Here is a 144,179-nt window from a genome sequence, read left to right as displayed (position 1 = left end):
GTATATAAAAAAGAAATCAATTTGAGCCAAAGGTTCACTCTTCAGAATGCTCTAATATCCCTGATATGGTCAACTCAGACATGTAGTTCTGGTTGTGAACAGAAAAGCTGAATCCACCTTCTATTTAAACCTTCTGTCTATGAGGGGCAGCCAATCAGGAGAAACTTGGCTCAAAGTGGGAGGAAAAAAGCATTCAAGTGGTTAATTTCAGTCAATGAATGAACTTAAGAACTGGCCGATTACGAGGCAAATTATTATTATTTTTAACTGTATATTATGTCGAGTCCAAGAATAAAAATCTAAAATCTAAAATGAGCAGATTAGGTCTGCTTCAATCATCCAAAGCTATGCTAAAAGAGGTAGTTAGAGTGGGACTTTTTCGTCCCTTACAAGCGTTAAATTTGTGACCTTTAGGATATTGGATTTTTCCTTCAGTCGATAGAACCATTTACTGTGTAGAATAACACCCCTACCTATGCTATTCAACGGATAGGAGAAAAACACATTTTCATCTTCCCATCCTGCTAAACATCCTTCTTTGTTGTTGCCTGATAAACACTGAGCCTTGTTTTTTGCTGTAGTGTGGTTTAGCATGTTCTGGCTGTTCGAGTCACCAGTGCTTATGAGAATACACGTAACTGCAGGGAAGATAAACTACAGGGGAATAATAAAACTGAAAATACCAATTTGGTGAAGCTCATGTGTAATGTTCAGCTTCTTTTGCGATTGAAAGCAATGTTGATTCAGCTAAATGATCATTTTACAGTGTAGTTTGCCTTCTGTTGAATAAGACTGCAAACATACAGTCAGAGAAGGACTACTTTTGTCACCACCGTTTATCATTTCACAGTGTTTTTAAACTCACAAGGTATGTTAAAATTTTGCACTGTTAATGGACCGTTCATCATCACAGAAAGTTTATTCCCACAGCCACAGGTGTGAATGTATGTGTAGTAAAGCAGTGAAGACAAGGGATGAGTGGATCTGCATGTTACCCGGTGACTTCCCAGATGCGGCTTCCCACACTGGTCACATCATTTGATAAGAGAATAAGTTCATCATATAAAAACTGTTTCTGCTTTATAGAATGATTTGAGAAAACTTTCAATTGATAATGAACATGCATATTCAATACCATTTATCTGAAAGTACCGTTTTCAGTGGGAGAAACGTTTCATCACTCATCCAAATGACTTCTTTAGTCATCTGAGCGACTGCGATTCTCAGACCAGAGACAAAAATGCCTTATTTTTACACAGCTGGTTCAGTAGCTGCTTGATGTGTGATCGAGCCATCAGTAAAAGGAGTCAGCAGTGCTTTAATAAATGCATATTTCATAAGTGTGCCTACAGATAAGAGAGGATGCATGGTAAGAAAAGGGAGAGAGACGGACAGGTGTTTTTTTTAAATAGAAGAGGAATGTCACTTCTCTGAAGAACACTATGACTGCATGACATGCATGAGCATGCTGTTGAGCACTGAATAATTTGAGACGGGAGTGCACAGTAGATGGTTTATGGGGGCGATCGTGGCTCAAGAGTTGGGAGTTGCCAGTTCGAGCCCCGGCTCGGACATTCTCAGTCGTTGTGTCCTTGGGCAAGACACTTCACCCGTTGCCTACTGGTGGTGGTCAGAGGGCCCGGTGGCGCCAGTGTCCGGCAGCCTCGCCTCTGTCAGTGCGCCCCAGGGTGGCTGTGGCTACAATGTAGCTTGCAATGTAGCCAGTGTGTGAATGGGTGGATGACTGTGTAAAGCGCTTTGGGGTCCAAGCAGAGGACATTTACCAAATCACTATGGAAGCAACAACAACAACAATAAAAAAAAAAAAAAACAGTCACAATCAGTTTACATCACATCCAAGACTCAGAATCAAATCCCTGCATACAAAATGTATATTTGATGGTAGCTAGTGTTTGTTTTTTGTAATATTCTCACAAGTGCATAAAAGTAATCAAAAAATGGTTGGATGATAGCAAATATTTTAATGACAAATGAGAAAGAAAAAAAGTCTTAAATAAATGACGTTGTGTTGCGATTAACTGCTTTGCAAAGCAACACACTAAAAGCATTTTATGCCTGAAATTAGCACCCAGAACCTGTAAACATCCACATCCACAAAGTCCATCAATCATCTAATTATCAGTTACACAGCTGTCCTTCTGGACTGATCTTCTGCAAATGATTGGGAATAATAAAGGATAAATGGTGTGTAAATAATGAATTGTGCCATTAAGTAAAGAAGAGTGTTTTGACTGTGCTAAGTGCCAACTGTAGATAAATAAGAGGACTTCGTCCCCGTTGACCTTTTTCAAAATGGCACGCTACTGCTTCCCCAACCAGCTGGTCCTGAGCACGTAAAACATCATTATCGTTTGCAAGAACACGAGACACTTCTCTGGAAATAATGTGTCCCAGGACACAGACACACAAATGCTAACAACCCATCACATCAAAGGCATACATATTAGTTTGCCTGCAGTGTACCTCATGCATAAATGATTGATTTATGATTCTAATTAGTTGTAAGTGTGTGTGTGTGTGTGTGTGTGTGTGTGTGTGTGTGTGTGTGTGTGTGTGTGGTGTGTGTGTGTGTGAGCAGATGCCTGTCTCCCTGTGTTAGAGAGAGGTCTTATATTCATACTCCCAACACAGTATTACATGGGTATTTTTAAAATGGTATTTGTTTTAATGTTTTGGCTTAAAAGTATTTTTAATGTTAACAAATTGTTGTATATTTGTGTTACATAGAAAACAGATTTTAATCATTTGTACCTTCATTTTTTTTCACTAATTCTTATTATGTTTTTTGTTTCTGAAATCTCAAAAGGCCTGATTTGGATTGTGGGATTATTTAAAGAACATTATTAAAAAATTCAGTGGTATATTTATAATACCTCAAGTGCAGTTTGACTTCAATTTTCAGAGAGAATAAAATAACTGATTGATGCAGACACAATGAATGAACATTACATTGTTAGATAAATGTCTGAAGACATTTTTCAGAGGCTGCCTGACTTTAAATTATAATTTTAACCGTTTTTAAATAATAATAATAATAATAATAATAATAATAATAATAATAATAATAATAATTAGAGTTTGGTGCTGTGTTAATGACTAACTATTGGATTCTGTACTGTGGTATCTAGTGTGACTGAGGTAATGGAAAACACAGGCAGCACCATGGACAGTTCCCCAAGCTCCTCCTCAGATGAGTTGTTTAACTGTGTGACTGTATGTGTGATTCTTTGTGTTTGTTCCAGGATGCAAGAACTATACATCAGGTACTCTCCGCGCTAATTGCACAACCAGTTTCTTCCCTATTGGTAAATGTCCTGGTACTCGTAGAAAACAGAAGTGGGAACAGCTTCTTTTATCCCACTGGAGTTGGAAATGTTTGTTGTGTGTCTCTTTGAGTCTCTCTTCAGGTTGGCTGAAGGAACTTACCCGTAGACTTCCTGCCATCTGCTCTAACTCAGCATGTTTTGTGAAAGAAGAGCCAGGAAGAATTTCTTGCACCACCCTCACAAAACCTTTAGATAAAACTGAACTCTCCCAGGCCTGCCTCTGTGGATGCATATACATCTGAATTTGTGGTGGAGTGTTTCGATGCTACTGGATATTATGGTGTCTGTCATCCGGGCTGTTACACTAGAACTGTCCCAGTGCAGCTTCAGAATTACACTGAATGAAATGTCAGCTGTGTGGTGAAAATAGTTCAATAAATTTAGTTTTCAGGCACTCACTGGATTAAACGATACTCATAACAATGGGAAAGTCAGAGTCAGTGAAGACAGTGATGATTTAAAGAGCTTCTAATGATTGAAAACTGTAGATTAACACAAGATAGAAAAGTCTCTTGGAGTCAATTTTAAACAACTGTAGATTCAAAGTTCAAAGTTATTTGGACACCATTTTACCAAAGTCTGGATGAACACTGAAACTGTCACCCTCAGATGAGAGGAAATTGCCTGAGATGTTCAGGGACCAGAAAACTGCTGGATCACTAGCAGCACAAAAAAAAATCATTATATGTCTTGAAATTCAAACTTTTGAACTAGTTTAAATTCTCTCAAGCTGCCCTGTGGTGACAGATGAAGTCATCTGATTTGCATAAAACTTGAAAGATGAAGACTCTCTAGGAGTTTCTGTAAATTCACACATGCAACCAAAGGTCAATGACCTCATGCAACTCTCACCCTGGAGTACTAACCTCACTCAGCAACAGCAAGAGATCACATAAGGTCAAAGCATACAGTTAATCATTTGATCTTCTGTAAGTAGCAGTTTTCAAATATTATGAGATTATGATCAATTTTGTGAAACTTCACAGCCCCAATATTACTGTGAGTCATGTAATAACAACATCTTTGTAATAAATGCTCAGTTTGTTCTTTCAGGATTTAACGCCACAGATTAACATGGTTTTCCCTGATAGATTCCGGATGGACCAGAGAGCACACAGGGCAGGAAAAGTCTTGAAGTTTTGTTGTTTGTGCTTGTACTTGGTTAGGAAAGGCTTATTATTCTGCAAAAAGCTCTTTTCTGGGCCTTCCTTACACCATAATTCAATTTATGTAACGAATAAGACAAAAACTGTCTTTTTAAACTTTTAAAGAAACCAATGAGGTGCAAAGAGGTTACAAATGGCTTTTAGAGCTTCGTAAGATTACACTCAGGTCACAGAGCAAGGGCAACGCTGCAAAAAGGCTTGTGTGGAATGGCATGAACAATATTTTACGTTCAGATGATCAGAGAACAGCTTATCGAGTGTGTTTAGGAGAATTAGTTATAAATCCTACATCTTACAAGAGATTTTCCCCATTCTAGTTTTAAGAAAATACACGGAAACGTGAACCCTCTTTGATGCTGTAACATGGAGTGAAAACACTGGTCAGGATCATCCTTTGTGAACCTCACATATTAAAGTTGCCCTTCTTCCAGTGCAGCTTCTGGTGAACAACTGCCAGCAGTCTCTTAATGACTGACATATTTTAAATCTTACAGTGGTGTACCTACTGTAAGAAACACTTAAGTGCCTGCTGTTATCTTCAGTAATCCCTGCTGGCAACAGCAGCAGCTCCTCCTGAGAGATAAAACATTAACAAACTAAACAACAAATTCAACAGCTGAATGATTCCACACTACCAGTCATATGAGAGCTCAGCCTGCAGCTGCAAGGTTTTTAATACCCCTGGACAAACAGTAAATATTGTGAAGCAGAAGTGTTACATGTGCAGAACGCAGAGGCTGAGTAATCTGTATCAGGGGACTGAAACTGACAGGCTACAGGGGTTAAAAGTTTACAAGTTTGTTATTTTTCCAGGGTGGAAAAGGCCCCACAAACATCTTTAATGACTCTAAAAACCAAAAAATTTGGGTGCACACAATTGAATTTATTTTGGATGGACATACAGGCTCAAATATTTTTTTTTAATAAGTAGTGCTGAAGATTCTATAATGTTGTTTAACTTTACAAGGCCAAGGTCTATTAACCTATTAGTGATCACTATTGAATAAAGCTGGCAGTTTGTCTTTGTCAGGATAAGAAGGAATTGTTAGACAGCACTCACTGGATTAAACGATACTCATAACAATGGGAAAGTCAGAGTCAGTGAAGACAGTGATGATTTAAAGAGCTTCTAATGATTGAAAACTGTAGATTAACACAAGATAGAAAAGTCTCTTGGAGTCAATTTTAAACAACTGTAGATTCAAAGTTCAAAGTTATTTGGACACCATTTTACCAAAGTCTGGATGAACACTGAAACTGTCACCCTCAGATGAGAGGAAATTGCCTGAGATGTTCAGGGACCAGAAAACTGCTGGATCACTAGCAGCACTGTCCACAATAAATTGAGTTTTATATCACCGTGCACTAAGAGGGTGCAGCTTAAAAAAGAAGCTCCCGCTCCAAAATCAACACTTTCAAACTTGACTGAAATTTGTAGCTGCCCACTTGGACAAGCCAAATGGCTTCTGGAGAAAAGTTACACCAAACTCTGTATCAACTGTCGAGCTTGGTGGTGGTAACAGCATGCACTGGGGCTGTTTTGTTGCAAGTGGTACTGGTACAGGTGGATGGAATACTGAGGAAGGAGAACTACCTCCAAATTCCTCAACTTCACCTCAAATCAACATCTGGAAGGCTAAAACTTGGACACAACTGGATGTTCCAACAGGACAAAGATCCCAAATACACATGAAAGCAGGCTAATATTCTGGAATATTGTAAGATGTATAACTTCTGGAACTCTACATTACCACACCATAGTTGTTTTTAAAAAAAAATGGTTTAAAAAAAAAACTAATCAATACTAAAAAAATAGGATCATCACATCTCATCTCCTCTAGTTGGCACAAAACTTCACACTGCACCTGCAGCCATGCACACAGTTGCTCCCCTCACCACAAGTCGTGGTTTTATTCTGACATGTAATTCCCCAGAAAAGCTTCTTGTTTCTTCTTTAATTTCTAAATGACATATTGGACATTGGGAAAAGTAACCTGCACGACTGAGACACATTTTGTTAATAATATCAGTTATGAGGGCCTGAGTGAGTCACACCTGGTTCTACTGACTTTCACTATTCAAACTAGTGACCTGTCTGCAAACCCGCTGTAATACCATCCAGCATATAATTCAGGGTAAATACTTATGCAGTAATTACAGTGCTGGCAGGCTACAGTGACTCAGTCATAGCGTTTTTAAATGGACCTCATCAGGACCCTATAACCACAGATCATTTCGTATTCACTAAACAGCGTGAACCCATTGAAACAGGAATGAGGAATTCACACACAGCAAATCCCTTCGTGCATATTAAAACTCCACCCTGACAGAGTATCTGGCCATTACCATGCCTTGCAATGCCAATTTTCCAGGCAGCAGCTTAATGTTGCATCAAAAGATTTATATTTTCAAGGTCTTGGGAAGTCTAGCTTGTTTGCTACCTGTGAGGTTGCTATTGCTGACTCCAGCAGAGCATTATTGATCAGGTTTGTGTTGTACGGGCCCGGGTGATTACTCTCAGACATACTGCAAAACAAAGGGTTCATAGACACAGCGTCTGAGACAGAGAGAGGCCAGCAGAACACAAATGCTCCTGGTAAGATAAGCTATGTAGAGAATACTGCATTTCTGTGGCTGGTTGACTCGGTGAGGCAGATGCTGCTCGTGTTGTAGCGCCGCATTGTCTCTCAAAGCGTTTCTGGCAATAAAATGAACAGAACAGACTCTTTTGGGGGGAAAAAGAGATCCACATAGGTTTAGAGTCTACAGTGTGGACAGGCTTATTGTCCAAAATACTTGTTTTTTTATTTTACACATAATTTTTTCCCTTTACACACAGTCAAATATTCTTTAAATGTTCAATACCTTTGTTGGATTTCAATTACAGGCTAATTGTTCTCTGACCTTTTTGTAACTTTTTCCTTTAACCCTCTCAGGCCCAAATTAAGTTTTTTTGTTGCTAATGCACAACCATGTCCTGCAGTGGTACTTCTGAGTCAAAAAAATCTCGTAAAATATGTATGTGGGGTAATCAGGTTGTTAGTGCTTAACTGCTGCAAATCTGCAACGTCTGCCTGGAGAGGGTTAACTCTGTTCCTACACCCTTCTTAAGCAGGCATGAAGTGTAACTAAACATGAAGCCACAGTGGATTTATCATCATTTGTATGCAGCAACATTTCCAGGTCACACTATTTAAGTCTAAAAAGTGTGTTTTGTTTTTTTTAACTCAAGGCCTGGACTTGTGTTTGTTGCATAAATAAGTTAACAGTTGGTGAATAAAAGCCTAAACCTGGCTTTGCTTTTGCTGAAGACACAAACCACATCATTTTTTATTTATTTTTTAATAGAAGATCCTTTATGCATGATTTTCTTCTCAGGTTTGAGTAACAACATATAGCAGTAATGAATATTAATATATTAGCTGCAAGATTTTGCCAATTACTACGGAGGTAGGAAGATTGTAAGCAGCCTATTCCCTTTGAATAAATCATTAAGGATAAGGAAGGGAGGACAGTAGCCAGTTTACAGAAGAGTCCTACCGTCGAGCTCCTCAACAGAGATGCTGGCCAACACATCACTGTCACTGTCGGACAGTGAGCGGCTCAGGTAGTTCCCCTTGTAGAGCAGGCCTGCCGTTACATGGTGGAACGGCATCTTCTCCCTGAGAGACAATAAAAGAAATCATTTAGACAGCAGTGAGGATAGAAAAGAGGAGGTGTACAGGAGTCTTCTCTCTTGGAGGATTAATTCCAAAAACAAACGATTAAAAGCCCACCTTACACATTTCTAAAAACAGCAGCTTCTGTGTGTGACATTTCATGGTCCCCGCAACATCACTGTAGAATTCACTTATTAGGGTTTCACAGAAAAAGAAAAAACTGTGAGAATTGATTTGCGAGCTGCGCAGGTTCCCTTTCAAACAAAACTTACAATTAAGTCAAGAAGAAAATAAGAAATAATCAGATTTTAAAGCGACAGTTTCACTCATTTGTGACTCTGGCACTGCTAAAACAAATCCAATAGGCGCGGCATAAACATGCTTCATAAATGAAACAGAACTCATTCACTAAGTGGAAAGTAACACAGCGTGTAGCTTGAGGTGAATGTGCTGAATTCATGTCTACGTTAGGTGCATATGAGCATGCCTGTGTGCAATGTAGGTGCAAATGAGTCTGAAGTAATTAATTATTCAATAAATTAGAGCTCAAGGGCACAGGGGGAAAGTAAAAGCACTGAGATCTTAGCGATACTTCCTTCTCTCCGACAGGATTTCATCTAGATGAGCCCTTTGAGGAAATGCTTCTTTGACATAATGGAGGATTTTTAGAATGAACTGAATGATCTGCACCAAACTAAAGAATCACATTTTTCATTGTTTTATCTCCTTTACGGGTTAAGTTGACAGCCAAGCAGAGTTTCATACATCTCACAGTTATGAGAGCTTAGACAAACGTATTTAGAATACATCTAAATGTGAAAAGGGAAAAGATTTTACACTCTTAGGGTTACAGTAATTTTATGCCCTCAAAATCTGTTAGTTTATATTTAGAGGTTTTTATGACAAAGGCATGCTGCTCATTCTTCTTGCAAAACTAAAATAACAACAACCATAAGCCAGGGGTGATCTTTTCTTAGCCTTCAATGAAGGTTTTTAGAGGAGTTTATAGTTATACATTAATATTTCCCTCTTTGTTTGTTTCTTTTATCTTGAAAGGTTTATTTTCCTACATCCTGCAACAACGACCAGCCATCTGTCGCCTTGCAGTTCACAACCGGTCTCTGCATCTTGCATGTTTGTCAGTTTAATAAGCATGCACATCAAGACGCCTATTAGGAGCAGCTTTTTCTTGCGCGCAATGTCAGGATTTTTCATTTCCTAATTCATCAATTATTCAGCCATTTCTCAGCTGTCATTTTGAATATTACAATCATCCCTCTTGTCCGCTCTTTCAACTTTATCGCTACGAGCCAACCCACATGTTGGCAGCTGATTTACACAGGTACTTTTCTGCATTTGTGTTGCCTGGGGAACTATTAATCAGAATGGTTGACCATGCAAGGGCGACTTTCAATTCATATCAGAAATCAACACATGGCTTATTATGATAACAAGAATCATATTGGAAATATTTTGAAAGCAGACAATGGAGACACAAATTAATTAAAAGGCAGTTTGTGGTGCAAACTTTTGGTTTTGTAGGATCAAAATGCACTGTGTGTACTCTCAGGGTGGAGGAAAATTGTGGCTTCCATTTTATTGTGAGTTTTCTCACTTTCATTAGATTCTGTATTCAGCAGAAACGCTCACACTAATCAAGACTAAGAATGAATGACATAATGACACTCAGCAGCAGAAATCCAATTCTTACTTTTTACATTCCTGGGATGGTTGTTGAGCATCTTAACAGACAGTAAGATTTTATGTGCACGCTAGAAATATTAGTCTGTTGGATTGCTGGAATTTTAAACACCAGCAGTAATTGAATTGTTGAGTTGTTATTTTTTTTTAAATCAGTCATCTGTGAACCTGATCTCACCAAAAACCCAGTTTAGTAGTTGTTTGGTTGAAAATGAATCACATGGTGACATTTTTTCCTTAAATTTCCTAAATCAAGGATGACCTTTAAGTTATAGGTTTAATCTGATATGCTGCTGTGGCAGACATATTCCATTATTTCCACACATTTATAGAGTAAAAAATCATTTTAGAATACATAAATGAAGCATGATGTTAGTTCAAGCAGCACTGAAGTCAGTGGTATTAGCCATTTCAGATCTTCACACGTTTCAATCTGACACTTCCCGCTATCACTCTGCTGATTCAGTTATGCCCACACCACTCCATCACAATTCCTTTGATCTCTTCCTCATGTGCTATTCATGCTATCATTTGATTTGACTAAGATTTGTTAAATTAAATGCACACTGTAAAACACTTCCTGATAGGTTTGTAGAGGAATATACTGTCTTGTGTAAATACTGGCTGCTTGCAGTCTTCCTACCACTGCACATATTTATGGTGTAATACAGTATTTTTAGTGACAGTGGAAATTAATGTAAATCTTAAAATTGAAATAGCTGACTGAGTGACATCTTACAGTTAATGGCACAAAATATTTATTTATTCATGCCAAATATGTCCATTTACGTTTCAATTTCAAGATGTAAAGGGGAAAAAACTGGCTATGACTATGAATGGCTATGACTATGAAATATAAAAATAAATATAGACTAATGTAATTACACATCAATACGGTACGGTACGGAGCCCCGCAAGGTACATGGGAGAGAAAAAAAATTAAGGCGGACTTTTGCGAGATCTCGCAAAAGTTTTAGCCGCATTCTTCGGAGGCCGCCAGCTCAAAGCCGACCGGGAGGACGAGGCACAATGTGCCGGGAGAGCGGTGTTCCTCCCGGCCGTAGTAGGTCTCGACCTCCTGTTAGTTTCAAGGTGGTGGGTAGTGATGGGTCGTTCGCGAACGAAATGGCTCTTAGAGCCGACTCTTTGAAGTGAACGACGCGAGCCTTATCCTTATCGCGAGCCGTCACGTGGGTTTCTCTCTCTCTCTCTCTCTCTCTGTCTCTCACTTTTTTTCGCTTCACTCCGCACGCGAGCCTTGTGCTTTACGCTGGGCAGAGGGGGGAGGGACCGTAGTTACTCAGTAGCACAGGAACAGAGCCAGAGGGAGAGAGAGAGAAAGAGAAAGAGAGCCAGGGACAACAACGTCACATTAGAAAGGCATAGTAATCATCCACAACTATTTTCGGTTGCAGATGATAAAGGATTCAGAAAGTTTATTCATGCGGGCCCATATGACAGAGAATATGCATCTTCTTTTTGTTTTCATATTTTAATTTATATTTAATTGTGTTGTGGTTTGCAGTGTTTTGTGTTGTTTCATTTTAAATTTGTTTAAAAGGAAAAAGCTGAAAATTTAAATAGTTAAAAGTTGAAATGTGAATAGTTGGTTTTTGTATTATATGATTTATTAATTACATTTTATGTGGAGTGAATAAATAAAAGTATATTTACGGTGGCCCCTAGAGACAAAGCACATACAAACTTCAAATCATGTACAAACTCCGAAGCACGTAAAAACTCCGAAGCACGTAAAAACTCCAAAGCACGTAAAAACTCAAAACACGTACAAAAGACAACAGAAGTGCTCCAGGATGCTGGGCGCAGTGTTGAGCTTTTGTTACCTAGTGGCTACACAAGCCAGCAAGTACCAACGACCGGATTTGGTGTGTGGTAGTAACAGGTAAATGAACTTTTTTTTTTAATTATTTGAATATACATGAGTGCCTGTGTATAAATACACAAACAATACACACATGCTTTCAATTGTGTAATTTAAGTGATCTAGTAGCTCTGCTTTGGAAGTTCAGTTCATGCTAGAAATGTGTTTTGGAGTTTGTACGTGTTTTGTCTCTAGGGGCCACCGCATATATTTATATATAAACATATATAAATAAACCCACTTTGTTTTACGTTAGTAATTCCTTTTGTGCATAATTTTATATTATTGTTAATAATTTATATTATTTATATTATTGCCCACTCTGGGTCGGGGATGAGGTCCTGCCCCAAGTGGAGGAGTTCAAGTATCTTGGGGTCTTGTTCGCGAGTGATGGGAGAAGGGAGCCGGAGATCGACAGACGGATTGGGGCTGCAGCTGCAGTAATGCAGACGCTGCACCGGTCCGTCGTGGTGAAGAGGGAGCTGAGTGTAAAAGCGAAGCTCTCAATTTACCGGTCGATCTACGTCCCTACCCTCACCTATGGCCACGAGCTGTGGGTAGTGACCGAAAGGACGAGATCGCGGATACAAGCGGCGGAAATGAGCTTCCTCCGAAGGGTGGCTGGCATCTCCCTTAGAGATAGGGTGAGTAGTTCGGCCATCCGGGAGGGGCTCAGAGTAGAGCCGCTGCTGCTCCACATCGAAAGGAGCCAGCTGAGGTGGTTTGGGCATCTGACAAGGATGCCCCCTGGGCGCCTCCTGGGTGAGGTGTTCCAGGCATGTCCCACCGGGAAGAGGCCCCGGGGCAGACCCAGGACACGCTGGAGAGATTATATCTCTCGGCTGGCCTGGGAACGCCTTGGTGTTCCCCCGGATGAGCTGGAGGAGGTGGCTGGGGAGAGGGAGGTCTGGGCCTCTTTGCTTAGGCTGCTGCCCCCGCGACCCGGCCCCGGATAAAGCGGATGAAGATGGATGGATGGATGGATGGATGGATGGATGTTAATAATAAATTAATTAAAGCAACAAAACAACCTGAAGAGCCGGTTCGGAGCCGAAAGAGCCGACTCTTTTTAGTGAGCCGAACCGAAAGAGCCGGGTCTCTAAAAAGAGCCGGAAATCCCATCACTAGTGGTGGGTGTCAGACATCTCCGAAAACGTCACTTTTGCAAATATGTGATCTTCTAATCCGAGCAGATATTTGACGTTTACACAGCTACATTCACGCCTCAAAATATCTTAAAAGTTTATTTTGTGACCCAGAAAGAGTAATATTACAACTAAGTAGCTGCCGCCATTGTTGGAATTCAACTTTTGCGAGATCTCGCACCGAGTTTGTTTTGCGAGATCTCGTAAAAGTTCATCGTAATTTTTTTCTCCCATGTCCCTTGCGGGGCTCCGTACATCAAGGCTATGGGACATTAAGAAAGGATAAGATTTAGATAACACTTTACTAAAATATCTCAAGGATATGGTGTTTAATAACGCAAAAGATAAAGTGTGAGATAATGTGCTGACACTGACCTTCAACCCCTTAGAAAGACAGTGTAGAACAGAGCGCTTCACAGTTTTCAGCATCATTAGATCTGATTAAATTGATCAAGGTCTCAGCTGAAGAAGCTAATTTGCCCTTCAGGAACAAAGCATGCAGTAATCACTTAAATCAGAAGTGATCGCATCAACCAAGACCACATCCATCTTCCCCTTCATCTTCTTACTCTCTGCATGCTGTGATATATATATATATATATATATATATATATATATATATATATATATATATATATATATATATATATATATATATTAGTTGAACGGGAAAAGGAGGCAAGATCATGGAATTTAATACTCAGATCGAGTGCCTGATAAAAGTGAACCACAGAAATCAGCAGATGTTCCTGAGGATTTTACTGAAATGGCACAGAATGACAAATTCTGTATATGTATTTGAAGATGGACGATTACAAACAGTTACAAACAACTGGTTTCACTCGTTTACTTATTTAAATCAGAAATATTACAACATGATCCGCTGGAATGTCATCACTGCGCTCGTTCTGACTGACAAAAAGCCTAAAATCCAGCTCACAATGACAAAGAATTAAAAAAAAAGCACCATATCCTCACACATTTAAGAGACTATCCATAAAGCAATTAATCCCCTAATTGTTTCATTTTTACTAGAATGGATTAGAAGATATTTTGCCCAAAAGTACATTTTATGTAAATTCACAAAAGAGCATGGCACTAAATGCAGATGAAACCCGCCCTATAGTTTTATAGGATAGTAACTCAAATTTTACAATAGGTTGAGGCCATTAGCTGATGCTGTTACACAAAGTGACTTTCAGTCTGTGAGGGAGTGAGATAGGAGTCAGAATCTGGCTCAAGGACAGTGTATGAATTGACTGAACACCATTGTTGATGTTCGCACTAGCTGTGATTAGACCTGTGGCATTTAATCATGGGCCGAGCTGTCACATCAAGAGTCTTGATTTTTTAAGAGGTTCTGTACTAGAGGTGACAGCTAAATTTGACAGGTGAGAAGGAGATGGTCACAGATAAAAGTCTGAAGTCTCTAATTTTTTAGATCCTCAACTTTCATCCCAAAGATAAAAGTAATAAGATTAAAAGCTCAAAAAAAGAACACAGAACTGTTCTGCAATGTCTAACCAAAAACCTTGACATTAAAACTTAACCACGAACATGATTTTAAAAACAGATCTTCCTCAGATGGATAAAAGTCCATGAATGTTTTTAACAGTCATGGTTTTAAAAAAAAAGGCTGAAGTTGAGTATGAGCAAAGTGAAGCTCATGTTTCCTTTTTTCATGATTAAAGTTCCCACAGATGACTCATGGTAGATGGTTGTGTAAATACGGACAACAATCAGTAATATAAGAATGACATTTTAAAAGCCACTTTTTATTTGAAGGTGGCAAATCTAAGAAAATTAAATGCCATTTGGAGCATTCACAGCTTTGTTTTCAAAGCATTTTAATCACTTTAAATATTAGTATTACACATTAGCTGAAGGGAGAACAAACTATTAATGCACCAATTTAATACTTTTAAGTCTTTCTAGTCTTGTAAAGACTGGGTCACTGCAAAAATGAACCCTATTACACCTGAGACATAAATAAAATCTCACCAAAGTCGCATGCCTTACGGGGAACGCATTACTTGTGCTGACACTTCAAGGATAATACAAAGGTGACATGACTAATCAAAACTGTTTGACCCTAAAGGAAGAAGCAGGAAGCTGCAATTATGGAGCTGCCATTAAAATGTCTTATGTCCTCAAATAACTGGCAGGAAGACATGATGAACTCATTCCACTGCAAACTGTCCATCAACTGGATGCCAAAGATTACAGTCGCAAAAAATGTTGAACATGCACATCAAAAGCCAAAACAATCCCAAATGTTAAAAATTATAAACCACAAAATATTTCATTTTTATGGGCAGATACTCTCCAAATGCTCTTTTTTAATGTTTGTTTGAATATAATGGAATTGAGATGTAATTAAAAAAAGGTTCTTTCAATTCAATAATTTTCATACCATTTTAGCACTACAATTTAAGCACAATGGACTTCCATTTAAGGTGTATTCATGCTGTAACTGTATGTAAATGTCCAGAAACAGTCACTATCTCTCTGAACAAAAAATATATGATGTGATATAAATGATCAAACGAAGTTTCACCAATATACTGATGCTTTTCCTCATAACTATACAAACAACTCAGTCAGTCCCTTGAATCCATCACCTCTCTTCTCCTATAAGAAATTAGTAATTGACCCATGACCGCATCAAAAGTGCAAAAGCAGCCTGTCCTCATTTCTGAGGTTTCACTTTTGAAAAAAAGCAAAACCTGATGAAAAAGCACAGCCTTACTCAGAGCTTCCTGCATGACAAGGAGGCCAGATGGCAATTTCTTACATCAGACCCTGCAGCACAACAGCCAACAGCAATGGGCCAATACAGAGCGGGACACGAGGAGAAAAATGTGTACCAACAGCAGCCGCTCCAGCCACAAGATCAGCTTCGTAATGGACATAATACAGTGACAGCTTTGTGTAAAAATACATCCTCCATCAAAGATGTAACAGCAAAACAAAACCACCTGATGTGATGTCACAGACTGACGTTTGGCTACACTGGCAGATTTCTTGAAAAGGTCCAACCACAGAAATAAATGCAGCTGAAACTTTGTGTGTAGTTAGATCATTTTTCATCACAGAGATTAAAATGAGAGCATAGTCTGTCAACTGGTCATAAAAAAATGCCAATTAGAGAAATGACAGATGTTAAAATAAAAACAATAAAAAAAATAATAATTTCCAGACCAAACCAGAAGTTGGTCATTTCGGTTACAGTGGCGTTTCTGTGGTGTGAGGCTCTTTGGTGCCATCTGATGACTCAGTTTCTGTAAACACAGTGACCATAAGACGATATTATACAATACAGCGAATGCACAACACAGCTGCTAAAACAGACCTGAAAACAAAGTAATCCCTTCTCAAAAGTCATGGTGACACTTATTTAATTGCCTGTTGCTTTTGATCATCAACTTTATCTATTCGAATGGTGTGTAAGGTGACAAGTCACAACAGGCAATAAAACAAATTTCTGTTGAAATCATAACGTGAAAAACATTTCCATTTGTCAATGAAATATGGACTTTTTGTGAAATCAAATTATGGCTCTATGACTTCCAGTGCCATCGACTGGGCAGCAAAGGCACACAAGGGGTTTAAACATCGGCCAAGTGAGTGCAAAGCCAATTCATCAAACCATCACTACAAAGCTGAATTCAATCTCCAAACTGAGAAAAGAAAAGACGGGAGTGTTCCACAGAAGTGCCACCTCTCTGCACATATTATCAGCTGCTCCCTGCAGCAACAGACCCTTTCTCTGTTTCTCCCATATGATGATTCTTACCCACACTGGTGGCTGAGATTGTACTCTGTAGGATACTGCAGCACAACAGGCTCCCTTGCCGGACTCTCCACCACGTCCACTGTCCCATCATCCCTCAGGTATGGGTTGCCCGGCAAGTCTCCATTTACCTCCGCATGTGTCTCTGGCGATGGCATGCTGGAGGGCTCCACCATCTGAGGATCCGGCTCTGTGACCTCCTCCTCCATCAGTCTTTTATATGCAATGCCTCCAGCAGCAGCAGTACAGTGCCTGTCCACAAACCACTGAACCCGGCTGCCTCCACAGTTTGGGTTTGTCCCAGAGCAGCAGCATCAGTTCCCTGAAATCCGTTGTTAATATTTGAGCAGTGAGAGCAGCAGGTACGGTAGCTCCTCTCACACTCCACTCTTGGCTTCTTACTCACTCCCGCCGTCCCTCCCTCTCCTGTCTGTCTCCCTCTCTCCCCTCCTTACTCGCTCGCTCACTCTACAGCGCAAACATTCCTCCACATGGGGAAATGGAGTGAGGGCTCATTAGTGAGTCCCGATGACAGACTCAGCTCTGCTTGCCTGCCTGCGGCTGTACTGGCAAAGTACACACGGATAAGCCACAGAGAGGGAGAAAGGGCGAGGCGAAAAGAAAGGGAGAGATACAGAGGAGAAAAAGAAAATAAAGACACGTGAATTATTAGAGATTAATTAGAGACGAAAAAAGACGAAAAACAGGGAAATAGAAAGAAAAATGACAGGTAACGTGAAAGAGGCTGAAAGGGTGTTTTTGTATAGAGGGTCCCAATAACCCAGTGGGTTTTGCTTACAGTGCGCTCTGCAGGTCTACACGGGGACCTGCTGGGAGAAACCACAGAGAGCGGAACATGTTGGGAGAGTCTTATAAGAGCGTGCGCCACCGTGTGGAGCAAGAGTGCGCGCTGGACGCCTCGCAACAGGAGGATGGGGATGGTGGAAGGGGGGCGGCGTCCCGGCAGGGGGTCCACAGTGAGAAGTCCTTCCTCACATCGACCCAAGATACATACAAGACAGACACTTTCCGCGCTTTCTTGTCATCAGTGTGATAGAAATGACATTTTCCAACAGCTACCATCATCACTAACAGCATCCCCCTCTCATTTAAACACCTTCAGCTCAGATCTTATGCTGTTTGAATCAAAGCTCACATGCGTCTCAGAAACACCTACTTCAGTCGAAAATATATCTCAACCCGATTTTGCTTAAGCTAAACCACATTCATGTTTTTGTTTTTTTAAGGAACAATGTGCTAGACTTTATTGGACTGAAATCTTGCGCAAATGTCAGTGCATAGAAGGGAAAACGAAGTATCATGCGGACTTATGTTCAAGCCTATTTTTCACCCAGTCTCCACAGTGTCTGCATAGGCACATAAAACTGCAGCGAAAATCACCCGCAGATTCTTACGAGTAGACATCCGCTGGTTCTGACGGGGCCAAACAACAACAGGTGTGGGGCTGAGCGCAGCACTTGTGTGATTAAATGCGGACAAAGAAAAAAAATCCCCATATTCCAATGATACGCTGCAGCCAATTCATTGCCCAGTGAAGATATTTTATAGCCTGAATTCCACTGCTTACCTCTGAGGCTGTTAGATGTCTGAAGGTGAGCTGTCAAATCCGTTAATCGATGCTCGCAGTAGGCTCCAGTTTAGAGACTTGGGGTGGACTCCTCAATCAGCCGTGTCGATCGATCCTGTTGATTGCTTTCTTATTAGTTAGTTATTCCTTTGTTTTGACAGTGCAGCGTGGCCATGCTACACCGGCAGGGCAGCGTGTGTTTTAATAGCTTCTGAAGTCCAGCAGCAGTTGGACACATCTATTCGAGTTGCACTTTTTTGCCAAACTCTCATCAGCATTTAAAATATTTTATCATCTAGCTGTAGCCCCTAATACTCACAGAGACTGCGGAATCTAATCAGAAAAAATCACTGCCCTGAGTCTGTTGTTTCAAAGTCACAATCCAAGGAGTGAAGATCCACACACACAAGTGCCGAGCGTCAGTACGATTGATGAGAGCAGCCCAGTGACCAACAGAGGCTTCAATCGAAACCAATACGCAACCGAGCAGGAAAGCAGCGGATTGGCTGTTTTTACTTGTTTGCTTATATCGTGGTCTATCGTCTCATTTTCAAGCGGAGGAAACACCTGCACCGTTTTGAAAATACCTAACCGGACGCATTTCTTCTGGTTACCCCGTCTCTTCTCCGAATTTCAGACGTGACGTCGTGCCAAACCAGCCAAAATAAGTTTGTGTTTTAGGATTATTTCAAATTAATTTACTGCCAGCAACAGAAAACATATTTCCTAATAGGAAATAGGAAATTTGTTTCCAATACAACACAACAATTTCTCTTTGCTGCTCCAATATTCATGTATTTGCTCCTCAGAGAGCTTAGTTTTTACAGGTTTTTCACCAACGCTCAGTCATCATTTCTGCCCTGCTTCACCAAACAAAGCCTTAATCACACATTCTCTCTCCACTTCAGACTGCTGAACAATGGCTTATGTTTACCAGAACCCAAAACAAGACTGATGACTAAAAACGGCAACAAACTCTGATGAATGACTGGATATATCAGAAAGGCTTGCAGTGACATTCTGCAGGTGCAGTGTGTTCTTTTGAACAACATGTCTCCTTAAGAAAAAGAGAACTTTATAATGAATGAAGTTCAGAACTGAGCAAAAGACATGCATTTACAGAATGAAGTTATCCTGCATAGAAGAAGAAGAAGAAGAAATCTATAGCTGAAAGCTGCTGCTAAAAATAACGTTACTATCCTGATATGTTGCCCAAACAAAAAGCTAAAGCAATTCTGATTCTTAGTGCACTGCCAGACAGTCATCTACCATACAGTATAATATGATGTGAAGAAAGAAAGACCCCTAAAAAGCCCATAAGAAAAAAAAATGGATGTATTTACTTCCCATTGTGTCATTATTAGTCTTTTTTTATGATGTGTCTCATTAACTAAAAGGCTTCCCAGATTTTTTCCACCCCTCTGTTTATCACTACCACCACATTCCCAAATTTCTTCTTTTTCACTGCACGCTGTTAAATGTCCATATTTGGTGCACTGATCATGTATATGATATATTGCCTTAAGGATATTTTGTCTTATTGGTGGACATGCAGGCAGATTCAAACAGAAACAGGGAATTAGTTTACCTTAATGAGGAGAAATACTGTGAGAGAACAGCCGTGAGCAAACCACGTGTAACAGGGTCATAAATCACATTGTTATAATTACACAAAATGTGTCCTAAACCCCCAAACTGTTCCTTTTATACCTGACTTTTAGGACCTCCAAGCCTGTAGTTATGTTCATTATCAGTTAGAGCCCCTCCTCATTCTTTTCTTCTTCTTCTTTGGTGCAATCCTATAAATACAGTGTACCCCTTTTGCCTCTCGCCTTTTCTACAATTCCCCTGTGGGAGAGGAGCTGGAGTGGGCAAATTATTTACTTGGAGGCCTTTCTTTCTTTTACCTTTTGTGATCAGAGATCAGACACAACGCAGAATCACACCGGTTACACTTGGTGCCGTGACCCGGCTGAAGATGGCGTTCATGAGACCCCTCCCATAATGGGTGTTCCTGATCTTGGTGGACTGGCTGGTGATGGAGCCTCCCCAGGCTCCCCTGCTGATTTCCCGTCCCACAGTTTTCATTCTCTTGAACCCGAAAATGTGGACGTGGATCAAGGACTTACCACACGTTTTGGTAGAATCATTAAACCAGTTCGTCGCTTGATTGAATCAATGGCTCAACTTGAAACACTCCTTGGTGTTGAACCTGTTCAAGCAGCGGTTATCGATGTGTGAATTTGTTTATTTCTGTATGTTGTCCATTGCTATTGTTTTTGGTAAAGAATAATAGAGGCACAGAGTTGATTGTATTTTGTCAGTCTGTGCAGTCTGATGGTGATGCCCATAGATATTATGGCCTGTTTTGTGTGGTGTAAATGGCATCTTGCTAGGCGCCGAGCGGGTCTCAGGTCTCTTATCCTCCTTGGAGGAAGCTATGTTGCTGATCTAATTCATTGTATATATGATGTGAATTTGTTTGAGGCCACTGTATCTGTTATTGTGGGTTTATACATTTTATTTTATTTTATTTTGTTTTTGGTGTACTCTTTAGTATTTTGTGTAATTCTTGCGGGGTGAATGTAACAGGGTCATAAATCACATTGTTATAATTACACAAAATGTGTCCTAAACCCCCAAACTGTTCCTTTTATACCTGACTTTTAGGACCTCCAAGCCTGTAGTTATGTTCATTATCAGTTAGAGCCCCTCCTCATTCTTTTCTTCTTCTTCTTTGGTGCAATCCTATAAATACAGTGTACCCCTTTTGCCTCTTGCCTTTTCTACAATTCCCCTGTGGGAGAGGAGCTGGAGTGGGCAAATTATTTACTTGGAGGCCTTTCTTTCTTTTACCTTTTGTGATCAGAGATCAGACACAACGCAGAATCACACCGGTTACACACGGACATCTCCCAGAAAGTCTGAGAGTATCTGGTACCTAATATGAGAAAGTTGTTTACCTCAACCTCCTTTACTATACCAGTTTGAGCTGAATAAACTGCAGACCTAATTAGATAGGTGTTTCTCATGTTCTCATGTCTCAGCAGGCCCACGTGGCCCTTTGTTTAATATTGGTTGGGTGTGTCCTTCAGTTTGGTTGCTTTTTGTTCAAAGTTACCGTGAGAGTGATATGTTTTACTTTTCAGTGTTGCCAGTTCACATTTTAATAGTTAATGAAAGCTGTTCCCAGAAAATAAACTCTTCTTTAAAGGAATCAAAATACAGAGGTTTAGTATTTAGTTGGTGATTTGCAGGTGAAAATACTTTTCAGTGTCTGTGTTTAAATATGAGGACTTTGTTTGCAATTAGCCAGCATTTCAGCAACCAGAGGCCCCAGCTTTGTTGCAATACAGTACGTGAAATGCTTTTTTGATGATTATTTGCAGCCTCTATGCATACAAATACAAAATTTTAACCAAATGTAATTTTACCTTGACATTTTTTTCAGTTCTGAGGCAGTGTTTATATACAGAAAGACTATAACAATGGGAACTTATCTCCAAATTAATCGCTAAAGTCATTTAAAGAAGCTGACCAGTAATGAAAATAATACGTGATTTTCTGTTCAATAATGATTTGAAGTCAGCGGCTGTTTTCTGCTGAAGGCTACGAGGCTGACGGCAGAGCTCTTTCCACACACCCACTCACTTTCTTTATTCCTATTCCTGTCAGTTTAATCAAATGAATGCCTATGTCTAACAGAGTATTGTATGTTTAATAGTGGTATTCTAGATTCAGGGTAATGTGCCCACTAGGAATGCCAAGGGACAAAAAAGGTCCTGCCAAAAGTGCCACCCACGTTTATACTGTCAGGGTTGCAACAATTATTTTTCACATTTTAAGGCATTTGGAAGGAGTCACCCGGTCTGACTTGGAGTGAGTCAGCAGGCAGACAATTTGGTTACAGTGTAGTCTGAGAAACGCTGGATGTACTGCATATTGACTAATAACAGTTTTCTCCAATAAACATGAAATTCCTTTTATCAAGCGAGCACAAAACCCCGTGCGTTGCAAAGCTGCCACGCACTGCATGGGGTTATTAGAAGCAAGTGTACATGTGACTCTTGTTCAAGAAGGTCAAGGCAAAAACAAAGGTTTTATACACAGTCCATGATCTGTTACAGACTATCAAGAAACTACTTGTGCATATAAAAGATGGATGAGATCAACACATCTTTTAGTGAATCCTGTTTTCATGTCTTACGTTGAGTGGTTTCAGTGTTGCCATATTGGTGTTTTGAATCCAGATGTGATGAGGGAGGAGCAATGTGAGGGACAGTGCTTGTTTTTAGGGTCACAGCTTGTCAGTAACACAGTATACCTGCCATGACTATAATGAGGACCAGAATTTATAAAATTAATGTCTATTATGTTCAGGAACAGCCTGTAACTCCGTAGCTGCTTAACTACACTGTGACACCAGCATTAGAGGGTTACTGTTTGGATTTACGTGGATGTTGTGACGAAAATATATTCCATTGATTAAAAGGAGCTTATAGGATGGGAGTTATGCTGGTTCTGTGAATGTAAAAACAACAAGAGAAGACAAACCACTAATCCAACTCAAGATTATCTTTTGTTTGTCTAATAACTACTTGAAAAGGAGCTTCTCATTGAGGCTGTGCTATAAAGAAACCCCTATAATAGGTAAACAAGTAAGCTTGATAGGTCATTAACCAAGCAATGTAGAGGAAGTATGTTTGAATAAATTGCAGTTTTAGCAGTTTTTTTCAGCTCTGGGCTTATGATGCACCTCAAGCAGGCAGCGTTGAAAGCTATTTTGATATTAGCTTTTCTGCACACACATCCGAACATGCACATGCAGCTACCATGCATCACGAAACCAATCTGTGCTTAGTTCAGCCAAAGAAAGCTCATCACCATGAGGTGTGTGTATGTGCATGTGTCAGTGTGACAGCATTTCTGAGCCTGTGTGTGTGTGTGTGTGTGTGTGTTCTTGATGGAATGAGTCACAATGTCTCTGGTTTTGCTGTGGCTTCATGTAACTTTTCAAAATGGAATCTAATGCGTCAATTCATCTGGTCTGGATTTGCTGAAACAAAATTAAAGTCCTCAATGATGAGGCTTGACAGCAGCTGAAGACCACAAAGCTTCTCCCTGCTGCTTATCTCTGTAGGGGACAAAGAGGAGGACTGTCTTTTTAGAACTATGTGAATACTAAATGGCTATTGTCAGAGGCATGATTCTGAATATCGCATTCATTGCATTATGATTCGGTGAAATGGGAGCTTACCATCCATGTCTTTAAAACAATGGTATGAGCTCTGGTTTAAAACCAAACTGAAATAACCAACGCTAATAACAATCCTTATGATTATGATTTTGGACTTCAGCACTAGGGAAAAAGAGTGTTTGATCAACAGTATTTCTGTGACAATAATGATATGACACGGTGGCAAAAAGACTTTCTCTGAATGTATTGGCAAAAGGCAGAGAACACCTAGAACAAGTTGCTGCTCCATCACACACAAGCAGTCCAACACATTCACACTGAGATTCACACTTCTGGCAGTTTAGAGCCTTTAGTGTCAGTTTCCTCCCACAGTTCAAAGACAGGACCTGTTAACTAGCAGCTTTTCAAATTGCCTGCTTTCCAATTGTTGCTGTGAGGAAGTATTGCATTTATATATGTGAACAAATATTGTAGTTAACTAAGATTTAAAAAGAAAGAAAGAAAGCTTCTAAGAAAATGATGAAAAATCAACTAAAATTACTTTAAACTTGGAAAACTAACCAAAACAAAACAGAGGAAATATTCTTAGTTTTAGTATTTGTTTGTTTGGTAAAAACATTGTTATCACTGGTTGCCTGATGAGGCATTAATGGACATCTTTATTGAGACATTGGATTTCTGCAACACTGAGTCAGCTGCTTTCAAAAGGTTCTGTGTTTTTACTGTAATACCTATACTAACTCAGTTTCTAACTCAGATTTTTAAACAATAAGAATTAAACTAAAACCAGAAAACTAAATGAAACTAAACTGATTTAAGAACAAAAGAATACTAACCCGGTGAGAGACGGTGTCTGATTTAAGGCAAATGTCCTGCTTTAACAGACATATTTTAAAATAGCTCTACAATTGTTTACATTACATTAATATTTTTCACATTAAACCGATTCGCTTACTCAACCTCAGCTTCTTAATCACCAAAAACTGCAGTGAACAGGCTGGAGTTACACATCACAGCAGCCTGTCTGTAAATGTGCCAAAATAACCCTATTGGATATGAATCATGAATGAAGGAGAACTGATCTAAAGAGAGGTGATTTAAAAAGGAGAGCATTTCATACGGTAATCTTCAGTTGGTGGTTACAGTATAGGAATATTTTAGAAAGATTTCTGTCCTAGAAATCTGAGGTGTCTCTCTGTGTAAATTTTGCAGGGACATTTTGTTGCATTTTTGTTTTTAAAAGTTGCATTTGCATGTTTTCATTAAAATAGAATTATTTTCAGAGTTTGACAAAACTTCGTACAAGTACTTCCAGAAAGTTGCTACAGTACCAACACTTCGGGGGGTGAGGTGAAACCGCTGTGAGACCTTGCCCCATCCTATCATGTGACCTACTGAGGTCACCTGAGTCATCAAGGTGTGAGTTGGGTTTGAAGCACCTGGGATGGGATTTTAAGACTGCATTGTAGTTGGCTGATAGATGGAGATGTAAGCCGACACCTCTATTCAATGATTATTCACAGCAGACATGCATGGCCTCCTTTGCTCCTCTTTCAAACCATCTGTCTTCTCACATGGCACATCATGGAAGAACCACCTCCACAGAACAAGACTCACCTGCATTTAAAGGACAAAGGAGACCGTGTTCAATTTTTGGGCAAAGCAGACAGACCGTTAACACATTGTTAGCTAAAAACCGTCAGTTTAAAAAATATCTCTCTTTAAGGGCAAGCACAATGGTGCAGTGGCCTCCCATTAAAAAGGTCCTGGGTTTGAATCTACCCGCCAGCTGGAGGGCCTCTGTCCAAGGCATGCATGGGTTAGGCTAACTTGTGATTCTGAACTGGCCATAAGTGTGAGTGGTTGCTTATCGCTTAGCTTTTGTCTTATGACCAGTGTTGGGTGTAACGCGTTACTGTAATTAAATTACTTTTCCACTGAAAAAGCTGAGTAACTGATTACTGTTCATTTTTAGGTATTTTAATTACAGTTACTTACAATGTACTTGCGTTACATTGTAAAATAATTAAACTCGCTGAATATTATTATTTAATTTCAATAATTTATCTTCTAAAGGTAAAAGTAAACTCTGCCGCTTTAACATCGCTGTAGTGCAGCTGCGCGTCATTTCGCGCCAGTTTGCTGCACAGTCGTATTCTAAAGCGGAAGATGTCGGACTCGGCTGAAGCGAGTGGCTGTTTTATGAAATGGACATATTCCCGCCTCTTCACTTTTTTGAAACAAGCAGACAAGAACATTACAGTAATATGTAAAAACTATTGGCCGCTGTTAATAGCATGAGTAATCTACTGAAGCGCCTGAGTGATCCTTGTTCATCATCCATGGATAACACCGCGGCAACTCCTGCTAAGCAGGCAAAACTTGATTTTACTTCAGCAGCACAGAAAGCGTCTGAAGGTGAGCTTAAAAAAAATGATTGCAGGCTACATTGTGGAGGAGATGCTACCGCTGTGTACTGTAGAGTCTCCGTCTTTAAAAAAAAAAAAAAAAATTATTTAATTTCTATTGTTTGTCCACGTTAAATTACTTATTGAGTAATTAAGTTACTTTGCAGACACAGTAATTAGATAAGTATTTTAAATACAATATTGATTAAGTAATTAGTAATTAATTACTTTTTTAAAGTAACTTACCCAACACTGCTTATGACAGCTGGGAGAGGGTGTCAACTCCCCCTCCTGACCCTGAACTGGTTAAGCAGAAGAAGATGGATGGATGCTCCTTGATGGATGGTGCAAGTATCACAGGTCTTTATTTCAGTCACCTTGTGCAACCCAGGCTTGTTGTCTGCTAACCTGCCTCTCATCCATTCATCAGTCAAACTGAGCAGCAGATAGTGGACCACAGGACATAAAGGTTACAGAATAATGTGCTCTAAACCCACCAATAGGCACGCTGAGACTACACACAGTCTCCATCAGACAGAAACATATAAATAGCATATGGCAACCTTTTTAAAATCCAGACTGTTACTGTGTCTCTCTTTCTCTCAATTTAAATGATAATATATTTAAAAGGAGATGTACTGAGAGCATTGTTTGGGCTCCCAGTACATGTACACTGACTCTTTGTTGCCACTTTGTTTATTCTAATGAGCATCCTTAAAGTCTTAATGCAAGATTTAGTGTACATACAGACACAGCCACCAACTGTAAGTGGATGAAAACAGGATAGAGCCAAGTCAATTATTCTTACATGAAATTGTGCTACATATCCTGGACATAGAACATTGAATGAACTATCTCTGGTTTTCTGGCTGAGATTGTAATTTAGTATATTTTTATGATGTGCACCAGTTCGTAGAAACTTTCTTACAGTGCCTTCAACTACAACAGCATCCTAACTTAATACATAACCATTTAAGTCACTTTATATAATGAAGAAGGTTTTGATGCTTAGAGAAGGAAGTTCAACTCTTTACAAATTGGATTTGCTTTTGATAGGATCTTGGAAACTTATGCTTCAGACCTAATGTACTCTGGAGCAGATTAGTTTAAGATAAAGGATCTATACATATAAAACAAAAACCTAATAACCAATCAGCTCTCTGAAAAATAATACCACTATAAGAGAGGTCATGGACCTTGGTAAAAGTAACAGTGATTTAAAGTGTTTGACTGGCAAAAATCATGAATATAAATTTTATATAAAGTTGTCTTTATTGGCTACAAGTAGTTTACCATAAGTTTTGAAGGAATGTGATATAACTCTAAAGCCTTGCACTGGAAGTCAGTCTGTGTTATGTTTTTAGTAGGGGTGCAACAATACACAAAATTCACGGTTTGGTTCGGTACTTTGGTGTCACGGTTCGATATTTTTTCGATACAAGAAAATGTTCATGCTTTTTTAATTTGTCATTTATTAAAATTATAAATATATATTTTAACTCAAAAGTACAGTTTTTAAATTTAATGTTGCTGAAAAAACAAAGGAATAAAATAATAAATCTATCTGATTGAGAAATCACTCATCTTTGGAAAAGAGAGTTTATTACAGAGAAATGGCTCTTTCCAAAATAAAAACTATACTATACGCTTCTTCTGGGCTATATTCTCAGCAGCATATTAAACATATCAGGTCCCCATAAGGAGAATCATGTGCTAACGGCTGTCTAAATGACTCAGGTAAAGTTTGTAGCATGCGTGCTTGTTGTTTTTGTCTGCTTCCACTTGTCTTTGCACTAGGATGATGTCGGAGTAAATGTGCAGTTGTATTCATTGTGTTCCCACTAGTGCTGTCAGCGTTAATCTGAAATGACCTTAACGCCATAACGCAGCAAATCTCCGTTAACGAGCTACCGCGGATCGCCTGGTGCTCCAGCTGGACGGCATCAACACGTTAACGAGCAAACTGCGCTAACGCAGTAGTTCCCACCCATGTAATTGAGCATTGCGTGGCACATCCGACATACTGTTTTACTTTTGTCCATGACGTGCTTACCTTCAGGGTCATACTTCACATGAAGACCAAAATAGTTCCAAAGGCCAGATCTGAATGAGGGTGGGGGAGGTTCAATTTGCCATGTTGCAAGGAGCTTAGCTTCTGTCTTACTAGCTTGCGCTGCGCTCAGTGTATCTGCGCTCGACAGTGCAGCCTAGGCCGAGTAGTCGAACGCAGATCCACTGAGCTCTCAACACAGACAGCATCGTCAGAAGAAAAGTTGATAAAGTAAATTAAAAATTTTGTATTGTTTGATACATATGCATGCCGAACCGAAAGCACTGTATCGAACGGTTCAAAATCGATACGGGTATCATTGCACTCCTAGTTTTTAGATGTGCTTATTTTTGCTCTCAGACAGTTTAACACTGATAAAGTTGAAGCTGAAAGAATATCTAAGAATAAGTTTTACACAACATAGGAATTTCTTCATTGAACCAATTCATTAATTCAATGAATTACAGAAGTAATTATAGGCGTCATTATGGCACCTCGGTGATGGGCAGTGAAGTTTGCTAAATGAGACGATCTCTTTTTCCTTAGATTTCCTTTTTTGGATTTAATTTTAGATTTTTTTTTAATGTAGAGCTTTTCTATTATTTGTGGCCACTCAAAAGTCTTGAAGTGCACCCATTAATACGGTGCTTTTCATACAGAGCATTACATGTGCACAGTCCCTCTCTCTCTGCTCTGCTCTCCTCCGCTTTAGCTCTAGGAGCTGTGTTGCTTTCAGACTGTATTATCAGCTTCATATTTTGGATTGGATTGGGCCTGCCCATGTTTGTGACTGATCATACTCACAGGAAGATTGGGAAGTTCTGGGTTATGTTAATGAGGTAACAAGTGGTAACCTCTGGAGCTGAAAAACGAAGCCAAGGCTTAAATGACGCAGTTCCTTTCATGGGACTTGAGGCTGGCTCCAAAAAATAAACAATCCTCATAGACTCTCACATGAAAATGACAAACTTTACAGCAGAGAAGTTCATAACGTCTGCATATGTTTACATACTGGAGTGAGGGGATTACTGTCTTAACTGACAGGTGTGCTGACATGGGTAGTAGTATGAAATTTTGTTGAATGAAATTCTAGTATTTTATTATTTTGTTACCATCCATCCATCCTCTTCCGCTTATCTAATTCAGGGTCACAGGGAGACTGGAGCCTATCTCAGCTGCCACGGCGTGAGAGCTGATAGGTGTCTCTTGGATTGGTACAGTATATGAATGAAGGTGACTCATGTGACTCTTACATTACTGTAAGTGAAGCCAGAAAAGGGAGATATAGCCTGGTCATTTTGTACTTTCTTCATACTTAATTTTATGAAATTAGGTATTTTGACTTGGATACAACTTATTTTGCAGGTCAACATCAATGGTGCTCAAGAAAGCAAAAAAGACAGTAAAGAAGTTTAACCTTCAGCTTGATTTTGCTAATTGCTTTTGATGGTGTCAAATGTTTGCATGGACGTTTCCCCTTTTATTCACTGAGTTGTGAAACAGACCATATGACAGCTGAGCCTGAGGAAAGAAACAATGATCCAGAACACACAGTAGGCAATTAGCACCTATCTCTCCTAATCACTTTGCGCCCTGCATGCATTTCAGCACTCATTATTGAGACAGATTTTCTATGATTCATCGCATTGCTGTGTGATTTACCACCACTCAGCAGTCAAGCGAGAATTCATTACACCATTAGAATGCAAATCCTCCTTTGAAAATAAAGCATCAATATGCGAGGCGATGCCTTCATTAGACGGTCATTTGGTTAATTGAGTCACTTTGTTTTAAGAGGGGATTAGCATACGAGCTAAATCAAGGTCGTTCTCCCCACCTGTCTCATACAGACACGACACGCTACAACCAACCAATGCAGCATCCCAATACTTCTGGGGGCAAATGTCAGTTTTTAAGCAGTTGCATCTTTGGGTAACGCACTATGACGACCCAGATGATAAATGAGCGAGCAAAGTTAATTTAGCCAACCAACAGGAGGTCAGGTGTATGTGTTGATAGAACATTTGTGGGCTTGTACTAACAGTTGAGCTTCACTGCTGCTTCAAGTGATGTGACAAATGAATTTGAGCGCACGAGAAAGAAGCTGGAGCAGAACGATTCCCATCACACATTCTCGGGGTGTGATCTGTGCTCTCCTGCCACATTTGAACCACAGCAATCTGAACATGTAACACAAGAACTGAAGGAAAATGCATTAGCTTGTAATAAAGCATTATAATACCAGATATGGGTCCCCGTTTCAGTTGTATGAGGCTTTTATTGTTTTCAGCAGTTTCCTCTTTGGCAGCAGGCATCTTAACATTTGGCACCTGGTTCCCTTGAAATCTGTTGATTTGACAGAGTGCCGACACACTCGTCCCTGCACGTCTGAATTCATTTATGTACAGAGAGACAAGCAAAGCAGTCACAGAAGCTTCTGAATGCACAGGTACTACAGATATAAACACAGCTGGGTGTAAGCAGGCTTATAGGTCAGCCTTTTCAGACATTTTAGACCAAAGATGAACAATGAGCATGTCATTATTCAAAGCACAATGCATCGAAGAAAGCATTCAGTAGAGTACACAATGTATATTTATTCTTTTTTTCATTTCTTGTCACAGCCCCACTAGAAACCCCCCAAAAAATAATATTTAAAATAAGCCTCAGTTCACTCACATGACTCTATTAACACTAATGCTGACATTCACATTACTAAAAAGATTAGTTTAATAAGATGGACAAAAAATCATGTCAGATGAACTACAGCATATTCAATAACTGTTAAAATGCATGTTTTGTTATATAATATTGTCATAAATCACGAGGAAACATACCTAAAACTACTGTCAGCAGGTATTTTAAAAGTGCAAAGGGTCACCTGACAACAGGAAGTCAAAGATTTGACTTACCACAATCCAGGAGCAGGTTTTTGAGACAGGTAAACCAACTAGGACTGATGGTCTGTTGCACATGGACACAGACTGGATTAACTCAGGAACAGGAAGCTGCTTATAGCCCAGATTCTTTGGACATCTGGCCCAAACAGGAAACACACAGATGCACAGTTATAAACATTATATGCATATACCTACAAGTCTACACGCTGCCCACAGACGCTGAAGACGAAGAAGAGGCACTGAGTAATGGTTTGAAACAGGCTGTGAACACTCGCCAGTGAGGCAAACAGACTTTTTTCTCTTCTGAAAAACACGCAATCATGTCCTCCAACACATTTACCAGTCATCTGCAAATATCATTATCACTTTCACATTCCCATGAGGTCTGGGCACATTAGTATAAAGGATGCTTCTAGACACACCCTTAAAAATGCCACCTTTATAAATACACAGTTTACTCCCAGGTTACAGTGCTGAGTGGATGCTGAAGGCAGAATGATCCATGGACTTGACGACAAAGTGTTTACAGCCTCACAATCAGAAGCTACCTGTGAGCTTGTACACACTGGCAGCAGCTTTAAATGGATGTCCCTCTGGGACATAAACAGGAGGAAAAAAATGAACACCTAAAACAATTTTTAACCACGGCTGTAAAGGAAATGATTCATTGAGAAATCCCCATAATGACCCTTGCTCGTACTTTTTTGGGCTCCAAAGAGACAGTGGAATCCACACCTACCTGGAAAATAATTAAAAGTGAAGAGATTAAATTTCCTACATGCCCCTTGGTAGCCCCTTGCTTTAAAATGGCACTTTACATCTGAACCTAACATAGCATTTTGGATGAAATAAGTTGTGATGGCTGCTGTTACAGCCACACAGTGGTAATAGCCACCAAATATTAGAGGCTTACACATAACACTTCACTCACATTTTTCTTTCTTTAAATATAGGATTTAATTTACAGGATAATAAATAACTGGTTTTGGTTTAGAATTAATTTACATATTCACATAATACTGTATTCTAAAATAAGTGCGCACATTTTAGTTTAGACTGTTATGTATGATTCCATCTTTGTTTTCTGAGTGACCTCAGTTGCAGCTGCTCCAGTCTCTTGATTGATGAGGGGAGGAGCAAGCCTATATGGAGACCAGCAAATTGGCACATACCATAACTCTGGATCAGGAGGGGAATTGGAAATTATGCTAGTTTCAGTTAGGTTGTTTGTGTTCTACCCCTTTTTTGTGTTTTTGTGTGCTGATCAGCCACTGTTTAAGTTTCCCCTTTGTTTAGGTAGGTCAGTTTGAGTTGCTAGTATTGTTTGAGAGATCAGAGCAGAGATCATCCTCCATCAGTCCTCCTAGAGCACATGGACACGACTTCTCTCTCATTTAATGCTCACAAAATGCTTTCACATTATAACAACAATAACAGTAATAATAAGAAATTTCTCCATGCAAAGAAATACTTTTATTCAGTTAGATTTATCCTTGTGTATATTGGAATGGCCTTCTCTGGAAACAGTCTTGAACCCAGAACTGTCACCTGCAACTGCAACAACAAAGTGCTTCACAGTATTACTGGATAAAACTCTTTTGGAGACATTTCAAAGTTACACTGACATTAAAGCTGTTTGGTAAAAAGCACCCCTGAATCCACTTCAGTGACTTTGAGAGTGCACCAGTTTCCAGTCTTAATGGCAATAAACATTGCAAGCACACAAGGGGGAACGTGTCAGTCATGGGGAAATTATTATTTTGAATCCATTATTCCACTGTGGACGTAACAACATGCTTTCATTATGTTCCTTTTGACATTAGAAATTTGTCTTACTTAATCACACAAACTCTGAAGAGTTGGCAGGAGGCAGTGCTGGTTAAATGTGTTGCACAATAACACAATAAAAATAACAGCCATGTTCGGCGGATACATTTGCAGATTTAAGATTATATAATGAATAAAAAACTAAAATACACCAGTCTAGCCATTAAGTGAAATGGGAATTTTTAGTATCTTGCCTATGGATATTTGGCATGCAGACCAAATATGCAGCAAGGGATCGAACCACCAACCTTCTAATTATTAGATGACCTCTATCTGCTGAGCTATTCACTATTCACAAGGTCATGAGTGAATCAATGATGAATAATCAATCAAATCCAATTGAAATTAGATGTTTTAATAGTCACCTTCAAATGAACCTTTGCCTCAATACAGTCAGACTTACCTACTGCACATAACACTTCATCAACCCAATGATGCAACAGTATCATGTTCTTTCAATGGGAGCTCTGTCTTAAAGGAGGCAAATAACTTACCAACAAAATATATGGCATATACTGCTCTCTTATCATGAGTTCCCTGTGGAAAAGGAGCTATTACCAGTCACTTCAACCCCAGGCCTAACATCTCCAGGCAGATTCCCACTTTTTTTTTTTTTTTTTTTGCCTGTCCCGTTTGGCTCTTTTGCCATCAGAATTATTGTCTAAAGGCGAAGAAAGATGCCCAACGGATTTTCTTTACCAAATTGACCATCCCAGCTTTGCTGTAATGGTCCATTTGATTCACCTTTTATTTTTTATTTTATTTTCACTTGCTGAATACGGGACAGACTTGACTGGGGGAAAGAAAAGGGAGAAAGAAAGAGGGAGAGAAAAACAGTTGAGAAGAGGGAGGGGGGAGAAGGGCACAAAACAAAAACCAACAGAATAAGCAGAAAAAAAAAATACATATATCGATCACCTGGATCACCTGCTGAGAAAGAAAAAAGAAAACAAGCAGAAGAAAACGAGAGTAATAGAATAAACAACATCACAATGATATATGGGAATATGACAGTAAATACTAAATATTAAACATTATTGTGCAGCACGTAAGATCGACAGCACAGTGTGCTTTGAGGTAGGAGCCAAAAAGGGTGTAGTTTGTGTGTGTGATCACCCGTGTGTACACCTGTGAGCATGGACGCACTTGTTTTTTTAAAAGGTTCCTTCATGTAATGATCTGCTAGAGGGTGTGGTGGGCCACTGCCCCGTCCTCCAGGGCATGAAGCAGGTATGGAGGAGATCAAAACCCCAGACACCCAGAGGCCCCCAGAACACAAGAGACCAAGGAAGACCAACATAGGGGCAGCCGTGCCACTGTCCCAGAAAGAGCTGAGGAGAGTCCCAGATGAGGGGTCACTCAGTAGCCACGGAGCAGAAGCCAGGGGAGGTTGCAGTGACGTGCCCATGAGCTCCGCCGGCAGCCAGCTGCGCCTGAGTGACCGTGCCCTAGGCCGAGAGGCCGGGGGCACCCCACCTCCGAAGTGGCCCGAGCGAGCCCCAGGCTCCAGGCCCTGATAAGCAGCCACCAAGGAGTGAGCCGGTGTGTACCTGGACGCCCATCCCCGGACACAAAGAACCACCAACGCACCGATGTCTGAGGGAGTCTACCCCCGGCAGGGGAAGTGGTGAGGGGAAATAGGCCTCCAAACCTTGGAGGGCCTGAGATGTCCTCAGAGAGGTGGCGTCTGATACCCAACCTGACATATAGACACAGGCATACAGGCACACACAGATACAAACATCCATTCCCACCATCATGCTCTCATGTGCACTTACTCCACACTCAACCAACGTGGAGACAGACATAAAGAGACGCTGTACACACAATCAAACTCCCCAAGCGTACTCTACGAACCGGGTCTAGGTACCCTTGCCCCTGGAGGGGGGAACTGCACCCAGACCCAGGTGCAGTACCCTTTTCCCTGCGGTGGGGAGAAGCAGACCGCCCCGACTCCGCAGCAGCAGGGAGGCCCCACATTCCGGACCCCAGTCGGACGGCCAACTCCTCCTCCTAGCCCCCCTGCTCCAGCAGTCCAGAGAGAACGAGGGTGAGAGAAGACCCCTAACCTCCCTCCACCCGCTCATTGTAGTGTTGATGTATGTGTGTTCTAAGGTGCATTTAAAACCCAGGAGGGCATGGAGTTACCTGCCAGAGAGCAGCAGGTAAGCGCATAGTCCCTCCTGCTAGCCCTCAATGTCTACGTGTATTTAAAATTGAGAGGTGGGCAATGACGCCAGGGGTGAGGTGTACACCCTGATGGTAATTGGGATTCCGTGTAGCGTGCCCACCCCCAAGATCCTATATGTATGTGTAATGAGAGTGTGAGTAATGTGAATGTCTAAGTTGTGGGATAAAATTGAGGCAGAGGCAGCCAGAAGGGGACAGAGGGGGGGTTACCTCCTCTGCACCCTGGTGACACACCCCTACTCCAAGGCCCTGCATGTGTGGGTGGTTGAGGTGGAGCGGGAAGAGGGAGGCAGCTGGAGATGGGGAGGGAAGGAAGGGAGGGGCAAGTGACCCCTCCCTGGGGCCAGCTCCCCCGCTGACCCCAGTAGGCACCCCCATACTCCGCGACCCACCAGGGAAGGGGGGCCCAGGCCCATCCGAACCGGGGCCCAGTGCAGCGGCGCCGCCCGGCCCCACAGAGCCCGGGGCAGTCCACCCAACCCCACCACAGAGAAAACTGCACCCACCCCATCATCCACTCATCTTCCAGACTACATAAGACAATAGACGCCCAGGCTGAGATCTTCCTCCACCTCTCCTGTATCTCCCCCTCTTGCAGAGAGAGTTCCTGAGAGAGGAAAGCTCCTGCAAGATGTGACAACCCCCCCCCCCCCCACCAGATGAAGAGCCCCCCCGGCGGCACCCTGCGCCAGGGCTGGGCCCCCATACACCCACCCGCCCACAACCCCGGCAACACACCAACCAGGACCCAGGCCCCCGAGGCCCGGCCAGGGCCCCAGGCCAGAGCCGGAGCGCCCCCAGAACCTCACGCCCGTCCCGGACCCACCCAGGGGCAGCCAGGCTACCAGGTCAGTAACCCCCGTCCGTCAGCACAGACCCTCCCCTAGCCCTGCTGCACGCAGCCACGAGGAAACCGTCACCTAAGAGCCAACAGAGCCCCTAATTGGCCATGACCGCTACCCCGGGTTGAGCCCCCCCAAGGAAGATGCTCCCGGGGAACCCCCTGACGCCCTAAGCCTGACCCTACCCCCACACCAATCACAACAGTGAAGGCGAGACCCCCCACCCCCACTAGGTGATGGAGCTGATCAGAGGAGCCCAGAGCGATTGATCTGATGTGGTGGCAGAGGCTGTATCAAGACTAATGTAATCTAATAGATAATTTCTATATTGGTTAGAATTAAGATTGTTTTTATTTTTCCAGTTCATGAGGACTGTTTTCTTGGCTATGCATAGGGCAGTGAAAACCATATGGGCTATATTCTTTTCTGAAGTAACATTATCTAAGCTGCCCAACAAACACACTATGGGGGAAGTTGGAATGTTACATTTCAGACACTTTGATAAGTCTTCACATATCTCGCGCCAAAACTTCTGAACTGGTGGACAGAACCAAAGAGCGTGGATATAATTGTCCGGTAAATTGGTTTGGCAGTGTGAGCAGTTGTTGGTAGATGCAAAGCCCATCTTGAACATCCGATGACTTGTATAGTGCACTCTATGTAGTATTTTGTATTGAATTAATTGAAGACTGGGATTTCTGATTAGATGAAAGGTTTTTAAGCAAATCTGAGACCAGAAGTTTTGGTCTAAGTTAACTGATAAATCCGCTTCCCATTTTGCAATAGGAAGTGATATTGATTCATCTGTTTTAGAAAGCATTCTGTATATTTTGGATAGTAATTTGGGGGTTTTAAGAGTAAGAAATTGAACCACACTTGGTGGTGTTTGTAGTTCAACTTGACCCGGTTTAAATTTCTTTTTTATTATGGATTTAATTTGTTGATATTCTAAAAATCTTTTCTTGTTGATCCCGTATTGTGTAACTAGTCTGTCAAATGAAATAAATTCTGTTCCTTCTAGTATATGTTCTACATATTTGATTCCTTTACCACTCCAATCTGAAAAGTTTATCATATTATTGTTTTGTAATATGTCAGGGTTGTTCCAGATAGGTGTACGTTTGCATGGGATTAATGAAGACTCTGTCAACTTCAGAAACTCCCACCATGCTGTCAGAGAAGAGCTGATGTTGATGCTTTTGAAGCATTCATGTCGTTGGATGTTTGAGCTGATAAATGGTAGATCTGAAATCTCTAGATTATTGCAAAATGCTTGTTCTACATCTAGCCAAGGTTCATCTAAGAGGGTATGTTTTAGCCATCCTGAGATAAACTGAAGCCTGTTGGCTAAGAAGTAGTGCTGAAAGTTAGGTAGTTCTAATCCTCCTTTATCCTTGGTCTTTTGTAGTGTTTTTAAGCTTATACGTGGGGGCTTATTTTTCCAAAGGAATTTGGACATATATGAATCTAGAGATCTGAACCAATCTTGCGGCGGTTTAGTTGGGATCATTGAGAATAAATAATTTATTTTTGGTAATACCATCATTTTTATAGCAGCAACCCTTCCCATGAGTGATATGGGTAGACATTTCCATCTAGCCAGATCACCTTCTACTTTCTTTAAAAGTGGGGTATGGTTTAATTTAGTTAGATCTGCAAGCTTGGGAGAAATATTAATACCTAAATATTTTATATTTCCCGATTGCAGTGGAGTAGAAGAGGAATTATGGAAGCAGCAATTAATCGGAAGGACTGTAGATTTTGACCAGTTAATTGAGTAATCTGATATTCTTGCAAAAGAGTTTATCAATTCAATCACCCCAGAGATATTGGTTTGTGAATTTTGGAGAAAGAGTAACACATCATCAGCATAAAGGCTGATTTTATGTTCCACGTTCTTCCATTTTATGCCCTTAATTGCTGAATTCTGTCTAATTGCTGCTGCTAGTGGTTCGATAAAAATTGCAAACAGTGAAGGGGAGAGTGGGCATCCCTGCTTGGTGCCCCTCAGGAGACATAAGCTGGAGGATGTCTGGTCATTTGTTCTGACACAAGCTGTTGGGGAATTATATAATATTTTTAACCAGTTGATGAAAGAAGATCCAAAACCAAATTTGTGTAAAGTTGCAAATAGAAATTTACAGTTAACTCTGTCAAACGCTTTTTCTGCATCTAAGGAAAATATTGTAGTTTCAAGGTTTTTACTGTATGAGTAGTCTATCAAATTAAGTAATCTACGTGTATTTGTTGATGAGTGCCTACCTGTTATGAAACCAGTTTGGTCAGGATGAATTAAGAGGGGGGTTATTTTCTCTAGTTTCTTCGAGAGAGCTTTGCAGATTATTTCGAGGTCTACATTAATAAGGGATATTGGACGATAGCTTGAGGGATATACAGGGTCTTTGCCTGGTTTTAGCAGGAGATTAATGTTTGCAGAATTCATATTTGAAGAAGTCTGCCCTTTTCTTTGATTTCTAACAACGTTCTGTAAAAAACTGGTGCTAGAATCGTCCAGAATTCTTTGTAGAATTCTGCAGGAAAGCTGTCTGGACCTGGAGCCTTATTATTGGACATACTTATCAGGGCTTCCTGGAGTTCACCTGATGTCAGTGGCACATCCAGTGCCATTGCTTGAGAGTCTAATAATTTTGGGAGAGTTATGTTGTCTAAAAACTGATCAATTTCCTTTTTAGATGGGTTTATTTGTGGTGAATACAACGTTTTATAGAAATCCCTGAAAATGTTGTTTATTTGTTTCGGTTCATATATTGTGTTCCCAGATGAATCTTGAACAGCACATATAGTTGTTTTTTCTTTATTTATTTTTAGCTGGTTTGCTAGAAATTGACCGGATTTATTACTATGTTCATAATTTTGTAAGCGTAGTCTTTGTACTAAGAATTTTTTTTTTTTTATCAATTATCTCATTTAATTCTAGTTTTGTTTTGCGTATTTTGTTCAATGTTTCCTGATCTTGGTGGGACGCGTAGGCTTCTTCTAGTGATTTGATGGTTTTTTCTAATTCCTGAATATTTTTGTTTTCTTTTTTCTTTTTATGTGATGAGAAAGAAATTATTTTACCTCTCATCACAGCTTTCCCTGCTTCCCATAAAACAGAAGCTGATGTTCCGGGAGTGTCATTAAAGTCTAAATATGAAGTCCACTCTTTTTTAAAATATTTAATAAAGTCTTCATCTTTAAGCAGTGATGTATTAAATCTCCAGTTTTTACTTGGCATAGTATTATTCTTGTGCATTAGTGTTAAAGATACAGGAGCATGATCGCTGACAGCTATAGGGTGAATCTCAGTGTCTGAAACGTCACTCAGCAGTGAGCTGCTGACCAAAAAATAATCCAGACGAGAGTAGGAGTGATAAACATGTGAAAAAAAAGTATATTCCTTACTGGTGGGGTGAAGGGAGCGCCATGCATCGCAAAGACCAAAGTCGCTCATACATTGTTTGATTATATTTGTGGACTGCCAATTACGCTGAGTTCCTGCTGTATTGAGCCTATCCATTTCTTCATTCAGTCCAAGGTTGAGGTCGCCTCCAAGCACAAGTGTGCCATCTAAGTGTTCAGAGAGTGCACTGAAAAAACCGTGAAAGAATGAGGGATCATCAACATTTGGACCATATACACTTACAATACATAGCTTTTTATCAAGTATAGATAGTTTAATGATTAAGAATCTGCCCTCTGGATCTATAACTGTATCGAGTACTGTGAAATTAATTTTTTTATGGATTAAAATTGCTACTCCCCTTTGTCTAGAATTATAACAAGCCGAGAACACATTAGGAAACTCAGGTGTTTTAAGTTCATTCGAACCTCTAAGAGGTCTGTGGGTCTCTTGTAAAAGGACAACATCTGCCTGTAGTTTTTTGAGTTGGTTAAATATTTTTAACCTCTTTTCTCTGGAGCCAGCTCCATTTACATTCCATGTAACGAATCTTAGTGCACCCATAGATGTCTGTGCATAACTAGGGGTGTACTCTGTGTGTGTTGCTTAGACAGGTGGAGAGAATACATCACTTGTTCATAAATAAGGAGAGGGAGAGAGAGAAAAAAATGTGTGGCGAGATGCTCCCTGAGTCTGACTATGTGTTTGCATATTTACTAATATGAGTATGCTTGGCTTAAGTGTGTGTATCCTGTAGGTCTGTGTGCGCTGTCTGACTGATGTAAATGTGCTGCCGTTGAGCGCATGACTGTGCGTGATCGTGCGGTGAGTAAGTGTCGAAATAAATGATGTTGTTTGTGGATGAGTGTGGAAGCAGGTGATCGAAGCAGTGAAAGAAATAAAGAAAGAAACCAAGGACAAGGGTGAGCAGCATAAAAACAAGAGGGGGAAAAGAGAGAAAAAAACGAGAAGAGAGAAAAGAAAACGTAAACATTCCAATTAAATCACTGACGGAAAGTGACGGTGTTAATACTGCTATGAAATCACACTTAAGATGCGATTTGATCTTAATCGGTAAGTTAAACAGATGTTAATGCAAGTTAGTGTGAGTGGATAGGGAAAGGGTGTAGCGGATTCTTATCTGGTCTGAAGTTAATACAGCCACGGAGTGATGTTGGGGTCGCGGTGGAGCTGTCCATCCACGTACAGCCGGTCCACAGCAATGACAGCGCGGGAGCCTTTCTGGATGAAGCCGCATCGAATTGGGACGATGACCCTGCGTCGTTCCAGGATCTCTTTGGGGAACTGATTGTTCACGCTGAAGTCCGTTCCTTTTAATTCCCTGCCGCGGCTTTTCACATGTTGCTTTTGTTTGAAGTGGCCGAATTTGGCCATGATAGGACGTGGTCTCCCGGCCGTAGCCCGAATGGGGCAGAGGCGATGCACCCTATCGAAGACGATGTTCTTCACCGTGTCTTCTGGCAGCTTCAGGTGGGTTTTGAAGCTTTTTACTGTGGTCTCCGCGTCCTCTCCAGCGGCTTCTGGAATACCAGAAAATACTAGATTATCACGCATGCTACGAGCTTGTAGATTAATAACCATTTCTTTTGTTCATTTTTTTATTTTCTCTATTGAGCTGGGTAACATTTTCTGTGAGAGATTTCACCGACTCCCTTAGCGTGGCATTTTCAGCAGCGAGCGTTTCCACTTGCTGCTGGCTGAACTCCAGGGATTCTCGCAAGCATTTAAATTCCCGGTGAAGAATCTCCACCAGGGACAGCCTTGCGTCGAAACTGTACAATCGCTTGTCGATTGACTCCAGTATGTTGGCAATATCTTTGCCGGCTGGCGATGTTGTGCCGGGGGAATCTGCCGGGCGTTGTCTTTTCGACGACGGCGTCGTCTCAGATTTGGCCGGGGAAGCTGCACTCTGGGCCTTCTTCATCACGAGATCCTGAAAGCACTGATCAATATAATCTTGGAGAGCCTCTAAACTCTCCCCGTTGTTCTCCAGGGTGTTGGAGATTATTTAGACAAATATTGTTAGTTATGAGACAATTGATAAGTGTATTTGGTAATACTGAAGCTTAAAGAAATTTGTTCAAATCTAAACTACCATTTGCTTTAATTTTTGCGCCAAAATCTCCGGCGTCTGACGTCAGTTACAACATGAGTCGCTTACCTTGACCGTCACTTCCGCTTACCTGACTGATGATTCTTTATAGATTCCCACTCCTGACGTGTCTGAGATGCTTCTGACATTTCACTATAAACTACAGAGACAGGTACAGTTAAACCAATAAAGCCAGAAATAACTGTGTAAATTTGCAATGTGCTCTCATGCTTTACATACATTCGGATTAAAAGTCACGTATGGCATTTTTACCTCAACTTTGTGAAGGACAGTATATATCGATTACAATTTACTGGTGCTTATTAATGTTTTACAGCTATTTTTGATATGTGCCCCACTATTTAAAGAAAGAGGATGAGGAAGAGGAAGGAATTGCTTCTTGTTGATTGCAAAATGAAAGAAAAAAAAATGCTATTATCTGCGGTAGAGCCATCCACCTACTCTTATATAGAAGTAGACAACCAGACAGCTTTCTTTTCTTTTGTCTGTGGTAATTGCAGACTGAAATAAAGACGAAGCCATGCAGCTCTACTTATTTAACCTTTCAGTTTATCTCCACACTCAAGAATCTCAACCTTTCTTGCATCAGCAGGAACTATGAAGCCCTGCTTTCTTAGAAATAGCTAAATAGTGACTTTATGCCCAACCTGGCCATATGTAATCTTAAAAACCTAACAATACTACAGCTCCAACTTCCAACAACTTCCAACTGCACGAAGACTCACAGTTTATATAAATTATTCCACACCTTGTGGACTAAAAAATGAGACACACAGGATTTTGAAAAGAACACAATTTCTGAACAGCTGAATGCCACCGTGAGTTTTATGTCCCTTGCTTCTAATTTATTTTGAAGTGGTCTGAAGCAATAGCTCCCCAGTACCCAGATTTTGGACACTGCTGCTTTTTGACTCATTTTCAATCCAGTCCTTGAAGCTGACGATTTTTAAAGGATTGTTGTTGTTTTGGTTTTTTTTTTTGCTTGTTTGTTAAGCCAGCGGTCCCCAACCCCCGGGCCTCAGACCGGTATCAGTCCGTGAGTCGTTTGGTACCGGGCCGCGAGAGTTGAGGCTCAGGTGTGAAATGTATGGTTTTCAGGGTTTTTATCGGTTTTCAGCGTTATTTTGTTATCGTTTTTATCGTTAACTCGGTTTTTCTGGGTCTTTTCACGTGTGTTATGAATAAATCTTCTTTTTTTCGGTACCAGTACTAGTTTTATTTTGTTGTATTTATCCGCGACACCTTAAAGGCCGGTCCCTGAAAATATTGTTGGGCATAAACCGGTCCGTGGCGCAAAAAAGGTTGGGGACCGCTGTGTTAAGCCACTTAACACTTATCTATGAATCATTCAAGCATAAAAAAGCCAATAAACTCATGAGACAAATTAGTTTTGTGTCTACACATAACAAAAAAATAATAAAAATAAAAAATGAAAGTCCCCAAAAATACATAGCATTTTTTCTATTTATTAATGTAAAGAAATGAAGGGTGGCTTAAAACCTTTGCACAATACTGTAGATATAATGCAAGTTTTCTGTAGAGGATAATGTGTTTGTAAAAATGCCTAACTCACCACTACCATCACCTTTAATATTTTTATTTCTGAAGTGCCAAAGTTACATGTAGAAATTTTAAAAAGGGGCTACTGTATGTCTGAATCACTTTTGTTCGGTTAGTGCTCTCCTTGTGGCCTCTAAGTGCAGCCAAGAAAGCTTTTGCCACAATCATTCCTTTGTTAAAATGTCAACTTCTCAGTGCCGCAAGTAAAAAGTCAACAAAAATCTGCAAGAAGTACAGTAAGTTATTGTTATTTGCTTTAAGATCACGTTGAACTGTATGAAATTCACGAATGAGAAAGAACTTTATTGCAAAGACATTTATTACAGTGATACATTAACACACCGCCACATCAGAGACCTGAGAAAACAAACCAAATTCATGTGATTCTGTAGATTTTCATCCATGTAAGAAAAGTTTTTTTTTTACATATGGACTGAATAACAAACTAGTAGAGGTTCTGCATTGTTCTGACATGACAAACATTTGATGGTAAATATGAATTTAACCAGCAAAAAGCAACATTTCAGTACCAATCCAATCTAAACTTGAACCTTTATCTGGTTCATCTTTGTACCCAGTGTTGTTTAAATTAAGCTATGACCTGTTATAGACTAAGATTCTGAGTTTTTGATGTAAAACAGTGAGAGAACCATGCCTGCTTTATCATATTAAACATTTTAAACATTTCTTAGTTTAACTCAAATGATCAAACACAAAATGTTGACTTTTTTTATGACTGCGGTCCTGAAATACTTCAAACACATGATTTTGTTTTTAATAAAGCAGTTCACATCATATGTTTGAAAAGCTACATATTTTCTATCATCCAGATACGAAGTGCTGAAACCAGTCAAAGGTGACAATGCGAGAAAAGAGAGAATGCAATGCATTGGAAGAAAACTGGAAAAAAAGAGAGCATCAAGAAGCATGTGCTGTAAAAAGACTCTCCCATGGAGGTGCAGCCTTGATGCTCTTTTCTCACTGCTCAACTCTTTTCCTTCTAAATAAAAACAACCACAGTCCTAATGAGTAGGAGGAAGAGCAAAGGTGCCCGGGAAAGATGCGGCGCTCCCAAGGACAACATAAGGAGAAATATAGGCACTACTCCTTATTTGCTAATCTTGTCCTGTGCTGTGCAGTTGCATTACTAAAACCTGGATTTAAAAGCTTTAGAAATGAAGATGAGATCGTGCGAAAAACCTGTCAATGGCTTCAACAAAGTAAAATATTGCCACTGCCTTATTACAAGGATCAATGCCATTCATATTTATAATAATAATTTCAAAAAGTGGGGTATTTTAAAGATCTAGGCACATCTATGAAGAAAAAGAAGCAATAACCTGATGTTCCGGCAAATTCCTAGAAAATAGGAGTGAGTAAATTTCTTCTGGTCCATGACTGATTTTAGAGGTTATGTCAAAAGAAATGAAATATAAGAGAAATTAAACCAGGGAGTCCACATGACAAGGAAGGCAGCTGTGGACATACAGACACACAAATAACTCTGAAGCTCCAAGAGGATAGCAATAAAAACAACAAACCCCAAATTTTCAGGTTTTTATTTAAGTATTGGCGCTTACTATAGTAACTCTACCTCTGTCTGGTTTCTCTCGCTCACTCATCTATCAGCATCCTGAGATGTCTTTGCTTTTGTTGCGTCGTTGGAAACGTGTCTCAGCAGGGTCGAAACCTTGTTCTTGGGCTCCAAACAGAGCCCAGCTGGGAGTCTTGGCTACGTAGTCCAAGGCAGAGAAAGTCTGCTGTCCTTCACTCTCATCATAGGCTTGGACCAGTTCCTGAAAGCGTTCGTAGTCGATCCATGTCCGCCACTCGCCATCCACCTTGAACTAAAACCACAGAAACAAAAAGACAGAGAAACAAGGTTGCAGATGAGCAACAAGCAGTAATCCAAGTAGAGTTTAGGGATCTGTGCTTTTGCAAATCTTTTGCTAAGGCTGTTTGCAATTCAACACTAATTTAAGGAGACGGCCACCTGACACCATGTCCACTGATGTCAGCCGTTTCCGTATCAGAAAATAATATCACCCATCAAATTTCATGCATCTGTCATTTCATGAAAGAGATGCACATATTTCATATCTATAGGATATTTCAGTGGAACTGAAGCAAAGCAGAAAGCAAAGGCTCTCAGCAAATTACCACACAAACACAAAGGGTGTTGTGTGCTGTGAATTCAACAATAAAGAATTCACAGGTGTGAATTAAAGAGCTTCTTCCTCCACATTCACCACTGGCTAGAAGTTGAGCCTTTCTTTAAATGGTGTGGGATTCATCAACTCCACCACTTCCCTTCCAATCCCATCACTTGTTTTATCAATCACTGCTTCTTTCTTCGCCACCCAATTTGCCATCCATCTCACTAAAGAGAAAAAAAGAGCAGAGATAAATGGGCAGGGGAGCGTGGAGAAAGAATATGTGTGTGTGTGTGTGTTTATTGAGTGGGGCACACAAACTACCAGGGAAAGAGAGAACAGCTTGTGTGTTTGACAGTGAGGGAAGAGCCTCCATCATTATTCGCTAAGCCTGCCTGTTTTCCCTGACGAGCACAGTGGGTGAAGAGCGTGACCTCTACTTTCCCAGCATGCACCAGTGCTCTCTAGTTGATACAATACGATGTTTTCCTGGGTATCAGAAAAGGTGGGAAAGACTGAAAAGAAACAGGGGGCAGGCAAAGAAGCAAGCGTGTGTTATATAAACCAAACTTCTCTGAAGTTTGATGCTATTTATAGCAAACTCTACAGCAAAGCTTGAATTTCAAAGTGGTCCCTGAAGACTTGGAAGTTTTCTATAAGCTGTAACTGGATGCAAAATGTCACCATGTTGTCACTGGGGACAAACATTGTGCTTTTAGCATTTAAAATTTGTTTCAGGTTCACTGTTGCTTTAGCCTGACCCCCACTTGGGCTCACCACTTTAAATTTTTCACGCACCAAACTGCTCCTACCCCTTTATTCATAAACAAGTGGAAAAGAAAGTAACATCACATCACTGACTTTCTTCTAAAAAGAAAAAAAAGATAGCAACTTGATGAATTTCTTTTTTACTCATGAATGCTGATTTGCCCCTTTAAAGACTAATGATGCCTCACTGAGGGAAAATGGCTTTTGAACGTTAGCCTGTCAATGACCCAGTGCCTTCGTAGGTCATTAGAGAAAATCTCTTTGCCACTTCTAATGAAGCCCAAGAAGAGTCAAAATAATGGAAGCATCACCTGTTGGGAGTCGATGTTTGTTGTAATGAGGAAGGACTATATTTGTTTAGCTGGCATGTCAGTAAACAATTACTGTCTCTGTGAGAGCAAAGCTGTGCCGTCTTAGAGGAGAACAAGGCACCCAGCGGTTTTAACTAACTAAATGAGCTACTTTCATGTCAGAACATGTCGCTGAGCTGTAGCTCTCAGCAACTGACCGCTCCAGCTTTTCTCTGTCTATAGATTATAATCAACTGGAGGTACAGTAAACTCAAAATAAACACAGTGTTCTGAGTAGAGGGAAAAATACAACTCTTCCAAGTTATGCTGGATTTACGTAGCTCTTTGGCTTTGCGGTGGGAGGTATTCAACCAGGAGAGGCATTTGTGTGCAGTCCTGTGTGTAGCCTGATATAAGCCATGTAAATGTCAAATGCTAATATGTTAAAAAGTTATCTTGAACAGAAAGGAAACAGCAGAAGTTAATCACAGAAAGAAAAACGCTTAAATTTAAATAAAAAAATTATACATGAGATGCAGCGATAATAATTGGAGTGAACAATTTTAACACCTATCTACAAAGAAATGCTTTGTAGAGATTTAAAATTCAACTTTGTTGTGGGGCTAAAAGAGCAAAAGCACCAGAAACAAACACAGCTCTTCATAGCACGTACAGGTTACCAATGCACTACCACGCTGAGTGCTTTACACAGCCCGGTGCAAAAACAACCTTTTATAAAAGCAATCAAATGATAGCTTCAGGGCAGATAGTTAAAATATCTCACTTTGTGAGATGGATCACAGAAATGTCAAAAGACTACAGCACTGTCATTAAACTGGTTGAAAACTTGCAAAACCAAAGATAGAAATATTGAGGAGACATACTCTGCAATGTACCTGGCATAATTTGTATTAAAAGTAGACTCAAGATCTTTGAAAAATACATCTCTATGCAGGCACATGTAACACATACAGCAGCCCAGAAGGGACAAGGATGTTTTTGTTCCTACATTTATAATAAACGTTCAAACATTTGATGTAAGGTTTGACTTAATTTAGGCTTTGAAACAAAAACTAAACAAGTCTAGTGAAAGCACTGATGTGCAAGTCAGCTCACCTTTCATAAAAACAAGGTTGGGTCTCAACTGTTTTTTCATTGCACCGTGCTCTTAGACAAATGAAACCGAGAAGGATGAAAGAAGACTGAAAATAACAGAAAAGTTGGGGGAAGGGAAGGAGAGAAGAGATAAAAGAGAAAAAAGGGTGGCAGGAAAAGTAAAACGATGGATGAGAGAGGCAGAGATTCAAAGAGAAAGAAATGCCCAGCTATGGGAGGATCCCAGCAGTTGAAAAGTAACTAATGATGATGATGTGTCAGTGCAAGGAGGATCTATTGCTAGTTGCTATAGAGAAATAGACACACTCATACACACACACCCACAAAATGAGACTGATGTGCTTCCCTGTGATGCATATTAAATTCTGCTGTTATGTAAGGTGACATAAAACCTGAAGGAATTCATATTCTGATTTCTCTTCCTGCTGCACAAAGATATTCAAAACCCTGAAGACCTGTAAGCAAAACTGTCTCATTCACAAGAGGAACCTCAAAGTGAATTCAATTCCCAAAGTTGCTGGATTATTGATGAATGCCCAAAGACAGCAGTGTGCCAGCACGCACACATTGGTAAATATTTACACAGAAATAACTGGGAGGCATTCAATCAGAGGTTCAAGTTTTCATTCAATTTGGATTTTCCTTTTATTTCTTTACTTTGGTCTATGTAGTTGCTCCAGTCACACTTTGGCATTGGCGCACCAATAGCGATTTCTTTTCTTCTGCCTAAAACTATAAATATTGATGAACTCGTCTATAAAGTACCAACTGAAACGGTGTAAATTTCACTGATCAATAATTTGTGTCACAGTCTTTGTCAGGGACCTTTATTTCCTGACCATAACTAGGACGATAACTAAATAAAAACTAATACACAAGGCCAAAAACTGATGAAATGCATTGACAATTTGGTCAAAAAATAAAAATGAGATGAAAATATTCTGGAGCGACCAGATCCAATCAGAACTAATTAACTTGTGTAAAAAGACCAGATGCACACATTTCACTTACCGCCGATATTTTTTGAAAATGGTACCACTAGCTCACATGCTCCCTGTTTTTTCATAAAAATGCAGCAAAATGTCAACGTTTGGGTGGAAGAGAAGATTAGACATACACATTTCACATTTGATGCCAGTAAAAGCATGACAAACTTTCAGACTTTACATTTTAGTCAACTAAATCAACTTTATATTTAGCCTACTACAGTCTTATATTTCGTCGATTAAAACGAAATGATGTTTTATTCAAAAGACTATAGTTAAAACTAAATCAAAATTTGCAGTCAAAATTATCACTGCTCTGAGCACGTGTTAACAGCTGAATCACATTTCAACTTACAGTTAACTGTTAAATAGCATAACAAAAAACTGCATTATGTTTTCATGAGAAATTACTCATGAAATAAAAGCTTAAAGTAGCAAAAGGAAACATTTCACTCTGACTTCAGGGCACTTTTGGAGAGCACTGTAGAGATATATGTAAGACAGGTACTGGCTTTAAACTGCTGCTTTGGTATATTTAGAGATGATGGTGATCATCATCATCTCCTATGAAGTTGAATTATTATTAGTTTTAGATTTCATAGGGTGAATAAATAAAAGGCTTTAGCTGACTCTTTTTGGTCAAGGGATTTGAGGGATTACTCCTCTTACTGCGGTGACCTTTCAATTAATGGTCCTTGACAGCAGAGTATTTTAACTTGTCGCTCAAATTTGAACCTTGAATAGTATTTATGCACAATCAGTTTAAAATGAAGTGCTTCCATATTTGATTTTTCTTGCCTTTCTTGCTAATCCCACCTAAGATATAATTCAGTTTCTTATTAACGTTGCTCATTAGTTTCATTAAAAATAACAACCTATAATAATCCAATTTCCCTCTGGCAGTTTTATAAATTGCAGTATGGTCTTAAATACAGACACAAAAACATATTCACACTCTTTCAGTATGTGTGAGTTCAGGTGGATACAGACAAACACACAGATGGACTGTGTGATACAGGAAACAACATACTCGCGCAAGTGTGTCCGAAGAAAAACATAAAAAGACACAAACAGCGAACAGTTATTGTGCACTTTTACCATCTATGGCTTTACATTCCAGTTTATCTCCATAAAGTCAAAACGCTTGTCTAATTATCAATAAACCTCACATGGAATTTGAGAACAGAACGACAATCTTAACATATTCATTTTATTAACATTCAGTGTCATGAGTACGCATTTTAAGATCCATCCAAAATATTCTAATCAGCAAAAAACACCCCAAACTATTTCTGCCTGATATGGCATCATATTATTATTCCTGTTAAAAATAACATGGAAACAGATTCTGAAGAGAAAACATAAAACATGTAAACCGTCTCCTGCAAGTGAATATACAAGTATTGCAGTGTAATTAATGTTTTGCTTTCTACAACATTAGAAACTTAATGATAATATGATGAACTACAAGGTCCACTAGATTCCCAGACCTAATAATTTGTTGCTAATGTTAAATAAACATTGCACCTCATTGCCATCTCCGACAAGTTAATGATTGGTTACAATATGTGGCATGGCTTCAATAAGCCTATGTAGTGTTACAATATATATTCCCATCCAGAGTTTTATTAATTTTTTGTCAGGATCTAGCTGTTGGTGGGAGAGCTGGACCACGGCACAATCCTAGAGATTCTCACTGGGATTAAAGTCTGGACTCTGTGCTGGCTAATCTGTGTGAAAACGATGTCTCCTATTCCCTGGATCACCATTTCACAGTTTGAGCCTTATGACTCCTGGCATCATGATGCTCCCACAGGTTAGTACTGTAGGCACTGAGCATGACGGCTCCATCACTTCATCCAGCTCTTTCCCTGATCATCAGTCAGGAACAGAATAAATCTGGACCTATCAGACCAGATGACCATTTTCCATTGCTCTAAAGTCCAGACTTTATGCTATTTAACAACTGAACCTTTTTTATGACTAGCGTAATTGATAAGTGGTTTTCTTAAGGCTAAAGTGTTTAGTCCCAATCCCTTGAAATCCCCTCACAACGCGCCGTAGAACTGAGTTCCGAGTTCTACTGTTTTTCTACTGATTTTTCCAAATGTTTAAGTGACGTCCAATCATGATCATTCAAGATGCTTTTCGACCACATTTCTACCACAAAGATGAACATTCACCATTAACTTTCAAGATTGAATAATGTGTTTGACAGTTCTTAACTCAGTTCAGTACTTTCAGCACATAAATAAACAATTTTAGCATTTAGAAATGCAATGTTTTCCACAACCACCATCATGGTATTTTAAGAAATGAGAAGCTATTCACTGCATCAGTTAAGGTTAAATGATCCGTTGCCAGCCAAAACACATTAATCACTGCAGTAATTATTCAGTGGAAGTGTCTGATCTATTTGCTTAGTGCAGTGCACATATTAAAAGTGTGTTTATATATATATATATATCAGTAGTGCTACTGATATTCAAGTCTGGAAAAGAATGGTCACCAGTAGCCAGGCTAACGTTTCCATCCACTCCATCCTTTGTGCAATGCTGCCAGCACTTCTGAAACTAAAGCTTATTTAGAATCATATCTCAAATCTTCCAAGACTCAAGAGATATGATGTTTACAGTATATGCAGTTATATATATATATTAGAGATGGACCGATCCGATATTACGTATCGGTATCGGTCCGATACTGACCCAAATTACTGGATCGGATATCGGAGAGAAATAAAAAATGTAATCCGATCCATTAAATATCAAAAAAGCACCTCACAAAACTTGCGACACGGCGTAACTCGGCTCATAACCGTAGCACAGCGGAGCAGTGTGGTCACGTGATAGCGCGGCTGTGTGTATTTGTAGCCTGCTAGCAAACATTTCATCTCCGAGGAAGTTATCTCAGAGAGAAGTAAAGCAAGTGTGTAAGTTAATCTCTGAATGTTTGTAAAGCATTCCCACGTTAAGCTTAACAACCGATATATGGAGCGACTGCCTCTTCTCTCTCTCTCTCTTTCTCCTGCTGCTACTTCAATCGTGAAACTGATCAATGATCAGCTGATCGGCTTTTCCGTTGCGAGTCCGTCTCTCGTCTTAGTTTTTGGCCCACTTTGCACCAGAAAGAGGAAACTAGCGGCTGAACAACAGCAGCACTATTAAGCTTGATAAGCTGTTGTTAGAATTTATTTAATATTACTTTCTACACCAGGATCTTTTTCTACGTAGCTGACGACTGGTAACTGTGCAGGGGCGGATCTAGCAAAGTTTAGCCAGGGGGGCCGATAGGGCATGAACAGGGAAAAGGGGGCACAAAGACATACTTTTCTTTCTTATTCTCATTTAAAATATCTAGCTTTTAATTATTTGATAATTATCTGAATCTTACACCCAAAGTTTTAATCTGATGTAAAATGTATAGAAGTCCATTACTGTATATAGTAACTGTAAGTCTAATATACCCTAGTAAGCTGTAGTACTTTTTCCTTTGGGAACCATCTGTGCAGTCTGCAATTCTGTTGAAGAAAGATGTTGAATCTATTTAATTATTCCTGAAAAATAATTTATTTCTGTGAATTTTATTCACCCTGCATCAAATTAAAGTTGATTACATTGATTAAGCATCATGAGGAAGAGGGTGGTTCCCTATTTTCTTTTGCTGGGAGTTTGCAACCCTATTAGTTAGGTTGCTCAATATTTCTGCTAAGTGCTCTTTAAAATACCAGAATAGGGAGGATGGAGTAGGTTTAACTTTATTAGATTGATCAGTGTTGCTGATCTATGAAATATTTTGGGTGCAGTGTATTTTTTATATACAGGTATAACAGAATAGCTTTAGTGTTGTTATTTATTTAAACTTGAGTATAAACTTATACAAAATGCAGCAAGATATTAAAAAAAAACGTTTTATTGATTAAAAAACACACTATATCGGATTCATATCGGTATCGGCAGATATCCAAATTTATGATATCGGTATCGGTATCGGACATAAAAAAGTGGTATCGTGCCATCTCTAATATATATATATATATATATATATATATATATATATATATATATAGAGAGAGAGAGAGAGAGAGAGCTTCAAGCAATTGCATTTAAATGAAAAGAAGAAATCGGCAGTAGGAGTCAACAAACACACCACAGAGAGAAACACTTGGACCATTGCCCCCAACCTGAAAGAAAAAAATCTAAAATGGAAAAAGGAGGATAAAGAGCACTGGCACTCCCATAAATTGTGACTGTACATCAAACAGAGTTCCTACTATGTGTGTATGTGTTTTTGTGATAGGCAGGTGTGGGTGACTTGCTTGCTGGCTGCCTTGAATTTCTCCTGTCAGAGAGAGCCAAGATGGCAATTAATCATCATTCATTAACTGCTGATGGACAGTCGGCTTGGCAGAACCCAACACTGACTGGAACTTTTTTGAGGGTTTGCCTCTGTAGAAGTAAATTCCTGCTGATGCTTGGACATTTTCAAAAGACAGCAAACTAAACTAAATAAATTATGAAACAAGATAAAAATCAAAAAGCCAATTTGAAAACTATGAACCTGCACTGGGCTGCCTGGAAAACAACCTTAGAAGAGAAAACAGATAAAAAGGTGTGTGTCTGGAAAACTACAGAGAATTATGTATCGTCTAATGATAACATTAAACTTTTTTATTAATTTCAAGTTCATAGTTTTTACAAGGAATCAGAATTTTCCATCAGATGCATAGATGGTATTAACTTCCCGAAAATCAATTTCTTGTGGAATAATGTTTAAAAACGTACCTTTTCTAGATTATCTGTCAAAAAAAGTCATATAATCTTGAGCAAAGCACGAGAATTAGACAATTATCTTCCTCACATTAAGTGACAGACCTTACTATAAGTTTAAAACCTTGAACTGACACTAATTGCATCAAATGTGTGGAATTACTTGGATCCCTGTGAGATCCAAGTAATTATCAATGATGAGAAGAAACTCCAAATAAATAATAACTGTGTATCAAATATTCTTTAATTGTCAAAAACTTAAGATGTGCTACATTATGTAGTTTTGTACAAACCTTTGGAGGCTTAGTAGGAGTTATTACCTTGGTGTGTGCAATGAGCAGACAGTTTGAGTGCTCATGTTCGCAGGCAATCTCATATTCAGGCAACATGTCAGCTAGCTGCTGAACGAAGGTGACCACTTCCTGGTGCCAGGGAACATTTGCCATGGTCAGGCTGCTCGCAGAGCTTTCCCCGCAGTATGTCACCCCCTGGAGACACATGAGCAGACAATCAGAAACAGAGTACAGAAAAGAAAGATTTACAGATTTTAACAAACATATTTTTACCCCACAAAATACAGAAGAGAAACAATGCAAGTAAAGGACAAATAATTTCCTACACAAACTTCAGCAAAACAGCTTTTTGTCTCCATACAAAGGCCTTAGTTTGAGTGACAGAGTAATTTTTTTAGTGCCGCAGTGTCTGTCAGCAAGACTGCACAAACTACAAGGCCAACATTCATAAAAGCTTTTTGAGATGTTGAGCAAAGGAACAACTAGTTAAATTTTTAGATCATATCTGAATCGGTGTCTTTAAAATAGCAAAACAGCCATTGTGGAGCATTAAAACACATCCACTTGTAGTTGCTTAGTACTCCATTTGTTTTCTTTCTCTTTTTTTTAAACACATAAATAGATTTTCCAAGAAACATATTTTAGCAGAAGTGGTTTTTTGATTGAACATCAGCTATTAAAAGCATAAATGCTTCTGTATTCATGCCTTCATCAAAAGATCAATACTGAAAAATGAAACAGTGAAATATCTAAGACTGGAAAATGCAGTCTTTTCTGGTGAGCTTGTACTTTGGATACTATGGACAGGTATGACTTTCAAATATTTACCAGACCAATAACATGTGTGAGATACTGTAAGATTAGATCAAATAGTTTCCTCTGAAAACAAAGTATTATTGCTTAAAATTCTTTAGAGTACAGCAATCAAAAGTAGACAAAAGTAGTCCTGAGGAGAAACTGAAAGACTAGACAGAAGGCCACAAAAACATAAAAAAAGAAACTGGTTAATTTTTAAACCAATATAGATCTAAAGGAACCACAAAGAAGTTCAATGTAAAGCATAAAAATATCCAGATTGTAATTGATTGATCAAGTCAATTACAATCTAATTAAGCTGCAATGAGTTCCTTTTGTTGGCTCCATGAGGGCAATGACTGGCAACTGACCATTCACCTTTTATGTAGTGACTTTTATGATTCATTTGACCCTGATGTTTCTCACTCTAACTAATGCTCATTTTGTGAAATTGATAAGACTTGATATACAGCAACGACTCTTCTGATCAATAGTGGCTCTTACTCTGCATTTAATCTTTAGTTGTTATTAATCACTGGCTCTGTTCCACAGTTTGTCATCCTCCCCTCATCTCCAACCAGTCAAGGCAGATGCCCACCCCTCCCTGAGCCTGGTTCTACTCTAGGTTTCTTTCTGTTAAAAGGGAGTTTTCTCTTCTGTTGTTGCCAAATTGCTTGCTCGTAAGGTTCATCTGATTGTTGGTGTTTTCTCTGTATTATTGTAGGGTCTTGAACTTGAACTGTTGTGATTTAGCGCTAGATAAAGAGAAACTTTTGCAGAGGAGAAAGCAATAAGGTGAATACACCTTTCACAAACTTTTGCCATTATCTGAAAGAATCTGTTGCAGACTAAAACACCGTGTCAAGACTGTCATTTGCTCTAACTGAAAGAGGCTTTACATTATACACCAAAAAGATTGTAGAGGTCACAGACAACTGTTTTGTCGGAGCTTGAAGTTTTTGTATTTCTTAGTGAATAATCACTGAGCCAGCCTCTTAATAGTTCACTACAACTCTCAAAGCAGTACAGAGGAAGAAGAAATTAGTGTATGCATCAGGATTTAAGGAATGTTTTCAGTAGTACCTATTCAGATATGAGATTTTCAGAAAAAAAACAGTCCTGTACAACTGGAAAAATGGATGTATTTACACATGATTATTGATATGGCAAAAACTGGAAAGAGTCGGGGACCTTCACAAACAGAGATGCAAAATTTTACCTAAAACCATTTAAGAAAACGATTTTACAGAGGAGTTATAAGCAAGAATCCACAGCACACGACGTAACTGTTTTTTGAAGAAATCTTTACACAGACCCAGTCAGCCATTACTTATTTTATTAAAGCTTTACACATGAACCACTGCATCGTGTTCCTGTAACGACTAACTGCATAAACTTTAAATAAAAGGTGTGATTCACAATAATCACAATAAGTTTAGTGAAAGGCAGTGAAACCAATAAAGTTAACGCCTAAAGATAAAAATTTCATTAGCCACAAACCTTTGAATGGTTTTGTTAAATATACTGCTGTAGGTCATCTTCACAGCATAAAGCACAGCTGAACAGTATTTTATAAGTTCTTATAAGCTTGAAGAAAATGAGCTGAAAGACCCTGTTTTACACAGTTCCTTCAGTATGATATATTGTTGTCAACATTTATTTCACAGCTTTCATTTTTCAGTTGTTGTTCCTTTAGCGCTCTCCTCATCTGCCTCCATCTCAGCCTCTCCCATCCTCCTCCTCTATCACACCAATCCTCTGCTTGTCCTCTTTCACTACATTCAAAAATGTTCTCTGTGGTTTTCCTCTTTTCTTCATGACTGGCAGCTTCATATTTAACATCCTTTGCCCACTATATCCACTCTCTCTCCTCTGCCCATTACAATGCTCAATCCTAATCCTGTCCATAATGGTCACTCCAAAAGGAAATCTTAACATCTTCAGCTCTACCACCTCCAGTTTGGTGCCCCTACTTTTTGTTAGTGCCACCATCTGCAAACCATCATAGGAATCACTAAAAACTCAATTTGGCTGCTCACAGTAGATGAATCTGCATTGTTGATTTTTATGTCATATGCCTTTCCTGAAACAACACTCCCAGGGATCTATGTCTCCTCTCATTCTCAAATGGAGGATCTTTTGCTTTTAGGCGAATACATTAACCACTGCACCACTAAGCACGGTAACTAAAGCTGTGTAAACCATCTCTTTCACTCTTGGTACAATCCACTATTTAAATACTGTACTGTGACTCTTCTTTTATGAGTCTGATTTTGTTATCTTTTAGATTCTTTGTTAAGTAAGACCCAAAGAAAAAGCCCCAGGTACTAATTTGTCTGTTAGAAATAATCTATTTGGCTTCAAACTCTGGAAGTTTGAAGACATGACATGTCCAGGGAAGTAAAAATAGTTGATGCTTCACCATTTCACAGAGCCAGATTTAAAAAAACAAAAAAAACAAACACAAACACAAATCTGATGGCTGAGGTAAAATTTCTTAATCCAATAAAAATAATTTTCACCTAAGAAAGAATTGGTTGTCAAATGAAACAAACAGTTTCATTTCTCTGTTGGAGAATTTACTCCACTCCTCAGAGAGAGGCTACCCAAACAGCAGTTTTACAACTGATCTCTTTCTCGCACCGGTCCACCCATTACAAGACTGCCCTTCACATTTATTCTAGTCAATCTACTGAGGAGCTGTAGGGGATCTGTGAATCCAGTTGTGAGCTGCAGCCATTTCTACACTAATCCAACCTCATATGTCTTCTAAGACTGATTGCAAATTCACTGCACCAAAAAAAAAAGTTAACACAGAGTGTAAAATTTCTTTGGGTTGGGTTTGAAAAGACAGAAATTGGGTGGCTGAGAGCAAACACAGTGGGAGCGCTGTACAAAATTGATGGGAGACCTTGGAGTTATCAGCCTTGCCCAAAGGCCTGCTGAATAAAGATCAACCATTCAGGACTCTGTATAAATCATCAGGAAGGGGCCTTGGCAGGAGGAGTGTGCAGCAGGAAGAGATGGGGAAAGATCTTTGAGATATATGGTAGAAGATATTGTACTGTGTGGGAGAGATGGAGCAAAATAATAACAGTCCCTCACCTGTTCAAATAATCTGTGTCTCTTACCTTTAATGGAAATCATAAATGTTAGTCATTGAGGCCTCACTCACACTGTGCAACATGTCCCTGTGCGCTTTTCACCAGATTTATCTCAACACGCTTACATGCTGGCCTGGCTCTTCTCTTTCTGTGTCTCTTTTGCTCTCAGTAATCCATTTCCTTTCAGACCAAGTGAGAGACTGTGGCAGGTAATTGGTATTGATGCTGGACTAAGATGATAAATTAGGCACTGGGCAATTGGACAGAGGATGGTAAACTGTACAGGCAGAATGTGTTGTGCCACATAAGATGACAAACTAGTTATTAGTGGGTCAGTAATAAAGGTCTTGTTGTTGGTGATGGTGGACATGCACATAAGCATGCAATTCATCGTTCTTAAAGAGCCACAATTCATCTTAATTAATGGATGCTATGCACACACACATACAGACTCAATGAACACTGAAGCTGTTCTGAAGGCTCATTTTTAACAACTGTTGAAAAAAAATTGTTGTAATATACCACTGGGAAGGTAATTAAGTTGATTTTTTTCAGGTGTCCAGATGTTTCTGATCAACAATGTCATAAATTTTCCCACTTCTATATGTTCCTAGTCTGCTACCCGTAATCTCTCAAAAAACTCTTAAACCTAGCATTTTGTCCTTATCCTATCCGCAAACCTTTGGACTTTAGGACTTTTAGATTGAAGCATGTTTGTTAAGCCATTTATCACTGACCTATGAATTTATTCACGAGGAAAGAATGGCACCTAACTCAAGGGTTAACTAGTATTGTGTCTACAGATAACAGACAACTTGGGAAAGAACCAATTTAAAATACATAAACACCTAAGATAATTTAGTTTGATAATAAAATTGCATTTTTGCTGAAACAAGGTGATTTCCAAAAACCTAAAACCTGGCATATCTTGGCATGCTGTGCAATGTGTCCTTAAAGATAAAATGAGGAAACTGGACAAATAAAGGACAAAAGAAAAAGAGAGTTCAGTCTTGAAGAATAAAAGTGGTGATACCAAATACTATTATTTTAATAGTATTTGGTATAGTACATGCAGACATAATATTTCCATGTCTGCATGTGTTTCAGTAAATCACTGCAACTTTTTCCCAATTTTCCTACCAAAATATAAAGAAACAAGAGGTGGTTTAAGACTCTTGGAAAGTACTGTAAATCTTAAGTTAAGATTATTATTACTACTAAAGCCATTCACAGGCCCAAGCAACCCCATCGGTCAGCAGTAAAAGCCAATTTGAGAGCTAGCGATATGATGACAAAGGAATTCGCTCTATCATACTGTCATTAATCCATCCTGGGATGTACTAATTACTGGACCCATGATGCTGAAGTTGATAGCTTGCCCAGAGCTGCCAGTAGCCAGAGAAGTTTATCTGTTCAGTAAGGGACAATATACTCTTCATTGTGGAAACAGGGAAGAGGAGGACAGAGAGATAAGAGGGTGACAGAGAAAGATAATTAAGGAAGAAAAGACACACAAAAGCCTTTATAACATGAAGGAGAGTTCACCCTGAGAGTGACCTGTGCAAGAGAGACAGCTTAAATTATTAACTGTCAAGATGAGGCAGAGATTTCACTGTGATTTTCAGTGATCTGAAGGTCAGACTTTGAGAGACCAAAATTGTATAAAGACTGAGATATATATAATTACATATGTACAACTGAATATTGGACAAATGCTAGGGCAAATGTAGGCATTGAATAAAGCAATAAAGTACCGCTGTCCCCGCTACCACATAAAATGTGGCTGTATTTGTGAGGAAGTAAGCCAAAATTAGTGTTGTAGAAGTTATGACTTTCCAATATATTATTAAAAATATTGCTTAAATGTGATCAATAACAGAGAATTGTGTAAAATACCCTTAATAATTTGTCAGAGACAAAGTCATCTATGTTTTCAAATTAGTTTTGTCTTTATGTACCTTTGTACTTTTTGGTAATCACTGTGCAGATACACTGATGACAAGGAAACAGCAAGTTGTACTATTTACAGCACAGGTGTGTATGTGATGGTTCAAGTCCGTCAAGACAAAGCGGTTTGCTTGTCATGCATCACATTTTAATTAAAGCCCTAATGCATTTACATACAGTATATCAGTGGTATCACTCCAACTGCTAGTCACTTCAAATGCTAGCTTCCAAGTAGAGATAAGCGCAACTCATCACTACAGTACTGAATTTCATAGACATTTCAAGGTCTTTGGATGCGGCATCGCTGTTAGTCTCCTGTACCAGAGGGTGTGGTCATTTATTGGCTGACGTTTTTACACACTCCAGAGCACAGGCAAAACTGTTAATGTGGGTTTGTAGTTTGCCTTCATTAAAGAAAGGCATATAAGAAAAGACAAGCCAAAAATATTTCAGGGTCTGACGTCCCATATTTGGTGGTTTTCTCTCCACTACAATGCTCCCCACTGTCTTGTTAGTGTTCTGCCTCTTCAGTATAATAAAATGGCACGTAGTATTGGGTCAATACAGAGTCCTGTGAGAGAACGTCAATATTAAACTGTCTAAGTAGACAACTTGGATTGAAAAAGGAGCACATCATAAACTCGATCATGTAGCAAAGACTTGCTTGAAGCACAGCGCCGATTACTTGAGAGCAATAAAACACAGCAAGCAAAGCAAACTTATTATGATGTACATGAAAGAACTGAGGGAGATACAGATGGGGATCCATTAATTACCACACAGGCGGTTGAATTTTTGCACACATGGCAAATTAAGTCCTTTTTCTTCTACAGCACCTACAAAGCAAGCTATAAAGGTATGTCACTACACAACTTTACATAGTAGAAATAAAGATCAGGTAAAAGGATGAATTGGTAACAAACAACTACAACTCACGATAAAGATTAAATTGGAATACTTCTATGGCTTAACGTGTGAGTATCTAGACAGGTAACTCAGTACATATGCCCAACCCTGCTAATCCCCACCAGCTCTGTAAAAGACTACATTTAAAAAAGTCTAAGTACCAAAGTTGCATGTCATACTTGAGACATCAAGTATTCTTTACAAGACTGAAGTCTTCCAATATTATGGTAATAATTTTTCCAAGCTCCCTTGGAAACGCTTGATAAGCCTGACATTAATGCTCTTAACCAATCCTTGCCATGCAGCCAGTTTCTAAAAGAGTCAGATTATAAGCTCAGAGCAAGACATGTTTAGAAATGATTTTTAACCTGTTGACCATTTCCATATGGCAACTTACTTCAATAGAATCAAGCTAAAGACACAAAAAGCAAGCTCTAAAAGGTTCAGTTTAGGTGAAAGATGGTAGCTTATCCTACCAAGTTCTGTGCCAGAACCTGAGAGAAGTTTTGTCTTCCCAACCTGTCATCTAAATACAGAAAAAAGTTGATTTACCATGAAAGGATACATGTTGTATTTGGAAATGATAAAAGAAACAGTAGAACTACAGTGACTGATTTTGCTATGTTGAACAATACTGAAAAATGAAAAAAATGTGAAAAAAATACTAACATGTTTGAACTAATGACATGACATCCAGACAGTGCTACAATGTCTGGTGTGAACAGCAGAAAATGAAAAGACTGCTCAGGTCAACAACAATCTTACTTGTGGCCCTGCATAGATTGCTTATAACAAATTCTGTTGTGTGTGTCTGTGTGTCATTGCACATTCAGCAACATGATGCAACATCAGGAGCAGAACATGAATGGGGAGAGGAGATGATTGCTGCTGAGTTCTGCAAAGCGTCATCTCACTTTCTCTCTGTGGAGTTTGCAGAAGTCAAGACTGTGAACCGAGATAGCAAAACAGGCACATTTCTACGGTCTTTTTAAGTGTCAGCAGTCTGCTCAAATATGCTATGGTGGGCTACAGAACACCTCAGTAAGCAGGAGCAGAATCACAGCAAACTATAGTCTAGAGCAGGGACATATAGTGAACAGGGCAAATCTTTCCGATAGAAGAACTATTTAATGCAAAGATTGTAAATGTTATTTATCTAAGCTATATCTAACATGCCCCACATTGAAATGTATTGTTAGTGTGTGACTAACAATCACAAAAACTGAACTAACTAAATAACTTAGATTAAAATTGCCATTAAATGTGTATAATGCAAAGGGAATGAACTAACAAACAAAACCTAGGGATTTCATTTTCTGAAAACACACAGAAGACAAACCCTCATCTTTAACCTCCTTTAATGACGCTCTTGATTAAGACTTTTAACCCCCAAATGCTCCTGGCTGGCTGATCCTAACATTGTGCTTGTGCAACTCAGCTCCCAGGTGTGATTCAGTGTAATTGTGGGCAGCCTAGTACTAAAACCCCCCCAAAACATTCACTTCAGTAAACCTAGCCTGTGTGAACGAATGTTAAAGAAAGTAATAGCTACAATAACTGTGAGCAGTGAGATCCCAGCGGACACTGTGTCATAGTTGGACTCCTAAACTGTACTCTGGATTATGAATGAGAGGATGTGTGGAAGCATTGCCATGTGAGGCTCCATGCAGACAGAGGCTCACGGTGAATATTAATTTTGACTTTGGAAACCTTGCACCTCTTCTTCTGCCTTTATATCAGGACACTGAAGATAAGGGACAAGTAATGGTGCACATGTAAGATGTGTCATGATGATGTGTCATTTATGTGTAAATGGATAAGGAAAGAAGCAGAGCAAAACACTTCAGACCAATCAGATTACACCTCACACTCAAGTTAGAGTAGAATCAACACAAGTAATACTCAACTTTGGTTTACTTTTTTAAAAATCTCTGTTTGACATAGTGTTTCTGCTGGCTTACTATTATAAGGAATATAAACTGTTTATAGTGTTATAATTTAGTTAATTAATTAATCAACTAAAATTGCACAAGTCACAAAATCCTATGTTTTGTCACTAAACCTGCCTCATCTTATGAATTATTATGTCTTTTTTATGTTTTATGGACAACAGATGAAAATTAGCCCTTGGCTATAATCTGGTATGTTTACATTCATGTAATTTTTTTACATTTATGTTCATTAACATGCACTGTCCTAAATAAATAAATTTAATTTAATTCAGTGGAACAGTTACAATAGGAGCATAGAGCTGTCAAAAACTCTGATTATCATTAAAAAAATCTAAATTCATAGTTGTAGATTAACAATTGACACAACAACTTTTTTTCCAACATACTTCCACAAAAGCCTTCCTGTCAGGCAGGGGGCTTGTTTAATGTTAAGCATTCTCCAAACCTTTTCACCACTAGAGGTGAGAAGAGCAATCTAGAAACTTTTTGGCGTCTTTACTGACAGAAAAGCCCCTTCCGACTACCTGTTAGTGCCTTTCTGACATGAACGGGAAAAAGACATCCAAGATGGGGCTCTGTCACCAACACTACTTGATGTGGTGCACTTCATAATGAGCTCAGACTCTTGCACATTTTTCACTATGACAGCTGTAGCTCAGATTGCCACCAGGTGTCCCCTCCCACACTATTAATACCACATCCGCCAAATGACCGAGGATAAGGTCAGTGAATGTGGTACACAGCCCACCAGTTCAGTGAATTTATCCAATATATGTAGTAACAGGAACGGCACAAATGTTTTACACACTTCAGGCAATTAGGCAATCATGCTACACCACAATGATATATACATGAATATACATGCTGAGATAATAACGTAATGTTGTTAAATCCCACCTTGACCTCAATGAAGTCTGGCTGGCCCAATGATATGAGCTCTGAGTAAGCCTGCATCTCCTCCACATTCCAGGATTTGACCAGCGTCAGTCTGTACACCGTCCTCTGTTTCTGTGGATGAATAAACAGATTTTTGGGAGTGATGTAAGGAGTCATAAGGTGTGGGAATAGCTATGATATCCAATAAAGAGATGCCATATGTATCAATCTTTTAGTTTACATTTCATCAGTAAGAACTTGTAAACTTAAGTTCTTAGTGCTGCTCAAAAGATTCTGAAGTGACAATATATCTGCAAGACACTTACATATAGATTACAGAACACTGAAGGAAAAACTTCATTTTTAATTCTGTTTCTAAGCCACAGCTACCTTTGTGACTTGTGTATTATATAGAATATTCGTTCAAATTAGAAAGGACAAGCATGCATTATTTTCCTCTGGCACACATTGGTATACAAAGCTGATGAGTCATTTATAACTTTTGAACTTAACCACTTCGTTTTTTTTTTTTTCAAATCACTTCCAGTGACAGTATGTCATCACCAACATCTGTTCACTTGAGGCAACACAGCTGCTCACAGATGTCAGCTGCCGTATTTCCTCTTAAATCAGTTAGCAAATAGTTGCTAACCCTCTGTTACAAAAGAGCTGCATGTTATATTATTTACTGTGTAACACTTTTTCAAATTCAATACTTTGCACTACAGACACAACACACAAAAATTTCCACAATACACTGGGACTCCAGCAGCACAGTAAGCCAGTGAATAGTGGAGGGAATTGTGGACTGCATGTGGACTTTTAATGAATAAAAAGCTGCAAGCACCTTCAGTTGTTCGGCTTCAGTAAGCATAAGCTATGTGAGCAGAGGAGATAGAAGTATAAAAAGAAAACAACCGTGAGGCACACTACACAAATGAAATGATGTTTCGGGTAAACATCTTAAAATTTTGGAACTTATTTTTTCCCTTTCAAGGATGAAGGGAGAGAATGACACAGTTCTAGCTGCCACAAAAGACCATGTAGCTCTAGAATTGAGAACCCTAGGCTTTGTACATTCAATAAGCAAGAATGTGGAGAGTGTAGCCCTAAACTGAGATGTTTGTTATGAAAATGTTAACGTGAAGTAAGTTAAATTATTTAAAAATATTAGAATAAAAAGTACAGAAATTTGTGTTTGGCTGACAATTGATTGTTGTAACAATACTTCTTGGTAATATATACGTGAAAAGCTTGTTTATTTCCCCTTAAATGGGGGCAAATTTGTAAGGAAAATGCATTTGCAGGTTGAGCAGCATTTGTTTATATTGTCATTTGTGTCATGGTTCTGGGTCTTTGATACAGGCTTATGAGTTTGTTTAGTCTTTTGTTCACTTCTTGCAGGTTAATGAGATGCTAATGATCAGTTTGGAGAGCCTCCGAGTTATGTAATGTTTCTAGTTCTTAGTTCTTTTTTTTTTAAATTTCACTCCAGTTTGTCTTAGTCTCTCCTTGCTGTCTCCTCCAATGTGTCCCTAGTGTGTAGCCTATCATGTCGATCTATTAATGTCAAGTTCGGTGTCATTCTCTTTCTCTCCTTGCTCTCGCTCTGTTTAGTCAGTCGCGTCTCAGCACTGTTCCCCTATCTCGTTAGTTAGATTATTGTTCAGCCATGTTCCCCAGGTGTTTCCTCTCCGCCCTGATTCCCTCATGTGTATATATCATCTGTGTCTCTTTGTTTTCCTTGTTGCGATCTCCCTCTTGCTGCGTGTCCCACTTGTTCAGCGCCTCCAGTGTTTGTTTCCATGAGTAACTGGCAGTTACTTAGTAGGATTTAGTTATTAGTATTTTCCAGAAATAAAGCAGTTCAGTTCAGTCAAGCCTGAGAGTCCTGCATTTGGGTCCCAACCTGCCTGCCACACTCGGGTTTATGACAATTTGTCAAGAGATTCATATAAGGCTTCAGTGATAAGTCAACTCTTAAGCTGATGTGTTGAAAGCAGGAAATATAGACAAGGGTAAGGATCTGACTGCATTATTATGGCCCTGGACAGAGTTGTTATGACTGCTCACTACAATTGTAAAACAGCGGGTCACAAGTCCACCGACACGTATGGAGGACCCATTTTACAGCTTACAGCACTTTAGGAAAAGCATCTGCTGTAAAGATGTTGGGGCCTGAAACCGCAGGACACCTTATAAAGTCCATGCCTCTGTGGATTAGACCTATCTCAGCAGTCCAAAGGGTATCTACACAATACTGGGCAGGCTTAAATGTTAAAATTATAAACAGCTTTGAACTGAAATATGGGATAAGAATACCTGATCTGTATCTCATGAGTCGGCCATTTTTCCCAGGTAAGTAAAACAGGAAATATAGAATCACAGTTCAGTGGTGTAGATACAGTAGAAACTGAATTGTTGTCAATATGACAGAGAGGAAGAGAAGCAAGGAAAGCCAAGAGATTGTAAGAACAGATGATATGACAAATGGTTGGTACAAAGACTCAAGCAAATAACATCGAGAAAAGAAAGCGCACTCTTTCCCTCATTTCCTCTCCATCTTCCTCTTGCACTCGAAGGTTATCTCTAACACTAGGTCCTTTCAGCCCAATAGGGAAGGGGATAATTGGCCAGTGGAAGCAGGGAGGTGAGGTATTTCAAGCTGTCTCTATTCCAAATCCAACACGAAGGCACAACTCTATCAATCCCAAGTGCACTGGCAGGGAGGCCAAGTGGGGGAGAGGAGGAGAGCTGTCAAACAGAGAGCATAAAGGATACGCGCTCAAGAGGATGGAGAGAGAGCCCACCGTGAAATGAAGACTTACGAACAGGGAGGTGAATGGGATGGGGGGGGGGGGGGGGGGGGGGGGGGGCCTGGCAACAGAAAGGTTATTTATGGACACTGCACACAGACATGCTGTAGTATTACAGTCAGATGTGCATATGCAAACACAGAAGTACAGGTACAACATCCATATTGAACTGAATCACATGACCTCTAATGCTAAATAAACATCTGTGTTCATGTACTTTGTCCTGAACCATCAACCTTCCAATTAGCAGATGACCTGCTCTACCTTCTGAGCTCCAGCCAACCCTAGGGACATATACACTACAATTCAAACTATTGCTCCTTAAAAACAAACAATATTGCAACATTTTCATGCCTCCCTGAATGGCACGGCATACATAATTGCAAGGTCTGCAGATTGATGCAAAACAGATTGTGCGCATTAGGTGTCATCGCTAGTATCACTAATATGCAATATGCAAATGAAAATGCTTAGCCAAGAAAACTGCCATCAGATATTTCTGACAACTTCAGAAACAATTGTATTGATTGATGCCTCATCAGACTATCAGACAATGGAGCAATATTTAAAATAATGAGATTGCAGGCAGAAATCAGTAAATATGCCACAGGGTAAAATTGTGTTTGTGTGTGTGTGTACATCTCATATGTGCAGTTACAGCACATTCATATTTTCCTGCTGTGGTCAGGTTAAACTGGTGATATAGATCCAAATAGAGTGTGATGATCACTTGTAGTTTGCTTCAAGCCAAGCATTGAAAAACCCCTCAAGCTGGGCAGCATTAATGAATAAGTCCCAATATTAAAGGATTAAACATGAGGACACAGGCTCATCACAGATACAGCTGAGAAAGTATTTTTCAAATTTGTATGTTATGTTGCTGCTCCATAAATACGTTTTGATTTTCTTTTGTAAACATATTTATAATTCTAACCTGAAACTGAATTTCAAAATTTGTGTTAAGACTGCTTGCTTGGCAACTATATTTTAGTTTAGATGCTTTTTATTTCCTTTGTTGATCTTAGAGATGATCGATAGCGGCACACTACTGTATATAATATTTTATATCAAAGCAAAAAACAAAAGTTTCACAGAAACTGCCTGCAATGCTAAGAGACAGCTCCGTGTTGGGAATGAAAAAAAAAAAATAGTGGCAGAGAATAAACCATGGTAAGAGAGGTAACCAGCAAGCTGGTGACCACTAAGCTTCAGAGATCCAATTTGGAAATGAAAAAGCTCCAGGAGAACAATCATAACCACACCTGTACAGTACATTGATCTGACTGTCATGGTAGAGTGGGCAGACAGAAACCTGTATACAATATATAAGGGGCTATGATGGGCAAATACTGGCAAATATAAGCATGTTATGGTATCAATGAGATGAGGTAGGGCATCTCATTGAAAAAGGCAAGGCAAGGCAAGTTTATTTGTATAGCACAATTCAACAACAAGGTGATTCAAAGTGCTTTACAGAGACATTAGAAACAAAAACAAATAAAAAGCATGATTTAAAATTGATTAAAACAAGCAAACTAACTAACTAACTAATTAACAAACAAACAAACAAAACAGTATATAAAATCAAAACAGATAAAATCAGAACAGTAGATAAAATCAGTAGTTAAAATGTAAGTTTTGAAATTTAAGCTTAAGTGCGGACTTGGTGCTTTATTCAAATGCAGCTGAGAACAGGTGAGTCTTCAACCTGGATTTAAATAAACTGAGTGTTTCAGCTGATCAGAGGCTTTCTGGGAGTTTGTTCCAGATATAAGGAGCATAAAAGCTGAATGCGGCTTCTCCGTGTCTGGTTCTGACTCTGGGAACTGATAAAAGACCGGATCCGGTCTTTTATCAGTTCTGAGGGATCTGGAAGGTTCATACTGGGTCAGGAGGTCACTGATGTATTTTGGTCCTAAACCATTCAGAGCTTTATAGACCAGCATCAGAACTTTAAAGTCTATCCTCTGATGGACAGGCAGCCAGTGTAAAGACCTCAGAGCTGGACTGATGTGGTCCACTTTTTTGGTCTTAGTGAGGACTCGAGCAGCAGAGTTCTGAATGAGCTGTAGTTGTCTGACTGATTTTTTAGGTAGACCTGTAAAGATGCTGTTACAGTAATCAAGCCTACTAAAGATGAATGAATGGACTAGTTTTTCCAGGTCCTGTTGAGACATCAGATCTTTTATCCTTGAAATATTCTTGAGGTGATAGTAAGCTGATTTTGTTATTGTCTTAATGTGTTTTTCTAAGTTTAGGTCTGCATCCATCACTACACCCAAATTTCTCGCCTGGTTTGTGGTTTTTAGGTGTATAGATTGAAGAAGTGTGTTGCAAAGCTCACTCCACGCCCTTTCATATGATATATTACTCGATGTGGTTTCTTGAATTTGAAGGTCAAGTTTGACCTTGGATACTAACAATGGGGGGGGTCAAGGTCAAATGCTTAACCAGCCTAAGTACTGATGTGCCCCCAAGACCTAGTGTAGTTTTAAGACTATCCATAAAAACTGTGGGTAATATATTTGGTGTGACCTTGACCATGATGCCATTGTCACCAAAATTAAATCAGCTCGAGCTACTATTGGGATCTACCATCACACAAAATTTGGAAATGATATCATGAAAACTGCTAACAAACAGACAAACAAATTGAACCGATTATATACTCCCTTCCTTTTGGGGGGAGAAAGAGTGATTGCTCATGTCTTCTGTACAGTAATTTAATTATAAGTTAATATACAAGTTTAAAAAAACAAAAAACAAAACATAAATAATTCAGTGTTAGCTGAAGGAGGGTTGACATTACCAAAATGCTGCAACATAAAATGTGAAAAAAAAAAGTATCTGCATACTTATTGAACAGGTTTTATTTGCAATAGAGACACTGTAGACTTTATCTTTCTCAAGGACATTTGGTGGTTAATAGACCCATTTATTCATTTATTTATTTGGGGGGGAAGTGGGGGGGACAAGCAGCCAGGTAGCAAGATGGAGGTTGTGATAATGGATTTTCCCTCTTCTTGGAATGACAAAAACTTCTAAAAGCTTATTGAAAGCACTCTAAACCTGCTGAAATGAATCTATGAGCACAGATCAGAAAGACAAGTCGATAAGGCCACTGTCACCACAATAAGAATGAAAACAAAGGTCTCTGTTTCTCTTAAAGTTGCAAAAAGAACAGGCAGAATAGCAAGGCGACATTTCACACTTGAATAGCTGCTCCCTGTCATTTGTAGGGATCTCAGTGTCAATATATGGAAATGGGTAAACAGAGAAGACCCCTCCTTCTGAGGTTTCTACAAAGGTCGATGAAGCCAAAAATCTTTAATTGCTTCTACGAATTTATCTCACAATCTGAGACAATGTTGTCGCAGGATTTATTCTGTATACTAATGTGCTAGTGAATGTTTGTGAATTAGGTCCACACTTACACTAGGATATTAAAGTTAAGTAGTATTAGTCAAAGACTGCTGCTGTAAGCTGTTATGACCTGGGAAAAAACATCAGTAACTGTTTTATAGGCACTAAATTCATCATATTTACAGTGACATTCAGGTTAGTGAAATTCTATAGGCTTTAACAGCAGCATAACATCCACTCATTAACACTGTAATTATGACTGACACAGTATAAAACTGATAATTATCACATCTGCGTTGCAGGTTTAAGAACGACTTCATTTTTTTCAATTAAAATATGGTATTAAAATACTACATTGCCACTGCTAATTTTTGCTATATTTTTTATGTAACCCAGGACAGTTATGTGGTTTGGCTCTGGGCCAAGATTTTTAGGACAGGAATAACAATGTATGAATGTGTGAAAAACATTTTATTTACTTTTAATTTAGCGTCCCAATGGAAAGCAAGCACATTCTTTTTAGGGCTCAATACCATGTTATCGTAAAAGCCTGCAGATAATTTAATAATGCTAGTTTTTATCCAGTTGAATTTTACTGAGGAGTCAGATTCTTTATCAAACTGAACCCTGTCTTAGATCCTGGATGAAAGCTTACTTTTTCTCCCAGGGCCTTGAGGCTATCCAGGAAGCGTGGCCAGAAATCCTTGAAAAGTGGCCGGTCAATCTTCTTCAGACTGTCTTGGGTGCTGGCATCCACACTGACATACAACTGAGTAACTGGCACCAAACTCCTAAAAAGAATTTGGTTGAGAACAAAAGACAAGAATTATGTAGCTGCTGCAAAATTTAAGACGCATTTAAAACAAAAATTACATTCTCCTAAGAAAACACCGTTCTCTGATGCAGGCACTTATATCCTATTCAGACAACGTGATTGATTGCCAACTTGATTCAGTGACACAAGAACATCAAGTCAAATATTCATTGTTGTTAAAGGAAAGGTTTTCTTTCTTTTTCCATAGATAATCAATAAACAAGGAGAATACTGAGCTGGAGCTGAGAAAGAAACTGTAAAAATAAAGAGTACCTATTATAAATATCAAGTAAGAAAAAAAATTATTTGGGTGAAACTGAACTTTGGTCATATAAGTAATCAGAAAAGAGTAATAGAGCAGAAAGTACCACATGAAGAAAGTTTATAATACTGGTGAAAGAACAAAAAAAATAAAATAAAAAAATAAAGCAGAAAACAAAAACACATTTCCCCTTGTTAAAAGAGCAGTGGGATAGATTCTCCAACCCAAAGTGCAACAGCTCTGGCAGACAGGATAAATGGCTGATGCCTGATGTCCTTGCCTTTAACTTGCTCGATGACTATGTGATAAGTCTGTGACAGGCCAGTTAGCCACAATATTGGATATGTCAGTGTGTGTCGTGAAAACCGGTAAGTGGTTCTTGATAGAGAGGTCAATATCGTGTTCATTTCAAATGGCTCACGCAGCATTCATCCTTTACAGTCTAGACTGATAGAAAGTGGCAGCAGTGTTCTGTGTACTAAATGGGAACACATACAATATTGTTTTCTTTTTTAAAAAAGCAGCAGCATCTTCACTAAGAGTCTGTGTGGCTACAAAACCACTGAAAGATTAAAAGGCAATGATAAATTTAGTTTGTGCAGAAATGGTAACTTTCCTCTTCGGAATGAAGAATAACATAAAAATACAATAAAAATTTCTGTCTGCTGATCTAATCAAGAATTTAACAGATTTATTCAACACTCGTAGAATGGGCAATCGTGGCTCAAGAGTTGGCAGTTCGTCTTGTAATTGGAAGGTTGCTGGCTCGAGCCCCAGCTCCGACAGCCTCGGTCGTTGTGTCCTTGGGCAAGACACTTTACCCGTTGCCTACTGGTGGTGGTCAGAGGGCCCCGTGGCGCCAGTGTCCGGCTGCCTCACCTCTGTCAGTGCGCCCCAGGGCAGCTGTGGCTACAATGTAGCTTGCCATCACCAGTGTGTGAATGTGTGTGTGAATGGGTGGATGACTGAATGTAGTGTAAAGTGCTTTGGGGTCCTTAGGGACCAAGTAAAGCGCTATACAAACAGGGCATTTACCATTTACCAACACTCAATTGGAAAACGTATTTTTGAATAAAACATGTCTGCAAACAAAGTAACATTTGTGTTAGGTAACATTGTTAATAATACAACAGATGTGCACTTCAGCATGCTTTTTTGTAGCATGACAATGTTGCCCCGACAAAACTTTTGGTACTTCGTCTTACACTTCACATTACATATTGTATACAGTGGCTTGCAAAAGTATTCAGCCCGCTTGAACTTTTCCACATTTTGTCGCATTACAGGCACAAACATGAATCAATTTTATTGGAATTTCACGTGAAAGACCAACACAAAGTGGTGTACACGTGAGAAGTGGAACGAAAATCATACATGATACCAAACATTTTTTACAAATAAATAACTGAAAAGTGGGGTGTGCGTAATTATTCAGCCCCCTGAGTCAATACTTTGCTGCAATTACAGCTGCCAGTCTTTTAGGGTATGTCTCTACCAGCTTTGTACATCTAGAGACTGAAATTCTTGCCCATTCCTCTTTGCAAAACAGCTCCAGCTCAGTCAGATTAGATGGACAGCGTTTGTGAACAGCAGTTTTCAGATCTTGCCACAGATTCTCGATTGGATTTAGATCTGGACTATGACTGGGCCATTCTAACACATGGATATGTTTTGTTTGAAACCATCCCATTGTTGCCCTGGCTTTATGTTTTGGGTCGTTGTCCTGCTGGAAGGTGAACCTCCGCCCCAGTCTCAAGTCTTTTGCAGACTCCAAGAGGTTTTCTTCCAAGATTGCCCTGTATTTGGCTCCATCCATCTTCCCATCAACTCTGACCAGCTTCCCTGTCCCTGCTGAAGAGAAGCACACCCAGAGCATGATGCTGCCACCACCATATTTGACAGTGGGGATGGTGTGTTCAGAGTGATGTGCAGTGTTAGTTTTCCGCCACACATAGAGTTTTGCATTTTTTTTTTTTTTTTTTTTTTCCCCCCCGCCTGTCCCATTTGGTTCTTTAGCCGTCAGAATTGTTGTCTGAAGACCAACAAGGATACCCAGTGGATTTATTTTGCCAAATGGATCATCATGGCATTGCCGTATTGGTCCATTTGATCGACCTTTGTTTTTATTATTTATTTTATTTTCAGTTGTTACAGACGGGACAGACATGAGTGAGGGATAGGAAAGGGAGAAAGAAAGAGGAAGGAAAAGAAAAACAGAAGGGGAGAGGGACAGTGAGAAAGGGGGGAAGAAAAAATATCTCCGGGATCACCTGTTGAGAGAAAAAGAATAGAAAACAAGCAAAAAAACCAAAACAAAGCAATATACTATACACAACACCATCGCATTAATCTAGCTAAGTGTAAACAGCAGTAAATACTAAATATTGAATGTTGTTGTGCAGCACGCAGGACAGACAGCGCACAATGTGCTTTGAAGTAGCAGCCAAGAAAGGTGTGATTTAAGTCTACGAACAGTGAACACCCGTGTGCACACCTGTGTGGATCGGCGCGCTTGCATTCAAATGGTTTCCCCATGTAATGGTCTGCTAGAGGATGTAGAGAGCCATAGCCCTGTCCCCCAGGGCATGAAGCAGGCATGGAGGAGATCCAGGCCCCAGACATCCAGAGGCCCCAGAGTGCAAGAGCCCAAGGAGGACCACCGGAGGGGCATCTGAGCGCCCAGCCCCGGACACCAAGAACCAACAATGCACCGACCCCTGAGGGCATCAGTCACCGGCAGGGAGTGTGGTGAGGGGAGATAGGCCTCCACACTTTGGAGGGCCTGGGAGTTCCCAGAGAGGTGGAGTCCAAGACCCGACCTGACATATAGACACAGACAAACAGGCACACACAGACACAGACATGCATTCCCACCCTCATGCACACATATACAAACACTCAGCACTCACCCAACGTAGGGATAAACATAAATGGACATGTATACACAATCACACTCCCCAAACATACTCTATACCCCGGGTCCAGGTATCCTCGCCCCCAGAGGTGGAAACGGCACCCAGACCCAAGAGATGTTACCCTTCCCTCCGGGGTGGAGGCAAGCAGACCGCCCCAGGCTCCGCAGCAGCAGGGAGGCCAATCGGACAGCCAGCATCTCTTCCCAGCCCCCCCGCCCCGATGGCTAGCAGAGAACGGGGGTGTGTTAAGACCCCATACCTCCCTCCTCCCGCTCAAGTGTAGTGTTGCTGCGTGTTGCTCTAAAGTGTATTTAAAACAAGGGAGAGCATGGTGCTGCTGCCAGAGAGCAGCAGGTGTTAGCACGGCCCCTCCCGAGAACCCTCAATGTCTACATGGATTTAAAATTGAGAGGTGGGCACCGGCGCCAGAGGTAGGTTTTAATACACAGACCGTCTACTGGACGCCGTTAACGTGCCCACCCTCAAGGCCCGAGATATAATATATATATATATGTTTGTGTGTGTGTGTGTTATGAGAGTGTAAGTAATGTGGATGTCTAAGTTGTGAGATAAAATTGAGGCACAGGTGGCCAGAAGAGGACGGGGGGGGGGGGGGGGGGGGGGGAATGTCTCCCCTGCACCCCAAAGCCCTACCTGTGTGGGTGGGTGTGGTGGAGCGGGAAGAGGGAGGCAGCCGGGTATGGGGAGGAAAAGAAGGGAGGGGAGGGTGTCCCTCCCTAGGGCCAGCTCCCCCGCTGACCCCAATAGGCACCCCCGTCCTCTGGTATGAGTTTTGCATTTTGGCCAAAAAGTTCCATTTTGGTCTCATCTGACCAGAGCACCTTCTTCCACATGTTTGCTGTGTCCCCCACATGGCTTGTGGCAAACTGCAAACGGGACTTCTTATGGTTTTCTGTTAACAATGGCTTTCTTCTTGCCACTCTTCCATAAAGGCCAACTTTGTGCAGTGCACGACTAATAGTTGTCCTATGGACAGATTCCCCCACCTGAGCTGTAGATCTCTGCAGCTCGTCCAGAGTCACCATGGGCCTAGTGGCTGCATTTCTGATCAGTGCTCTCCTTGTTCGGCCTGTGAGTTTAGGTGGACGGCCTTGTCTTGGTAGGTTTACAGTTGTGCCATACTCCTTCCATTTCTGAATGATGGCTTGAACAGTGCTCCGTGGGATGTTCAAGGCTTGGGAAATCTTTTTGTAGCCTAAGCCTGCTTTAAATTTCTCAATAACTTTATCCCTGACCTGTCTGGTGTGTTCTTTGGACTTCATGGTGTTGTTGCTCCCAATATTCTCTTAGACAACCTCTGAGGCCGTCACAGAGCAGCTGTATTTGTACTGACATTAGATTACACACAGGTGCACTCTGTTTAGTCATTAGCACTCATCAGGCAACGTCTATGGGCAACTGACTGCACTCAGACCAAAGGGGGCTGAATAATTACGCACGCCCCACTTTTCAGTTATTTATTTGTAAAAAATGTTTGGAATCATGTATGATTTTCGTTCCACTTCTCACGTGTACACCACTTTGTATTGGTCTTTCACGTGGAATTCCAATAAAATTGATTCATGTTCGTGGCTGTAATGTGACAAAATGTGGGGAAGTTCAAGGGGGCCGAATACTTTTGCAAACCACTGTATATGGGTATAAGGAGAGGAAAAGAGAAAAAAAACACACTGAAGGGATGTCAGAAAACTACACAGTTATAGTGCTGTGTTGACAGAGTGCTGAGTAGAACCTGCAGTGCTGTGAATAATGACATTGTGAGGTTACTGAGTGTGACTCAGTAAGCACAGGAAGTGTGCTTACAGTCCTTCCTGAATCTAAGGCACATTTCACTTGCTACACTTAGTATCTAACAACTGTGTTTGTGGTGAAGCTGTAGTGAAAGAAACATAACTAAAAACAATCGAGACCTTGATTCTTATCGTGGTTAGGAATTTTTTAGTAGGGGAAAAATGGGTTTGGAATCTACAGTATGTCTTACGGATTAACTACAGAGACCTCACCTTCATAAGGAAAGTCAGAAAATAATATATCTTTACACACTCAGGCAAAGGTACCAACAATCAGCCATTATGGTTTAAATGTTTTTTTTTATATAATTATAGGAAAGCGTTCAAATTATCCCAGTACATGCATTTAAGGTTTTTAAAAATCCATCAATTTAATGAAGGTTAATTGAAATTATGTGCTGCTCAAAGCCATGAAAATGGATTATCTTACCCCCCTGCCCTCCCCCCCCCCACTGACTCTTTGATCTTCTTGTTAGGGTTAGGTAGATTATTAAAGTATGAAAACAGATCAAACTTATTTCAAGATTACTTTAATAGTAAGAACAAAAAGATCATGTAATCATTTTGCTTGTACCTGATTTCCTGGGGGAACTGCGCATTGGTTACCAAGAAACTGGAGATCTGATGGTGGTGGAGGAGGCGAATGAAGTTGTTGATTTCAGGATACATGATTGGTTCACCAACCAAGGACAGGGCGCAGTGCTTGACTGCTAGGCCCTCCTCATACCTGTCAGGCTTTACTCCAGGGACACCTAGCAGGAGAGACGTCAATGTCTGAGTAGATCATAGTTGTCAGACACAAAAAACAACTGTGTGAAGCAATAGACTGGGGTGAGGTTTTGAACTGAAGGCTGTTTTAGTGATTACCCATTGTAACAGGGCGGCCCTTAGCGGCTGGAAACACAGTGAGATGGACCAAGGCAAGTGTAGTGGGAACAAAAAGTATTTATTTTCTATACAGCTCTCCTTACAACAATTAACTCGTCGAGCTTCTTCACAGCACAATCAACCCCTCTAATGACAACTGGCAGCCTTAAATATGTTAAGCTGTCACAGACTAGCCCATTATTCCACTCTCAGGTAAATTATTAAATCCCAACCTTCCACCACAGTATACAATATATCAATTAGAATAAATAAATAAATACATAAATAAATTTCACATTTTCATATTAATAAATAGTTCACACTTTAATTTTACACCAAACCCAATATTATAAAACCCGGAAACCCCAAGCACAAAAAGATTCATCACACTCTCTTAACCCATGGTCTCTCCCGGAACCTTTAAATGGGGTCTGGACCCCCGGGGTAACATTTGCCCAAAAACCTTGAAGAGGACACAGGCAGGAAAAGTGAGTAATCATTATCTTACAAACACTTATTTGCACCACTTTTATTCCTAGATTTCACACACACATTTTCATTAGTGTTCCTTACTGGTAAACTTTAATCACAATCTCAATCACCATTCTTCTCTCCTCACAGACAACCACCACATTCCTTGATGAGGAGCAGCTGTGCAGGATCTGAAACAAGGCTACCAACTGATTTTAAAATTCCCAATAAATAGTCAAAAAAATAATTAAACTTCTTGTGTGCAAATTTTTACTGTGCAAATCCAAGTGCAATGCTAAATAAAGTGCTTGATAAGGTGCTTTTAATAAAGTGAAAGGTGTGCTCTAAAGTGCTATACAGATAATATAATATAATAAATAAATGTAGTAATTGAGTCCTCCTCCTTACACCCATAACCAAAGAGTCACAAGAAAGAGATGTGAAGATGAAAGAAACAGAAGAAGATGAACAAGAGAGATCTAGGGCTTGACACATCTTCATTTCAACTCTTGATCCTAGGCTCTTAAACAGTTAATCCATTTCCTTCAAAGTGCTGCATAACAGAAGATCCATAGAATAAACTGCAAAAAATAACCACAGTAATGGTTTTAAACATTCACCCAATAGACAGTTGCTCATTTGGTGTTTTGAGAGCATGGCGGAGAGCATTTTATAATAGATGGATCTAAAAACCTCCCATTCGTTTTCAGCTGTGTTGAGATCTCGAAGGACACAAACTAGGGATGCACCGATACCGATACTGGTATTGGGGCTGATACTGTAAAATATGTGTGTACTCATACTCGTAAAAGTTAACCGATACCATGAACCGATACTAACTTATTTCATTAGTCAGAGGGTGGATTGTCATTTCTGTTGTAGTTTTTTAGATTGGCCACTAGGGGGACATCCCGCGCTAAACAGGCACAGGGTTAGGCGAGTGAGACTGGCGGCTTCAGATAAAAAAGAAACTGGAGGCTGCTGTATAGGCTAAACAAAATGTCAGCAGTGTGGACCAGAACAGCCAACTTTAACTCAGGTTTAGGAAAAGCGATGAAAAATGTCAAGAGAAAATCCACTGGCAGTTAAAATAACAAAGGGTCTGACTCATTTTATTTATCTGGATGACCAGCCAATGCCAGTCGTGGAAAGCATAGGATTGAACCGTCTTCTCAGCATACTCGAGCCGCGATATGAAATTGGACACTCTGCAATAATTTAAAAGTTTATTTTATTCTCAAACCTAATTTGTATTTATTTTATTCCAAACAGAAGTGTTTATTTATTATTCTGAAAGCTCGAGACAGTGCCCAATAGTTCAGTGATATTTTGTTAAATTACAATGTGGATACTCCGCAATAATTTAACAGAAGTGCTTATTTTTCACTTGAAATTTTTTTTGTGGTCATTTTTATTACAATTTTATTTTTTATCGGCAGAGAATAAAATAAAACCTGTCTTCCAATTCATTGCATTTGTGTGTGTGGTAGAAGTATCGATTTTTGTACTCAGTATCGGCAAGTACTCAGATCCAAGTATCGGTATCGTATCAGTTTGAAAAAATTGGTATTGTTGCATCCCTAACACAAACCATGCTAAAATCTATATCCATCCACCTATTCATCTAAAATTGAAATAAGAATGTTGACGAATGAAATCAAAAACACTGAAAAGAGCAGGAGAGATAATGTGAAGTATGTAGGTATATGAATGATTTAATCAGGCTAAGTTTGCTTTTGGGATTCCAGCCTGGAAATGGTATAAAGTATTAAAAGCAGTATGACACTGCAGGAATTTGTAATAAAGGGAATAAACAAACATGAAAATGGTATCAGAGAATATTCAAAGGGTTTAATGTGATATTTCTCAAGCCAGAACAGAAGACATTTTTTAGACTAAATTCAGGAAATCTTACAGAAAATCTTGACATATGAATCATGAACATTTTTTTTAAATAACTCTGTAGCTAGTAATGCAGAGAGCAAAAAATAATCAGTATTTGTTGCTTTTAAACACTAATATGTGTGTCTACAAGATTCTTCAGCAGATTTAGGAACTCTTAGTTGCTTCTGTCTCTTCATGTAGCCCCAGATTGACTTGATGATGCTGACATCAGGTCTAGGGGGGTGGGGGGGGTGGGGGGCACCATCTGTTCTAGGACCTCTGGTTATTCTTGTTGCTGAGAATAGTTTTTAAGAGTCTGGCTGTATGTCTGGAGTCAATGTTATGACACTGCACAGTATCATATGCGAAATTCCGTTAAATTCTCACATAATTCTCTAATTATGTGGATCACTCAGATTATAAAAAGTATATATATAAAAATATATATAAAAAGTGGCATTAGCATTACAATTTAATTTGGTTATCTTTGCAGGCTTCTTTTCTGAGTTCAATTTGCATAAGAGTTGAGTATACTGAAGACTTTGTCATGATACTGTCCACTCAAATCAGTGCATCTGCAACTTTACATTATGAAAAGTGTACAGGTTAGTTCAGTATGCATGAATGAAGAAAGACATTTCATGTACTGAAAGTGCCATGCTGTTGTAGCAGGGAATGACATTACAAGATATTTAATTAATGTGCTGACTTGTCTGCCAAAGTAAACTTCACCAAGCTTCTGTGACATAAATAATTGTGTGAATTGTAACAAACTGCCTAGAGTGTAGAATTAAGTGGGACAGTTAGATAAATACTGAATACAGGATAGGTATCACTAATAGTTTGGGGTTCATAATGCTTGGTAATGAAAATGATTGAGATTAGATACTCGTTTGCAACAGTATCTATACGACAGTGCCCTCTTTGATTCCTGCAGTTGACACACAGCACTTGTAGATAGACAGTCACATAACCACTCCCCTCACTACTGGCTGAAGCAGTTGACATGAATTTTGAGAGGTCATCAAAGCTCCTATTTTAGAAACACTGAAGAATTAAACAATTGTCACAAATGTTAACTTGCCTGGAGCATACGTAAATGTTAGGCGCTTAATTATCATCAATTACCCAATAGCCACTAACCTAGCCTCAGGGGGGTCATAAGCTAGTAGACTATGCATCCCATAACTGGGATGGTTGCATCAGGAAGTGCATCTGGTATAAAACCTTTGACAAATCAAAGGTACTTTCAGAACAGCCTTTGTCAAACAGCCAAATAAGCTTCCTGTTAAGTCATCATTAAGGTAACAACTAGCAGCTATGCTCATCCATAACGTTATAATTAACAGTGTTAATTTATACTACTCCAATGGATTTATGAAAAAGCACCAACTATTAAAGGTTGGCAAAGAGTAGTGTTGGATCTAGTGCCATTGGAATATCTTACATGTATACTGCACTCAAAAACAGATCAATTCTTTAAGGTGTGGGAACCATACTTGAATTATGTGGAACCTGATGTTTCTAATATTATGTTACAAGGATTCTCTTGAGGGTTCAAACTGCAACGTACTACTGGGACCACAGGTATTGTACTGTATTGTATTCTCTCTTTATTTAATTATTTATTTTTTAGATGGAACTGAGCTGGTGTTCTGTGCTTAGTTATCAGTCTGTTTGTTTTTGTTTTGTTTATTTCTTTTTTGTTTTTGTTTTTTGTTTTTATTTATTTATTTGGTTCTGAATTGTACACTTTGTGTTATGTAATTATATACTATTTGTGAAAAAAAAAAACTAATAAAAATATATATATAAATAATAATAATAAAAAAAACAGTGTTAATTTAACAGCACAGAACAAATATTCGTGTCATGTAGAGGTTGAAGCTGAGAAGCCTACCAGGAACTAGACAGAAATTGTTGCAGCCTACCTTTCTATTTGATCAGCAATAAAGGTTTGGGGCAATGCAACCAGCAACAGCACTACCTCGGACAAGCTAAAATGTTGGTGTCTGTTTGGTTTTTTTTGGCACTATGTAAGGTAATCTTAAAATATCCCATTTACACACCTTATAGGTTTTTTGTTTTTTGTTTTTTTTTTCAAATGGTATTGAGTATTTTCCTGGGTACTGATATCAAGCTTGAGCATCTTTAGTATCGTGGCAATCCTAATGCGTGAAGAACACAGATTTATTCCTAGATGCAGTCATCAAGACAACATTACAAAGAATACAAACAAACTCAACAAGCAGATCCCAGGGTAATAAGCTAATGTTTATGCTTTTAAACTACAAGTAATAGCTTTCATTATAAATTGTGCCTGACATTAAAGTGCTACTTGATGAGACCTTTTATTCAGTAGCCCATCATGGAGTCAGAGCAGACACCAAGCTGCTTAATCACACTGAAGGTTTTGTGAGCCACTGTCTGGGGACTTCATTGTGCTAGAGAGAGTAAAATGTATCACTGTCAATTGTAAAAGAAGTTGAAGGCTGCATAACGTGGTCTTACAGTGCAACTGGAAAGAAGATTATGGATGATGATGACAATAGAAGCTTGTGCCTTGCTTTAGTATGCCTCTAATTAGAATTGCAAAGTTGAAAATATACGTTTTCTATCATTTTACTGTAATGTCTTTTGTGAGATATTGGGGGGGTTAACTCTAAGAGAAATATGAAGGCGGCATTCAGGACAACCATTGGTATGCTATTGTTCTTTTGCAACCACATCAAGAAAAAATTATTAGATTTTCTTTGATGATGTGCGTTATATATATCCTTAAACTAAGCTCTGAGAATCATATTAACTATAAAAAAGCCCCTTTGAAGAAGATACGTCTCAGAGGTTTTTTGCATTTGGTATTTATATCATTTCACGAGCACAATGTCTGCAGTGTTTTATAATGGGATCAGCAGCAGCTTTGAGGTTAGAGAGGCAGCTCTCTGACCATAAAGTTGCAGGATCAGGCCAGGCCTCAAGAATAATTGGCTGGACCGAGGTCCTACATGCCGGCCTAGCAATCATGTGAATATTTTATTTATTAGCCATATAACATCATATTACATAATGCAGGTAAGTGTATGGTGTCAGTACTGACTTGTACATGAGAATAATAGAAAATAAGATGAAGAGTTTAACTGGAAAGATGCTGGTTTGGGCTTGATGGGAATGGTCTCTGCAAGTGTGTTTATGCTAACTAGAGTCACAACAGGCTGTACGGACAGAGTAACATCCAGTGTTGAGCAGAATGCAGTTTGGAATGGAATAATGTAAGACTGTATTTCTATACCACAGCTGACACTCGAGAGCAAGAGTCCAAAAAACATTTGAAAACACTTTTGTCTTTAACAATATGGTAGTGAATTTATCCGCATTTCTTTGAGCTTCTCACAAAACAACAAAACAGATGCAAACACATTCTTAACTATTAATTATTCACAATTGTTTTTATCTATAAAAATAATAATAATAAAAACATTCATACATTTAGCTTCTCAAATTGTTATTTTATATCACTGTACATCAAATGGCCCACACATACATGAAAAACTTAAGACATCTTTTTGCTAGGCCTTTCCACTATATTTTAAATAATATATAACTGTTTAACACAGACAATATAACATATTCTTACATTTATGTGTAAGAACATTGCAGTATAAGCATTGTTTTATTCTTACAACTAATTAGGGAGTAACTTAGTCTGAACTCTAACCTAATTTTGCTGATTACCTTTAAATCCACACGAGGAACAAAATATTTCTGAATTAGTTTGCCTTACTTAACGTCTGATAAATTTGTCATGTTTTGACAACATTTCTGAAAACCTCAAAGAAAATCTGCTTGGGGCATACACACAGGATCAGTAAATTCTGTTTGGACTGAGCTTTGAGTGGCCAGCCAACCGTTCTCAGCCAAAGCTGGTAGCAGCCAGAGAAAAAGTCCCAAATGCCAGCAATAAGCAGTAGAAGCATAGTCCAGAAAACGGGAGTACAAATAGGTTTAAATCTTTGATTTCCAATTACTAACTTAGATACCTCAAATGTTGATAAGTTTTAAGAAAATAAAGAGTGGAGTTGTTACAAACAGGACTTTGAGGAGGTGGAAATCAAAGATTGCATGCACTGTGTGTCTGTGGATCTACGAATGAAAAGAGATTTATGAGCGAGGAAAGCAACAATGTGATGAAACAGCTCATCAGCCACACAGATCATCAGCACTTGCATGTGAACTTTACTTCATTAAGTTTAAAAGAATTCATAAGTTCGAAGCTGAAGACCTTAAGTGCAAAACAGGGCTTATTCTTGCACACTTTTTATGTGACTATGTTCATTTTAACAAAGAGAAAGACAACCTATGATGAACACTTTCCAGCATAAGCATAAGTAAACAGACAAATAGCCAGACAGACATTCAGAAAAAACATGCATGCTGTTGTTCATGTTTGCATGTGTCACCTGCTCAAAGCCTAACCTCTGAATTGTCGAATCATGTTCTGGTGCTTTTCCAGGGCATCCTCCAAGATTTTCTCTGCAGGATCCATTTTCCAGCGCCATTCAGTGCCGACAGGGTTGGTATGATGTCTGTTAGTGGAGCAAAAACATGAATAAATAGGAACTAACAGCAATCAAGATGTAACTGCTTCAGCAAGCACCAACCAAATGTAGCAATACAGCAAACTAAATATTAATCAAAGAGCAACCACTGTAGCCTTAGAGATGGTATTATCTTCTTTGGAGACATGCTTCTGGAGCATAAAAGGGAAAATGAACACTGCTTGTGGCTACAAATGGTAAACAATAAACTGTAAATATGGGCTCCAAACCAGCTTCAGTACAAACAGGACATAAGGACATTACACCTCATCGGTGGTATTACTCCATGGTAATTCTGATTTAGTCCAAGACTATTAGACCGTTTGTTTAACACAAACATCACTTAAAAAGTTAAAGACATATTTCACTAGAATAAAAGGAGCATTTAACGAGGTGCCAAATGCTAAGACTCAAGTTATTTACTCACAGATTGAAAGTGAATTATGTGGGCGTGTGTATTATCACCCTATAAAAACATATTAAGTGAAAGAATGCATGCTACTGTAAAAAAAGTGCTCTTCCTTTGGGTGTTAATAACACGTTCCAACTATCCAAGTGTGATGTCTACGTGCAACCAAATCCTGGGGCATCACAAATTTCTGTCAGATAAGTATGCACACTCTAACGTGACATATTCTGACGGCGTCCATGAAAATCTTGCTCCACCTGTTGCCACAAAGAGGTGGATGGTGGGGGCAGCAGGAACAAAGCAGCTGTGCCCCGAAATTGCTTATTTCCTGTCATCCCACATAGCTGTAGTAAGGGAGACGGGCAGATCTGTGTTGACAGGGCAGCAGTTCACCACAGCACATTCTGACAGCGACCTTTCAGTGCTCAACACAGTCGCCTTTTCAAATGAAACTTGAAGTTAGTAAAAGGCCCAATCTCTCACTAATGCCACGATGAATCAGTGTCCACATTTAGGCCTTGCAGCTATGCAGACCATTATCCATCTGCACATAAAACATGAACTTCTATGGAACAGCGAGATCATCAACAGTGACTGGACTAAACTCTAAATGGGTTTGGTTTAAAAAAACAACAACTACAAGTTAGTAATCAAACAGACTAAAACTAGTTAATATATAGCAAAAAAAAACCCCACTCCTAAAAACAGGAAAACACATGTTGGAGTTATACCTTATATACAGTTGTGTAGCAATGGACAGTTAAAGTGATGGGAATAGGGCTGTTCGATATAACGATATATATTGGATGAAACGTCTATCGTTTCATTTTACGCTATCGTTTGTTTTCGTGGTGTCGCAAAATAAACTGTTTAGGGCAATATTTTTTCATCGTTTTGATGGTCACTGTAGTGGCTATATTAATTTCTTAAAGTTCTCTCTTTCTCTTATATTTTATATAACCACACTACAGACGGACAAGTGACTGTTTTTATGCGTTGTCATTAGCAACAATGACGGTAACACCATCGAATGTGTCCGCTTGTTTATGTTCCACATAAACCTTTTCAAAATAAACTGAATCACATGAAAGAGCAGATTATTTACGGATGAGAAATAAAAACGAGCCGCCAGGTGCTAAAAAATAAACCTTAGACTCAAACGTTAGAACAGGCTTTTCCCCGCAGCACACCGTGTAATAAATACTCACAAAGAAAACGGCGGCCGTTACAACTTATGTCTAAAAATGTATCGTTTCATGCATCGGTTAAAACAGCGGTCCCCAACCCCCGGGCCTCGGACCGGTACCGGTCCGTGAGTCGTTTGGTACCGGGCCGCGAGAGTTGAGGCTCAGGTGTGAAGTGTATAGTTTTCAGGGTTTTTTATCGGTTTTCAGCGTTATTTTGTTATTGTTTTTATCGTTAACTCTGTTTTCCTGGGTCTTTTCACGTGTGTTATGAGTAAATCTTCTTTTTTTCGGTACCGGTACTAGTTTTATTTTCTTGTATTTATCCGCGACACCTTAAAGGCCGGTCCGTGAAAATATTGTCGGGCATAAACCGGTCTGTGACGCAAAAAAGGTTGGGGACCGCTGGGTTAAAACACTCGACTCCAGCTACATGACGCCCAGCTGGAAACACTTCCCGCAAGTCGAGCTGCCCGAGATTCACAGAATTTACAGAAAATGTTACATTTTTGTGATTTATATCGTTATTGAACGATAGAATTCTTATATCGGGATATGAGATTTTGGTCATATCGCACAGCCCTAGATGGGAAGCATAAAGCCTGTACCCAGAAGGACTAGCATCTTAATTAAATCACAGTATAAATAAGACATGTACTCTAGTAGAGTATTTATTTTGATAGGCTGAAAGATTAACTTTTATTTGGATCACTTAAGATTCTCCTTAATGATGGCAAACTAAAAGAGAAGAAGTTGAGAAGCACATACCTCCAGCAGAAGACACACTTGTTAGCACATGCGAGGCTGGGGGTAGTCTCCATGCACCGGTGGGACTCAATACCGTAGAAAGTGTGCTTGTAACAACCTCCCCTTCCTCTCAACATAGACTAAAATAAATAAATGAATTACAATTCATGCATTCAGTTTGTCAAAGCTTTGAAATTTGAGATAATTTAAAGGAAGTGGTTTAACGGTTTATTTAAAAGGGTTGATTTCGTTACCTTAGTCCATCGACAAAGCTTCACTCCTGAGTGACTCCCAATCAGTTTATATCCTTCACAATAAGGTAAAAACACAACATGTTATAAATACGGCATCAAATCAGTGAAACACTTCACAATGCAGAACTGCACAAGTCAAATTAAGCTGACAGAAACATGGACAATATACTTTTTATAGCTGTACTTCAGTAAAGCCTTTCAACATTCACAAAGTCAGATTTTTTAATGACCCCATGCTAACAGCCACTGAACATCTCCAGCAAAGTGTCTACTGGCTGCTTGAGGCCATGTCATTGGGAGAAAGGAGAGAATGTTTCAGATTCCCTTTTTGCACAAAAAGGTCTGTGAGGAAAGTGTTTCAAATGCCGTTGAGGTGGGCCTCTCTATCCCTTTTAACACCATGGCCTCAAACCACTATGAACAGCCGGATGTGGATTTCTCCTCATTCTCCCTCATTAAAAAAAAAAATAGAAAAGAAAAAAAAAAACCGTCCCGCTCTATAATATCTGTCAGATGGAATCCTTTTATCCTCATGACTTCACGGGTTCATGAAATCCCAGGAAAAAACACAAACAAAAAACATGATAGATTAAAGAAGAAGGGCTGCCTTTCCTTTTCAAAATCATTTAAAATAGCTTTCTAGTAAGTACAGCAGTACAAAGCCACACAAAGAATGTAGGCAGCAAGTTTAAAAAACAAAGCCTCCTATTTTGGAAGCTTGTGTGTGTTGTAGCTACTATTAAAACCTTCATGAAATATCTAAAACACAAAAACGCAGCAGGACATCTGTACCGGGGTGTGTTTGTGCTCCCACAGATCTCAGGTTTGATGCTAGATTAGTCAAATACAAAATGTTCCTCATCGAGGCTGTTTGTGGGTATATTTGCAGGAAAGGCTGAATGAATGAAATACACTTTTTTGATTTTTACACTTCAATGTAACAGCTTACCACTGAACAAGAATCATCTTTTCACAAGTAACAAAAAAACTGAGTGCAGGTCTACAAGACTCTGGACAACACAGTAGTGAACTGGACCTGCTTTTAGTGACTTTAACAAGAACAATGATAAGCTTTGTGTTTGTGTTATCTCCATGCACTGTATATAAAAGATGGACATGTCTTCTGAATATGAAAAATGAAGTGATGCCATGTGTGCAATGTCTCTCAGTTCTTCCAGTGAGAGCCTCCCCTCGCCATCATGTCAGGTTTAAAACACAAGATGACGATGATGAATATGCTCAATTCACATTAGACTTCACAAACCAACAGTTGATGTCACTGAGAATGTGTCCGTCTTTTTAATACACTCTATGATAACTGCACCATTTCAGAGAAACAGCATCGGAGAATATGAAAATTATAAACACAGTTTACACTCATGTGATACTCTGTCTTTCACTCTTGAGCTGCTTGAGGGGAATGAAAGGAGCAGGGAGACGATGGCCTAACTGCTCTTCCACCAAGTAATGAAAGAGACGACTGCCAATTTACATATTAGAGTGACAATTTAAGCACAAAGATACCACAGATATCACCCCCACAACAGGTTTCACACTCTTGACTTTGTGCTTTTCTTGTCTGAACCAAACAGGAAAGCTTTACCTGGTGTGTGGCACAAAGAAGAAGCCAAACTCTGTGTGTTGCACACTACCGGAACTAACTGAAAGTGACATTGGTAAGCCACTTTAATAATTAATAATAATTTAGTAATTAACCTGTACCTTTGAGTTATGACTTTCCCTGTCACTATTTTCTTGAAATAGGTTTCTCTTGAACCTCGCTGATGGAAAACTATTTTGCACACTGTGCAGCACTGTGTTAAAACTTTTTTGGACAATGCACAAGAGCAGTGTGTGACACTGGCATCCAATCCATGCCAGGAAAAGACTATACAGGAAACATATCCTTCCAAGGCTGAAAACCATGAAGACAATGCCAAAACTTTCATCCTTCCTTCTAAATAAAACAAACTGCCCTCCAGGACTAATTGTTGCCAACATAAACACCATGAAATAGGTCAACATTTGGTCAAATGAAGTGAAGTCCTGCGTTCAGTGTCCTATTTATAGAGTGTTGTGTAAGCTAACTGTGGGGGGTATTGGCTCAAAATGACTTCTGGCTTGTGTTTTAATAGTGGGATAGTAGAAGAGTAGAATAGTAAAATCCAGACCTAATGAGTAAAAAAAAAAAATCAGCACATGGTGCACAGTGGAAAAAATAGCAACAATATAAATAGCGATGGATTCACAGACCTTTCAAACTGAATATTTTGATGTTATTTCTACTAGATAATGTTAAACCTTAATACAACAGTCCAATTTTCAAATAGCCTGAGTTAAAACGGACACTAGTTATACATTCATATTAATATTTAGACATTTTAAGTTAACATTAGATTAAGATTTTAAGCTAATCTTTAGTCCTGAACTATCTTAAACAAGCAAGAACTGAAATGCTCTGCACCCACCCACAGTTTCCATGTTGAACCTTTAAATAACAGCTCATCAGCAAGGTTAAAACGTAATGAAATTTCAGCAACTGATTAACCCAAATATACTCCAATGGTTTCAACTAATTTCTTCTTTCTGCATAGTACGCCAGAGCAATAAGCACTGAAAGCCATGAAATACTTCTTTAGCCATATTACATTAAATTGTTGTGCAAATACCTTTTAGTACCACATAAATTTAAAAAAAAAATGGCATAACTAACAATTCATGTTTTAAGTGAAAAAAACTTTGCTGCCCTCTGTAGAAAGATGGAGGTTAAACATATGCTGAGAGCAGCTGGTGCACTCTGTAATGAGATTTCTTTGGTTTACAATGCAAAGCAATGCAGCTACATAACATGCATATATTATTCGCAGTCACAAGTGACACCCACCAGATTTTCCTTTAGAAAGTGATATATAATTTTACAAACACACCTCGAAGAACCATAAAACTACCACTGATTGAGTCAGTAAGCTATCAGTGCTGGTAACTTGGTATTTTTGGTTTCTAATTTGCTTTTGTGACTTCTCTTTTGCTAATCCTCAAATTTTTTTCTGAATCCTCTTTCCTCACCTTGCTTTGTCAGTGCTTCTCTGAGGGCAGGGGTGATCATCTCCCTTCTTTCCCCTTCGTCTTCAATCTTCTGCACTCCGTTTAATTTGGATAGCTTCACCATCTGGCCGTCTCTTTGACTCTCCTCTTTGCTCTGAAGCAGAAACAAAACTTTCAGTCTATTATGGTCTACAGCCATATAAACATTTATATATATTCTAGGTAACAAAAGGAAACAGCTGGAGAGACATTTTGCAACTAATCAGGTTAACCGGCAACAAGTCCATAACATCACCGAGTACAAAAAGAGCATCTTAGCGAGACGGGGTTTCTCAGAAGTAAAGATGGGCACAGGTTCTGCAAAAAGGGGGATCTAGATCTGCAAAGGATGATAATGTTTATTAATATTAAATTGTGAAGACTGAATGCAATGCTGTAGATGAGCCATCATCAAAAGATTCAGAGAAAAAGACATAATTAAATGATGTCTTATTTATAGTATTCGAAAAGGTTTTTCTGTTATGTTCTGTTGTGTGTGTAAAGAACAAAGCAACATAAAAAGTAAAGGCCACATAAATTGAGCATTTTGTTGTAAAGATGATCACGTCAATCCAGCTATGTATATATGCATATATATTTGTTTTGGTTTTGACAAGCAGAATAAATACATTAAGGAATCATTTACACACTTGCAAAAAAAAAACAAAAAAAAACCATTACATATCCAACATTTCCTCTTCAACCTGCCTATTAATTGCATCTATCATTACAATACATATGTATGTGGTCCATATTTAGAAACTGCGAGTGAAAAATACTTTGGCGTCTTTTCATTTTCCCTGCTTTGCGGAAATTAATAAGTTGGGTTTTTTTGCTTTCAAATGACCATCAGCTGATTGAATCAGTTAAAGCCTAAAGATTTAAGAGAGTATTGAGACTTTACCAGTAAATAGGACACCAAATGTAATTTTGGTGTAGATGCAATTACCACAGGCTGCTTAAAAAGATGGACACTGCTGCAGACATCAACTGTTGTCTAAGAAAGTTGACATTTGAAAACATGTCCAGGATCCATTTGGAAAGTATTTTCTGAGATCAAAAGTGATGACCAACTTTTATACAGCTCTCTCTGTATCACAACAGCTTTTTTTTTTTTCTTTTTGCTGCATCACATTTGTTTTAAAGACCAACAGCTTATTTCATGCCAGGATTATAATACTGCAATGCAGAGATTTTGTGTATAATGCTAAATATCTTAGATATATTCTGTGGTCAAATACAACAGAAGATTAATTAAATCCTGCAAGAAACCTTTGCCTGGGGACAGAGAAACAGGTGTTACTTTTCAGAAAGACGTGATGGATGACCAGCCTTTAACATTAACCATGGTAAATGACAGCTTCACCCAATTACTGCACCTTTGCCACTTCTTCAGTTTGTCTATAGGGATCTATATGTCACCCTGTCAGCACACCAGGGCCCTTTAGGTGCTAATACAGTGTCAGCAAATGCTGATAAATGTTCAACACACTTGTATTCTTCAAGAATGTAGATAGTTCACCGATTCCTTTGTAGCTCACCGTATGGTACTAACCCCCGTAGAACTGTGTGAAAAATACTTGTTTCGAGGAGAGTTAACATTGCACAAACCGTTACTGCAAATCAATGAGATTCTTATAGAGTCCATTTTAATCTTTCCTCTCTTATCTCTGGAGTCAGTAGTCTTGAGAACATTTGTACCCCCTCTTACTTGCAAATTTGCAAAAACTTTGATCCTGCAGTTGCAGATTTCTTGGTTAAATGGCTCCAAATAAATTAAAATATTGCGCTATACCCAGTGGAAATTAAAGTCCAGTACTCACTCCCCTTTTAACCCATATATTTGCTTCTTGCAAGTGTAAAAGGAAAGATTATGCTCTTTAAATGCTAAATGTTTTACTCATTTACACCAGTTTGTCTCTAAATATGTCTGTCTGCTGCTTGGTGCTGAGCAGATAGAATACAGTGGGCTTCCACGGGATATAGCTAATTACTGCAGGCAAGTTTTCACCTCATGGACTCATAGTAAAACATCATTTGCATCAGGGCTAGAAATTATTGGTCAACTGCTATTTCCAATGTGGATTGTTACATGTGCTTCAGTGCACCAGCTTTTCTTTCTCAGTCATCCTGAGTAACCTGCTATCCAATTTATCTCCAGTGCTGACTGGCAGCAGAAGGCTCACCTGCACTCATATGAGGCCTGAGAGTGGTTGTCAAGCTGATTCCTTCTCACTCTCCCTCACCTCCATCAGCACTTGCACTATTCCTCACATTTATTATAGGCTGAGTTGGGAATACCGGCATTCCAGATTTCAGGTTTGGTTTTTGTAGTCTAGTTTACTAACAGTCTAGTTTGGGGAGAAGCCTAGATATGACAGTCTATTGTGTCTGATTCATGATCTTCTTTCTCTTTTGTTTGGTGTTGTTGGTGCTCCCATTTCCCTTATTCGGGTCCGTTCATTGGAAGTAATTATATTCCAGTATTAAAAGCTTGTGAAACTATGTTTTGAGCATCTTTGGGCAATAGATTTAGAAATTGTAACATATTACCATCCAACCCTCTTCAAGGCCTCGGTAGCTCCCAGCATGCACGTCCATGCCTTGGTGCTTCCCAGCCAAGTAGCTACCCCAGTATGTAACAGTAACACAGATTAACTGTTAAACTTAGAGCCTGTGAGAATTTTGCTTCTGTTCTTTCTTTTAACATAGTTGCAATTAATGTCTTTGGGTGTGGATAAGAAATTATGAGGTCTGTTCTTTGTGAAACTCTTCAGTAAGTTTCTTGTTGCAAGCCTAGAAAATATTTTAATAACTATCTGATCAACTGAAAAAGAAACAAGACAAAGTCAACTTTTCCACAGTCTGTGAGCAATTGGTTAAATGATAATTGCCTCAATATTAATTCTGAATATAATTTTTGCCAGAATTGAGCAGCTGCTAATCCGCTTTAGTCTCCTAAAGCCTTTGTTAAAAAACAGAGAGCAAGCTTCTCTCTAAATATACTGCCAATTTTATTTGTGAACCTATGCTTCAGGTGTTCACAGTCATCTGTATAAAATGGCACTCTTTCAACTTAAAACTGGAAGAATGCAAGCGCTTGTAGCTATCTAGTAGCACTATTTGCTCTGTGCATTTCCTCAACAATCATAGCCCCAAATACAGAGGAGGTTTCTCACACCTGACAGCAGCCGTGGTCCCCTAGAGCTCGGTTTTGATAGTAGATGCTGTGAACAAGGAAGCCACGCTGCTTTGTCAGAATACTGTCACATTTCTTTCTTAGATGGAAAAAAGATGGTGCTTGATGATATTTTTACGCGTCATTTATATCACTGCAAAATGTGTAGGTTGCATGTTTTACTCTGAGTGACTTAAAGCGATGATCTATTCTATTATAGGTGACTTTAAGCTATGATCTATTCCAGTAATAAAGACAGGAGTACAAAAACAACCATACACTGTAAATCAGGGCGAGCAACAGCCATCCAGTGGTTCAATCATCGTGTGAATGGGCCTCAAGTCAATCTTAAAGTTCACCAAAAATCTAAACTGGGAGTGGAAACATGTACAGCCTACAATTTAACACTCAAGATTGGATAAGACTAGTTTGCCACTCAGCCGGCCCAAATGTCCACCTTCACTTAATGCATCTGTGACTCGTACAGTTCTGATAGCATACACAGCACGTAGCCAACGGTGAAACAATCTGTCCCTACGTTGTTTTCATGCAGCCTTGAAAATTTATCTGGCCCTAGTCTCTGGATCCCACTGATTGGCTTTCAGCCTTGACACCCAGTCATGCTTGGGCCAATCTGGGCTAACAGAAATGGGACATCTCACAGCATCGTGTTGTGCACGGGAACCATGACACAACATGGTGCTGCTGCAGATGAATGATGCAACAATAATACACTGATTGAGTAGCACATGTGAATAAGGGAAAAACATAAAAGTACAGGAGGCAAAAAAAAAACCAAAACCATGAACAAGTAGAAAATAAGAAAGACAAAAACTCAAAGCTGGCAAAATGAATTCAATATTTTAAAGCTTGACCTTATTATCCAAATATTTTAATATATGTGAATAAGAGAAGCTATTTGTTACCAGTGCTTGCTCCGGCTCCAAAACAGGATTGCACACCAAGAAAATTAGTCTGTAAGTGCACTACTCTCTATACTGTAAAACAATAAAATAACAGTATTCGCCATTATTTTGTGCTTATAACAAGTGTAGTCATATTGTAACAGATATGTTGATGGAACAGCATAAATTCTAAATTTCAAATATTTCTTTTTTTCTACATTTCTGTTTCTAAAAAAGTTAGGAGACGTTAAAACTTAACAAAAAAAAAGTGATGATTTGCAAAAAATAAAAAATAAAAATTGAAATAAATAATAATAATAATAATAATAATAATAATGATAAAAATAAAAATAAAAAAGGCCTGCCGATGTATCAAAACTCCCCTGCACCCCTAAGAGCTCAAAATTGTTGTTTTCAGTATGTAACCTGCCTGAGGACTTTTAACTAGGGTGCATTTTGCACACAGGAGGTTTAATAAAGCCAGTCCAGAATCTGAACATGTTAATTTGTGCCAATCAATGTTTCTGGAAATATAGAATATACCTTAGTAGTAGTTATACTGGCATCTTATGTGTGCTTTTTTCCTTTGGCTAGTGAGCTGAAAACATAAAAACGGAGCCAAAATTGCTGCGTGCCAGCTCAGGTTAATGATGCGTTTTACACTAACTCCTAACTGGCAACAGTCCCACAACGTAAAATCGACCACTCTGACAGAAATGGAAGACTCTTATGACAAAGTTTAGATGCCAATACTATAAACAATTGTACAAAATCGATTTCGGACAACAATGCAAAATGAATTTTGCAGGCACTTGCTAGAATAAAAATGGAACTACAGCCAAAGACTGATATAGATTAAGGCCACAGCCAATCACAGCCTGTCCATCACTGAAGGAAAAAACAAAAACATGTATTCATGAACTGTTTAGCAGTGATCAAGTCATCCTGATTCCATCTGGGATACAAGCCACATGGACACCAGCACAGACAAATCCTTCCAGTTTCAGTTTTTATCAGTCAATAAATGCAAACTTATATTTACTCTTACTGAACACTCAAAGCTCATGTCACACTACAAGCCAAACTTACCAATTCACACAGTGTTTTATTAGTTTCAAGAAATATTTGGTGTCTTTAAACACCTTTTACCTCCCAGTTTGATTACTCACACTATATTCAGCTTGGCTAAATACCTGCTGTCTCTTGACAATATTAATGCTCAAACTAATTACATCTTACACTGCTCGCTCTGTGTGAACAAATTATGCAAAAGCAACATAAATTTGTTACTGCAGGAATCCAAGTCATCTCTGGCATCCACGTGTGATGGCACAAGTCATCCCAGAGCAGTTACAATTAAATCTTACATGACAGGTTAGGAATAAAGATGACTGCCTTGGGTATCATAAACAAATAGTCTATGGGTATATCTTTGGGGAAAAGGACAACAGCAGCTTGATCATAAAAATTACATGAAAACACCTCATGAATTAAAAAAGAAAAAAAAAAAGAAGTCTGACTCTTCTTACTGTGGAGGGCATAACTGGAGAGTACTGATCAACCCAGGCTCCTCAAGTCTCTTTAACTTCCCAGCTGTGCTGTATAAACACATTTGTGCTGTCCTTACAATGTAGCCTGTCCTAACCTCCAAGAGCGTCTACACTGTAATATTTCTGTCACACAGGAAGAGATGAGCCTGGGAGAGCATGGACAGCACGAAGCATTTTGCATTCAGTGCATTAAGTCTCCTATGAACCGCAGTCAAATTAAGCATAATATTCAGTAACCTAAAGGAGCACATACAGTGAAAATAATAATTTCACATCTATCAAAACACAACAGAATAAAATACTTGTGTGCGTCTTCAGGACAGGAGCTGCCTCCACACTAAAAGTTTTCTGGATGTGAAGTCGACCAAGGCAGAAGTTTGTGTTTTGACTGTGACAACATTAGTAAATAATTCTGTGAATGTCTTTTTATGATGTAACATTTCCGGTGAAAGAGGCTTAAAGTAGAGTGTGATCACTTCAAAATGTCAAATACTATAAAGTAACAGTAAATGCATGGCACAGTAGTGCCGTGGTTAGCACCACGTATTAGAGCAAGAATGTTCAAGTTACCAATTAGTCGTCTGCCGCTATACCCAGGATGGAGGACCGATTTGCACATCAGGACTGCTACAGATCTTTACGACACCTTAAACACACAACTCTGCTGTTAAAGCGATGAATGCATATTGTCTGCAAGTGACAGTCTATGGCTGTCTGTGTTTCTGTGTTAGCCCTGTGACGGATTGCTGATTTGTCCATCGTTTACCTCAATTCTGTCCCAGTCCCCCTGTGACCCCTCACTTCAATTAATAAAATGGATGTATAGAAATGATACAGTCACAACAACTATCATTATCAATTTAAAATAATAATAATAATAATGATACTTTCAGTTGCTCCCTTTTTGACAAAGAGCTGCCACATCGAGTTGCCAAATCATGTTGGATTTGATTTGGCAATTTCTTATTTGGAGTTTTTACACTGGATGCCCTTCCTGATGTAACCCCAAAGGACTTTGGTGTAGTGTGAATGGGCACAAGCGGTGAAACTGAAATTATAGTTAAAAGTTCAAAATCTATGCACTCATTCACATTTTCTAAAGTGGGCCGGACTGGAGTTGGTGTCATGTTGATTCTGGGCCCCGGGCCTTATGTTTGACACCCCTGCACTACACTATGGAAAATTCCTGTACTGATACTAATGTATCTTGCGTTGTTGTTGCGTATTATGAATTTCATCTTTATCTGCCAACAAGCAGACTGAAGTCCAAAAAGGCTAATTTCTGCAGTGCATCAGTGCTTCCTGAACGGAGTACAGAGGTTTTGAGGTAAAGCATACTAACAAAAATGTCACGATGTACATAAAAAAAAGTAAGAGATTTATATCATTTGGCATTGTTCATGATTAAAATCAATAAAAATGAAAATCTGCAATTGAATGAAGTAATTTCTCTTTTCTTGAATTTCCAATTTATTCCATTTTTTTGAATGAAACTAATGAGCAGCTTACACTAATCTGCTACATTCAAAGAGGCACATTACAGGGTACTCGTCTGTCCACCTTATATAAGCTGTCATAAGATATTTATAGGACAGCCTATAACAGCAGAGTGATAATGTCTCTTCTTTTTCAATTTTTTCTTGAGTCACTCATCTCTCGCAAGTCTGTGGAGTGGGCGTCCTAACTATTACGCAAGCCTCCACTCCTCGTCTGTCGGGGTCTGGTGTCTATCAAACCATCTGCCATTTCTCCTTTAATGATACCACTCTTATCTCTTTACTGAACGCACTTACACTGGATGAAGGTGGTGGGAGCTTAATGCCACAGTGATGCCTGCTTGCAGACCTTGAAATGGAAATGCTGAAAATAGAGCTGCTGGATGATGACATTGGAGTGACAGTTTAAAATAACTCAAGAATCACAAAAGTGCAGGTTTATGAGGAGAATTGCTAAGTACTGTATACACAACTCATATTTACAAGTACAAATACTAATCTCTGCTTAGTTCTAAGGGTTTCTGCTGTCAATGTGTGAAATAACACGAGCATATGTATTGCAAAAAGTGGTGCTAACATGTTGGCGGAGGAAGCCTGACCTTTGCTTTCTTAATGCTGTTCATAATATTTCCCAGATCCTCCACGTCGAGCACCATTTTTTCCTCATCTGGCAGACTGGACTCATCTTCATCACTGCTGGATTCCACTAGATCATCCTGGGGAAAAAAACGAAAGAAGAAATAACGAAGCACAAAAAGTGGTTAAAAAACAAGGTCAAAATGGAAAGTCTGGGACACGGTGATAAAGATGAATGGCATGTAGTAAAGAAAGGCTCACATATGGTCCAATCCATAACAAATTAAAAAAAAAGAAGAAGTTGTGATTGAGTGAGTGTGCTGATGTGGAACACATTTATTGAACATCGTTATGTCCTCCTGGGCTGCCTGATTAAATAAGAAAACTATGTACGCGTTTATGGCATTTCAGCAGATTTATCACGACACATGGCCGACATGTGCAGCAGGAGAATAAAATGCATGAGTGGTACAGCGGGTACATAAATCACCACGATGGTCCCCTCGCCACAGTTCTCAGCTCCTCTCGGTTCCGGCTGAATGTCACCTCTGCTGAGTGTTGCAGACAGAGGGGAGGAAGTCTCAGCTAGAGTTGGCTCTGAGGTCCCCGCTACCATGACAACTGATCATCTGTGTGTGCTGTGATGCATATGAAGGCTGTGTGCGCATGTGTGTACATAAAATGTCTTTTTGTACTTGTGAAATGTGTAATTTTAGAGAGCGGTGGGGGGAAAAAAAGTGCTATTTTCATATTTTCACATGATAGACTGGTGTTAAGTGAAATACAACAATTTTTATCCAGAACATTTAATAACGCCACGCTGCACCTGAAAGTGCACATCGCTGCTACTAAATAAGGACCTAATAAGCCAAGTATAATACTCCTGAGAAGGCCTCTGATCTGATTTTAATCACATTGTTTAAGGAGTGCAACATGAAGCCATTAGCCTGGCCAGTCTGTTTCAGACTCCTGCTTGGAGTTCTAAAGCGCCCGTGGAAAGTCATATTACATTATCCTAACCCAAAGGACAATTCTCCAACTAGATGTACGCTGGATGCTTTCTCTATCTTTCTTTCTCCAGTTCTCTTTACTTGCTTCATTTATATTTAGAGTCAGTGGAACAAGCCTGGAGTCAAATAGTGAGGAAATAATATTACAACGTGTGGTATCATATCCACAAAGCTGTTCTGATGATAGTTAACATTTTTATGTGGGTGTTTTTACTTTTATTTGTAGGCTGTCTATAAAAGATGACAGAGGCACCCTGATGTCACCCATTAATTTGTGAACTCTTTTTTTTAAAGCATTTTGGGCGTCCATCACAGCCTTTTGGAGAGAGAGAGAGAGATCAATATCACTGAGACATGGAGGACAGTTGTGCCGCATGTACAGCAGTGGCTTATAAATCACATGCTAGGCCCACCTGAAAGCTTACCCTGGATTTATCCCCATTTCTTACTCTAAATGTAAACAGAATGATTTTCATGAAGTATTCAATAAGATGTGAATCACCTCTTGCTGGCCTTTAGAAACCACTTGGACATTTTTAAAAGCAGAACCCATGGCTATATTTTATATTCTGACTATAGTTTATAATCTCAGTCAGAAGCCAGAGAAATCAGCATCTCAGAAGCTTGCTTTCACTATTACATAAAAATAGAGACACGCTACCAAAACTTGGACAACTGGTGTGGACCAATAAATATTTTTTCTGTCTGTCACACAGCAGGTAGATGTTTGCTGAAAAATGTAAGAACAGCTGAATGAATGTTCAGAAACTAAATGGCTTATCAGCTAGTCATTTTAAGCACAAGGCCGGCCTTCACCCACAAAAGAACAGATTTGGTGATAATTAACATCGAGTATTCACAGCTTTGCCCATCAGCAGGGGCAAAGGGGGCGTTTGAACTACTGTTATAGATAATAATATTAAGATATACTATCTTAAAACAATTGCTCGGAGAAAATGACAGAAGCAAGAGGATGTCTCTTTTTCTCTGTCTGGGTGCTGGTTCCCTTCAAAAGTACAGGAAGAGACGTCCAATGGCAATTAAACACAGCTCCTAGAAAAGTTGCTAAACCTTGATACAAAGTTTCCAAGTTGGCAATAATGAAGTGAACTGATGCGTGATAATGACAGCTGGAAGTGAGAGGTGTGTCAGGCTGCCAAGCTGAGACAGTACAGGCTTAAACATATTTAAAAGCAAATATCTGGATCCCAAAAATGTGAATAATTGAATATTTTGATCAAGACTTTAATAAAAACCCACCATTAAAAAAAACAACAACTTTCCTGCCCTTACCTCAGAGCTGTTATTCTGTGGAGAGGCCTTCTTCTCTTCTTCCTGTCGCTCCTTCCTCTTGTTCTTACAGGAGCCCTCAGTCTTACACTTCCCACTGCAGCTCTTTTTCTCGCCCTTTGCCAGAGTCTTTAAGCGGTTCAGGAACTTGACCTTCCAGGTCAGGAAGTCTGCCTGGATGCTGCCATTAAGACTCTTCACCACATTACAGTCGCCTTCTCCCCTGGTCATGATTCGTCTGCCACTCAGCATCCACAGCCACTTGTCCACATTTTTACACACCTGTAAGAAAAAAGCAGGTTGAATTCTTAGTAATTACTGAAAGCACTGAAGTGATTCAGGCTTAATAAACTGCTGAGCTACAGCCTTGAAGCTTTAGACATCCTCTGAATAGCTGACTATTATCAACCAGTGTCATTCTTCTCATTTTGTGAAAACCTTTCATACCGTGTTGTAATGGCCAACGTAGACAGAGTTTCCAAGGCCAAACACTGCATATCTGAGTCCTTTCAAGTAGGTCTTCCCATATCTGAAGTCAGTGGATGCCTCTTCGAGCCACTTGCAGAACCACTCAGCATTTTCTGTGGGCTGTCCATCAGTGTAAGTTGCCACAAGAAACACGCACACCGACTTACTGATGCACTAACGGGAGAGGTAAACACAGCATATAGGAAAGAGTTAAACAGGAGGGGAAAAGCTTAGTGTTTCTTCATTCAAGACTTTTTTTTTGTCCAAATATGGAAACACTTGTCTCTGGGACTCAGTAAGCTAACTAGGGACAAAATGCAATGAGAGGTTGATACACTAACACTGGACACTAACTGGATGTACTGCTGACACATAATTATGTACCAGGTAGTCCTAATTAATTAAGCAATTACTAACACCCTACTCTCGCCTGTGGCTACAAACTAAGCAGCAGCAGATGCAATAAAGAAGCCAGTTGAAGTGGTATAGGCATTCCTAGGTGTTTTCAGCATGTCCAAATGGAAGCAAACCCCAGGGCAGAACACCGTGAAGATGTTATTTTTCCCGGCTGTCTTGTGAATGTATCTGCATCTGGTGGAAGGGAAGTGCCAGAGAGAGAAGGAAGTCTGAGCAACTCTGGTTAGACTGCTGCTGGAGAAGCAGTGGAAAATGGATGGTGGATGTTTTTTGTTACTGAACCAACAGTAGCTCACATCCACAAATAATGCAGTCATCTATTTTCTTCCGTTTACGTAATTCAGGGTCAAAGTTGGGGAGGAATCTATAAACAAGAGGCAGAGTACACCTTGGACAGGTAGATGGAAGCTGGAGTATCCAAAAAGGTTCATGGTACTCCAGGCACTCCGGCTTCCTCCCATCTCTCCAGGATGTACCCCGCTTCTCGCCCTATGACAGAAGGGACCGGCACAACCATAATTGTGTTATCTGGTGATGTGGTGCTGATTATATATAAATCATAAGCTAGCAAATTTAAACTGAAGTAAAGTGCTTCATATGCAGTTTCGGCATTTTAGGCATTATATTATTACATTATTTTGTAATGATTGTGAAAGCATATGTTTGAAATGTTTGAAATAAGATGAACTGAACTGAAACAGGGCCAAATGTGCCAAACAAAAGGTTCCTTCCTCTGATGCCTGACCAGTAAATCAGTCGCACTGAAGGAGAGATGTCTGCAGACACTTTTCATGTAGAGCTTTTCTGTCACTGAAAACTGTATCACTGTCCCTTTGAATGGTAAATGGTAAATGGTAAATGGCCTGTATTTGTATAGCGCTTTTACTAGTCCCGCCTAGGGACCCCAAAGCGCTTTTACACGTCCAGTCATCCACCCATTCACTCTCACATTCACACACTGGTGGAGGCAAGCTACAGTTGTAGCCACAGCTGCCCTGGGGCAGACTGACAGAAGCGAGGCTGCCATATCGCGCCATCGGCCCTTCTGGCCAACACCAGTAGGCGGTAGGTGAAGTGTCTTGCCCAAGGACACAACGACCGAGACTGTCCGAGCCGGGGCTCGAACCGGCAACCTTCCGATTACAAGGCGAACTCCCAACTCTTGAGCCACGATCGCCCCTGAATAAATAGTTATTTTCCTTTTTCTGCTGTCAACCAGCCAACCAATTTCCTATTCATCTCGAAATGCAGCACAGAGGGACTGTGCTCACAAAAATAAAAAGACTGATGAAAACAATCCATCTTGCTGCAGATGAGCAGGATTAGTGTAACATGTTTGCTCTCTGCACCGGCCGTTTGAAGGCTCAAGCAGAAATGAAGCTTAAGCTGAGCTGGCAGTAATAGAACTTGAGGCTTATCACGCCAGTGTTTGCTGTCAAGCTTTGAAAATAAGAGTGACAATTTTTATTTTCCTTTGATTAATTCTGTTCTAATCAGGTCTTCCCTGGAAGTACACACAGGCAGGTCTTATGAGCTCACAGTTACGTTTTAGAGATTTAATTAGCACCCAACAGCTGCTTCTGAGCATCCTGTAAACAGCATTTAATTGCTAACAGAATGCACATCTGACAGCTGCATTAATCTTTCATTTATTGCCTATGATGCCACAGGTAGGGGTGATAAAGAGAAGTTTGCCAGGTCTCCTTAGAGGATCTGTGGAACCAGCTCCCAGTTAAGTTTGGGGTGTAGACACCATCTTACTTTACAGATTAGTCTTAAACTTTCCTTTTAGATAAACTATTAGACAAGTATTACTAGATACTAAATAGTAGAATTAAATATTTGGGTTGGCCCATATGCCCTTGAACCACCCTCAGTTATGCTGCTAGTGGCTCTGGACCTCTTGTGTTTTGTTGTGCAACTAGCCTCTGGTCACTTTCCCTCCATATGCACTTACATATCAACACCTTCTCCCTCCAGCGGTGTCTATGGTTCCCAAGATGCACGGTCCCTGTCTGGCTTTACTGGTCCATCAACCAGCCAACTATGTCACTTGTGTGTTGTTTGTCACCTCTGTGCTAACCTTCTCTGTCTATACTTTCCCCTTACTCACCAACAGGACTTGGCAGACACCTAGCATCCCCCTGAGACTGTGAAAGGGTCCACAAAGTGTTTGCTCACAGGGTGAATCAGTACAGGGTCTCTACCTTACGGTATAAAGCAGTCTAATATGAAACTGAAAAGCATATTCTGCTTTGGTTGGCTTACCTCATCAGCAAGCTGATCATCTGGATCGTAGTCCTTCATGTCAATCACCTCGGCTGGTAAACCCAAAGACTTCACCTCCTCTGACAGCTCATTCGCAAAGCCCTGAACATATGGAGAGTCTCAGATGGTGCTTTTAAGATGTCAGTAAAGACTAAATTACCACATGCTGAGTACTTTTCAAAAATACTATCGATTTAAATTTGAGTTGCGTTTAATGTGCTGGATTACATGTGTGTAAGATTTAGTGCTCAGAGTTTTTGACTCAGGAACTGATTGATGAAATTTAGCTTAGCATTGCTGTATGCAACAAAAAGCTTTACTGGTGCTACTAATGCATTAAAATGCAGTAACTTTACCACGCTAGAGTAAAAATATGCACAAGGGTAATGAATTGTTATTGCAGACTGTGAAAGTTACACATGAGCCTTGATACAGAAACTGTTAATCAGTGTAGTGATTCAGGTTGTCAATGATCTGTAGAGTAATTATAATTACTAGTATTACTATTTTGTTTTATTTTTAAAAGGGTAAAGGGGTTTGCATGCTTTGCTTATGCCAGTGGCACGCTGTGACAAAAGAGACAGGCTGGAAAACCAACAGGAGGTTTCTGATCAGTCGATTTCTCTGTGTGTCATATTTTCTCTGCTCTCATCTGGTCACTTTAGATTTGCAGGAAACAACTTTTGTACCTTTGCAGTCCCGGTTTGTGAGCCATAGAAGATTTTGACTCCTGACACATGAACCTCCTTGGTCTCTCTGTCGTTCTTCTTTGCAGCTTTGTCAACTTTGTCGTTCTTCTCTGCAGCTTTGTCAACTTTGTCGTTCTTCTCTTTGCTGGCATCTTTAGAAACGTTTTTCTGAAAGCAGATCAGTGCAGAGATAAATGGAGCCGTTTCCGGTCAAGACAGCGAGACCTTAAGAAGCACTGCAGACCGTTTAGAGACTAAAACACATACACAAATTAGAGTAAGGTATGAGTAAGTGCCTCACCTTCTTCAGTAAGAACCAGAGCCCAAAAACAAGCGCAGCAGCTGAGTACAGGTACAGCCTGCTGTGCCATAACCACATGAAATAGCTCTCAGTGGGACTGCGGGCATCCTGAGAGACTGGAGGGAGAAAACACAGACAAAACACAAACTCCTAAGATCCTGAACTGCTTTGATGAAGAAAACAGCCACATCATATATGTTTCTGCCAAACCACAGCTGACCACATGCAACAACAAAACAGAATTAAATCCCAACCTGAAGCTACCTGCGAAAAATAAAAGTCGGGGGACTGGCGAGCAACGCATGCTAGCTAGTAATGCTACCCTCCTGTAGCCAAAACACAGCTTGAAGAGAGTTTTCAGTTGCTTTAAATATTTAAAATAAACTCACCTTTTGAATCCAAGGCAGACACGCTGGAGGTCAAAAGTAATATAAATACGATAAAAGTTGGCATTGCTGCAAGTAACTACTTTAAAGCACACAGTCTTCAGCACCTGAAGCTCTGCGCAACCATATTCTTTGCCGATATGAATGCTGGGAAGTTGAGTTCGGATCGTCCAACGGCTTGAGTTTGTTTGCTTATAGACATTCAGACTTTTTAAAAAGCAGCTGAAGTTAAATTAAACGATGAAATTAATCTTCTTGTATTTAATTTTGAATATTTTACTCATTCACACCTATACTTATAGGTCTCGGTATGCTTTATTTTGAAAGTCTATAGAGGAAGTGGTTCTATTACACTGTGTCTATTTTGATTTTGTTGTTGTTTCCAGAAGGATTTTTAATTTGTCATTTTTATTTGAATTCCTTTTAACATTTTGTAAACTGACGCCAGATTAGGGATCCGGACATTAAACATAAATGAATGCAATGTCAATTGATATTGAACAATAACTGCACTTGAGCATTCTGGTAAGCTAGCTCGGTTACAATTACCCCTAATTACCCCGTTTTTGTAGGTCGCCCTCTTGTAGTCATATGGAGGAACTGCAATAGACCCATTAAAATATGCTAACGTTCAAATTAATTACAACACGGAGGCTTGAGAAAAGCTGTGAGCTATTTTCTGGTAGTTGTGTTAACTTCCGTGATAATGTGACAACTATTATTAGGCGAAATCACTAACGTGCAGAGAAAAGTATGATAATGTAGGAAGAAAGAACTGCAGGTGGCTTTAAATTGAAACGGAATATTTTCTGCCCTCCAGTGGTCACAGCCGCAAACTGCACATAGAAATTCGTCAAACCTGCATTAATGCAGGCATGACAGCGGCATTAAGCACGTCCGATTATTCATTTCAAAATAAGAGTTACACGTAGTTCAAAACGTTTTTAATACTTAACGCTGTCAATAACAATAAATAATAATAGATTGTGCTGTCAGACAATTAAATATGATGTTATCTCATAACTCTGCAACCATTAATCTAACAGTGCCCAATTTATGTGGCGTTTTATTTCGAAAATAATAACAGTTTGAAAAGTTAAATTTCATAAATATGTATTTAATCATGCATATATGTATTTATTTAACTTATCAAACGAATAACAACAACGGAAAAAAAAAACCTGACTCGGAACTGATGTTCGAAGTCACAGTTTCATACCGAACAGCCATTTAGGATACACTCGGAGAATACGGGTGGTGTTGTGACAACGTACGTTTCTTGTCAGCGGCGCTTGCTTCGCAACTGTTTGTGGTAATCGCAAATATGTCGATATTTACGCCAACGAATCAAATCCGGCTGACCAACGTAGCGGTGGTGAGGATGAAGAAAGGCGGGAAGCGATTTGAAATCGCCTGTTACAAGAACAAAGTTATGAGCTGGAGATCAGGAGCGTGAGTACCAGGAGATGTTAACGCCTCCTGTGCCTGACTGCTGTTACTTTGTTGTTGCTAGAGGAAACTTTGAAAATGCATTTCTCTGTCACTTTAAATCCTCTCGATGGTCGTTACATGCTAAATCAGCCAAAAATGCCCCAAAACGTCATGTTTTCATTACAGAGAGAAGGACCTGGACGAGGTTTTGCAGACGCACTCTGTTTTCGTCAATGTTTCCAAAGGCCAGGTGGTGAAGAAGGACGACTTAACCAAAGCTTTTGGGACTGACGACCTTACAGAAATCTGTAAACAGGTATAAAACATCCCCATACGTACACATTGTAAGCATAAGCCATGCCATTTACTGCATGTGGGCTTGTTTGTTTTGTTTTTTCTCCTGAAGATCTTGGCCAAAGGAGAGCTCCAGGTGTCAGACAAAGAGAGGCAGACTCAGCTGGAGACCATGTTCCGGGATATAGCTACTATTGTGGCAGAGAAGTGCGTCAACCCTGAAACCAAGAGGCCGTACACAGTCAGTCTGATTGAGCGGGCCATGAAGGACATCCACTACTCTGTCAAGCCCAACAAGAGCACAAAGCAGCAGGTGAGGAGGATACCATGTGTTTCCCTTTCTTGTGTTGTGTTAATAAATGGGCTGGTTCTTATTTAGCATCTTTCTACTTTACCTGAGCACTCAAAGCCCGTTAAGCAAATATCTGGAGAGCTCAGGTGCTGCTCATTCATGTCAAAAGAGCCAGTTTAGATGGTTTGGTCATCTCAGGCCTGCTGGGCACCTCTATATGGAGGTTTTCTGGGTATGTATGTATGGAGACCCTGTGGGGGATGCAGAACCTGCTGCAGAGCTTAAGTTTCTTATCTGGCCTGAGAGCACCTCAGGATCTCCCAGGAGGAACTGGAAGCTTATCATGGAGCCAACAGCAACTTCAGATGGAAAATACTGCACGAATGGGTGTATTTTCCTGTAAAGTCATTAAAAATAATGTTAAATATATTAAAAAAAAACAAAACTAATTCATCCATCCATTTTCTTTAAAACTGGTTATATATACGGGTCTTGAGAGAGGTGGCTGGCGTCTACCCCATAGCACTAGGGCATTAAGGCATCCTGGCTAACACAGAGAGACAACCTCAGGCTCTCATATCCACCTACTGCCAATTTTGAATCACCAGTTCCTCTGATAGTCCAAAGACTACGAGATGAATCTAGAGCACTTGGAGAACCCACACAGACACGGGAAGAACAAGCAGACCCCACTAGAAAGTTCAAGCCAGGAACCTTCATATTTTTTCAGTAGTTTGAGTTTTGTGTCTAAAACAAATAAATAGATGAGAGTGAATTTAAAGTCTTTTGCCGGTGACAAGTAAACAAAGAGCAACTAAATGTTTGAAGCTCGGTGATCACACATACTCTGCCCCTCTGACTTCAGTTTGTTGGTGTGGAAGTTGTTGCAGTTATAATCTGTGTATTTCAGGCTTTCTCTGCAGTGAATGATGATGCTTTTTTACATCCTCGATAAACAGATGTGTGCTGTTGTTTTCAGGCCCTGGAGGTGATTCGGCAGCTGAAGGAGAGCATGGAGATCCAGAGAGCCCACATGAGGCTGCGGTTGGTGCTGCCAGCCAAAGAGGCCAAGAGGCTGAAGGAGAAGCTGAAACCGCTCCTGCAGGTCGTGGAGAGTGAGGATTTTGATGAGGAGCTGGAAATGGTGAGCGGTGTTTAAGGATATTTGTGGTTGTGACTGAATAATCTCTACTTTCATTCAATAATATGAACAATTCCATGAAGCTCTGCAGATCCAGTTTGTGTTTTTTAAACTGAAATTTTGTCTCTTCCCATATTATAATGTAAAGCCAATATTATTATTATCCCTTTATTACTCATTATTTTTCCCGGGTGTGCGTCTGTCAGGTGTGTCTGGTGGATCCCGGCTGCTTCAGGGAGATCGATGAGCTGATCCGCTGTGAGACTAAAGGCCGAGGCTCTCTGGAGGTTCTCAGTCTCAAGGATGTGGAGGAGGGAGATGAGAAACTATAGTAACCCTGCCCGTCAGAACTCTGCACCTTATCCACACTAACACGCTTCATTAGGGCACACAGACTGCAAACTCATGAAAAAAATCTATGTTTATGGTCTGATTTATTACAATTTCAGCCACTTTCACCCTGTAAGGATTAATTTGACTGAAAGAAGTTATGATTTGCTGAGTGGAATATATTTTGAAAAGCAGGTTTGAGGAATTTATGCCTGAACTTTAAAGTCGGTGATTATTTCTGATGTTTTCTCTTTTATTTATTCACTTTTTTTAAGTCGATTACTAATTAAGCAGAACGTCTACACAAAGTCGTGTGCCATGTAGTCGCGCTCAGTATCCCATCCTATTATCTGTGGATAATTTCTTTAACCTGGTAAATTCTATTTTATTATAATAAGTTTGGTCTGTAATAAACACTATACAAAATATTATCTCTTGGGGGATTTTTCTCATATACGCTGCTTTGCAGAGGCAGTGCAGTGGTGCAGTGGTTCGCACTGTCTACTCACAGCAACAGGGTTCCTGTTGCCTTTTACCTGATGACAGCTGGGAGGGGCTCCAGGCCCCCCAAGACCCAGAATTGGTAAAGCAATTAAGAGGATGGATAGTAAACCAGCACAGGGTAATGACAAATTCACCTCCGTTTTATTCTTTAAGAAAAAAAATAATGTACAGAATTCCATGGAATATCCTGTTCTTCTTAAAGGTGTTCAGAAAAGTGACAGTACAGCATTTGTAAATATCATTAGTAGAAGAAACTATAAATTTAAAGTGAGATGCAGCCCAAAGAGTGATGCAACTGTTGTTGTTGGGTTTTTTTTTTAAAATCAGAAATCAAACAAAAGAAATACAGCTGAGAAATCAGATCCTCGTTCACACATGAATATCAGAGACTGTCAAATTCAGAATGAGGATATTTTCCACAGTTTTCCTTTCTCACATGTAGCACACACAGGAAACGGTTCACTTCTGCTTGGTGGATTATAATCTGTGCTTTTGGCACATCGGCTTAATCCGATATAACGCAGACTTTTTCCTGTCCAGCAGCGTCACACGTTTGAGCTCTCGTATGCACTCCTGCTGGGTGATGTTGGGTGAGGTTGTACGCCCTGATGTGGTGCTGGTAAACTTTAATCCGTCAAAAAAAGTAAAAAAAAAAAAAAAAGTCAAACAACTTTATTAAAACATGTTTCTGAATAATTTGCAGTGCTTTTGTTCAGTGTTTTTCTGTGTCCAACAGTTCAGTCCATGTAAAGTTGTGTTGCTTTATTTACACAGTAAAATGTATTTGGTGCAATAAGTTTGGGATCATTATTATCGGTCAGAATTGGTAATTTCATCAAGTAATGCAGCAGACACCCAAAAGTATCACTTGAAAGTAATTTAAACTGTATAACAGTACTGCATTATGAACAGTTTGCTATCTTCACTGGAGGTGAAAACACTGCAAAGCAACATGCAAAGTTAAAGTCCTGCCCACATCCCTATCAGTAAAACTAGCCCCATGATAAATGACTTTCCAGTGCTGTGTTCATTACTTTTAACCCAGTGCATCATTACTGAACCTGCAGCCACAAGTTTTCTTCAGCTCTTTGCTGATTTTCCAGTTTAATCCCTCACGCTCGGTTAAATATTGCATCACAGTCCTCTCAGATAGGCTCTGATCTGCGTTCGTACTGGCTGTGTGTGAACGTAGTCCTGTTGATCCTGCTCAGTGGGTGACTGGCCTCCTCCTCTAGATTTGGGTACCTGCTGTCTGAAGTCTGCTCCTCCTGCCTCTGAGCAGTTGGGCATCTGGTGGTAAGAAACACCCCACCGGCAAGCATCAAGCCAAAAGAGATCCATCCAAGGTAGAGAGCAGGTCCCCAGTCCCTTTGTAGACCCACAGCGCCCTCCAGTGGCTGACTGGTGTGGTGGCACGTCCAAGCTATGGGAACCAACAGTATGATCCCTGACAAAACAAAGAGACTACCAGAAAACACTTTGATCTGGCCTCGCTGAGGGAACCACACCATCCCCACTGTTCCGATCACTGAAGCAAAAGCCCCAGCTCCAATGGCTGCCAAAATCAGGGCTCTCCACGTCCGAAAACTTCCAGAAAGAGACATGAGAGACCGGTAAAAGGAGCAATGCAGGCTGCCATCGTGGGCCAAATCCCAATGATCCCATTCCAACCACACCCCGTCCCAGTAGGCAGGCAGAGTAGCTGTGGTGTTGTCCACGGTGCCGCTTACTTTCCACAAGGCTAGGCAGCGTGTCAGAATGGCACATAGCCACCCGATGGCGCCGAGGCCGAGGGCAGCGAGCTCCAGCTTCTGCTCCAGCTTCTGCTTCATGCCGGGTCCTCCTCTTCACTGCAGACCTGCCTGTGTAACCAGAAACAGCTGGCTGCAGGGCACAGTGGGGTGGGGTGTTATTTTAACGTGCATGTGCATGTGTGAGGCAGAGATCATTTGCTTGTGCGCCTGCTTGTTTTGCATACCGTGTTCAGAGAGGGGAAACCAGTTCTTTGGTATTCTTGAAAAGAAGGCACCGCGTGTCTACAGCTGGGTGGAGGAGGGAAATCCCTGTTTGCCCTACCATGGTTTCAAAACAATTGCTTTCTCACAGTTTCTCAGCAGAGGGGGAAAACAAAGCTTCTACTGTGCGCTCATGTTTTAGCCACTGGCCCGTGTTTCTGGGAAGTAATTTGATCTAAAGAGCCACAAATTCTTGCTGAATCTGAGATTTCTCCCAACAGGTTACTAAATCTCTGTGGCAGTTAGAAAAGTGACAGCAAAATATTGATTGAAATGACGCACGGTTACTCTGCAGTCTTTATTCTGAATACTAAGAAACAAGTCACAATCACAAAAGCTTTCAGCGTAGAAAACATTCACTGTTTAAGTTCACAAAAACTTCAGACTAAACTACACGAACGCATGCAGGTTAAGCTGAAAACACAATTACTTTCAAATACTTTGAACATGTCATGGTTGTTGGTGATGGGCAGGCTGGTGTAAATATTTCAGAAACTTCTAATCTACTGGGATTTTCACACACAGTCATCTTCAGGGTTTACAGAGAGTGATCTGTAAAAGAGAAGATATCCAGTGAGCATTAGTGTGTTGCTCTGTCTTTCGATGTCAGAGGTCAGAGGCAAAGACTCCTTCGAGCTGATAGGAAGGCAACAGTAACTCAAATAACAACTCGTTACAGCCAAGGAATGCAGAAGAGCATCAGGGAAAATATAAAACATGTTGAACTTGAAGCAGATTGGCTACAACAGCAGAGAACCTGTCCCGGAGAGTGTCATTCCCATCAGCTGAGAACAGGAAAATGAGGTTACAAGTTGCAAAGGCTCACCAGACGTAAGCTTTTCTGAGGAGTATCATTTGGACCAGCTTTGACAGGGTCAGAGAGTAGCGTGAACATGAAAACATGGATCCATCCTGCCTGATACTGAATATGCTTCAGTATTCGAGCTGTAGTGTAGTGGCACTTGGTCCCTTCACAACAGCTGATCATTGATTAATTGCCTCAGCCTGTCTCAGTACTACTGCTGTCAATCTCTGTCCCTGTATGACCACAATATACCCATCTTCTGATAGCTTTCAGCAGAATAACGTCCCCTGTCATAAAGCTTCAAGAAACAAGTTCATTTTTTGATTATTATGGGTACAATAAGTTCACTGTACTCCACAGTCACCAGATCCCAATCCAATAGAGCACCTTTGGGAAACAGTGGAACAGGAGCCCGCTATCGATGATGTGCAGCTGACAAATCTGCAGCAACTGTGTAATGATGTTTTATCAACACATTCAAAATCTCAGAGGGATGTTTCCAGCACCTTGTTGGATCTATGCCATGAATAATTAAGGCAATTCTGAAGGCCAAGGTGGGAGGGGGACTGCAACTAGCAGGGCATGGTGAGTGCATGATAAACATTTCTGTTCTGATGGGATGGGTCTTTTATAGGATGACAATGATGATCCCATCCATAGCTCAAGAGAGGTTTTTGAGTGATTTGATGGGTGTGAAATATGTGTTCGTTCTGTGCAATTATGGTCACAATCACTAACTGAATGTGGGGACTGATAGCACTCTCACAATCAGCAGTACTCCAGAACCGGATACAACTACAAATATGTGTGTTTGTCTCACTGAATGGCAACTTTCAAGAGTTTTTCTCTTGATTGTTTTTTGTGTGTGTCTCTAATAAAGTTAAATTTACAACTTATAGACATCAGACTGCTACACAAAACAGACGCATAAGAAATATGAATGTTCACTGTTTTGTAGCCACACAGTACAACGCATGCAGACTGGACAAGCCTGGGACTAAACCACTGACCTTCTGAGCAGTCATTGACCAACGGACACGTAAGCCAGATTCAACAGACACCTTCTTTGAGGTAGAGGTGAGAGTTGGGTAAGGAGTGAGGTGTGAAGCAAATGTACTACCTCTACTGGTGCAACCCTGTGCCACTTCAAAATATTTAGAAAAAAATAAAAGATTTATGTGGTTCAAACAAACTAAGTAAGTAAATTTTTCATACTTTTAAAGTTGATTTCCATATGATCAAACATGTATGATTTGACACTAAGACATAAATTATCTAATTATTTGACTTTACTGCCAGAATAGATGGTTATCTTAAAAATTGCTTCCATCTTTGAATTATTAAATGGCTAATAGGTTTTATCCAAAGAGTTCAAGACTGCAAGTTCAAGGTATTTATTCTAAAGTGATAACATGTTGGTAATGTATTTTATTCACTCAGACGCACCCTGACATGTGTGTTCAGTCTTCAATCTCATCTTCACACATAGTTCTTGATGGCGTAACTGCTACGTGTGGGTGTCTTGGCCAGTGTGTACCCACTAGAGGGGAACCTGTCTCTATGGGGTGGAAAGCTTGTGCACAAAATGGCTCCCCCACAGAACAACAGCCCGGATGTCACAAAACCTATGTATATGGCTGCTCCAAGCTCTCTCTTCATCACCTCAGGGACTCGAGGGTTGTGGAAATCCCTGATGATGGAGTTGGCTGTCCAAGAAACAGGAACAATAGAGGTGAGAGCTGCCAGGCAGAAGATGGCCCCAGAGCTCATCACCACCCTAGCTTTGATTTGTGGGTGGCCCAGGCAGTTGGTGCAGCGCGCCCCCAGAAGAAAGACAAGGAACGCCAGACATCCCAAAACCAGGCTGATGCAAATAAGGCCACGGGCTGCTTGGAGGTCTGGAGACAGGTCCAGAAGAGCATCGTAGAGCTTACACTGCATCTGACCTGTGTATTCACTGACACAGGTCATCCACAAACCCTCCCAGAACACCTGCATAACCACCAGATGAGTGCCAATGAATGCTGTCACCTTCCACATGGGCAGAGCACAGATCAGAATGGTCCCAGCGACACCGGTCATTGACAGGCTGATGCCAAGCTCCTGCAGACCCATGGAGAACTGCAGGAAACACAGAAGGTTGACAAGAATGAGAAGCTTCATTTTTATTTGGAATAGATGTTTGCAACATTGTGTCATGTAACATGTGCTCATGTAGATAAGGATCATCATATGGATACAGCTTTTAAATTTAAATTATAACTGCTTGGAAACTGAAGAAATATGAAGTATAGTACACAAAAGTATAGTCGCTGATCGATGGTTACATACACATGTAAGTCAGATATTGCAGTGCAAATTACCATCATAAAATTTAACAACAAAAAAGTTTTATTTAAAACTGAAATTGTAAGCTGAAAAAAAAAAAGTCAGAAAAAGAAAATCAAGCCCACTTCTTCTTTAGCGTAAATGTTAGTTTATTGTCTCAAAGTTTCTGCTTAATTTTTTGTTTAAATTTCAAGTTATTTTCTCAAACATTTGAGTTAATAAGTCAAGATTCTGAGATAGCTGACTCGGAATTTTGAGAGAATTTTTTTAATTAAGGCAAATTCATTTTCTACTGGCACAAACAAGCTTCCACGGTTTCCTGTGTCTTTTATCCGAAAATCATTTTGGGGTTTTCTGGCCTTCTGGCTCACAGTCCACTAGATGGCAGTATTTCACTAAAGACGAACAAACATCTGATAAGATGATTACAGTCGACAGACTGTTTCTTGGACAAAGTAGGCTATGATCTATCATCTTATAAATAGCTGTTTCACAATGAACAGGTTCAGAGTTCGAGTTGTCACTGCTGAGTTAGTAATAACCTTATTTAAAAAACAAAATGCGCTACGTCTGCTCTCTTTCTTTCCCCTTGCCCCAAACCAGTCACACCCGATTAATGCCCCACCCTGAGCCTGGTTCTGCTGTTCTCCCTTCCTGTTTCAAGGGAGTTTCTCCTTCACCTAGGGGGTTACCGTGTTTTTGCCCTACAATATACAAACTGCTGTTGTGAGTTTGCGCTATATAAGTAAAATTGAGTTAGTATAAAATTTAATTCGATCGGAATATTTATGGGATGTTGGAGAAGCTGATATCACCTTTTTGATCTATCACCTTCTTGACACATTTACAACTGAATTTTCTTTAATGCTAAACAATGAGCTGTTAGCGCCCCACACTGCATTGGGTCTGTTAGTAAACTGATAATAAAGTCTAATAGCTACCGGAAAGCGCCATTCGGGGGGTGGGCTGTGACCATAAACAACAGAGAAAGATAGGAACAGCAGTGAGAGGGTGTTGTTTTGACCATCATTTGCTATTCACACACTTCCTGAACATCTAGTGATTCGACCCCGCCCACTGTCAGATCAGCAGCCTGATAACATGAGAAAACACTCCTTTTAGACAGGTGCGGCTGAGCACAAACAACACAAGCATTTTAAAGGAAAAACCAATTCAAAGTTATTTTTTATTCTGAGAAGAGAAATACACACAGTGGCACCAGTTTCAACACACAAAAACAGGTTTACACCCTTTCAGATAACGCCTTTGAATTTTTGCAGTGCTGAGCAAACGCAGCATGACACAGCATGACACAGAGTGATGAATGAAACCACTGAGGGTAAGTCATGGGTTACTAAACTTATCAGCCAACAGCGTTGTTGGTCCCTGAGTCACCATTTTTGTTACTTGAGTAGTCGTTACTGGTAAGTACCGGACTATCAGGTTCTCTCCGTGTTTTTTCACATCACTCCCAGGCCCCTTTTTCAAAAGTATGTAAACAAATATCATTAGAGGAAACAAACACAGAAGCAGAATAATAATAATAATAATAATAATAATAATAACAACAATAATAATAATAATAATAATAATAATTATTATTATTATTATTATAATCATAAAATAATAATAACTATATATATCTATAATATATATATTTTATATATATTATATATATATATTTATATATAAAATATTAGAATCAGGTATATATATATATATATATATATATATATATATATATATATATATATAATATTAGTCAGGTGATTGATATATATATATGTATATGTATATATGTAATAAAATACATTATACAATTTTGATACTATAAACTGTCCACGTAAACATGTTTAATACAGGAAGTAAAGTAATATCAGATAAGAAGCCACTAGGAAGCTAAAACTGATTCCCTCTTGAGAACAAATGCAATGAACAGATTTCCTTCATTGCATGTTGTCTGTGTACATGTTCTTTTTCTTTATGTTTCACAACAGCTATTTGTTTATTCAATATTCCCATCAGAATATTCAAATGTATGTGTTTGGTGTCAGAGATCTGAATGACTCCTCTGTGTTGTTTCCTACAGACTTGTTTAAGAAGTACTTCACAGATGGAGCATTATCTTTCTTAGGAGGGCAGTTGACACAACAGAGCCCCCCCTCCTGAGATCAGTAGTCCCCCAGCCAATGTAAAGGGAAGCACCAAGCTCTCTTTTCTAGCCATCTACTACCATGGGTTTGTAAAAGTCCTTTATGGTGATGCTGGCAGTCCAGGAAACATCAATAATGCAGAGTAGACCAATGATGATCAGCAGCACACCACCTGTCACTGAGGCCCTCACTTTGGCTCTCTCCTCTGGAATGAAGTTAGTACATTTCCCTCCAGCAGAAGCTGCGAGGAGCCCTGCAATGCCTATGATGATGGAAACTACCACCAGAGCACAGGAACTTTGGAGGTCTGGGCTTAAAGCCAGCATGGAGTCGTAGACATACATGTATGCATGCCGCTCATCCAGATGCCCTCCCACATGACCTCCCACATGACCTGCAAAGTTACAATGTTGCTGTCCATGAACGCTGTGACCTTCCACATGGGACTGGTGCAGACAAAGAGCACCAAATAAACCAATCCAACCAAAAAAGATCAAGTGCACAGCCTGCCATCTCCAACCCCATAGAAGCCATTGTCTTCTCACTCTGAATGTTACTAAAGTGTGTATGAAATCTAATAAAAAGAGGTATAAAAGCAAAGCTATTGTGGGCTCAGAAGCCCTGACAGAGACAACTATGCTGGATTCTTAGTGTTTAGGAATATTAAACATTCAGGCTTCTATCATTTTTCAGAAGGACAAGGACTTTGGTAACTGAATGCTTTTCTCATGTTCTGAACATCAAAAGCCAAAACAAAATACATTTTTTCAACAAAAACAAAGGACAAAGGTGCGATATGTAAACTCCAAATCTGTAAACTCTGTAAACAGATTTTCAGCCGCAATAGAGCAGATTTCGCTTTGTGAGTCAGTGTGTGTCGATATGTGCTGTCATGGCGAAATGTGGTCATAGTGAGAACTACTGTAAAAGGAACAAAACACAGACATCCAAGTACTGAGTAAAAGCTTCCGGAAACAGGGAGGGGCTCATTGTTTCTGCCTGCTTTGCTCTCATGTTCTCAAGCGTGTTTTCATTTTCAGTATATATTATTTGTAACCCCCATATGAAAAATTGTCTTTATCTGTTTTATAAATATATGTATTTGTCTTCTCCATTATGTCTGGGGTATGAGAAAACTTCAGCTTTGTTGTGAAGTGATCCTGTATCTAGCTTGATTCACAATGTCACTGATGAAGGTTTGGATAAATTACTTTTAAATAAATCAATATTGGATGTTAATTAGACAGAACTCTATTTTGTTGTTTAAAATGTGTCCTAATGATCCAAAACTTTAGATGAACGGTGCCAAAGCTTGTCTGCTCTCACACACGTTTCTCTAGGAAATGAGACACTGCATCGGTATTTCAGTTTGTTTGACATTTTGAAATGTTGATAAGATTTTGTTTTTCTTATTTTTTGTCTTTTTGTCAAAATGTCACATGTGTTAATTTAATTCTCCTGTCACTGTGCCCTTGATCAAGGCAATTGCTCACATCTGGACTCAATAAACTGGCTGTTTGCTCTTCTAAATATTTAGGATGGGTTGAATAAATAAAATTCCCTGAGAGGATCAGTGAAATATATCTTAATCCCTCAATTTGAATACTAGTAGTGAGAAATCTATTCAACATAATGCCAAATTGATTTTGTTTTCATAAATATTTCCTTATTGACATTTGTTCAAATGTCAACTATTTATTTCAAGACTATAAGTGTTTCATGTATAATCGAAGTAGAAACAACATGTTGGAGTTTCTGTTAATTGAGTAACCAAAACCTAGTTGTTATTTTTCGTTTGTTCAGAGAAGAAGGCTGTGATGTCAATGACACGTGAGCTCAGAGTAATCAACCCCGCTGGTTTCAGCAGATTCACTGTCTAACCACAAAGAGAAACTCTGGAATGTGATACTAGATAACAATGGACAGACAGCATAACAGGTTGTGTGACTGTAGCGAACACACCCTGAACACCAGGGTTAAAAATGGAGTTCAGCAGTTGGGGAACCTTAAAATTGGTTGTAGTTATTCAGCGTGGGTAAAAGATTCACAACACAATCACTACTGTTGTGCGTTCTAGTATACTTTCTTTGTGTGCAGGCTTGATCAGCTGACCTGTGCTGCTGCTTTTGCTGGACTGTGGTTTACTGCTCTTTGTGGATGAAGTGAATTCAACAGGCTACCTTGGGTGATTTCCATCCCCTACACTGACAGCATACTGTTGATACTGTACTTATACACGGCAGTATACAGTTGGTGTGACATAATCTAAGCATCACAAGCCCATTAAACTTACAATGACCTGAGGCCAGCATACCTCAGTTTGTTTTGCAGGAAATTTCGCTACATGAAAAAAATCAAATTTATCGAAACACCATAAAAAGATGTAACACCTGATTTTTAATGAGCACATTACATGCTTCATGTAAAGACACCTAACAGTCTTTAATTTTAAACATAACCTCTCTTCTTTTTGTGCTGTCGTGCCTTTCTTACATATTTCTCAATCTCTGGTTATCTCTCATTCTTTTCTCTCCCCGGGAAATGAAACTGTTGTACCTTTATCTAGCAGACACACTGTGTGGCAAACAGTTTGCGTTAGCTGATATTCACTAAATTCTTGCATTTAAAAGTTGCACAACATGTCACTCCCTTTATGCATCTTTTAGCTAGAGACTGAAGTACTGTGACCACGAGACTGTCACCTGTTTACCATATGGGCAATGATATAAAGACCGGAAATTAATTTTTGGTGGATTATTGCGTTTTAGCACACACCGTTCCACTTTAACCGTTCCAGAGACTAGTACCATAAATGATACAAGAATTACACATTGAGCAGGAGTAAAAGCGAGTACTGTCAGAAATAATCAAATAACAGATTCTTGAAATTTCTACTTAAGTACAAGTATTTGTACTTTGTTACTTCCCACCTCATTCCTTCCAAAGAGAATCCATTGAATCCATGAATAAATTTCCGCCACTTATCAAGCTTAGTAAAACCGCTCTACTTCATTTTTTCACTATATTGACCATAATGCAATAATATCCCAATAGTTTACATTTACAAAACAGAACTAAATGCCTTTTAATTGACATTATTTTTAACTTGTAGTGTCTTATGGGTGTTATGGGTGTTCTATTTACTCACTGACTAACACACAAAACCAGTTTTATGAAAAGGGTATCGCTGGCAGTCATGGTGTGAAACTGGCTAAACTTGTTAAAAGGTGCCACGAAGGAACATTTAGCTTTTGTTGCCATGAAGACGGCAACAAAGGCTAAATGTTCTAACTGCTTAGGTTCTGTGTAACGATAAATACATTAATGTCAAGATAAATAGGAAAAAAAGATGAAAAAAAGAAAAACACCTAATTTAAACCAGTAAACAAATTTCTGAGTGATCTAAAAAGACACCAACGAAATTATATAATTAGGTAAAATGTTTTATTACAAATCAGTGCAGTAAACAAAATCAGTACTTTCATATTGCAGCTGAATAGAAATATTTCTAAATATTGTTTACAATAAATTCATAATATAACTGTAGTACAATACACATTTACTTGCATAGCATTCTTCAAGCACATGTTTGATTTCCCACAAGACTTCAGAGGATAGTTAGGTTTGATACAAGCTCAGTATAAAATAGTTTCATTCAGTCCAGATTTGGGGCGTGTTGGAAGCTCTGTGATTCACACAACTTTGGACTTTTGATGTCTAAGAAACACAACCCTCATGCGTCTACCAAAGAATTCTGAATTTCACAGAAAGTCAGAATAGTTTGTTACCTTAACACAGAAAGTGACATACAAATTGTGGTATAATTAGACAATCAGAATGAAGGAGTGTTACTGAAGAAAATTAAAATAATTTATAGTCCTTCTCTGTAGAATTTCAGACATAGGCTCGGCTGGTGGCTGTGGACCTGGGGCCGCCATACTTCACTGGATACTCTGGGCTCTCTCTGGGTGGGCAGGAGCTGCAGAGGAGGGCACCACCCAGGATTAGAAGTGCAGCTGTGCCCCAGCCAATGTAGAGTGCAGCCCCAATCTCTCTCCTCTGGGCACTTATCAGGGTAGGGTTGTAGAAATCTTGGACGATGCTGTTGGCAGACCAGCATACAGGGATGAGAACAAGCACACCAGCACAGATGAAGATAGCTCCCGCAGCAATGGCCACTTTGGCTTTGGATCTTGGTTCCTCCACAAAGTTGGTGCACTTTCCTCCAACAATGCCGACGATAACCCCCATAAAAGAAATCATGATAGCAATGACCACAAGAGCTCTGGCAGCCTGGAGATCCTGAGGAAGAGCCAGCAGAGAATCATAGATTTTGCACTGCATCTGGCCAGTGCTCTGCATGACACAGGTCATCCATAAACCTTCCCAGATAATCTGCGCCGTCACAATGTTGGCTCCAATGAAGGCGCTGACCCTCCACATAGGCAAGGCACACATGACGATGGTCCCCACGAAGCCAATGATTGCCAGGGCAAAGCCCAGCATCTGTCGTCCCATTGACACCATGATGAGGCTTGAGTCCCTTGAAGATGAACAAAGCAAAGGATTTAAAGGTTTCACGAGCACGTCCACTTAGGTTGTGAACTCTAACTAAGACCATGGCACATATAAAGGTGCTTCTACTCTCTTGAAGGTGGAGTCAAATGATCCTTCCCTCTGACCTGAAACCACTAGGACTGATTTACCAGCCCAGCCAGATTCTTCACATTATCTGTACGCAGACTAGACTTAGTTTCGATCAGATGCACGTCAGTATGTAAATGAGGGATGTAAAAAGGACTAGAATTCCTCATTCAAACAATCCTCTGCACTGGTCAACCATTGGTTGGGCAGGTTACTGGGACATCCGGTTCAGTCACTGGTTTCGGGTTTTAAAAACAAACACGGGTGTTAGTTTCAATGGATGTCAAGGCATTCTCTAACAAGATGCCTTCCTACTTTAGGTGTCCTTAGAGATAATCGAAATTGATCATAGCCTTGAGTCAATTTATCGTTTTGTATATTTTTATTTTCATTTTTTAAATTTATCAGAAATACTGTACCAATCGAGTTGATTTTTTTCCAATTTATTTTCCACTCTGTTGATATCACTATCAATATTTTACATTATTATCAAAGATTAAACCGCACTCCTTGTGATTTTTATTTTTATTTTTATTTTGTGTTGTGGAATCAGACACTAATGTCAGTTGTTACCTATCAATTTATTAAAGATTTTAGCAGAAACTTATTTTTTTATGTAGATAATTGTTCATGATATTTTAATAAACAATGACTCCGTAAACAGGCAGGTTACAGGTAAGACAAATGTTTTTATTGAAATTCATATGAAAATGTACAAGATAAAGTGGCAGTTACAGAAAAGAAGCACACTGCTAAATCTGTAGTTCATAACAGGGAAATAAATATATCAGACAGTGACTTCCTTGTGAAAAGCAAAGCAATTTTCAGCACACACACAGATTCCTTTTACATCATAGCTTCACAATCTTAAAGGTAAAAGTATGTGTAGAAGTCTAGTTGTTTTACATCAGTGTATCAGAATAATGCCATCTGTACATCTGATATTTTCGTGTGATTGTATTTCCCAGTGGTCATTTGAAAGTCCAGCAGCTGTCAGGGCAAGGTTTTCAGTCTCTGTCCTTGATCTCTTCCTTCATTTTTATAGATATTGTGAAGCAGGATATGAGGCTGGTGCTGCATATGGCTTGCTGGGAGCATAACCACCTGCGACTGTGTATGGTTGGTTGGATGGTGGAGCATACACATATGCGGCTGAGTTTGGTCTTGAATAAGCATACACTGGTTGTTGGTAGCTAGGGTATCCGTACATTTGTTTTTGGGGAGGACAGGAGGTGGTTAAGATGATCCCACCGATCAGAAGAAGTACAGTTGAGCCCCATCCAATGTAGATAGCAGATCCAATCTCCCTTCTCTGTGTTGCTACAGTCAAGGGGTTCTGAAAGTCTGAGATGGTGAAAGCTGCAGACCAGCAGACAGGGATTAAGATCAGGATAGCAGAGATAATGATGAGACAGCCGCTTATGATCACCACATTTGCCATTGATGCGTCTTTTTTCAGGCAGCTGGTACACTTGGCTCCAACAAACGAGATGATAAAGCCGATAAATCCAAAGAGAAGTGAGATGATGACTAGTGCTCGGCCAGCCTGCAGATCAGTCGTCAGGCTCAGGATAGAGTCATTCAGCTTGCACTGCATCTGTCCAGTACTTTGCATCACACAGTTCATCCACAGACCATCCCATACAATCTGGCCTGTAACAATGTTGGCTCCGATGTAAGAGGTAACTCGCCACATGGGGATCCCACAGGCCACTGCCACCCCAACGACGCCTATGAAGCTTATGACCTGACCTGCCGTTTCCTTGCCAATCTTCCCCATTGTCTAGCAGCTTCGTCTACGCCAGGAGAGAAAAGTCTTTCGGTGAACAGGTTCAATTGCAGAGTGACACAGCTCTGTTTTTTGTGAGAGAATGTGAAGGAGGAGGGCAGTCCTGTTGTCAGATGAGTTCCTCTGGCCAAACAAGATTCCTCTGCTTCTAAAGCTGAAGGAGTGCCACAGATTTTTTTAAACAGTGCCTGCCTTTTGTTTTTAAACAGCACAGTTTCATATGCAGATCTCTTTTCATTGTCAATATTGGCCTTTTGGTTGGTAACAATCCCATATCAACTTTAACGTGCCTGAAACCAGCTTAAACTGTGATGCCCCCCCCCCCCCCCCCCGCCCTTCACTGGTGATCACACACAGACACAGACACAGACACACACACACAGACACACACACACACACACACACACACACACACACACATGGATAATTAGCCTACAGCTGATTAGATAATCAGGCAATCGGTTAAATATAAAATCTAATATTAAACAAAATGTTTATAGTGCTTCTTTTAAGACAAAACAAAACACAGTGTCATATGTGGATCTTTTTCTCACAGTGATAATAAGTGTTTTGGATGAAACAATCACTTGTCAAGTTTAAAGTACCTGAAACTGGGATAACCCCTCTCCATCCTTCACACACTCACTAAAACTGAGTAACTTGAAGCTAAATAGATTTTTACTGGAAAATTTGTTTTAAATGTTTAGTTCTAGTTCTAAATTCAGATGGATTTGTGAGCTCGAGGTGGTATGGCCATAAGCTAAAATGACACACATGGTTTAATTTTATTTATTTTCATCTATTTATTTTGTTTAACACACTCGCCAGTATTTCTTCATTTCATTTATTTAGGGAATAACAAAGCTGACATGCTGCTTCTCTCTGTGGTTCAGTTATTAAATTGTTAGCTGTCATTTTTTAAAATTAAAACTACAATAAAAGCTTTTGAAAAAACAAAGAAATAACTAAAGTGATGAGGTACAAAACAAACACATTTAGACTCACAATGGCCGTGTTTTCTCTGTAGCCTGCCTATAGTTATTTCTTTCATATACTGTATGCCAATCTGACAGGCGATCAAAGGTACATACAGAAACTGGATTATTTGTTTTAGTTTTGATAATAATCACATAATAGGAATGAGATAAAATACAGCTGATGGTGATACTTTAAAGAAAACCCATAACATCCCATGACCGAGATGTCTGTTGGGTAAAAACAAAGTGCTCACGTGTTATACCAGTTACCCGATACTGCTCTACCAACCACTTTCACACTTTCGCTTGTTAGTAGAACACACCTTTTTCTTACGGAGTGATATATATATATGATATATATATGATTTTTATAAAAATTAGAAACTAAAGCTTGTTAACACAACAGTGGGTGCGTTTAAGTTATAAAAAAATCCTCACTATGTCATATTACAGCTATTGCTCACGTTGATAGTTTTATTATACTATATTTCAGTATTGATCTGTGGCATATTTTGAGACAAACTGACATGCAAAATAGATTATCAGAGTAATGATGTACTTAATCTGCTCTTTAGTTACAGTAGAGGATTGTGTACTTGCCTCACCTTTTGCTTGACCTTCATTTTACTACCCCTCAACATTCACCTGTCTCCATAATATATTTTATACACTAAAATTTGACCAAAATAAAAAGCAAGAATGCAGAACAAAGTTCAGTTTATTTGCAGTGTTGAAATGTTACAAGTGATCACCAACAGAAAAATGGAGAGAATTCTCTCCATCTGGGATTTTCAGGAAAATACATCAAAGGCAAGAAAGAGTGTTTTGCAAAAGAAAACAATTTTAAAGACACATTTCTTGAGTAGCAGTTATATATGTGCTGTTGGTTGTTTAGATAATATGTGAGAGAAGATATAAATATTAATCAATACAATTTGTCATTGACAGAAAACTGACTTAAAATTTACACTGATCATAATCACGCTACAAATAACAGAAATTCTGAACACAGCTACATTCCATTATAAATTAGACATTACAAAAGCCCCTTTCACAGAATACTTTGGTGTTTAAGGAAAGTATTTTACACCAATCCTTTTGAGAAATCACATAAGGAAAAGTACAGCGGTAACAATAATAACATTTCATTTCATCCAGATGTGACAATGAATCAAATGACTCAGTCTCAAAGCCCTGCTGGTACCTCCAAATGGAATGCAGCCATTGTTTATGATATAAGCTTCACATGTTTGGCCAAACAAAACGTCCGATGTGGAAAAGATCACCCTGACAACCACACAAAGCACGACCAAACCTCATCGTTCAACAAGCAGTAGTTTTAAGCCATATTTACATTATCCCGAATATGTGGATAATTTATATCTTAGCTTTAAAGCAATCTCCAGTTTGCTACCTTTGCTATTTCTGTGACCTTGAGAGTCCATGTGGAAATGGAATACCACCTTAAACATATTCTCTTGATGTGGAGACTGACTTTCCAGGTGCATATTTGGGCACATAGTGGCGGCGCTCAGATTTAGGTGGGCAGTTCCAGCACAGGAGCCCCCCTCCCATTAAGAGCAACCCAGTAGCGGCCCAGCCAATATACAGTGCAGATCCCAGCTCATATTTCTGGAAATTCATCATCATTGGGTTATAGAAATTGGTGATGACGGTGTTGGCAGACCAACAGACTGGAATGAGACAGAGAAATCCCGAGATGATGAACAGAACCCCAGAACAGATGGAGACTTTTGCTTTGGATCGCTCCTTTTCGATGCAGTTAGTACATTTTCCACCAGCAACTGACAAGATCAGTCCAAAGACTCCAACAAGGATCGCGATGATGATCATGGCACGAGCAGCCTGTAGGTCAGATTCCAAAGCCAGCATCGAGTCATACACCTTGCACTGCATCTGGCCTGTACTTTGCACCACACAGTCCATCCACAAGCCCTTCCAGAAGGTTTGAGCTGTGACGATGTTGGCACCAATAAAAGCACTGACCTTCCACATGGGTAAGCCGCATGCTGTGATCTCCAAGAGCCAGCCAACTATAGCCATTGTTATACCAGTGATCTGAATCCCCTGAGAAACCATCTTGCTGTCTTAATTTCTCATACATTAAGGTCAAAAAGAGTGCAGAGGAACTGCTGTAGGCTTGTGCTTAAAGTTTGTCGTGTGAAATAAAAGAGACACAGACATAAGGGAATGCGAAACCACAGTCGTCAACTGCCATTGGCCAGATGAGTTTACACACAAACAGACCTAGTGACCTTCATTATTGCTGACCAGCCAGAAATCCAGAGTTTCAAGGTTGGATAGAAAAATGAAAAAGCAAACAACAATAATTTTTTACTTCTGTGGTTTCTTTTATTTACAGATGTTTTGGGTTGCAATAGGAAGAACATTTGGTGTAAAAATATGCTGAAAATGCAGAATCAAATATGCTAAGCCACGCTAAGCTGTTTAAAACCTATTTATTTTCTCTGACTTTTAAAAGAATATTCTTGGTTTATCATTGTGCAAGCAGAGTCCTATTTATTTCTATTATTGTTTAATTATGTTTCTAATATCTTTATTCAGGTACTTTTAATTGTATGTATATTTTGTATGGCCTCTAAACACTTTGGTCAGTTGATTTAAATATGCTATAAATGTCAGGGTCTTTCTGTCTGGGATCCAGAGTTTTGAGTTTTGGGAATATTTAAGTTTTCTTTCGTTTTAGTCGGTATTGTTGATATTTAGATTATTTCTTGGTTTTTATTTTGATTTACTTGATTTGGCCTTGATTTGCTTACAACTGATACAAGTTCCTTTTGGTGCTAATTCATGCCTTTAGTTCTGTGTTCCTGTTCCAAAGTTCTCAAGGTTTATTCTGTGTTTTGGGAGTTTATGACTTTCTTTTGGTTTTGAGATTGAATTTATGTTTGAGCTCCATGTTAGCTTTACTTTCCTTGTGATATTGAAATTTGTGTTTTTACTGCTTGAATTTGGCTATAGGGTTTTAATCCTCTTTTGTGTTCCCATTCTGTTCCTGCTGTCTTGTATCTATCTTCTGTTTATGTGACAAGTTCATATGTTTGAGTGTTAGTCTCAGCGTTAGCAATTTCCTGTTTTATTTGATGGTCTCTTGTCAAAAACTTAAAGAAGTCCAGTCACTTCTTTTTCAAGCTCCTTGGAATATCATGATCTGGATGACTGAGAAACCTACACAGACATTCTGCTAAATGTTTAAATCTTTAATCAGATAAATTACGAACCTTGTTCATTTATACTGTACTGATGTATTGAAGTTCAGGTTTTAACAGATTTTTTAAGGTTAAAATGCTACCGTTTGACTGTTTGAGTCAGTTTTTTTGTCTCACTCAGCAGTCAGACAAAAAAACTGCAAGATGTGATATCTTCTTTGCAGCAAGAGCAGTGTTGGCCAAATAATTAATCAGATAGGGAGCGCTTCACTAAAGAGTCACTCAGAGGAAGCAGTTTTTGGAGGGAAAAGGAGTGGCTTATTTTCCTAGAATGCAGTGCTGTGAAAAATATTTGCCCCCTTTCTGATTTCTTTTTCACACTTAAATTGGGCAAACAGTTTGTGCCTGAAGCACAAGCAAAACTGGGTTATGCAGAAGGCCAATGATAAGAAACTCAGTAAGTCGTCCTATCGACAGCTAAACAAACCGCCGTTTGCTTTTTTTCCCTTAATAAGTGAAACCAATTTTGAAAACTACTTTTTTAGTTACTTGAGTTTTTTGACTATTAGTAAAATTTATTTGATGATCTGAAACATGATGATCTGAAAGTGTGACAAATATGCAAAAACTAATGAATCAAAAAGGGGCAAATACTTTTTCACGGCACTGTACTGTTCTTTTTAAAGTACATTATGGAAATCTTTAAGCTGCTATGCATCTAATAAAGAAGTTTTACATAAAAATTAGTCATGTTTCCTAGTAGTAATTTGATAAATATGCATCTTATATATCTACTAATCATATATATTTTTTAAATGTACTTAAATATATTATATTTAATTATATTCAATTATATTATAATATATTTAATAATTATATTGTTTTCTGAGTTTTGTCTGCTTGGACTCTTTTTTGGCCAACAAAAAAGAAACACTGATTTAGTTCTATAAACTCAAATATGGTTATGGGTGGTGTGTTGTAAAACAGAGGTGTTACCTCATATCCTCTTTTATAAGACTTCATTTAATCTTAACATTATACAGTTTTAATAAATAAAAAAAAGGATAAACTCACAAAATATGTTGGTTGAGCAGTGCTTAAAACGCATCTTTATTTACAGTTTAAAAACATCCATGAATAAAAAACACACTGAACACACATGAAATGTTATGCAAAAAGATACAAATGGATAATATCAAAGGAAAATGAATGAATGAAAAATACAACAAATCCAAGTAGCATGATGAACTTTGCAGCATTTTGTGACTCCACCGTTTGGAACATTGTGTGCACCATGCCCAGTTTTGGGTGCGGTGGGCTTTTTTTCTTAGCAATTTTCAAACAAGCACGATAGAAATATTGAAATATTTAAAGTGTCAACATGAATCAATCAATTAGACCACAAAGCATTTGATTCATGTCATTTTTAGTCTCTTGGCTTTCTCAGCTTTTCCTTTTCCTTGTTTCTCCTCAAACATAGCCCTTGTTTGCAGCTGGAGCAGTTGAACGGGGAGCTGAGTACTTGGCAGAGTAGTTATCCTTGGGAGGACAGTTGGCACAGAGGAATGCACCACCGATGATGAGGAGGCCTCCTGCTCCCCAGCCAATGAACAGAGAAGCTCCCAGTTCCCTCTTCTGAGAAGCATTGAACATTGGACTGTAGAATTCCTGTATGACGGCGTTTGCTGTCCAGCACACTGGGACAAGGCACAAAACACCTGCAATGATGAAGACCACCCCAGCTGCAATGCCAATTTTGGTTTTTGAGCTCTCATCCTCCACACAGTTGGTGCACTTCCCTCCAGCCATGGCCAGTAGGATGCCAATGACACCAAGCAGGATGGCAATGATAGTAAGGGCTCGAGCAGCCTGGAGGTCTGAAGACAGGGCCAGCATGAATCATAAACTTTGCACTGCATCTGGCCTGTGCTCTGGACTACACAGCTCATCCAGATGCCTTCCCATGTAGTCTGAGCTGTGACAATGTTCTGGCCGATGAAGGCTGTAACTTTCCACTGAGGTAAAGCACAGATAACAATGACCCCAATCCCATCCAATAATGCACAGGGCAGTGCCCAGCATCTGAAAAGCCAGCCGAAACCATATTTCCTCAGAAAATTTCTTGCAGTATTTCAAAAAAATGTCCAGAAAGCTAGTCTTGCTTGAGAGATCCCCAAGTGTAAATGTTTGAATAAGTCTGGAACGGCCTTTTTTATACTTAACTGAGGAGGGGCTTGACACATGCAAAGTTACACAGAGCTGTGACGTCCTACGGTTCTCATCCCTAATCTCAACCCCAAACGTGTATCATCATGTCAGTTTTGGTCTCAGTTGGGTAATCGTTGCAGGTGGAAAAGCTACCTTATGACTCACAGGTTGTGGCAGAAGCATTGCCCATAGAAGAATATTTTTGTCCCATGTTTCTGATGTGTTGCAGTAACAATGACTGAAACTACTTACTGTTGTGAAGTAACAACCATGCATATTTAAAATGTCAGGTTTTGAGGAACTATGAAAAAAACAGCTTCTCCAAACTGGTTTCTAAATATACAGACTGAATTGTTATACTTTTTGTAGTATAGTTAACCTTTTTTTGGTTAACTATACAAGTCAGGATAAACAGATCCACTGAAAACAAGCTATTTCTGAAATGCAATAATGCCTCAGACTAGAGAAAAAAAAATCCTGACTGTCTAAATAATATAAACTAATATTAATAATACTTAATCTGAATTGAATGGTTGTTTAAATGTACATTAGCTGAACCCAAATGTCTTAGAAAAGACTCTCATAAACTTTACCCTGTGCAGGTGCACTCACCACCATTCTTATCATTCACTGAAAGCACACATGCCCTGCTTGTCAGCATCAAATGTAAAGAGAATGCTATTTCATGCTGAAATGAATGAAAAAGAATGATAGATTTGTTGTCAACCTCCTTTACAGCCTCAAGAAAATAATTTATATTAGTTAGCATGAAAAGAGTAAAAAAGTTTAAGCTGACCTTGCAGTGATGTCAGTCCTTAAATACTTGCAGCTCTTACAAGGATGTCCTCAGAGAGAATGTATATTTTGCAGTCCAGATCCCACTTGACTTACAGATAGTTTTCCACAGTATTCTGAAGACATCAGGGTTGAGATGTTAGAGAAATAGCAAACACCAGGAACAGTGATTTCAGGTGACAGACTATTACTAAAAGAGGGAATAGTGAGTGGGGGCTAAGGGAGGTAGAGGGAGAATCAGATTGTCCCCGAAATGAATAGAGGCAGTGTTTTAGAGCCAGAACTGCGGTAAGGACCATAATACCTCTATTTTTTTCCAAGGTAGAGATCATTAAAGGTACTTGAGCCTGGCTATGGAGATTAGGTTCCAGACACAAGGAGGCTGGGAGAATTTTCACAATTAAGACTCTGAGGAGAGATTCTTCAGGGCCAGATTACTCCTGATAGGCCTTATGCTGCAATCATTTACCTCATGACTCCTCGTGTCAAACTCATGGGTAATAGAAAATATTCACATACATGTAACATCATTTTAAGATTCAGATGGTGAAACAAAATTTAAATGTAAACTGTTAAAAATGTTACTTAAAACATCAAGTAATTAAACTGTGCTTAAAAAGCATAACAACGCGTAAGTATTCGCACTGAGGCATCCCTGCAAAAAGCCAACAGTACAAATTCTGATACAACAGGTAAGAGACTTTGAATGCTTGAGCTGTGGGAAAATGACAAAGGGAGTTGTCTGGAACAAGCTCAGACTTCACAGTAACGGCTGCCTTTGGTTGTTATTCAAGTTGCCCAACCCTTTAGTCAAACTTGAAGGGTTACGATGCAAAGAAATGAACAAAATAAAACTGCAGATGAGGGGTTGTGTGTTATTTTATATGCTGTAAGGCCCATAAGCTTTGTATGTAAAAACCTACCTGACCTTTAATAGTTTTTGCACCTGTTTATAAGTTATAAGTTGTCATATGCTCAAGGTATCTTCTTGTATATGAGATCAATGTTTTGTTACTGGTTCCTATGGAAAAAGTTAGATTTTCTGATGTAAGGGAAATTGTTATACTGTTTAGGATTTTCATCAGATAAACGGTGGTTTGTTTGTATCTGTATGATATCATCACTGGGGGCTGCGTGCCAGTTGCTCAGGTAGAGTCACAGTTTCAGTGGATGATTTAGGCACAACATGGTGTGTTGCTCAGTGACTCACTCATTTTTGTCGTGTCTCATTATCACATGACACCAACAGGAACCTGAAATCTTTCAGTCCTGCCAATTAGGAGCTTCTTTAGACCCCGAAATGATAACACCCTGTTTAAAACACACCTGTTAATATCTACTCTCAGGGGGCAGTGTTTAAAATCACACTCTTGGAAGATTGTATTCTGTATGTCTGTGTGCATTTGTGTGTTGTTGTTCACAGTGGTCTTTTTCTTGTTTAATCTGTTATTTGGAGCTTACTGAAGTCAGGTCTGTTGACAGTAGCACTCCTAATAGCCCCTTAATACATTCTATTAATATCTCTGTTCAAAGAGATGACAATAGGTTATTTAGTTTTTATACAATGATTCATTGAGCAATGCAGTTAAATACAAACCACCACATTACACACAAAATTAATTAACAGGTGTTAAAAGTACAGGCCACTTGCAACTTGGCAAAAACAGAAGGTGCTTGCTCTGTTTATGTTGCCAAATAAACAAAAACATCCAGGGCACGAGGATGAACGCAAGTGCTAACCACCCAGCGCTACTAAACCTTAAATTTAAACTGCTTGAGTCGATGTAATGCAATAAATAAAAGTACCATACAAACTGTTTGTGCCCAGTTTCAGTTTAGAGCAAACTGCATTTGTGGGCATGCATTGTAATGCCAAGAGGATGACATGTTAAGAACTAATCTCAATGAGTACATCGACGTGCCCTTTAATGTTTCGCAACTTCAGAGACTAGTCTGCACGACACAACATAACAACGCACCAAATATGGATGTCTTTGTGACTGAACAGGTTTCAAGAAAACTTAAAACGACAGTTGGCCCGTTTTAGACGGACCTACTTTTGGCTTGCTAATTTACAACTTATGACGCTCATATGGTTGAGATGAGAGCTACAGCACCCCCCCCCCCCCCAAGAAAAAAAAAAAAAATAAATAAATAAATACTGTTTGTTCTATGATAAATACAAGCAGGCAGGTGTCGTTTTGAGTTCTATAAGAATTGTTGTCAGGTTGTATTTTGCCCTGGGGACAGACTTGTTAAGTCTGTGTAGACTGTTACAGCTCTATACAGGAACAGCTTTTATTTCCTTTTATTTTACTATTTCCTTACATGATTCATGGTGCTTTCAATCACTGTAACAATGCTGATTGCACTAAGCTATATTAGCTTAAACTGGATTAGTTCACTACAGTATTTTTCAACAACAGACGCTTGTTTTTAAATAACAATTAAAAAGCAATCAAATCAAACAACAAAAGAAATTCTTCAGCTTAATGTTAACAATAATTGGTATACATTTATACTTAGGATTAGTACACTTTAGTGTACAGTGACAACAACCAGGAGCACCTTTATTGAACAGGTCAGACTGGTTCCCATAACAGGTAAATGTTGAGCAAGGTGTTCTACAAAACGCGAGTTGTTACATGTGTGATACCAAGAAATGGTCAACACAGCTGAGGCACGCAGGAAAGAACATCTTAAAGTTCCCATAACATATTATCCATGCATGGTACTGTGCAAAAGTCTCCAGCCACTCCCCATTTCTTTTCATGTTTCCTCCATGGAACCGGACTTACCTGTAAATTTTAAAGTGATACTAAGTAGTGCTTCAGGCTTTCTGAGCTCTTTCACAGTGTTTATATGGAAACTGGCTGCTTTTTCACTGTTTTTCAATCCAGTCATTGTATTTGATAATTTCGGAGGATTGTTGTTGCTTGTTTGTTTCTTAAGCTACTAAACAGATATGAATCAGTCGAGCATAAAAGGCTTGTACAGAAGACACCTGAGTTTTATTTTTATACAAACATAAAAAGAGAACTCAGGGAGGAACCAGTGTTATGTCTACACATAACAGGTAACTTAGGTATTTTGTTACTAACATACTATCAACCTGTTGTAACAACACGCAACATTTCCTTACTTGAATCTCCAAAATATAATATATGATGCAAAATATAACACAGTTTTGCAGCCATAAAATAATATTCTAATATTTTCACACCAACAAGGTCTTTACCAAATAGCTATTAGCCAAATAGTTACATTACTTAAAATAGTTGTGCATACCTTGGCATTGTGCGCAGGATATTTCTTAAAAGTTCTGAAGAAACTGGAAAAGTGTAGAACAAAAGTAGAAGCGAAAAGCCTAAAAAGAAACTACAGCAGATGAACAGTATTTTATAGTCAAGAAATAGGCCCTTCAGTTGAGTCTGTTCATTGAAGTACGATTAGAAATGGTCTGAGGGAAAAGGTGTCTGTGAAGAAGACATTCTCAAGGAAGGACAAAAAATGTGTAAAGATTTGAACAAGGTAGGGGGGAAAGTTGTACAAATTGTCAATCTGTACAGAAGAGGTAAGCAGAGATACAACAATGAGTCCCTACAGCCGTCTTTAGAACACAGAGGTGGTTTTGTCAAAATTGATGAAATAATAAATGAAGCAAAGTACTGTATGTACAAATTCTTTAGTTATTTCTTTATGTACTGTATTTCCATGTATGTTTGCATGTTTAGGTAAATCACTGCATCACCACTGTGCTACTATTGTTTCTAACCGATAAAGCTTTTGTATTTATTTATTTATATTTTAAGTCACATTATTAATACTTATTTGGCAACAAAGGGAGTACTATTCAGTATATTTAACAGACTGCTGGCAGGCATGTGTCATGATGATGAAGGTGTGGTTGCAGAACTATTACTACTCCAGCTTACAATTGTGGCCAGACGTTTTCAGACAGTAATGATGCACAAGAATTTCAAGGAGATTTTGGCCTCTTAATGATTTCTTTGAATTGTTCTTTTTCAGGGTGGAATGGTTGCATAGCATACATCTTTACTGACTTATACTCCCTATTCATTTTAGTTTAAATTTAGTTAAATTGCACCTCAACCACATGCTTTTGGTAGCCATCAACAAGCTTCTGGGGATAATTCTTTCTGGATATTTGAATTTAAATGGGTCCGTTTCCTGGCATAGGCCTAACGTTTAAGCAAAGTACACAAATTTTCAATAAGGTTGAGATCTGACATTCCAGTAGTTTACTGTTCATGGCAGGCCTGAGTCTTGGCAGTTACTTCTTGTTCCTGAGCAACCTAACAAATTTCTTTCATCTGAGGGTAAGAGTTTGAGTGACACGTCTGAATAATTTGTATTCATGTAAAATTATTTGAACCAAAGATTTTCAGATCTGCAGTTATTTAGAAATAGCTCCAAGAGACCCTCCCAACTTGTGTAAACCTATGTTTCTCCTGCTTAAATCTTCAGTGAGTTCTTTGGACTCTTTGTTCTGAGCACTGGTCAATCTAATTAGTGCTGATAAACAAATCCTTTTAATGCTGTTGTAGCCAATCACTGACCCGATGTGACCTCTGTATATTAGTGGATAGCCTTTAATGACATTTATTCACTTATTAGCCAAGCCCCTATTCTCAAGAAGATGTGAAGACTTTTTTTAGAAGATATTCCTAACTGTTATTTTCCAGTCCTTTGACCAAAGTAATTTGCAGGGACAGACAGTACCAAAGAAAAAAAGACATAACAGCTGTGAGTGAATAATTTTTGAATGGGAAAATATCTGGGCATTACTACACCTTGATTTGTATTTTTTTATTTTCTGAGGACTCATTAGATGCCTGTTTCTTTTTCTTTTTTTGGCCAGTAGGTATTTTCGGTGCTATAAGGGATTGTGTGACTGGCCACCAAAAAACAAGGCTGGCATTGTTCCTCTTTTTTTCTTCATGGGTCTCATTCAGGGAATGATTCAGCGTTTTTCATCATTCTGTCACATGTCACAGAAATATGCACACATGGACTAAAATACTGTGTATCCAGTTTAAAAAAAACAAACAAACTCCAAAACACTTAAAAGTATCTTTACTCGATTCAGTTTATGCATCTCAGTAAATAAATGTAAATGTTTAATTGGTGTAAAAATAGATAAAACTGTTTTTCAGAAAAAAATCTACAGCATTTTACTATAAACTAACACTCCCCTGGGTTCATGTACATTTCAGGCATTGGACTATTCTATTAACAATAATATGTATTTTTGTGGTTGTCTCATATTACAAGACTTCCTTTGTATCAGATTTTAAAGAAACTTTGATGTCTCCAGAAACCCAGGTTTAGTTTGGAGGTAAAAATGATGCCACCTTAAGCTGACTCCACCTTCAGTCATCTAAGCTGAATAAAGAAGGTAGAATCTCTTTCTCCCTCTCTCTTCCTCTCTCGCTAAAAGCCTTGCGCAGGCCTTTGAGCCACAGAGATCCAATGTCACCTTCATCTCAAGAGGGTTGAGCTCACCGACACAGAAGCCCTCCCATCTCACAGCGCACTGAAACAGAATTTGTTCAGCTCCTTCCTCATCCAACTATGTATTCTTACCGGTTGGAGATCCTCGGGATCATTCTGGCTGTGGCTGGCTGGCTGGGAGTAATGGTGACCTGTGGCCTGCCTATGTGGAGAGTGACTGCCTACATCGGCCAGAACATTGTCATCTCTCAGGTTATCTGGGAAGGCTTGTGGATGAACTGTTCTGTACAGAGCACAGGGCAGATGCACTGCAAGGTGCATGACTCCATGCTGGGGCTTCCAGTTGACCTGCAAAGCAGCTCGTGCCTTGGTCATCATCTCTCTGGTTCTTTGCATTGTGGGCATCATTTGTCAGTGGCTGGTGCCAAGTGCACCAACTGTAGCCGGGATGTGAGCAGTAAACCTCGCCTCATGGTGGCTGCTGGGGTGCATTTGTGGTGGCTGGACTTGCTGCTTCTGCTGGCTTGTGTCCTGGACGGCTCACGCCATTGTCCTGGGCTTCTATGACCCCATGCTGGAGGAGACAGGGAAGAGGGAGGTTTGGTAATGCTCTGTACTTTGGTTGGGCTGCTTCCTGCCTGCTGATTCTAGGGGGAGCCCTGCTCTGCTGCTCCTGCCCTCGCAGATCAACCACGGCACAAGTGGTTGGTGGTTCTGCACCTTCCCGCATTGACTACTCAGCTGTAAAAACCAAATCAGTCAATGGATACACCAGAAGCGACTATGTATGACTGGTGTGACATGATGAACTGCATTATAAATTTGTGGTTAGTAGACGCATGTTTGGTGCTAGCTTCAATGTTTAACTGACCGATCCATGTTTCATGTTTTAGTCGTGAACATTTTTTTTAAATGATGTGCATTTTTTTGTTTCTTTTGCAAGTATGAACACATTTTTTTTTCCTCAAAAAGCTGAAATCAAGATGTTTCTAACCTTTAGAAATCTTCACACAATGTACTTGCAAGTAAATTCTGACAAGAGGAAGTTTCACAACTTCAGTTGAAAAGTAAAACTTTTTTCAGTAACTGGTTTGTTATCAGCTTTTCTTTATAGTGGATATGCACTTTGTGCTGTGCTTTTATTCCAAAAGGTTTGTTGGTGTGCAGAGGCAGGGACATATACTGGCTATAGAGTTCAGCCATGTTTGGACCAAGAAGTGCAGTTCAGGGGCATTCCAGCTTTAGATATTTTATTTCAAATGTAGATGGAAGAAACTAACAATAGATGGCTTGTTTTCTAGAAGAGTGCTCCCTTTCTTTTTGTAGCCTGCCCTCCATTTGCAAAGTGAAAATTGAGTCGGAGATAACAGTCTCCATCTGCAGGGGATGTAACCTGTGCAGAGTCACAACTGAGCCACAAAGACTCTATTGATCAGCTAGTTTGCAACTAATTGCTGTGCACTTCTGTTTGGCATTGGATTCACAGACTCAAAATATAGTTTGAATGTTTAAAAGGGTATGTCAATTCTTTTTTTCTTTTTTAAAAAAAGAAACACTATATAAAAAAGATTTACTATGAAAGAAATTATGCTTAAATAGTACACTTTAACAATATAGACAGAAAAATAGTCGACCTTGCTTCATTTTAAGGTCAACCAACCATGTGATTTAATCCATTCGACAAACAAGAAGAGCTAAAAATCCAGAAGAAACACAAATTAGAAAACATTTCATGTGTTCTTAACTTAAGCATTAGATATGAAGTTACATATATTTATTAGTATACAGTAAAGTATATTTACGAGCTTCTAAATATACTAGAAATTCCTTTTCAGTGGCCACAGAGCTGCTTACAAAAATGTGTCATTCCAGCCAACAGTGCAATCGGGTGCTAGTCAGAAGTGATGGAAAACATATTAGTACAAGCCAGCTCCCATTTCAAAGAAACTGCAGATGCAAGAGAGAAAAAATGATGTTGTTGTTGGTTAAATGAGGTGTGGACAAAATATGAGTGAATCATTTCCCAGCAGAGATTGACTCAGGCTAAATATGTTAAGCTTTTTTATATTTTTACTGTTCTTTTTCTGATGGGCCAAGGCTTGCCTCAACAACTTCAAGAAAAATATACATTTCTTGAATAATGTTTGATTTAAGCACAAGCATTCAAGCATCGTTCATTCAGTGTCTGAAGGCCATGCGTTTGACTGCTGTGGTTCCAACAATCATGTCAATAATGTTTATGTTAGTAAAATGGTTTACAAAGTGAAAATGATGCCGTGCAGTTTGTGTTAGTGATGATGAGGAAGCTCTGCTAATCTTTGAGGCCAAAGTGTAAGTTTTTCTCCACAGCACCCTGAAATAAGAGTTGAAATAAATGATGCAATGATTTTCAGAAAAAGGACACTGATAATCCCATTCCACCACCCACAACACCTAAACAGACTATTTATGCATTTTCCAACACACTGGCCTATTATATAGTGTGTTCTTCTATTTTCAAGCACATCTGTGTACTGAGAGAAATACAGATGTTCCTAAAAGAGTTTCACGAAATTAATATATTCACTGCACACTGTATTACGTTAGAGGGGTTTTGTGTTGCATTGCAGTTCCACAAGTAGTGTTAGTCAAGAACTTCCCAGAAGGACAGATTAGTCATTTAAACAGATGGAGTGAAGCTGTTTTTAGCAGTACGTATCAGCACATTACACACCCTAATATGATGACATAATATCTAATAATTTAAGCTTTCTAAATTGAGGCTGCTTGAGTAACTCAGTGTGTGCTTTACACTAAGAGAAAAATAACTCGAACAGCATTCTTATCAATCACCTGTCTTAAAAAGACATTTTTTAAATGATATTTCTATAAAAAGCAGAGAAAGAAACCTAGGCCTTGTCTTTTTTATGGCCAGATGAAAACACTTTTTCCAAAACATTTATATCTCTAAACTTTTAAAGTTGAAACATTTTTAGGTGGAATTGTGAAAGCTTTCCATAGAACTTGGGATGAAAGTTCTTGGGATCAAATTTATCAGAGGTATGCAGAGGCTTTCACATATATACAAATACAACCTTCACATAATCAGAGAACTCCCACTGGTTTCCAGAGAACTTCCCCCCCATATGCTTTTCACCACTTCCATCATGTTCGGGGTTCAGTGACTACTGTTTATCCAAATAAGGTGTAATAAAGTACTAATGCCATTCACAGCCCATTTGTGCAACTTGCATTATTAATAAGAATTTTTAACTCTTTCTGACTCATTTGCCACACACTACTACAATGATATTATTGCTGAAGTTGTACTCGACTTTCAAGCATTCATCCTTCGATCTTTACTTTTTCTGTTATTCTTTAACTACTGTAGACTTGAGAGATAAAGCTACTGTTTACTCTCCCCTCACCCAAACAGGTGGGAGAGCTGCTAAGGCTGTGAAAGTTGAATCATTAAGCTGAGTCGGCTGTTTCTGGCAGTACAAATGAGGTGGGGCAGTTAACTATTTGAACTCCTCCAATCAATATCCATGTGACTCCACCTATTCAAAACAATCTGTTCTCTTATCAGCAATAATCTCAATAAATCACTCAGATCTCTTCAAACTACTCTGAGGACATCTGACACTTGACATTTGACAGTGGACACTTCGTATTTACACACAGTGCAGACATGCCTTCAATGGGATTAGAGATTCTTGGAGTGGCCCTGGCTTTCCTTGGATGGATCTTTGCCATTGCGTCTTGCGTTTTGCCCATGTGGAAAGTAACAGCTTTTATTCAAAGTAATATCATCACTACTGAGACGAGCTGGGAGGGCATCTGGATGGAGTGCCGAATCCAGAGCACGGGTTACATGGGGTGTAAAATTCATTACTCCATGTTGGATCTAAGTCCTGAGCTTCAGGCCGCGCGTGCCCTTACTATCCTCTCTATTTTTTTGGGAATAGTGGGGCTTTTTGCAGCTTTTGTGGGAGCAAAGTGTACCAACTGTGTGGATGAAAAGGCAACCAAGGCTCAAGTGATGATTGTTGCTGGTGTGAACTTTATCCTGGCATCTCTGAGCCAGATGATACCCGTGTCATGGTTTGCCCATAATATCATGATGGACTTCCACAATTCAACGGGATTGGGGGAGAAGAAAGACTTCGGTGCAGCTTTGTACCTGGGCTGGGCAGCAGCTGCTTTTCTTCTCATAGGAGGGGCCATCCTCTTGTGCAGCCGGCCCCAGAAGCCTCAGAAAAAGTATGGGCCTCCATCAACGGTATACGCTCAACCTAAGTCCGTCATCCCCAGTGACTATGACAGAAAAGACTACGTCTGAAAAAAACATCTGCTCTTTTATCACATCTTTGCCATCATGGTCGAGGAGAAGAGCCATTTCTTCGAAATTGGTATCGCTCTGCTTTCATGTTCAGAAGGAAATTCCATATTCTGTCTTGGTATATTGTCATGTCCTACATTTTGAGTGCAGACATGTTGCTGTTGGAGATAAACAACTTTAAAGTTCTATTATTTGCAGTCCAAATTTAGAGAGTTTATTCATTTATATGTTTAATTAGTGTTGATTACGCATTTTTAAATACAAATAAATGATTTGATTAGAATAAGGTGTCATTGTGTTCTATCTGTATCTATCTATATGCTTTTTAAAATCTGTTTCTCTGGAATGTTTTCTTGGTTTACATGTTTTTACGCCTTTTTTAAACAAACCTCTTGTGATCATTTTGACTGTTGACAATGAGCCCTCACTGTTGAAAATGACTGATTGCTAAGGCTTCAAGATAATCTATTTATCTGTCTATAAAGGATCTTGTATGTAAAAAATAATCATTGTGTGACTATGACTGTTTTAAGTGATTGGAAAAATCTTTAATTAAAAATTATAAAGGGCAGGAAAAAAAGAGTGTAAGCAACAAATACATGAAATTAAATGTCAATCAAAATAATCGATGTCAGTGTTTGTTTGTTTTTTAAAGAAATCCGAGGTGTACGATGATCTTTGGATGAATGTTACTGTCAGAGGGTATGCAGTGTAAAATAAAATAAATAAAAAATAAGTGAATGTGAATAAGCGAACACCCAAAAGAAGCTTTTTCTTCCTTTTTACTTTTTTGAGAGTGAGCTATCTGGTATATCAACATTTGAGAAAAACCATGCAAAATACACACATTAATAATATTTTATAGCACCAACAAAGTAATGTATGTTTTGACTTTTTCAAAATCTAGTTGCTTCCATCATTGGCTGAGAAGCACTGCTCTATTACACAGCAGTTATATAAATGAATGGTAATGATATAAAATTAACCAAGTCTCTGTTTGATGGTAGACTGGTCAATTATACTCTACTGTTCATACTAAAATGAGAATGTACTAATTTAGAACGACACATTCAAAAGTAGAATCTGTCAGAATTGTAGGGGTGTAAAGAAGAACAATGTCATTAATTTTGCACACTCAGCCATTCATTAGACAACTCAGAGTCTCTGTCACAGCACTTATTCATCTCCCTGTCTCCCATATGTCTGCAGGCTCTGTGATAACAAGAACCGCTACTTTGTCATCTTACACACAGTCAACTATCTGAACTCTCACTCCAAACAATGAACCCATTTTACTCCTGGGTTACAGAGTGCTGGGGGATGGGGGCATTCTTAGGGAGACAGTCTTGGACGAAACGAAATTCAAGGACATTCTACAGACAGATGGATTGATTAAGACTCATAAAGGTTCACAGGACTGCCAGGTGAAAGCCAGCCTCATAACTCTACTCTTTGTATGTGTAAGGATTTAACTTCAACTGAGGTAGTCTGTGCTCTCGGAAAGCTGCAGAGAATCTTTACTGCCTCGCTTAGGAGAAGCAAGGGCTTTTGCAGTGATTATCAGGAGAGTAACAGTTTGTTTTGGAAGTAGTGAGACCAGAATTCTTCATTTATCAGGCATTTCAAAAGAAGCAACATGATCTCACAGAGGGAAGGCTGGGCTAAAGGTTTATCAGCATTATGAGCAGCTGCAAAGTGAAGGGAAAGTTTTCACTGATTTCACAAAATTTCATTATATAAACGTTTCCTGAGAAGGTAAAATTCCATTTATATTCTTTTTTTTAATAAGTTTGCTTGACAACAAAGATCTTTTTTCTTTCCCATACTCTTATACATTAAACATACAACCCTTTTAGCTGTAAAAGACCTCTTTGTGGTCAGGCCCATTGTGAAGTTGGCCATGTAAGCCGAGTAGCAGAAAGACTTGAGTGTCCAGGTAATTCCTCCCCTTTTAGTGATGTCAGCTCATCACAGACTCCTCCCCTGCACCTGACCAGCCTTATAAAATCAGCTCTAGTGAAGTCGAGGTGAAAGATCATCACACACCAATGCGAGGCCTGAAATTAACCATACCTGGGTCATTTCTTGCTCTTCTCCTGTATTAGATTTCTTTTCTGGGATCTTACCTCAGGTGTGACATACCTTCAGCAGGAAAAGGAAAAAGGACCCTCAGCATGTCTATAGGGCTGGAGTTGATTGGCATTTCCCTCTGCATTTTAGGATGGCTTATTGCCATTGTGTCTTGTGCCCTCCCGATGTGGAGGGTGACAAGCCTTCATGTGGCAGCAACATTGTGACAGCTCAGATCATCTGGGAGGGCCTGTGGATGACTTGCGTGGTCCAGAGCCACTGGACAGATGCAGTGTAAGGTGTATGACTCTATGCTCGCCCTCTCCCAAGATCTTCAAGCTGCCCGAGCTCTCACAGTCATCTCCATCCTGTTAGCAATCCTGGCTTTGCTCATTGCTATTGCTGGGGCCAAGTGCACCAACTGCATTGAAGACGAGGCATCCAAGGGCCAAAGTGATGATCATCTCTGGAGTCTTCTTCATTGTATCCGGTGTACATGCAGCTCATTCCTGTTCTCCTGGTCTCGCGAACACCATAATCAGGGATTTCTACAATCCGTTACTCACTGATGCTCAGCGGAGGGAGCTGGGGGCTGCAATGTATATTGGCTGGGGAGCCGCTGCACTCCTGATTCTGGGCGGTGGACTGCTCTGTTTCTCCTGTCCACCTCGTGAGACACGATACAACCCTTCACGAATGGCTTATTCTGCCCCATCGGGTCTGTCGGTGGACCAGGTTTAGAAAGGAAAGACTATGTATGAACCAAAAAAAAACCAAAAAAAAAACAGTACTCAATCTTGAACTTGCTCACCCCATCAAAGTGAGATTGTCTTTAGACGAAGAGCTCATAAAAAATGAGAACTGTTCAATGAAGGATGCATTTGATTTTGCCTGTAATAGTAAGTATTTTTGTGATGGACCTTTTGCTTTTCAAGAGACTGAAAAAGGATGAAAGAGACATGTCTGTGCATATCTTAGTACTTCATCCTTTTCAGATTAATATTGTTCATTTTATTGTTACTGTTACATTTTATATGGTACCAACTTTTTTACATGTTTACAAAGAAAGTTTTTTCCCCACAAGTCACCACTGCCACATTCATACTGAAGCATCCCTCTGTAGAAAATTGAAAGATTTGGTGTGTTGAATAGCACACAGAGGTAAATGCTGTAGAAATAATATCAATAATGACCTGTACCAGCCAAGACAAATGTTAACATGCATTAAGTGGAGTTTCTTTTACATTGTGGAAAGGGTGAAAGTCTGCTGAGAGACTGGAGGCTGCAGGACACACAGTGTCCACAGTGTGTACTGAGAATAAAGAACATGGGTTCCTGAGGCAACTTGTAACTGAGCTAATCATGCGGTATTACATGATGAATATGTATTTTTCAATGGCTCTTTTTTTCTAAATAAAACTGACCTTTTTAAGATTTTACCCTTTCTTTTTAAAAAAAAATGTTTTCATCAAGAACATAAAAAATGCTTTTGTTAATCTTTTAACAGCATACAGACTCTTGCATGAGTCAGTAAACCAGTAACAAAAGGGATGGTGTGTGTTCTGTTCAGGTGTGTTCATGAGAGTAACCCTGATATTCAATCCTGAGATATAAATTACCTCCAGCTGGCAGCTTTACCACATAAGCTCTAAACAATTAGCCACAGGATCAGTTAACTGGCAGAGGTGAGAATGTGAGCACAAAACAGTGGAGTCATTCCAGGCAAGTTGCATTTCTTTTATTTCTTGTTGCTACACCTGTTTGCAGGTAGCACCCATTAACAACACACACCTTTACTATAGGTCACTTAACAGGATGTAAAGAAATATCTTTGGTACAGCACCTAAGACAAGTTAACTACAGCTAATAGCTTGAATAATTAAATAAAACAACGTCTTTCATGAAGTAAAATCAACTGAAATCAAAATAAATACTACAAAACAAAATAAAAATGCACGTATAACACTAAATGAAAGTAAAAACAAGATTTAAAAGTGTTCACCAAATGCAGTAAAACTTTAACTTCTCCTCAATCTTCTACTACCTAGTTTTTCATTTTGTCTCTTTATTTAATAAAAACATGCAGCAAAGGAGCACATAGATATCTTAGCTTAAAAAAACTCCTACCACCTAGAATTTCCATGCAATGACAGACATCCTTTTCTGTGTAGTTTCAAAATGCATGCAGACACATCTGAGGAAGGCAGGAATGTTAAAAATGTATGAATATCTCACAGTAAATATGAAAGAGGTCCCTTGGTGCTGTATCATGTTACCGACTGCTGTCTCTTAGTCCTATCACGTTCAACAATGGACAAGGAGCTGCTTGACATCTGGTCACGATCCCAGTAACCACAGGTTAGAGCTCATTTAAATTAAAATTTCTTTTAAACTAATTGAGATTAACTTTTTGTATAAGTGCATTATAATAGATGTGGACATCCAAACACATCCCTCTCAAATGGCTAAAATATTAAAGTTTCAGACATTTACAAGAAATTGTCTTTAAACTTTTTAAAGTTTTAAATGAAATAAATATCAAATAAATAAAACAAATGAGCTCTTTTCTCAGACATGTGACAGAGGATCATCATCTAAAGTTGTTTACCACTGAGCACCATTTCCCCTGTGTTGTTCCAGTGACTGGTCTAGGAGCCTTGAGCATGTTTGGCTGCTGTTAATTGGTGATTTACACACAGGTGCACTTTAAACCATTCTAAGATCAGGTACCACACTTGTAGCGAATGGAAAGAAGTTAAATAAAATTAATCATTTTCATTTGAAGGAGAATTATTTTTGACAAGAAGTATAAAAGGAGTCAAGTATCAGCTTAAAATAATACTTATTACAAAATCAATTCTTTATTTACTCTGCAAAATATAAAGTCCTACCAAGAGCCCTACTCCCAGCTGGTGAATTAAAACACAGAAACTTTATAAAACTAGTGATTAACTCAAAAAACTAATTCAAAATAATACTATAAACCTGGATGAATGGGGAAAAAGAAGAAAGGGCAGTCTGTGAGTGTTTCTGGTCATGCTCTGCTGGCTCTAGCCAAACTCTGGTCACATGACCGAAACTGGGGAATGTGAAGGACAGTGAGGTTGCCTGGCACTTGAAGGCAGAAAAGGAAAACAGCCCCCTTCCCTGATAATTACACAGACTCACTGTGTCCACTCACTGTGAACAGAAACTCACCAAGATTCCTACAAGTAACAGCAAGAAATGCAAATCCAAAGCACAACAGATCCACATATAAATGATAAAACAATGAGGATAACAAAGTTAGTGAACTAACAAAAGAAATTCTGTTAATCTTCAAGAAACATTTCCTACCTAAATTTAACACTTTTTTATCAGCTAAATGTATTATTACATGTGATTATATTAGCAATGTGGCCAGGATGAGAAAGTTGCCAAAATTTTACTTTGCAGAGACAAGAGCAGGAATGGAAAAAAGGAGAGCAAAGCCACTAAATGTTTCCAGTACTGGAAGTAAACTTTACACGTTTTAAATCAAATGTACTGTGGCTCCACTGGGCATAGCAGAAAGAGGACATTATCAAAGGCAGATAATGTGTGTGTCTGCAAAAGGAAAAACAAACACAGGACCTGGTGTTAGCAATCACTGATGTTTTAGTTCAATGGATCAATGCTCAGCACAAAAACCTTGGCTGCAGTATTCTCAGGAGCGTCTAAGGCTACGTCCACACATACAAAACTGAGCTTTTTTGGGTTTTCTTCTTAAAAAAATCCCGTCTAAACGTGCAGTTTTGAAAAAATATCGCTAAATAACGCTAAAAACAAAATGTGTGCCAATCAGAAGTCTAGAAGTCTGGGAGGGAAAGACTAAACAGGGTTTTGTACCCTCACAAAACCTTAAGTACTTTTGAAAAGTTTTCCTGGAAAAGCAGTTAATTTTGTGTTACCTTTCAAGTGCCTTCAACATTTCAAATGTTAATGTTAATTAATGTTAATAACTAAAGACAGTATTTTGGTTGGTGTAGACTCACAACTTAGGAATGAACAAAATGCATACAGCATACATAAATTACATTTTTTTAAAAAGTAAATTTATTCAAATTTTCTCCAGAACTGGAAACCCACATTATATAACTGGGAAAATCCTGGAAGATAACATCAGTGAGCCAGCTGACTCTTGGGTTTTGACGGAACTGCCAACAGGAAAATGACCCCAAATAAATCCCAAAGTTTCACACTTTGTTTATGTTGAGGAAAATCCTATTGATATAATTTAACAAAGATATTTAAACCACTCTTGTGTAAGTTGAAGTAAAGCTAGCAGAATGCAGAATCGGGTTTGAATAACTTTGTGTCTGCACATTCATGTGGCACTTTTCTGATGCTATCAGATCTATCTACAGTTCAAGAATAGTGTTATAATTGTCTTGCTGTGTTATGATTGCACTGTGTGGAGTTTAGAGTGTTTATTTTGGGACCTATAGCAGAATCCAGGATATCAAAATAAAACCATAAACCAAGCCTTAAATGCTGGTAAATTCAAGGAGTAAAAAAAAAGAAATCCAAAAGTAACAAGGAGCAAACCAGGGAATCCAAAATGACAGAAACCACAAGGAACATAGAGAACACAGCTATGAGGACAACTCAACATTTAACAAAAAAAGACAGAGACAATAT

At 39.3% G+C, this 144,179-nt stretch overlaps 9 protein-coding genes and 4 pseudogenes across 13 annotated transcripts in view; 4 read left to right on the top strand and 9 right to left on the bottom strand.

Annotated features, from left to right (window-relative positions):
• Positions 1-18,931, bottom strand: part of caln1 (calneuron 1) — a 68,216-nt gene extending 49,285 nt beyond the window's left edge. Inside the window, exons 1-2 of one of the 3 annotated variants that reach the window (XR_014868744.1) lie at positions 16,697-18,250; positions 8,054-8,175 (exon numbers count right to left, since the gene is read on the bottom strand). Coding sequence is in view for 2 of the 3 variants with exons in the window: in XM_085130957.1 (XP_084987083.1) it covers positions 8,054-8,175; positions 16,697-16,902 (328 nt within the window). In the remaining variant the exon portion in view is untranslated. Of the gene's footprint in view, positions 1-8,053; positions 8,176-16,696; positions 18,251-18,281 lie in introns of those variants that run through there. The other 2 variants (XM_085130958.1, XM_085130957.1) reach the window with 2 other exon arrangements.
• An 18,064-nt stretch (positions 18,932-36,995) lies between these two features.
• On the bottom strand, positions 36,996-102,997 carry tyw1 (tRNA-yW synthesizing protein 1 homolog (S. cerevisiae)). Of its 3 annotated transcripts, XM_085130940.1 has the most exons (17): positions 102,761-102,997; positions 102,372-102,487; positions 102,213-102,238; positions 102,071-102,182; positions 101,382-101,483; positions 98,676-98,870; positions 98,232-98,510; positions 95,952-96,068; positions 88,206-88,338; positions 85,140-85,192; positions 84,907-85,025; positions 82,424-82,533; positions 75,303-75,480; positions 69,582-69,717; positions 62,769-62,879; positions 53,195-53,362; positions 36,996-44,639 (listed from the first exon to the last, which is right to left on the bottom strand). In XM_085130940.1, the coding sequence occupies exons 1-17, from the start codon at positions 102,822-102,824 to the stop codon at positions 44,418-44,420; spliced, it is 2,241 nt and encodes a 746-aa protein (XP_084987066.1). In that variant the 5' UTR covers positions 102,825-102,997; the 3' UTR covers positions 36,996-44,417. The 3 variants fall into 3 exon arrangements, with proteins under 3 accessions (XP_084987066.1, XP_084987065.1, XP_084987067.1); XM_085130939.1 differs by having other exon boundaries at positions 102,071-102,238; positions 102,761-102,995; XM_085130941.1 differs by lacking the exon at positions 36,996-44,639 and having other exon boundaries at positions 53,224-53,362; positions 62,769-62,875; positions 69,577-69,717; positions 102,071-102,238.
• A 981-nt stretch (positions 102,998-103,978) lies between these two features.
• sbds (SBDS ribosome maturation factor) lies at positions 103,979-106,297 on the top strand. The gene is made up of 5 exons (XM_085130959.1): positions 103,979-104,209; positions 104,375-104,504; positions 104,595-104,795; positions 105,754-105,918; positions 106,122-106,297. Exons 1-5 carry the CDS (start codon positions 104,082-104,084, stop codon positions 106,245-106,247), a joined length of 750 nt encoding a protein of 249 aa, XP_084987085.1. The 5' UTR covers positions 103,979-104,081; the 3' UTR covers positions 106,248-106,297.
• Positions 106,298-106,426: 129 nt separating this feature from the next.
• LOC146503783 (claudin-4-like) lies at positions 106,427-108,673 on the bottom strand. Its single transcript, XM_085130961.1, has one exon. It carries the CDS (start codon positions 108,579-108,581, stop codon positions 107,895-107,897), a length of 687 nt encoding a protein of 228 aa, XP_084987087.1. The 5' UTR covers positions 108,582-108,673; the 3' UTR covers positions 106,427-107,894.
• Positions 108,674-110,777: 2,104 nt separating this feature from the next.
• cldnj (claudin j) lies at positions 110,778-129,769 on the bottom strand. Its single transcript, XM_085130963.1, has 2 exons — positions 127,656-129,769; positions 110,778-111,690 (listed from the first exon to the last, which is right to left on the bottom strand). The coding sequence occupies exon 2, from the start codon at positions 111,682-111,684 to the stop codon at positions 111,049-111,051; it is 636 nt and encodes a 211-aa protein (XP_084987089.1). The 5' UTR covers positions 111,685-111,690; positions 127,656-129,769; the 3' UTR covers positions 110,778-111,048.
• Positions 113,732-117,341, bottom strand: LOC146503782 (claudin-4-like; annotated as a pseudogene).
• LOC146503781 (claudin-like protein ZF-A89) lies at positions 117,473-118,685 on the bottom strand. The gene has a single exon (XM_085130965.1). The coding sequence runs from the start codon at positions 118,575-118,577 to the stop codon at positions 117,945-117,947; it is 633 nt and encodes a 210-aa protein (XP_084987091.1). The 5' UTR covers positions 118,578-118,685; the 3' UTR covers positions 117,473-117,944.
• cldnf (claudin f) lies at positions 119,325-120,621 on the bottom strand. The gene has a single exon (XM_085130960.1). It carries the CDS (start codon positions 120,472-120,474, stop codon positions 119,734-119,736), a length of 741 nt encoding a protein of 246 aa, XP_084987086.1. The 5' UTR covers positions 120,475-120,621; the 3' UTR covers positions 119,325-119,733.
• LOC146503779 (claudin-4-like) lies at positions 122,082-123,754 on the bottom strand. Its single transcript, XM_085130964.1, has one exon. It carries the CDS (start codon positions 123,558-123,560, stop codon positions 122,925-122,927), a length of 636 nt encoding a protein of 211 aa, XP_084987090.1. The 5' UTR covers positions 123,561-123,754; the 3' UTR covers positions 122,082-122,924.
• On the bottom strand, positions 125,734-126,830 carry LOC146503778 (claudin-4-like; annotated as a pseudogene).
• Positions 129,770-131,517: 1,748 nt separating the features above from the next.
• On the top strand, positions 131,518-134,642 carry LOC146503776 (claudin-4-like; annotated as a pseudogene).
• A 1,866-nt stretch (positions 134,643-136,508) lies between these two features.
• On the top strand, positions 136,509-138,277 carry LOC146503775 (claudin-4-like). Its single transcript, XM_085130824.1, has one exon. The coding sequence runs from the start codon at positions 136,800-136,802 to the stop codon at positions 137,448-137,450; it is 651 nt and encodes a 216-aa protein (XP_084986950.1). The 5' UTR covers positions 136,509-136,799; the 3' UTR covers positions 137,451-138,277.
• A 242-nt stretch (positions 138,278-138,519) lies between these two features.
• On the top strand, positions 138,520-141,489 carry LOC146503774 (claudin-3-like; annotated as a pseudogene).
• The last annotated feature ends 2,690 nt before the right edge of the window (positions 141,490-144,179 follow it).

Source organism: Neolamprologus multifasciatus, chromosome 14 (genome assembly GCF_963576455.1).
Source record: "Neolamprologus multifasciatus chromosome 14, fNeoMul1.2, whole genome shotgun sequence".
NCBI classification, from domain to species: Eukaryota; Metazoa; Chordata; class Actinopteri; order Cichliformes; family Cichlidae; genus Neolamprologus; species Neolamprologus multifasciatus.
Note: the sequence above shows the minus strand (reverse complement) of the source record. Positions and strands in the feature narration are given on the sequence as shown.

What these genes read in the sequence shown, in the direction of transcription:
- LOC146503779 (XM_085130964.1), bottom strand. Translation starts at nt 123,560, where the DNA reads ATGGTTTCTCAGGGGATTCAGATCACTGGTATAACAATGGCTATAGTT.
- tyw1 (XM_085130939.1), bottom strand. Translation starts at nt 102,824, where the DNA reads ATGCCAACTTTTATCGTATTTATATTACTTTTGACCTCCAGCGTGTCT. An exon ending in TCAAGGCCCTGGGAGAAAAA is followed by an intron (nt 62,880 to 69,581) that starts GTAAGCTTTCAT and finishes ATTCATCCACAG; the next exon opens with AAACAGAGGACGGTGTACAG. An exon ending in CAGACTTCATTGAGGTCAAG is followed by an intron (nt 53,363 to 62,768) that starts GTGGGATTTAAC and finishes ATGTGTCTCCAG; the next exon opens with GGGGTGACATACTGCGGGGA.
- LOC146503775 (XM_085130824.1), top strand. Translation starts at nt 136,800, where the DNA reads ATGCCTTCAATGGGATTAGAGATTCTTGGAGTGGCCCTGGCTTTCCTT.
- cldnj (XM_085130963.1), bottom strand. Translation starts at nt 111,684, where the DNA reads ATGGGTCTGCAGGAGCTTGGCATCAGCCTGTCAATGACCGGTGTCGCT.
- sbds (XM_085130959.1), top strand. Translation starts at nt 104,082, where the DNA reads ATGTCGATATTTACGCCAACGAATCAAATCCGGCTGACCAACGTAGCG. An exon ending in TTACAGAAATCTGTAAACAG is followed by an intron (nt 104,505 to 104,594) that starts GTATAAAACATC and finishes TTTCTCCTGAAG; the next exon opens with ATCTTGGCCAAAGGAGAGCT. An exon ending in ACAAGAGCACAAAGCAGCAG is followed by an intron (nt 104,796 to 105,753) that starts GTGAGGAGGATA and finishes TGTTGTTTTCAG; the next exon opens with GCCCTGGAGGTGATTCGGCA.
- LOC146503783 (XM_085130961.1), bottom strand. Translation starts at nt 108,581, where the DNA reads ATGAAGCAGAAGCTGGAGCAGAAGCTGGAGCTCGCTGCCCTCGGCCTC.
- cldnf (XM_085130960.1), bottom strand. Translation starts at nt 120,474, where the DNA reads ATGGGGAAGATTGGCAAGGAAACGGCAGGTCAGGTCATAAGCTTCATA.
- LOC146503781 (XM_085130965.1), bottom strand. Translation starts at nt 118,577, where the DNA reads ATGGTGTCAATGGGACGACAGATGCTGGGCTTTGCCCTGGCAATCATT.